Source organism: Cyprinus carpio, chromosome B20, assembly GCF_018340385.1.
Source record: "Cyprinus carpio isolate SPL01 chromosome B20, ASM1834038v1, whole genome shotgun sequence".
In the NCBI taxonomy this organism is placed as follows: domain Eukaryota; kingdom Metazoa; phylum Chordata; class Actinopteri; order Cypriniformes; family Cyprinidae; genus Cyprinus; species Cyprinus carpio.
In genome coordinates this window covers 13957432-14075367 of record NC_056616.1, presented here as the reverse complement: position 1 = coordinate 14075367, position 117936 = coordinate 13957432, and the positions used below count along the sequence as shown (strand labels likewise).

Below are 117936 nucleotides of genomic sequence, written 5' to 3'. Positions count from 1 at the left end.
TTACTTCTCTGAAACTCAAAGGAAAAGTATAAAATATTTCTGAACTTGTTTTAAAACCACATTAAAACCACTTGAAATTTTGGTACATGAACAAAACCTGTTGAAAAATCTTCTTTTGTATTTCAAGAAATGTTTAGAATGAAATGGCGGAATTTTTGTTTTTGTGATACTGTTATATTTTTTGTTAATATTTTGAATTAGATTTTATTTTTATGTTTTCTGTTTTGTTTTTGTCATTTTATTAGTATCAGTAAAAATATTAATTTTTTAATACTTATTTTGATTAATGTTTATTTTCAAGTAATGATTTTTTTTCATGGTTTCAGTTCACAGTAACTCTGGTTTATAACTCTTTAGGATAGCGGTCAAAGTTCTCAAGTCAACAGGAATTACATCATCAGGTTTCTACCTCACTGGCTCTTATCATGATGAAATAATATATCTTGCAAGAATTTACTACATATGGCATAAACAGAGTATGTCAAAGGTAGCAATGTAGCCTACTTGTTCAAAAGCTTAAGAGCGCCTTTCAGTTGTTTATTTACAGTAGCGCGTATATTTCTATACGCCTTAAGCAGGAAGCTAACAATTTATGCATAGACTCATTTATTTTACAGATCCCACAGAGAATGATAACTCCAGCAGAGAAACACAAATGTGATGAATGTGCTACACTATGCTAGACTTGATGTTGAAATTGCCTTTTATTAGTGTTTGGCTCGTCCTTTGTCTGCTGCAGGAAAAATGACAACATGTCGTTGTGAGCAATTTGCACTCTTAACTAAATCGTGCCACGATAATGGCAACATTTGGTAAGTAAGTGTGTGTAATTGAGCTGAAACAGTTCATGAAGGGCTCATTTGAGTTCATATGCATGTGAGTGCAGGGTGTATTGTCATGCCTTGGCTAATGAGGACAATAAATCAGAAAGAGAAAATAAATACCGCAAATATGTATGGAACCCAGAAAAAAAGAGGTAATAGAGGAACAGTATTGTGAACAGAGGATAATAAAGAAGATTTATGGTGGCACAGCTCTTGGATGTCAGAAGTGATCCCGGTGGAGCTGGCAGAAGCCCTCCGGTCATATTTCACTGTTGCCGGGGGTCATTTAGCCCACTGAAGGGAGGGGCAGAGGCTGTAAAGCCTGGTGCAAATTTCTTGGATAACCCCGGAGTGAAGGCCTGCTTTGATTTATCATTGACCCAGTCATGGCCCAGTCTGAGGTGGGATTGTTCAGAGCTCGGAATAACAGTGCAGGTGATTCACAATAATTACAAGTATATACATGATTTCATAGACTTATACATCTTCATGCTAAAGAAGAAAATATACTTCCCAAAGTGCCAGAAAAAGTTATATTAGCTTTTAATTTTTTCCTTTAAGTGATCAGTTGTTTGCAGCCACACTCATTTAAGCGCACACAATTCTGTCCCATTTGAAGCACCAGCTGTGCATTATACATTAAAGTTCAAAAGAATAGCATTTATTTAAACTATAAACATTTTGTAACAAATGTCTTTGACTTTCTCTTTTGATCGACTGAAAGTGTCCTTGATGCATCATATGTACTGCATTTATACATGCTTTCAAAGCCTTATGCACAATCATTCTTTATACAAAAGGAGAAGATAATGACATTATACTCAAGTGCCAGAGCTAGAATGTTATTTTGGCTTTTATTTTTTCCCTTGAGTGAGTTTGTGATCAGCAATTTATCTGCACGCACACATTAAAGCACACGCGATTCTGCCACGTCTGAGGCGACAGCTGTGTCATGGGCAATAAAAAAAGCAAGGAGGGGTTGAGCGAGAGAAACAGATAGGAGAAAGAGAGAGAGAGGAGACGTGACGAATGCTTTTTCCCCGAAACACGAGAGCCAGACCTGACAGACAGAATAATGGATTCAGGGATCTTTTGCAGTTTGAACACATCTGTTTTCTAAGGCCGTGACAATCTACCACGACCATATAAATCTTCAAAACTGTGAATTCATGATCTAATGTTGGACACAGAATGAGGTTTAGAGTGAGTGAGGGCTGATATTCTCTGGTTTCGTTTTAGGTACAATCATTGTTTCTTGGCTTGTTTGTAGCCATACAGTTGTTGCTCTCAATTAATAAGTAACAAGGCTTTTATATAACCTCCAAGTTCTTGGTCAACCATCTTCAACTTGACATGATATTATTGCCGCTGTTACTGAATGTCCTTTGGTCAGTCCAGAGTTTAGCTGCGCATTTGACATTAAGGAATGATTCTTCCACCCCTCTGTTTTAGTTATGAGGGGCGTTGATGGAGGAGGATGGCTCCTTTCAATCCCATCAGTTCAGTGCTAAGATCAATGTCAAATTCAAAATGAATCAGGAGGATGATATTTTTTCATTTAAAAATATAATCAATGAGAAATCTGAAAACATCAGAACCACATTATTGACCAATATCAAAGAAATATGAATTTAAGAAATATCAGTTTATATTGCACTAGTGTTCAAAAGTTTGGAGTTGTTTTTTTATGTTCTTGGAAGTCTCATACTCATCAAGGCTGCTATTATTTCCAAACGAAAAACTTTAAAATTGTGAAATACTATTACAATATAGAATTACTGTTTTCTATTTGCATATGCATTTTAAAATATATTTTATTCCTGTGATGGCAAAGCTGATTTTTTCTTCTTCAGTGACACATGATCCTTTAGAAATCATCCTAATATGCTGATTTGCAGTTCAAAAACATTTCTTATTTTTATGTTGTATTGCTTAATATTTTTAGGAAAACCATGATGATATTTTTCTCGGGATTCTTATAAAGTTCAGAATACAGTGTTCAAATAAACAGTATTTAAACTAAAAATATTTTGTAACACTATAAATATACTTGTTGTCACTTTCGATCAATTTAATGCATCCTTACGGATTAAAAGTATGAATTTCTTAAAAAAACAAAACAAAAAAAAACCTTCAAATTAGTGAATGGTAATGTATTTATATAGTTTATAAATGTATTTTATCATCATCATTTAACACTTACTTAAAAATTGAAAACACTATTAGAATAACATGATGCCTAAATGCAATTTTTGTTTCATTTTTAATTAATTCAGACAAAATAGTACAGAATTTTGTTTTAAAAAAAGACAATCAAAGTATGATTGATTTAGCAGGTTCTGAAGGGATTACATTATAACGTAACCTATTTAAATTCTCCATGTTCTCTATTAGTGTTACACCCTATCCTGGTGGTGTTGTAGGTTATAACAGCAGCACCCTTTGTACTTGACATTAATGTACACAATTTAGGGATAAATTGTAGATTTCATTAATTTATCAGAGATAAATATGGGAACATCATATAAAGGGTTGACACATAGCACAAACACTGAGTTTCAGACTTTGAAGCAAAATGTGTGACATCACTCCCCAATTTCCCCACATAAACACTTTGCACCAAATGTTATCTGCAGTTTATCATCTAACACATCCTGCTTTCTCTTTCCCTCTCTAACTCACTCCAATACATCTATCAATACACGCTTTACAGCCCGCACCATTGATAATCTCACGCTCCTGATTGAATGTGTTTCCACACCAGAGAAAGTTAATAGTGCAGAGGTTAATGAAAGAGCAGTATTAATCTGCCTTCAGGTGGGGGAGGTTTTTAACACAATCTAACCCACTTTAAGAAGCCCATAGAGAGACTGTACAAATAAACCAGATCTGCGTTTCAACTCCCATCAAGGGAAAAACTCTGCAAAATTATACCTTCAGGCAAAACACTTGTCATATTAGGCAAAAAGCCATCGATTAAATTACTCAGATATGAGGCAAAAACGATTCATTCATGTGTGTGCATGGCAAACGGAGCTTGAATATGTATTGCATATATACATAGGAGATCTTCCTCACTGACTCACATATCGCCTTTTGGGAACCAAAACCAGAAAGTCAATTAACTCAACCCTTCTGATTTGATAAATGGGTAAAAGATTTTAGAGGAACGGAGGGTGAGACGAGGATAACAGCTTTTTCCTGCTCAATCCATTCTGCTGTCTTACTGCCCACACCCCATCCGTCATGAACGTATTAAACATTCCCTTCGTCCACAGGCCTTGATTAAGAATCCTCTCGAACTCCATGACTCCTGACCATGAATATTGAACATTATATCAATGCAATGAATCACTGAAATGTTTATATCATGAGCCCAAGTTTCTCTTGAAATGGTAAATGAGTATCCTCATATCTGTTAGTCGTTTAGATGATAAATAGTTAATTACATTGGCTTTTTTTTAATTGCAACTGTACCGATATGATTAACGACACTCTGGCATTTCTAAAATTGTGGTACAATATATACATCTTGCTTGAAATTAAATGGCACTCAAATGAGAGTTATAAGCTGCCGTGATAAAGAGAATAAAAATTTATTCTTTCATCCATCAGTGCTTCCTTGTATGGCATAATTTATTCTCCCACAGGATCAGGTAGATGTATTTGCATAGCAAAGAGCTGAAGCTCAAATATGCATAATTAACTGTGACAATGGATATAATACAACACACAACTGAGTTTTTGCCAAACAAAGCACAATTATTATTATTTTTTTTTTGCTGAATAAGAGAGGATTTAAATAGCATTACGATTGATGTTGTTGTTCAGGTGCAACGAGAAATTGCGAAATGTTATTACAATTTAAAATAAGTTTTCTATTTGTACATATTTTAAAATGTAATTTATTCCTGTGGTGGCAAAGCTGAATTTTCAGCATCAGTACTCTAGGCTTCAGTGTCACATGCTTCCGAAATCATTCTAATACGCTGATTTGCCGCTCAAGAAACATTTTTTGTTATTATCAATGTTTTGCTGCTTCATATTTTTGTGGAAACTGTGATACGAAGTTATCAAGTGTCTTTGATGAATAGAAAGTTGAAAAGAACAGCATTTATTAAAATCAAAATCTTTTGACATCATACAGGTCTTTACTGTCATATTTGATCAATTTCAAGTGTCCTTGCTGAGAAAAAGTTTGAACAGAGTATTGTATTCAGTGACAATCTTTTGTGGATATTCAATTATCTTGGTGGAAATACACATGAATGAATTTGTAGAGGCTTGCAACTACGTGACTCAACATATCTGGCAAAGACACAACTTACACACACACACACCCACCATAGTCTGTGGTTGTCTGAGAATGTACGGGTGTTCTGCTATAAGGGGAAACCCCTACACGCTTCCAGCCAGTTCTTGTGACAGCTGCTAGGTTGTTGCTGACTGACAGCTCACTAGACCAGTCAGGTTACAGATAGGTGAAGAAATACCCCCCCACCCCCCATCTATGTAGCTGAAAATAGATATTGGCAACTGATTTTAGCTCAGCTGCTTCACAGTCAAAGCGGTGTTTTATAGCCAAGTAACCACACACAGGCACATTCTTTGAAAAAAAAAAAACGACGTTTATTTCTCAGTACAAAGATATACATATTCTGACATGCAAACAAACAGTAATGCTTGCAAATTATTAAACGACTTTCTGTACACTTTCAAGCCACATTTTGTCAGCAACTAAAACAAAGAGGTCATTTAATACAACCCACTGGAGGTGCAGCTGCATACAACATGCATAAAGCATGTGCACAGCATTTATAAATGCTCTTATAGTGACGGTTCACAAAGAATGAAAATTCTATCATCATTTACGCACACTCGTGCAGTTCCAAACCTGTATTATTTTTTCTTTACATGCAAGTGTAAGTCAATGGGGTCCAATGTTGTTGTGGCCCCCATCCATTTCATGTGACGAACAAAAAAACATGAGGGGGAGTAAATGATGACAGAATATTAATTTTGGGTGAACTGCCACATTAAAAACCCCGATAAGAACTTCATCTGCATAGAAATAATGCTTTAAGATTTACCATTAAGAAATCTTGAAAGCTAAGGCTAAGTAATTTTGAGCATGTTATGTAAACGATGTGTAAAAAGTAGAAAAAGAGGTTTAGAAAATTTGAGGAGTCTGGATTTTTTAGACAAGACGTTTAGACTGATCTGTTGTCTGAGGTAGACAGCTGATTAGAACCCACTGCCTGTTGTGTGCGAGCACCAGATATTGGGCAGATAATTGACCTCTGACCCCTGAAACCTCCCTGGCCAGTCTAAAGCCTTAAAAAGCAGTTTCCATGGCTTCAGCTGTTGTGAATACAGCACGAGCAGCATTTCACATACAGTCTGTCATCAGCTAGGAGGACACACATGTACATCTCTGTTGGAGACGACTTCTCACCTGCTAACACTCGGCTACGCTTTGGTTAAATATTATCATCCACAGCACATTTATATGCACAAAATTTACAAAGTAGTGCTTCAGTGACTTGGGATATGGAAGTAGAACTACAGTCAACCGTGGACTTTAAACTGCCCATGCTTGAGTGGACCATTTCCCGTTTTACCCCCTCTCTCTCAAACCCCCCTTCCCCGACATGCACCTCCTCAGCCTGTCAGAGTGCATCATGGGAACACTTCAGCCTGCCAGCAGATTGTCCAAGGCTGCCAACAGCATGGATGAATAACTTCTATTCATCATTATCTGAGAGAGAGCGAGAGAGAGGAGCAGAAGAGAAAGAAACAGAGGAACTGTTATAGAATAATAATTAACTCACTTACGAGACCGAGATCGGAAGAAAACTTCCAGGATATATTCCTGATGTCAGAGGTCACATTAAAGTCCATAATCAGGAGTTAGCTTTGTACACAGTGTAAATGGCAGAAATACCCTCACATCAATCAGAGGCTGCTACATATACAAGCAGACACATGTATGCACTTTAACCCAAATGATGTGACCTGACCCAAATACCCTGGAACTGCTCAGAGACTTACGCAGTATGTCTTGTGCCCAAAACATCTGCTACAAGAGAAGGTGCTGCTTGATCAAACAGCTAATCTATTTCACTCTTACTAAGTCTGTTTGGACTAGTGAATGAACTGTACACATTTGATGGAAAGTTCACCTAAAAATGAAAATTCTGTCATTAAGGTCCCTTGTTCTGTTGCTGTCTATTCAGGGTCAGAAAGCTCTCGGATTTCATCAAAAATATCTTAATTTGAGAAGATGAACAGAGGTCTTACGGCTTTGGAATGACATGAGGGTGAGGCCCTGTTTACACCAGTGCGTTTTCCTTTTAAAATGGCGTTTTAAAATGAAAACAATCCTCGTCTACACTGACATTTTTACTGCGTTTCAGTAATGATCTCCATCCACACTAAACACCCGAAAAAGCGTGTCACACGACCATTCATGCAGATACAACCATAGATATGTATAAGAAGATGCCCTATTATTTAGATGGCGGACTAGTCTACTTGCTTAGAGCAGTCAAATGGGATTCTACCTATAGACGGTTTTAACGGCAACAACAAACAAACGTTACTGCACATGCGAGCTTTTGTGGCCCTAACTTAACTTCCGGTAACGTCCTGATGTCACACTGGCCAAGGCCCCTCCCACCATAATTGATTGACACCAGCGTTTACCTTAGACCCGCCCTGAGTGAGCTGTCATCAGTTTGCTATTGTTTCACCACCGGAGCAAATGTAGACAAGAATGACTCCTAAGCGATTGAGGTGTTCTGTAGTTGGATGTAATAATGAAAAATAGCAGTCATCATTTACTCTCGACATCTGAGCTGCTGAAGACGCTGCAGATTACCTTTGTTTTTGAAGGGAATGTGCCCACGATCTACTTAAATGCCTCTATGTTTGCGGGAACCATTCGTGATCCAGCTTCACCTCCAGAATAATTGAGTATAAGGGTTTTTTTAATGAATTTTGCAAATCGCCTTTCCTAATTATGTGCTAGTTAGCAAGTTTCACAATGAATACGGCTAAAGTTTATGGTCTCTCAGGGAAAGACTTTAAAGGGAAATGTACCAAAATGGCTTGCTGTAAACAGAGCTGTTTTTGACAGGTTAAAAGGGTGGCTTTACACTAACATTGAGAAATTTTAGCCAAAGTATGTTATAGACTTTTCATTAAGACCTAAAGTATCATATCAACTTATGGAAAATGGGTAGCCGATGACCCCTTTAAGAAAAAAAGTCATTATCATTAATAACAATAAATTATACATATATTTACACATACACACACACATACTTACACATACAAACTATACATACACAATTACACACTCACACATATACAGAAACACACACACACATGCTATGTCTAAAAAACATGTGTGAGTGTGTTATCTGGGCATTCTCTAAAGTGCTTGATTCACACTGCACTGAATGACATAATTGCTCTCTTTTACACCCATTCATGTTATATTGCTCTATTTCTGCAAAGATCTGACTGAATGAACTGTATCAAGAACATTAGATGAAATGGTCCATGAATGGATCAGAGAGTGAGAATGTGTGTGTAAACACTTTACCTTCCTGATAAGCTCCATCTGCCATCACCAAATGGAGGATTTTAGGATACAAGTGTTGGTGCTTGGTTCCTAAAATGCTTTGCACCATGCTGGAGCCCATTGCAATGTTCTCATCTTCATCCTCATGAATGGCCTAAATAAACAAACAAAACTCATACAAATTACAATCTGGATATACTGGATGAAGTCAAGTAAACCAATTAAAAGTCCATGCCAGGTGCAACCACCTTCTAAAAGGGATAATTTACCAAAAGATGAAAGATTATTTCATTATTTTCTAATCTCATGCTGTTACAAACCTACATGACTGACTTCCTTCGATGTAACACGAAATAAAATTGGACAAAAAAAAAAAAAAAAAAAAAGATACTAAAAAAATAAAATAAAATGCTCTTAAAGTCAAAGGGTTTTGAAACTTTTTGTTCACCACCAACATTACCCAAAATAACTTGTGTGTTCCACAGTAGAATGTCAGGTTTGGAACAACATGAGGGTGAGTAAATAATAAAATTATTTTTATTTTTTGGTGACCAATCCTTTAAATTAGCTATTGTGAAGTCATTATCGCTACAGGGTTTCTTAACTGAAGGGTTTTTTTTTAAGCGGCAGCAAAAATTACAGCAAATCACAGCAGTTTACTGCACTTCCAGTGTGACAAACTATATAAAAAGCATCATAAGGCAGCACATTTAACATTCTTAAAGGTTAAGGATAACATCTGTGTCCAATTCCCAGAATGAACCCGACGACTAAAAACAAAACTTGGCTTTTAAAAATTTATGAGTGTCCTCATCTAAGAAGTACATAGCTGCATTGTTATTGGTGGTGTTTGACCACTAAAGACCTCTTAGTTGTGCAGTATTTCCGCAATGTATTCAACCGGGCACAAAACCACTGAATCTCACTGGAGACATGGTGAGAGTTGACATTTAATGCAAAACCGAGGAGCTCAGACCTTGATCTTGTTGTAGGCTTGAATGAAGTTCTCAAAGCCCATGGCCTGCTCGAGATGGAACCGCAGCTCCTCCAGACGACTGAAGATACTGTCCTGTTGCTCTAGGTCTTCCACATCCTCTTCCTCGCTGTCATCTGCATGCATACACATGCACAAAGATAAAGATATACTACAATCTATCAAAGTGCACACAGTGAGAGTGTATTGCTGTGGAATATTGCTAATACTATGCTGATCTATGTCAGTACTGAAAGTGTTATTTGCCAATGTTATTCCACACCGTAGTCATACAAAGCCAATAAATCATCAAATTCAACTAGCTAGAACAATATCTTTAGCTCAATAAACACAGTACTTGTTTTCATTTTTAGAGAACTTAGCAACAGTTGAACATGATGTTTGTTTGTTGCATTTAGGTTATAGTTCCATTGAGTTGTGCTAGTTGATGTAGTCAGTAATTGTTTAGTTGTGTTTGTGGACGGTGTCAACATACCAAGCAGGTTAACGGATGTGGTTAGATGTCATGCTGGGTTAGCAGATATGGCTAGCTGCTGAGCTGTGCTAACGGATGTGGTTAGATTTTCGGTTGTGCTAGTGGATTTGGTTAGCTTTTAAGCTGTGCTAACAGATGTGGTTAGATGTTGTGCTGTGCTAGCAGTTGTTATGGCAGATATGTTAAGCTTTGCGCTGTGTTAGCAGATGTGGTTATCTGTTGTGCTGTGCTAACAGAACAGAAGAGGTTAGCTGTTTCACTGTGGTTACAGTAAGATGTTGCACTACTGTATGTTAACTGTTATGGCTAGCTGTTGTGCTGTGCTAACAGAAGAGGTTAGCTGTTTCACTGTGGTTACAGTTAGCTGTTGCACTATGTTATTGGTTATGGTTAGCTGTTGTGCTGTGTTGACAGATACAGTAAGATGTTGCATTGTGTTCACGGATGTATTTGTGGATTTTAAGGTCAGCTGTTGTGTTATGCTGTGTCCACGGTCATGTTTGTGGCTCTTGTAAGCTATAATGCTGCATTTGTGGATGCAGATAGCAGTTGTTCGGTCCTGTTTTTGGGCATGCATTCAGCCTTTGTGCTCTGTTTGTGGATACGGTAAGTATGGTTAGTATTTGCAGCTGTTTATGGATGCATTACCAGACTGCCACTCCTCATTGAGGTGGCCTTCACTACTGTTCTGCTCTTCATCCTCCTCAACCTCCATTCCGTTAGTAACTGGCCCTCCTGGCTCTTCTCCACCATGGCTAACATCATCATCTTCCTCAGCCATTCCATTAAAACACTCCTCCTCTGGACTGCATTTGTCAACACCAGCACTAGCCAACCCATTAAGACCAGCTGCCTCTTCATCAGCTGGACTACTGTTGGATCCACCGCCATCGTCGTCCTCTGCGTCATCATCTTCATCATCACTGCGCTGCTCCTGGAGAAGCCTCTCCATAGATGCTCTGAGCTCCCTCAAATCATCATCCTCATACACACTGAGAGAGATACAGTCATAATTGAATGTGTGTGTGTGAGAGAGAGAGCAGGTACACATGCATGAGAGTTTTCTGTGTCTTACTCCTCAGGTTCAGACTGCTCATCCGCTTTATCCTCCAGATCTTCAATCTCCAGGTTGTTGTCAGGAGCGACTGCAACTTCAGGTTCTGCAGCATCACTGAATACTTTACTGAGGTCTGGTAAGGAGCACGTCCGCAGCATCTGATAGAACACACACAAGTGATATCAAACATTACAGATAAGAAATATTCATGTTCTTTTGAAGCAAACTCTATACTTGAATGCTCCAAATGCAAAACTCCCCTCTCAGTTTTCTCAGACTATTTATGAAAAATAAGCTGCAAAAATGTCTCAAACTGTAAGCATGGTTGTGTTGTCACAGCCATGAGCAAATAAATGACAGGACACATTTTAAAAAATCCATTTGTTATCTAGAGGTTCAGGAAGTTCAGAGAACATTGTGCTGTGGGGTAGCACCCGTGTCTCTGCATAGACAGAAGGATCCTAATGTTAGAAACAAGCATTTGAAGTTTATTTTTAACAACATCCCTGATTATTTCACTCTGACCTTCACAGTTTGTGCAGCACATTTCTTTGTGGATTGTTTTGTGAACCTGTCACAATGTAACGCAGACTGTGCAGAGGCTGTCATTAAAGGATGAGGCAGAGCCAACTATATTGCACCTTACAGCAAACTTAAATAAGCACTGTTTTTCAGTTCATCTCACAAGTAAAGAGAGTGTTTACATGGAAGTCTTCGAGGCACCGTTGTAAAAAGCATCCCATTTTATAGCTTTAGTGCAAAATGAAGTACATAATGATTGTTTTAAAAAGATTTCCAAACATATAGTCCCATCCCAAACTTACAACATTGCTTTAACCAATGCTTTTGGCCTGGTCAGGATGTTCAAACAGAGCAATGTTTTGATACTGCCACACAGCCAGTGTTAACACTTTTAAAAATAATGATTTAACTGAATTAGCATCAGATTCTTTCAAGTGAAACTTAGTGAGATGTGGTTCAATTCATGGGTTGTTGATTGAATGGAGGCAGATCTAATTGCATGCTTGCAGTTGATTGTAAGAAATAGAAGAGGTCATTATAGAACATAGACAGGGTGAATTTCCATTTCATGCTGACTTTAACACTAGTAATTCAATTTACATATTGTTGATTTTGCATATTAAGCTAGGATAGGAGAAAATATTTTAACATCAGAAAAAAAGTAACACTTTTATTATACATCTTTAGTTCTAAGGGTCTGGGAGAGGTGAGAATTGTCATAAAAAAGTAGCTTACAACTATTTTTGGTGCAAGAAACCTTGACATTTTTATTGGACTATAAAAGTATAGAAAATGGCTCTTTAATCAATATGAACTGAAAAAAAGAAAAAAAAAAAATGCACAAGCGCAATCTCTAAGCTGCAGTTCAAATTTATACAATCTGAATCGTGTGCAGGAATAAAATAACCTAGCTATTTAACACCCAGCAGGGACTTACAATTGTCTCTACAGAGCAGAGGAGGGCTTTAATATCGGCGCAGTCATCCATCTCCACCACAGCCATCGGTACAGAGATACACTGTGTTCTTGCACTTGCACAGTGGAGAGGAGTGCTAAACTACTGATTAAACAGACTGACAGCTTGCGCTGAGAAAGACGGCATTTAGTGTGTGTGTGATCTGACTGTCCAGTTGTCCAGAGGGTTGGGTGCAAGCAAGCCAAAAGGCCAAATGTGTGGGCGTATTTGCAAAAGTGTGGGCATGGGTGTGAATCTTAATGTGCTTTTGTGAGAGCAAAGAAAATTATTTGTGTGCGCGCGCCTGTAGGGTGGGCGAAAAAGTACACAGGCCAGCGCAAAATCCTTTGGTTTACTGGCACATCAAGGATGTGAAAGAATCTCATTAATAACGCTCCACTCAGGAGCTCAAACACACATACACACACATTCAGCAGTCCATCGAGCACAGCAATGGCCCGAGGCACACTCATACATATGCCTATCCTCATATGCACAAAGCATTATGTGTGCACAAACACAAATTTCAGTCTGTGGAAAACAAATCACCCCAAAACAAAAAAATTCTATAACATGTACAAATCTGAGCTCCTCTATCATTCTTTGCTTAGTGCTACACATTACCGAAGGCTGTCATCTGTTTCTCCTGCTATACTGCCATCTCTTTCTTCCTCATAGTGTTTCTCTTGCTTTTTTTTTTGTGATCTCTTCCTCTCTTGCCTTCTAGTGTAATTAGTGTGACAAATGGCAGCAGTGGGGTCTTATACGTATCTTTCGATTAAGACAAACACACACACCTGGATTTCTTCACAGTGTTGTTTTTGTAAACTAAAACTATAACAATCAAACTAAAGAAAAAAAAACTAAATTTACTAAAAAACAAAAAACTAATATAAAATATGAACATTAGATGAAAAACTTGAACAAATATTAGAAAAAAGAAAAAAAAAAAAAAAAACATTGAAGAAATACTGCTTTGTCAATTAACCGAAATAAGCTAGTTTGAGTTAAAATACTAAAACTGAAAAAAAAAATAAAAAAAATTAACGGAGGAAAAAACCCAAAAGCACATCAAATTACCAAAATTAAACAAATTATACTGAAGTTAAAAATATTAAAATAAAAGCAAATATTAATAAATATATATATGTATATAAATAATACTTCAGTAACACTAGTTCTTCTTATGGTAGAAGTATGCATTTTTAAAGATCATTTCAGGCCTTTGTAGTTTATCTTCTGGTATTGCTGATGTTACACCAAGCTGTGCGATTATATACCTAATTATTGTGATTTTTTTTTTTAAGGTAAAGTCAGTCAGTTCTTTACACCAGACATTCATAAACAACCACCACCCACCCACAATGCTCCATTCTCCAGACTAAGGTCTCCTAACTTTCTTGAACCATCCTACAGCTCTGCCTCCTCCTCTTTATGAGACAACATCAGCATAGATCTCGACCTGCCCAACAGACATCTCAGCTCGGATGAAAGAACACTAACTTTAACAAAACTCCTTGTTTTCCTAGCCAGGAACCTGGGAATACTATTTGAGATATTGTTCATGAAGTTAATTTGGTCTTCAAAGCCCATTTCTTAAAGCGGGCTTTGAAGATCAAGCAAATCCTACCCTTAATATTTGAGCATGCTACACCACTCCTCGTCCTGGCAGATCATTTCTAGACTGGACTGTAATGCTTTTAGCTGGCCTTCCTGTGTGTGCAAACAAAACTCTCCAAATGATCCAGAATGCAGCGGCACGTCTGGTCTTCAATGAACCCAAGAGAGCGGACATTATGCCCCTTTTTGTCTCACTCCACTGGCTGCCAGTTGCTGCCCTCATCAAGTTCAAGCACAGAGGCATGTGCACAGAAGAGTCACTGGATCTGCACCCTTGTAACTACACTCCCTTTTGTAAATGTACATTACCTTTGGAAATCTGTGCTTCTGTTAACTCTTTCACACAGTGTCTCATCTATATTTTTTGTAGTAGTTAAGGCTGGAATACCCTACGCAACAATAAGACTTTTTTAGATTTAAATGTGATGTTTGCCCCAATTTGAACCTAGTTGTAAATTTTGGGCAGTACATGTTTCTGTGTAGTGTTTGATTCTCAGATGTTTACTGTATGATCAGCAATTACAAAGTGTGTGTATGATACCTAGAGCTTTTCAGCTGTTCAGATTCTAAAAGTCATGTAGTCTATTCCTGGCTTTAGTGTTTGAAGATCTGGCCAGGGTTTAGTGTCATTGATTTACAGTATGAACTACCATGAGAGAGAAAGAAAACAAATATAGACTCACACGTGTTACAGTGAGGTTCCAGTACTCACCTTTGGGTTGTTTGTGTCAAAGAGGCCAGTAGAGAGGCCAATGAGAAGTGCGTTGCCATGCCTTTGGGATCGCAGTGGAGAGACAGAGCGTGAACGTGAGGTGACGGAGGAAGAGTCTTCCAGTGAGGACTGAGCAGACAGGATGGCCAACGCTACTGCTCGTTTGTGAGCTGGACTACTGCTTAGCTTCACAAACAAAGACTCATCTACTGAAAAAAGAAGAGGCCAACAAAAACTTCATTTGTTTTTTGTTTTTGACAGTGGAGATTCATTCAAACTGGCATTCTTTAAGCTTCTGAGGATTAACATTGTTAGAAAGTAAATGAATTTTAAAGGGGATACTGGAGCGTTTTGATATGGTGCATAATGAGACATGCTTGTGTGAGAGGGAGATAAGGTGTCTTAGTATTGCATTTGAGACTACCTGCAGGTTCAGGGTGTTTCTCTTCTCTTTGCATCATCTCTGTGCACTCTGCTTGTATTATTCTGCCATCTGCTGGCCTAAAATAAAAAAACTATGATTAAAGGGATAGTTCATTGAAAATATAGAAGTTATATCATTGTGTCCACTACTGTAAGATTTTAGGGTTTTTTTTGGAAGATATCAATATTTTAGCATTAATTAAATTGATAAAAAAAATACAGTAAAGACATTTATAATGTTACAAAAGATATCAAATAAATGCCCACCATAAAAAAAAAAAACAGAAAGCGGGAGAGAGAGTGGGATTATGGTGTCTACACGGTCAGATCGACCATTAGGCAAATAAATATTAAAGAAAAACTTATGTAATATGAGATTATTATACAACACATATCAAGAGCTCCCTTACTGGAGAATAAAAGATACATTCTTAGTTTTTATTAGTGCATGATTCTTCAAATATTTCTACTTCTAACATTACAGTAACACTGCATATTAAACCTTTCACAGGTTTGAAAGAAGTTTGAAAAAATCTGTATTAATATAACAGTATTAATATAGATATTAATGCCAAAAATGATGCTACCAGTTGTGAAAGAAAAAAATGCTTACGGAGACACTGGAGTGTCATTTGTCCATGCTTGCATCACATCTGCTGGGGGCGGTTTTGAGGTTTGCTGAGAGGCTTCATCTAGAACTACTGACTCCATATCATCCACCACTGGAAGGACAGAAAATGTTTGTTACAAACAGTAACAAGTGCAAAAGGTCTCACTACCGATGATCTGAATTTCTACACATTTCAGTCTTGAATAATAAGGTATCTCACCCTCTGTCTCACTTTCTCCAGATGGAGGAGTCTTTTGAATCTCTTCTGTTGTTTGTGGGATTAGTTCCTGACTTTTAACCTCTGCTGTGATTGGCACTGTCTCCTGACATGTCACTTCTTGTTTGGCAAGGCCAATGGCAGGCTGGCATGGCTGAGGAAGAGGCACTTGTTTGGTTTCACGAGTGACATTTAAAGACTGTTCAATAAGATTAAGGCTTTCTGGTGAAAAGAAACACACATAGACACTATTGTTAATAAGACTGAACACATCACACAGATGAAAAACACTCTGATCAAAGACTCACCAGTCAGTGTGTGGTCACAGGTGCTGGCGGGATCTAGTTTCTTGGTAAAGGGTTGGAGCTCTGCCTCTTCCAACACCTTCAGAACCTCTGAGTCTGGACTCTGCCCCCAAGCCTTCCTTAGCCCCTCCTCCTGCCAATCATCCATGCAAATGACTTCACCTGCTGTTTTTTCTGAAATAAGTTTTAAAAAAAATGTGTTACTGCATATAAATAAGCCACCCATTTCATTATATATAATGGAAACAAGTTAACAACATGATTTTGCTCTCCGAGCACAGAATACTAGAGATCTAGCAAATAACCTAATGCCTTGTTTGTTATTAATCCAGTTGCTATAGCGCGGCTGGAGTCCCAGTGCATGGAACACAACACACCATCCATGGTTACAAAACAAAACACTCTCTAATACATAATCTATTCACTCTGGAAGTAATAAGAAGGATGGGTATAATTAACTGACTACTTTTATTCTGCATCTAGCCGACTAGCAAAAACAAAGGTCAGATTATTCAAATGTGCACCTCAGCCTGCTGTAGCCATCAATTTCTCACTGTAGCTCACCTAAATGTTGCCTTCATAACTGAACGCACTTTGAATATGTGATGCTGATGTAATGAGAGCTGACGGTGTGTGCTTTTCACTGCTGCAATAATTTGATTCTTGTTGGCACAATCACTTCTCATTAGAGTCTTGCAAATGTGCTACAAGAAACCTGGTCACTTGTCAGTTTGGTATCTGTGAGTCTATGCAACATGCCGCAGAGCACATTTTCTTAGTAGGCTAAGATGACAACCTCCACCATTTGTTTTTCCACAAACGCTCTGTGTTTTATCAAACAAACTATCAATTTGATAAAAAAAATAATGAATCAGTTTCAAAAACTGCATAAACTCCAATATCTCAGGATGAGGATGTTTACCTGTTAGCTGACCTGCTGTTGTAAAGTTAGTTTCTTCCAGGTCTGCTGAGCCACAGACAGAAGAGGGCCACCATCAGTCTGCCACTTCTTCCTGTCTCCACCAAAGGGAGCATCTGTCTCTGGAGATACCACCTGAGACACTGAGATAGGAAAAGTGAGAGGAAACAAAGAGAATGTGTGTAGTGCTCATGTGACGTAAATATTTATAAGATATGAATTGTATCTTTTATTACTGACCTACAACAATTTAACGTCATAAATACAGTTTTATTAAATGTATTTAATTTTTATCATAAAATGTATTGAATATATTAAATGATATAATAAAGCCTTAATTAACAATGCAAGAAGTCTTAAATGTGAGGATAGAAAAACAAGAATTGTGATATGGCCTAATGTGATAATGAAAATTCAAAAAGCTATGGTTTAAATAATTAAATGTGATCGCTGCACAATTCAAAGTAAAAAAAAATACTACTCATCCTATATTTGTACATAAAACAATTTCAATACATTTACATAGTGAATAAAACACATCTTGATCATTTTACACTTGCAGTACATCCTAATTTGTTGATAAGCAAATTAGAAGCCTGTTTTATTAAGTCAAATGTGAATTTGTGCCACAGCCTGTTCAATTATGTAAAGGAATCAGAGACACATGATTTTTCTGGCATTTTTCTGTATATACATAAGGTGCATTTGTGAAGGTCTTAAAAAGTCTCAGGTTTGACTTTTGTGACTACATACATTTTTTTTATGGGATATCTAGTGTTTTTATAGCAATAATAATTGATGTGTTTATACCTGCCAGAGTTGCACAGGTCTCCTCCAGAGTTTGTTCGGCTACAGACAATATGGGTGGAGCTACAGCTTCCCATTTCCTCCTATCACCAGCTGCAGGAGGTCTTTCTTCTGTGATGGAAGGCTGGATCTGTTGAGGAGTTGGGGATGGTGCAATGCTGCAAGGTGTGGCATCTTTCACAGCATCTTCCTTAGTGGTCTGGACCTTCTGATTAAGTCTGTGAAGAATCTCCTTCTTGTCACTCTAAAAAAAAAACATCTCATTATAGTCCAAGTGACAAATTATTAAAAAAACTGCTCTCTCATATTAATGGTATTTCACACCTGTACACCTGATGTTTCTGCTTTGAGGGAGTCCTCTTTCATAGGAGAACTCTGTCCTGATGAAATCTACCAGAAAAGAAAATACATAAGCTTTGGATGGCCATTTAAGTAAATACTGCAAAGGTGATTTAATCAGTGTGATGGGTGACTAACCGCGCCCACATCCTTCAGAGCAGCAGTCATGGAGATGGCTGGAGTGGTGGGTCTAGAGGAGGGTGTGGCTTTGGAAGCATCTTCCTGAGGGGTGGAGTCAGATGGCTGAGTGGCAGGGGCTGCAGTAGGTGGAGCTCCACCCACAGCTCCAACAGCAGCCTTCACCCCTCGTGCAACAAGCTGGTTTGTCACAAAAGACAAGACAAAACAAAAGGCACAATAAAATACATAAGAGATGGATGAGGAGAAACGAGGAAAGAGGAGAAGTTTGTGAAAGAAAGATGACATACATGATCCTCCCATGCTTTCTTCTCTCTCTCATATGCTTCTCTTCTTTTCTTTTCCAGCTGTTCTTTAATTACAGCAGCACGAGCCTTTGACTGGGCTACATAAAAACACACATTATTGATAACTGTTGTTTGGTTGCTTTTGCATTCTGATACCAAGACATTTATACTTGCATACATTTAAGACCTTTTAAGAATCATCCAAAAATCCTGAAAAAAAAAATGCATCATGGTTTGCACAAAAATATTAAACAACACAACTGATTTCAACATTGATTATAATAAAAAAATGTTTCTTGAGAACCAAATCAGCAAATCAGAATGTTTTCTGAAGTATCATACTGAAGACTAAAGTAATGGCTGCTGAAAATTCAGATTTGCCATTATAGGAATTTGAAAAGATATTAAAACAAAAAACTGTTATTTAAAATTGCAGTAATATTTCACAATATTAATGTTTTTATTGTATTTTTGATCAAATGCAGCCTTGGTGAGCATAAGACACTTCTTTTAAAAACATTGTAAAAAAATACCTACCAAACCCAAAACATTTGAATGGTAGTGTATATAATTCAAATTTTCCAATTCAAATTATTATGCTGATAATTTATTTTGAAAAATAAAATGCAAAACCTTTAAAGCCTCGATCTTCTTCCTCCTCAGTACTGCCTCTTCACATGACTCCTGACTGTCTGAGCCATCACTGTCATACTGAGATAGATGGTCCAAATATAACAAATGAATAATTACATTTAAAAATCTATTTAATGATGTGTAAAAGCATTGAAGCTGAGCCGAATAAATAATAGTAAGCATTAAAATATGCATGATGCATCAATAAATCTACAGTTGAAAGAAATGTCAAATGGGCCTATACGTGGGTGCATATACTGTACCTTCTCTCCTCTGAGGCGAGCTTTGATCTGCTGGCGTTCATTAAAGTTCTGTAGTCGGATCTGTCGTAATCTCGCCAAGTACTCCTGAGAAAAACACAGTTCACATATCATCTCTCTTTGTTCTCTTCCCATCGTCTCCTTCTGACAAACATAAGAACAGGGGTAAAACACATTGTATATTGAACATGAAATATATTTGGGGAAATACATTGGAAAAGAAAAAGAGCATTAAACATTTACACTGTATTGTGGGAACCACAAACTTAAAGTTACAGCAGAGTCAAAGCCATTAAATGATGAGGACCATAAGCAGCAGTTAGTCTTCAGCTGGGATCCTGCAGGTACGCTGAATAATCTTCAAAAATAGAAACAAATGACGAGGGACCCAAAACAAGGGAGTGTTGAAGCAGAATAACATCCACACACACAAAAAAGATAATAAAAGCATTGGGGAATTTTGCCAGAATGTGGTATTGGATGAAATGAAATAATGAATTAGAACATTTTCAGTGCATTTCACAACCACATTCAACAAACATACACTGTGCAGGTACTGGACATCAGATGCAGAAACATCAGGTGGGCTTTTACAACTTAAAATAAGGAACCGAACAATGAAGAGTTTAAGTGACTTGATGGATTGAGGAGTGTTGTTTGGTCCCAGACAGGACTCCTACCTCCTCCTCTTTGTTGACTTGGGGTCTCCTGCATCGGGAGGAGTTTGTCCAGCTTGCAAAGATGGTGGCCAGGCTTTGCCGGGCCCCCTATTCACCCATTGGTAAATTCGATATTACAAAAGCCACATAATTAAATGTATCATCAATTCCATCACTGACTTCAACACCTTATTTCTATACATCAGTTAACTGAATGAAGACAGATCTGAACGTGAGCTTGTGGTTGATTGTAAGAAAGGGGCAGGGTTTAAGCGGAGTAAATAATTGGAGATGTCCAGCATACGTCACCAGAGAGAAGTCTATCATTTTACCAGAAAATCAAGTTATGGCATTTTAATAAACATTTGCATGGATTAATAGTTCACAATAAGATGAACATAGTGTGTTTTTTCATTCTATGTTGACCTTAAAACCTAGAGTGAAAATAATTTTCAGTGGAAATTTACTTTATGTCAGAAAAAGAGTGTACTGAAACCAGAGCATTCATTTAACCAGAAGAGGCCAAGGTAAAAAACCCGTACCAGCTGTCCTTCTGCACGGACTTTATTCAGCATGGCTTCTCTTTTCCGCTGTAGAAACTCTTCCACCTGCTTAGCCCTCTCTGCCACCAGCTGCCCTCGAAACCTAGAGACCGAGAGATAAAAAAGGTGATCTTAGCTCTGCTTGACAGACTGGCAGACTGAATATCTGACAAACATTACTGATGAAAACACATAGCCACCTGACCTATTAGCATAGTCGTTCTTTGAAATCTGCTCGTTTTGGAGACTTGCTTTACGTGGTTCTTTCCTGACAATATCCTTAACAGGGATGCAGGCATGGCCATTCAGCGACCCTGAGTCTATAGCAGTGCTTTAATGATAATAACATATGCACATTAAATCAAAAATTATATATAAAAAAAAAGGAATACAAAAACCATTGGCTCAGTTTCTTTCTCATTCACCTGCCATTGTCCCCTGAGGACTTGGCTCCTTCCCCAGCACCATCTTTAGGTGTAGGTTTGGATGGTTTTTCAGCTGCTGTGTGGACATGGTCATATGGAGCTCTACTTGGACCTAAAGCAGGAACAGGAGCAGGAGTAGGGGTGGGGCCAGGCACAGGGGATGGGCCTATTCCAGGGGAATGTGGTGCTCCAATGCCGCCACCACCACCTCCATAAAACTATGCAAAAATATGTACTGAATGAGAAACCTTGACAATATTAGCAGCCTTCATTGACTAATCTGTAAGAGACAAGGAAGACTATCGTACCTTTCGCTCAGGACTGCTGCCTCCACTGGAACTGAGCACATGTCTCCAACCCTGCTCGCGTGCCCGGTTTATCCGGTTCAGCTAAAATGAAAAGGTCCAAGTTAAAATTTTAAAATTTAAACAAATGAAACCAACATCAATTTATTGTAAATAACCATTTGCAGAAGGGCACTGATCAGTTTACCTTTTCCCTCTCAAATCTCTTCATCTGAGCAGCCTTCAGTAACAACATCTACAGAGAGAAACACAATTACTAAGGGTCAAAAAGCTTTTAATGTCTTTCTACCCAAGAGACGCATTACAAATAGCATCCATCCATCTAATGAAACTAGAACAGCCAACATCTGCTGAACTTGATGTGAACTCATTCAATCACCAACACTACAGGCACAAAACAAAAACATAACTTGACATAACTTACAATTTAGTATGTATGCAAGTATATATATTCTAAAAGAAGTCTCTTATGCTATTCTTATATGCTGATTTGTTGCTCAAGAAATATTTCTTACTATTATTAATATTAAAAACAACTGTGCTGCATTTTCTCAGGATAGGATTCTTTAATGAATAGAAAGTTCAAACGAACATAATGATTTGAAATAATAATCTGTATCACTGTAAAAGTAAAAACATGTCATGGCAAGATGCCATCCATAGCTCACCTGTTCTCTTTGCTTTCTTTCCCTCTCCATCATCTCCACCCGTTTCTTCCTCACTCCTTCCTGAAACAGAACATGACCATGATGCTTTTATACATTAAGCAAAGAGTATTTCCCATTACTTGTTTGCAATAGTGATGACACAAAAACTTGTTTGTACTCCATGTGGCAAAAAAAGGCAAGAACAGTCAAAAAATAACATCGTTGAACACGAACGGTTTAGCATCTTGTGGCTCAGAGGGTAGAGTAGTTCTACAGGGTTTCTGCAGGATTTTTAAGCTCAAATTTAAGACCTGTACAAATAAAATTAAAACCATATTAGCGGGGTAGGGCAATGTCTATAGTACCATATTAAACTGTAAAAAGCACAATTTACAGTTCAGAAACAAGTTTTCACAAAAACAAAAAGTTTTATAAAATGATAAACTTTACATTTTAGCCTTTAAACAAAAGTATTAATTACTATATTAATTTAAACTATTATTAACAATAAATTATTATATCAATTAAATAACAAATTAGGGGTGTGCGATATTGACAAAAATGATAATTTACAGGGTTTTCATCAATAATGATAATTAGACAATATTTTGCTGAATGATTGCTTTTCGTGATATACTCGATAATATCAAATCGCACATCGTTAAAACAACAATTATGATATTATCGCAGAACATACATATCGCACACCCCTATTCTGTTTAGATTTTTATAATGCACCGTCTTCTTATCGATCCACCAGTTCACATTTAAAGCTCTGTGTGTTTGCAGGGTAAAAACAAGGGTCGATTTTTGCATTTGTCTGAACTCTGAACAAAACATTCATTCATTCTGACAGCAGGTGGAGCGTTTGGTAGAAAATAACTGTTTTCCCGGTAACGGTAGAACACAAAGCAGCGCAGCAGTGGACTTTGAATGTGCCGTGCTCATATTTAGGCTATTTAATGAAATCATATCCTTTTGAAGTTTAATTGTCACATTCAGCCATTTCGCAATTCTAGTCTTTCCATCCCCAAATTTAAGACCTCTTGAAATCATAATTAAGACTTGCTTGTACAATTTAAGACTTTTTAAGACCCGCGGAAACCGTGTTCTAGACAAATGTGTGACCCTGGACCACAAAACCAGTCTTTAGTGTAAATTTTTCGAAACTGAGATTTATACATCATCTGAAAGCTGAATAAATAAGCTTTCCATTGATGTATGATTTATTTGGATCGGACATACAAAATACGACTATTTGAAAATCTGGGATCTGAGGGTGCAAAAAAAATCAAAATACTGAGAAAATCGCCCTTTGAAGTTGTCCAAATGAATTCTTAATGCATATTACTAATCAAAAATTAAGTTTTGATATATTTACGGTAGGAAATTTACAAAATATCTTCATGGAACATGATCTTTACTTAAAGGGATACTGGAAATTTTGTCATTAAATCACATGCGCTGTTTCTACGTGTATATAGCTTTGATTTAAAAAAAAAAAAAAACAGCGCATCCTTGTGGTGCGGATGATACAGAAGAGCATACGCAACATACAGTGATATGGAGAGACACAGAGGAGACTGTTGACAAAGGAATTGTTGAAAAAATTATTTTTGTTTTCTTTGCTTACAAAAAGTGTTCCCATCACTTCATATAATCCAGACTGTCTGATGGCAGATGGAGTATTCTGACGACAACTTTCATACCTTTTCTGGACCTTGACACTGTTATTTACTTGCCAGTCTATGGGACAGTCACAGGCATCCCGGTTTTCATTCAAAATATCTTAAATTGTGTTCTGAAGATGAACAGAGGTTTTTACGGGTTTGGAATGACATGGGGGTAAGTGATTAATGACAAAATTTTCATTTTGGGGTGGAGTATCCCTTTAATATCCTAATGATTTTTGGCATAAAAGAAAAATCAATAATTTCGACCCATACAATGTTTTTTTTTGGCTATTGCTAAAAATATACCCCAACGACTTAAGACTGGTTTTGTGGTCCAGGGTCACATTTAAAGAATGAACACTGGACTGGTGAAAGAGTTAATTAAGAAAGGGGTGAAAAAGGAAACAAAAATGTAGATGCCCACCATATGAATGACAGCAGTTGGACAGAAGCAGAAGGACAGCAACAAAAAAGTGAGGAAAGAAAAAAAAAAGTTTCACTAAAGAAAAAAAAAAAAAAAAACAGAGATACAGTCACTTTGCTTACAATTTTATCCAGAGTAACTACAAGTACATCTATCACAGTGATAGTGCTTCTGGACCAACCTGCGGATAAGTGTCCTGCTCGTAGGCACAATACAGATAAATGACTTATTTTTTGCAAAAAGATAATAATAATTCTGATAGCAGCTCAGATCTTTAACCATTAGAGCGGACCAATAAATGGGACATATTAGTGATATAAAGGGTTAACCTTTTTGTGGATTACAGGGAAACATTTTGGTGGAGGACGAAGTGTATATGCACAGGGGTAAGTGGATTAAAAAGGAGGATCAGGGTTGGGTGTTAGTAGAAGGGTCTGTAGATAGGGGGCACTCTCTTATGTACCTCATGCTTCCTCCTCTCCTCCTCCACAGGGGTAAGTGGATTAAAAAGGAGGATCAGGGTTGGGTCTGTGGACTCACTCTCCTCTGAGCTGCTGCAGGAGGGGGAGCCTGGACAGTCTCTGAAAGGGGGAGCCTGGACGGGGAGCCTGGACAACGGTCTCTCGCTCTCATTTATAGCACACAGCGGGACAACATCAACAAATGTCTGAATGTTACACAAATGCCCCTCCATACATACTGAGTGATCAAACAGATGTATGAAATCCAAAATTACAGGACTAAAACAGGCCTGTGGCTTTAACGTCTGTGGTGGAAGTCATTTTAGAAGGACCAATGAACCTTACTGGATCCTCTTCAGTTTGCCTGGTGTCCTTATTTCCCATGGTTCTAGACACCTGCTGTGTGTTTCAGCTCGGCCTTCAACACGATCATCCCAAACCTCCTCCTGCCCAAACTAACTCAGCTTTGTACACATCCAGCACCGTACAATCAGCACTGGAGCTTTGTGTTCCGCTCTTCTCCCTGTACTACACTAATGATTGCACCATCTAAGGACCCCCTGTCAAGCTCCCGGGACCTTTCTGATGGCATCCTTCCCCCACTTAACCATCATGAACAGCACTGTGACTGCAGTGGAGTCATTCAGGTTTCTTCGACTGTTAAACAGGGGTGGGCACTCCATACCCTCACACCAGCCCACCATGAACTGTTAGCTGCTGGTCTTTGTGATTTTCTGAGCTGGGGAGTCCGGGGGATGGGGCTGATTTGTATTTTTGTATTTTTTTTTTATTCTTTTACTCCATATTTAGCTGCTGGCTTTGTGATTTTCTGAGCTGGGGAGATGGGGATGGGGCCTGGGGCAGGGCGTTTGGTCCTCCAGGCACATCTCTACTCGACTACTGCTCATCCATCAGTGGATACCATGATTCGGAAGTAATTTTTCTCCTTTAATTTAGGATAATAGAATAATCCAGATATACAACAACATCACCTAAGGGTAACAAATTTATTAGTTATTAAAGAATGTGTTTACCTGGTGCTCCCTGGGCCACACTCATTTTAGGCTGATTAAGGTGAAGTGAGTGGCTGAATTCCTGAGCAATAATCTGCAACATACAAGGAAACATACTAAACAAACAAATTCTCCAACACATGTGGGATTGGGTCTGGAATTAGACCTGAGCATTATATAACATCGGGGTTATTTCTGAGTCACAATGCACAGACTGATTCATCATCACACTGCCATAAATGTCTCACCTGAGGGCTGAGAAACTTATGAATCCTGCGAGCAAGAAATGGCTTGTCTAAAATGGAGGAGACGGAGGGTCTCTCCCGGGGGTTGCGCTTGAACAGCTGGGCCAGGAGAGAGCGCAAATCTTGGGAGTAATGCACGGAAACAGGTGGGTACGAACCACGGATAATTTTTAACACCAGGTTCTTCATGTTTCCGGCCTCAAACTGAGTGAAAGACATCATATAACTGGTTGAAAATTACTCTTAAAATTATTACTTGAAATTTAAATGATAATACAACCTTCACTCAAGTCATGAATCACATAAACCTACAATATTATCAAAGAATGCAGAAAAACAAAAAGACTTTAAAATGAATCAACAGTGAATTTTCTCCTCAACAGGAAAGCGTCTCTCCACACAACTAATCATCTCAATTTTTAAAGCTGCTGCAGTTCCACTTGCCTCTCCACTTTAAAACATTAGTCTCCTCAGAACACTCATGGTGTAAATAATGAAAGAAGGGAAGTGAGAGAGGAAGAGGGAGAGAAAATGAGACCTACATACAGAGACAGGTTAAAAAGATATGAAAGAGATAGTCCTGTTTTATCGTTCACATCAAAAGATAAGCACAAAAACTCCCTTGCACGCAAAAGCTACTATTGAGAACATGAGGTACTTACTGCATGCTTAAGCGTGCACATTTCATACAGGACACATCCCAGGGCCCAGATATCACTAGGGTCAGACCAGACAGAACAACGCAGAAAGAAAGAGAGAGAAGACAAAAAAAACAAAGCAGACAGACAGGAAGAAAGTGGGACAAATGGGTAAATTTTGGGGTGGCACATGTGGATTACTCACACATGTGTACATGCAAACATAAATACACAAACAAACAGCATATCAAATCTAAAGTGATTTGAATATTAAACAAAATGGCTTTGCACAATATCTGAATCGTCTTCTTCTTTTTTTATTTTTTTGCAAAGGACTACACAAAATCTAATGTTTACAATCCAAACCAATGCACATCGATATGTGGTTTAAAATCCAATTAATGCATCACAGTCTGAATGTTCATATTACATTTCATCATTCAGGATGTGATGGAATTGAAAAGATCAGGATTAAAAACCAAATAAGATTTGTGTGCTGTGCAGTGTGAACAAAGTCATCTCAGTGCGCACTCTGATACTAAGAAATTTTAAAATTCATACTCTATCAAAAATCAAACATTTGGGATCAGTAAGATTTTATTTTTTTTAAGAAATCAATACTTGTATTCAGTAAGGATGCATTAAATTGATCAAAAATTACAGTAAATAAATACATTTATAATATTATAAAAAAAGTTCCATTATACATTATTTTTTTACTTTATATTTGTCAAAGAATTCTGAAAACAAAATTAACATGGCTTTACAAAAAAATATTAAGCAGCATAACGGTTTTCAATACTGATATTTCTTGAGGACAACATCAGTATATCAGAATGATTTCTGAAAGATCATGTGACACTGAAGAATGGAATAATGGCTGCTGAAATTACAGCTTTGCATCACATGAATAAATTAGATTTTAAAATATGTACAAATAGAAAGCACTTTTTAAACTTGTAATAAATATTTCACAATATTATTATTTTTAATATATTTTTGATCAGATATTTATAGATTTGGTAAGCTTAAAGGAATTCTTTGAAAAATAATTTTACTAATTAAAAAAAAAATCTTACAGATCTTAATCCTTTAAACAGTAATGTAATACAGCTGGTGTTCATCAATACTGGCTAAAAATATTCAGACTGATCAAGTTACAAATAGTCCAGGAACAAATGACTTGGGATCAATATGTAGCTGCTGGGATCACATAAACTCATATAAACTTACATCACCACTCTTTAATGATTCTGCAAACTGTACAAGAGCCACTGAGTGCTCTGTAGCTTCTGTACTGCCCATATACACCACTCTGGCTCAGAACAGGAAGTACTTTACCTCTTGTTGTTGTATGGTTTATTTTCACATATCTCTGGCGACAGGTAGTAAGGTGTGCCAATACATGTCCTCGCCAACTCCACGGTGCTGCACACACAACCACATTACATATGAAGGTTATTCTCACCACATTCCTTATGCTCTTTTGAAATCAAATTGAAATTACTTGCCTGTTCAAAACTCTAGCGATTCCAAAGTCACCCAGCTGAATGGTACCATCTTTGGTCAGAAAAATATTCTTGACAGAAAACAAAAGCAAAAATCATGTAAGAGGCATATGTAAACCAAGTCGAAGTATATTGTACATCATGCTGTAGTTCCACAGAAATGTTGGTTACAAGTGTGTAAAAGAGAGAGACAGTCGTACCTGTGATTTGATGTCCCTGTGTAGGATTTTGCGGTCATGTACATGTTTCAGAGCAAGGCAGATCTGCACAAGCCAGTCAAGAATTCCAGAAAACACCAGACAATGTTCAGTATTTCAGACAACAACACTGCAAGATTATTCTTGCAAAAAAAAAAAAAAAAAAAAGTATTTTGCTAACATTCAACAACTAAGAATATTTTATTTTGTTATGATAAAATATATATTTTTTTATTTAATGGTATATCTAAGTAGCATTTGACTGGTCCAACAATGCCACACCACTCTATATACTGTAGAATAAAATAGATTAGCAGCTGATGTGACTGGATTCTTCATTCCATATGAGTGCATATGACTTTAAATAGATAGTATTTACTTTGCTAGGAGTGAGAAAAAAAAAAAAAACTTTAAAGCTTTGATAATTTGCAGCCTGTTGTCAGGTGCAGAGTTAAACTGACTTTGTATGGTTCCTCTTACCTGTTCCTCAGGGAATAGAGTCCCTCTCTGATTATTGATCTTCTTAAACAGGTCTCCTCCCTCACAGTAGTCCATTACTATGTACAAACAACCACTCTCTGAAAAAAAAAGAGAGAAACATTATTGTACTTCAATGACAAAGTAACAGCAATGTTTCAGATCACAGCCTGGGTGGCTTCTTGAATTTAAACAATAAGATTTATTTTAAATCATGCAAAAAATTTGCATTTAATTGATGAAAAGTGACAGAAAACACATTTATAATGTTATAAGATTTTTTTTTTTTTTTTTTTTACAATAAATCAGCATATTAGAATGATTTCTTGAGGGTCCTGAAAGTGAAGACTGTGCCATGTGCCAAATCAGTTGTGCGGATCACTCCGCTGTGGCAACCCCTGATAAAGGGAATAAGCCGGAAGAGAGAGAGAGATGTAGTGTACATGTGATATAATCAAATTTAAACTCTTAGGTTTCACTGTATATTTAAAATGGGATTAAGCCGACATAATCCCCTCCACTGCTATTATCATTAAGATTCATAAACCACCCCAGTTTTAGGTCATTAGTTAGCCTGCCATCCGGATGCCAGAGATACTGCTGCTGCATGACTTCATGTAGAGAAACGATCATTAGCTCAAAGACATCCTCTCTATAATTTAATTCAAGAGCTTGGAGCTCCTCCAGATCATGCAGACTGCCCGATCTATCAACCAGACACAAGTCTTTAGAACAGAAATACAGTGGGTCTGGTCTGTGCCGGAACTAATGTTCTCAGATTAATCAAGATCGGTCAACTAAAGACCAAAGACCTCGTAGAGACCCGTTTGTCATGCCTGTCGACATAATGGCAGAGCTGGGCAACGAAGCATCATATTCCAATATCACTTAATACACATTTCAGAATATGGACATCTTAACTCATGAGTGGGCTTTACCTTCAAAGGATTCCTTGTACTGGACGATGTTTGGATGGCTCATGTTAGCCAGAACTGCCACCTCTTTACGTGATTCTTGCCTTTCTTTGTTCGACATCTGATGAACAAGTATACCACATCTCATCTTGTTAAAATAATTAGGATTTTAATAACTAAAATAATTATTAAATTCATTAAAAGATGTCTAATAGAAAGAAATGAACTCACCCTGGAGATGCCAATCTCCTTGATAACATATTGTCGGCCATCTGTCCTTGACTTGACCAGGATGGCTTTCCCAAAGGATCCCTCTCCAATTTTCTTCAGTCTCTCATATTTATCCATGTCTGTGCAAATGACTTCTCATGCTGAGGCAAAGGGGCAAAATACATTAAATTAGGATCACTGAACAATACTAGGATTTTTGTAAAGGTATAGCAAAAAAATAATATTATCTCTCTCTAGATATGTAGTCTAGATATAGGTATATAGATACTAAAATAGACGTACATTTATTTTAATTTTTTTTTTAAGTCAACCACATATATTGTCTGATTTCACTTTAGCAACCAAACGGCATATTCCTTTATAGGTGTGGCATTTTAAAATTCACATTCAGCTGTCATTTATTCACAATGCCAGCAGGAATTATTAATAAACCGACTCGAGCGGAGCACCTCCTGACATGTGAACGGTTTATATATTTCCTTACAGAATCCAGCTGCATGCTGGGAATCACTATAACTGCCACCTGGCCAAGATGAGGTTAACATAGACATGCATTTTTAGACAAACTAGTAGGACACTGAAATAAAAACAAACAAAGCCTAAAAGCAATAGAGCCTTGGACGAATACAAAATCTGAGCCAAACTAAAAGCAAAAGCCAGACAGTGTACAAGAGCTTATGAATTAAATATGACATGTCAGAAGGAATTACCCACCACTCTTTAAAAGAGGTAAGAGGGGGACAAAAGGAGAGAGATTAAAAGCAAGAATCAGAGATGGAGAGAGGGATCTTAAGAAAGCAATAAATTAGACTAACAATCTGATGAAAGCTAAGTTGTCCAATGATACTTTATCACGAAACTGACAATACATAGAAACTTACAAGCTCTACATTTAAATAACAGACCATGGTTTGACTTACACGGTCTAATATCTACAACATTAGCTAGTTCTTTACAAACAAGAGTTGTTACGCTGCTTTATGTTTACGGATAAAAGCATCATCACATGAACATTGCGTTGCAAAGTTTGAAAAGCATCAGCTGATGTCTAATTTAACGGGCCTTGAACGGGTCTGCCCTAACTAACGTTAATGATAATACGCTACTGAATGCACGCTAATGAAAACCGCGAAAAGAAATGACCAGTCTTATTGGCATCCCGCGAAATAACACTGACATGCACTTTAAAGCAGAATTCTGCGATATATTGGATTATTTTGCAAATAAAATCAGTTCTTACCTTCTATATTCAGAGTAATCAGCGAACATTGGCAGCATCAGGGAAGCTCACAAGAAGATTTTTCTGATGTGGGCGGTCTCATGTGGGAAGACTGCGCACGCTGACTGAGAGGAGCGATTTGATTGGTCCGTGCTCATGTCGAGTCTCATGTCATAGGGTGAAAAACATGTCAGTCAAAACCCATAGCCGTTAAGTTTGTCTGTCAATGTTTGGTGCAAATTCCCCCCTAGCAACCGTCACCGGTTGGTACACGATCATGGAGCCACTACAGAGGGTCCTTGGCCAGTATCCGCTTTCATGACTGAAGAGCTTTTGAAAATGAAAAGACGAAAGGATTAACGAATTCTGCCAGTGCATTTGTGAAATACAAAGCATTTTTTTTGTATGTATTATCATTATTATTTTTAGAAAAAGTAATAAAAAAAAACAATATTATTATTGTTTATATATTTTATTACTGATATTTATTTCTTTATGTATTATTTATATTAGCATTTATAATAATAATAATAATTATTATTATTATTATTTTATATTTTAGATACTTATTTAGATACTTATTTTTATTCCATATATTTTCAAATCATTTATTTATTAGTTACTTATTTTTATAAATTTTAATCATTTTAATATTTTACCAATTTTTCTTATTTATCAATGTTTTGAGATTTTGTAAATGTACTATTTTATCATTACAGCCTCTGTTATTCAGAAGTAAAAAAACAATCTCAAAGGTTTTTTATTTGTTTGTTTGTTTGTTTGTTTGTTTTTTCCCTAAAACCGATTTCTTTGCTATAAAATTAATTTGCTGCTTTCTAGTTCCAATGGATAAAGTGATGTGCATGTGTAGTTGTTAGAGTCAGGCTAATAAATACATCAAAATGCGTTAGTACTTGAACAATACATTCAGTAAATAAATACATTAAAATGCGTTAGTCCGCTGCCTCGATTTTCCTTTTCGAGATATATTGCTATTATTTCTCTCAATGAGGTCTTTGAGTTCATATAAATTTACCGATGCGTTTGGCTCCACCTATCGGGCACCACGCGCAGTTCACTCAACATGGCGGCACGTTCAAGTTCACATTTAGCGACAACAACGAACGGTAGATGATATTACCGATATTTACCATGAGTTCGATATCTTGTCGTTTAAAAATCCTGTGCTGTTAGACCAACTATAACTGTGCGGTGTCTAAGGATCTCTAAGGGATGTTGCTCATTGTAAGTGCCAATTGTAACTTTTGAGTAAACATTACATAATTTCTGCTCTTCAGTTTGCTGTATTAATAACTTTAATGTCAGATATTGCCAACAGTAATGTGACACATCTAAGAATTACCTTTCAGAATACCTCGGTAGTTACAAAGTACTATTGCATTATGACCTTTTATAAGTGATAGTTCTGGATAATAATATTAGATGATAATACAGTAAAGTGCACAATGGTTATCATATTAATATACATATTTACAAATATTTACATGGCACTCCAAGGTACTATAAATTATAATATTTCTTGGCACAGCAATGATTAAATGCCAATCAAAAATGCATTGTTTCTTTATTAGCAGCACTACTTTTTTCTAAAGAGACAGGTACTGTGTTCAGTTGTACTTTCACCTTTACTCATTCAATATCTGATTGCGGGCCTGCAGTGTTCATTCTGTGCTGTTTTTTCTCTTTTAGGGTCATGATGTCTAGACTGGCTGTTGTGTTCGGGGGGTCGCGTGGCATTGGGCGAGCAGTTTCTCAGCTGTTAGCACAGAGGGGTCATAGGGTTGTTGTGTTGTCTAGGAATAAGGAGACTGCACAGGTTACAGCTGCATCTCTGCCTGGAGGTGAATCAGAGAATCAGTCTGAACTACTTTGCATTGGTTCGCTGATGAAAAATCTAACACATTGATTTGACAATGCAGGTGTCACACACTTAACGCCTTTATTTTTTACCTAAACTGGAGTTTGGTATATAGTATATATCTATCCAACAGCACAAAGAAAAACATTTTGTTTCCAGGTTTGGTAATGAATGCAAATTAAAAAGTCTTAATCTTAAATTGTGTTCAAATAGATGTTATAATTCTGGAGTATATATTTAATTTCAGAAAAACATTTGGGTCTAAGCTGTGATGTCTCTAAAGAAGAAGACGTTCAGAGAGCATTTGAGACCATCAGTAAGACCTGTGGCACTGTGGGATACCTGGTAAACGCAGCTGGCATCAACAGGTCAGGCAGTGATGTAAAAATGTGATACTGAATAAATATATCAGACAGATACCATGGCCAGAACAGCAGATTTTAATATTATAAATAAAAAATCTGCTGCATTCTAATATATATTGAATGTGTGTTTATCTTTAAGGATGCATTGTTACTGAGGAGTAAATCTGAAGACATGCTCTCTGTTCTTCACACCAACCTGCTGGGCTCAATGCTGACCTGCAGAGGCGCTCTACGGAGCATGCTCAGTCACGGAGGAGCTATTGTCAACATAGGTGGGTCTCATTTATGTATGTCCCACTATCTTATGATCTTCATGTATATTACTTCAATTCGGTGTGACGAAGTTCAAGCTGAAAAGTCTCTCTGCATCAGCAGCTGGGCAGTTTAGGTTCAATTTATCACCACTAGATGGCGCAGAAGCTTCAGATTTTAAATCGTTTCTCTGTCTTTGTCTGCATCATAATGTAGTTCTCTTACACTTTCAAAATTAAAAAAAAAAGTTTGCATGTGTGTTTTTTGTTGAGTTTGACATATCTGATATGTAAAGCTTTTATTGCTCATATTATGATATGTATATTGTAATACTGGATAATATGGAGCTTTTTAGTTTTATTAAGAGGCCCAAACTGAGCAAAATATGCCATTTGTTGCACTTGCTGATAATTACTGTATATGGCAAAAAATAAGATATAATTCTGATTGCTTAGAATGTAAATATACAACATATGTGACCCTGGACCTCAAATCCAGGTATATTTGGAGCAATCGCCAGAAATACATTGTATGGGTCAAAATGATAGATTTTTCTTTTATGCCAAAAATCATTCGGATATTAAGTAAAGATCATGTTCTATGGAAAATATTTTGTAAATGTCCTACCATAAATATATCAAAACTTAATTTTTGATTAGTAATATGCATTGCTAAGAACTTCATTTGGACAACTTTAAAAGCGATTTTATAATAAATATAATAAATTTAGATTTATTGCATCCTCAGATTCCAGATTTTCAAAAAGTTGTAACTTTTAATCAGACTTTGTAGTCTAATTTATTGCACAAACCATGCATCATAAATCATATTTATTCAGCTTTCAGATGCTGTATAAATTTCAATTTCAAAAAATGCACCCTTATGACTGGTTTTGGGGTCCAGGGTCACATATAATATTAAAACATATAATGGAGTGTAATACAGTGATGAATGAGAGATGGACAAATAAACATTCCTCAAAGCATCATATTTAATATTCGCATTTAAATTTTATTTTTTATTTTTTTAAGTATGGATAATCTAAGTTCAATATGTGTTTATCTTGAAATATTTCTAACAATATAATATAACAATAAAATAAATTATTCTAAGATTTCAAAAAGACACTGAAGAGGGACATTTTTAGAATTACTCTAAAAGGGCTTTTACTTTCTAAAAAAGAAACAACTATCAATCAAACGACAGAAGGATTGTAGTAGATTGTGTTCAGCAGGTTTTCCATCAAAGTTGATCATGTTGTTAATTTAGGCCTTAGAAATTTGGGTATCAATTATGATACAGTAGGTTTAATCGTGTTTCCTCAGGCTCTGTGGTGGGTGTGAAGGGTAACTCTGGTCAGTGTGTGTACAGTGCCAGTAAAGCCGGACTGGAAGGATTCACACGCTCACTGGCGAAGGAAGTTGCTACCCGGAATATACGAGTGAACTTGGTGGCTCCAGGTTTTGTCCTCTCTTTTTCTTCTATTACTTCTTTTGCCTTTTAATCTGTATATTAGCAGTCATCGCAGTAACACTGAAAATTCTTTTACTCGCCCCTCTCAGGATTCATTAGGACGGACATGACAGCAGGGCTGGAGATGGAAGACGCGGTGAGAAGAATTCCACTGGGCTGTTTTGGGGAACCTGCAGAGGTGGCCCACGCGGTCCTTTTCCTCCTGGAGTCTCCTTATATCACAGGACAGCTTCTGCTCGTGGATGGAGACTACAGCTGGCACTGTGATGATTTCTGCCAGCAAAGCATGCGAGCCAACTGCATATTTTTGTTATGCTGATAATGTACGGTAACTGCGTCAAATCTTGATATTGTTAATCACCTCCTCATCGCTCTGTGGAGTCACACTTATCATTATGTAAGAGCTGGATTGGATTAAGGTTATTTTTAGTTCACTGGAGTTTTTGGGTTATGGCTCATGTTCCATACTTGGGATGACACGGGTCACAGGTCAACATGTGGAGGATATGACTCACTTTGTGATGTCATTTCAGCATTTAAATAAGCTGTGCTGCATTACACTTACAGAACCCCTAACTCATATAAAAATTATTCATTAAAGTTCAAATGTATTAAATCCTGGCCTTTTCACAATCATAAAAATACAGATTACCAAGATCAGCTCTGAGAGATGTTTTTGCCAAGACCAACTGGACTCAACCCAGACTCAATTTCAGAGACGTTTATTTATTGTACTATTCATAAACCAGAAGAGAATAAGGAGAACAGTCTGTATACAGGCACAGCTTGGCATGGAAAACAGAAAATATTGCAAAGTAAGAACCTCCTAAAATCTGTCTATTTGTAGGATCAACAGCTGTGCAAGAAAAAAAACATATGCAAATCACAGGCTTACATGTGTATATTGTTATGCTATATTGTTTTGTATATACGTTGCAAAGGTGTGTGAGATGATGGCTAAACTATTTGAACTGAGTATTTGATACTCGACTGATCAAAGCTAATATTACGAATGCGTTACGAAGAAGGAATATGTTTGAGTTACTTAAAAAGCCGATGAAATATAATTTATAAAAACAGTATTGCATTTTTGCACGTTTCTGTAATTCCAAACCTGAAAACTGAAGCCTACCTGTCAAAGCATTACCATCTCATTCCATGCACCATCATCATTAAAATCAATAATACTCGTATAAATCTCGCCTTCTTCCACAATCAGCCCATCCTCCACAAACATGCCTGCGTCAATTCTGTTTCCTGTACTTCCATCAGAGGCATTCCTCATTACTCTCACTTCCATGGAAACACAACAAACTGTCCAAACCTGTCAGTCAGCCAAAACGTACAAAAATCTCATCACTCAAGTTAATGACATATCAGTCTCCACTTTTAATCTCGCCTAAAAAAAGACAGGGTGGGAAAAGATCATTAAGGCCCGGCCTTGTGCGACATCTCTGGATTGGAGCCGAGATCCAGACGCGGCGTCTATGTATGGCAGTGTGCGTCTGATCAATATGCTGGATCTCAAGGACCCTGAAGCTCCAGGGACGATGAGGTCCATGGAGTTTTAGGGGTGTCCATCTTTACACAGCCCTGTTTCCCTACATCCAGAGAACCAGCCCCCCCAACCACCCAAAAAAAGTCCTATTTCCTGTGCTGGAGAGGAAGATCTCCTCCAGCGTTTCATAAATATAATCTAAGGCATTATAACTAAATACATAAAAAGTGTTACATGTTGGCACCGTAGTAACATGCACAGCTAGATGCTAGTTATTTGAATAGATTTTTTTTTATTATTTTTATTTTAAAATTAAATATTTCTTAGGCACTTGTGAAATCTAGAGATGAAAAACAAGGTGATCATCGGTAAACTACCTCCTTCCTCAAAGCACGTGCTGGTGTGTGTGTGTGTGTGTGTGTGTGTGTAAGTGCACCAGCGAACCATCAAGTCTGTTTACAAGCAGGATATGACCTCACTTAAGCACCCACATCACTTACCCTCAGAAAACTGAAATACTGAAATAAAAGTAAAGCAAATGGTCCTCCTCAGGCGGAGAAGTTGTTTTAATACCAAGAATCAAAATCTCTGAGGAAATGCTTAGCAGCTTCCTCCATCGCTACTCAAAGTCAATCGATCACTTTTTCATCTGACCCCAGCAAGAGGGTTTTGTTGGGAAATGGGTGGGGATTATAGAGTATGCTGGATCATGGGATTGGGGTTCGAAGGTCAGATCCTCCATGCTAGTCTCTACAGGTCATCACTCTCCACTAGGGTGCCGGGAAGAAGAGGACTGGAGTCTGGGAAGAAGGCTGCCTTCACGTCCAGACCCCGTTCTGTCAGAGCGGCGTAGCGGCTCGCTGATGGACGCACCTTCTTGGGCTTCGGGGTGTGAGTCTGCTGCCACTGGGCTGAGGGAAGGAAAGGGTGAGGTTAAACATGGTTTCTCACTTTAAAGAATTCACAGGATGTAATATTGATGACTTGATAATGACTGTAGTTCCTCAATTATGAAAACATGGAGACTTTCCTGTATAGCTTGGAATGGTTCATTTAGGGTTACACAATATACAAGAAAAAGTCAAATAACATATATATATATTATATATATATTTAAAAGGGTGTGTAAATAAAAAAGGTGAATTCGGATAATTCCATTATAATAACAATAAATTATGCATAGTTACATGCAAGTTATCCCCAAGTCAAACTCCACTCCTTAATATTTAGTAAGTACATGTAGTTAATTTATATTACTCTGTACTTAAATGTATAATTAAATTACACTGTAACAAGGACACCTTAAAATAGAGTGTTACCTTACATTTGTATTTTTACATTTAGTTTACCTTTGGCATCTTCATTTGCTATCAGCTCATTTAAATGTCATATTTAAAACTGTTCATTTAATAACACTGTTATATGTAATCTTCAACAAATTTCAAAATGAATGATTTCTTTTCATACTAAACATCAGGATACTATGATGCCTAAATTCACTTATAGCATTAAAACTTAATAATTTTAGCGTTTAGTGTTTTATCTTTAATATATTTTAAAACTACAGTACGGATCTTTTAAAAAATATATAGTTTTTATTAAACAATCATTGATTTTTTTGGTATCAGCCAGAGTTTTTATATTGGTAAATAAATTTAATATCAATATTGGGGCATCAAAGCTGATATTGTACCAAAAGCCAAAAATGTTAGCGTGGAGCAAACTCTAGTTGTTGAGTTTTAATCATTTTATGACAGAGATTTAATACGACTCCAGTACACAGGCTGCCAGTCCATTGTTGCTTTAACCTTAGGTAATGCATCCGTATTGTTAACCCTGTTGTTGATGGCAAACACATAGCACTGGCTGATGGGATTGCTATGGGAACAACATTGGGCGGAGGAAGGGAGTGTGCTTTTATTGGACAGATTAAATACTGTTTTGTTCTTAGTCTGAAGCAATTTATGAAAGCAGATTGATCAGATAAACCACTTCAACTGCTTAGTCTGAGTTTAGTGTACTTTGGTCTTTTACCAATCATAACTCAGCATTGTTGCACGCATTCCTAAGATCCGTTTCCGCTGTGTGTTTGACTAACCGTGTACGTCGAGACGTGCCGTACTGGAGATGATGCCAGCTTCGTTCTTAGCTGAAACTGTGTACCAGCCTGCGTCTTCCTTCAGAGCCGGCTGGATGATCATACAGAGGTAACCAAAGTTGTCCTGGTGCATGCTGGGAAATACAATTGAACATCAGAATGAGTAAGTAGCAACAAAGGATTTTAATGAGATGCCAGGATTGTTTATTTAGGCTGCACAGCCATATTACTTTGATTTGAATCCTTATGAGCAAACCGTGTCCACAAACAATGACTGGAGACTTTACAGCTTGTGAGTAACTGCTCTCGTCTCTCTGAGGTGGCGTAGACGGTAGCGCCTGTGGTGAGGTGACTGTGTGTGTATGTTTCTTTTACAAGGGTCCTTTTTTTCAGTATACACACATTTAGGCACTTTAAATACCAGCCTTCTAACAGCTGCCATATACAGGCTAGTAGTGCATAGTGAGTTTTTAAATGCATCTACGAAGTAAATAGTGTTTAACGCGATAAAATACAATATACTATAAAATAAAAGTAGTGCTTTGGCTAAACTGTAGTTCGGAATGGCTGTAGGAGGGCTTTGATTTGCCCAAGGTCTGCTATAGTACCTTATCCTGTCTGTGTTATGAGTGAAGGACTCGTTCTCTTTCTTCCAGAAGATCTGTGGGAACGGGACTCCAGACACACGGCACTCTAGACGCACTGGGTGACCCTCAGCCACACTTGTGTTCTGGAGTTTCTCAATGAAACATGGAGCTTTATGCATCTCTTTGGCTAAAGAAAAAAGAAAGAAAATTAACAAGATAAAAAAAAGAAGAAGTAAAAAATCTAAACTACTACGTATTTATGTAAACAGATGTAAAATGTAAAATATTATTTTTAAAATATTTCCTATACAAATATATTTTTACATGTTAAAAGGATACACATGATAATTTTTTACCTGCATTTTATACAGATATATAAGTTGTTGTTTTTTTAAAGAAAGAAATACTTGTATTCAATAAGGACACATTTAAAAAATTGTTGAAATAAATTTATATTTCAAATAAATGCTTATTTTATTTTTACTTTTTGCTAAATAACTAAATAAATACATAAAGCAGCAAAACTTTTACAGCATTGATGATTGAAGCAGTGATTCTTAAGCAGCAAATCAGCATATCAGAGTTATTTCTGAAGGAAATTCAACTTTTCCAGATGAATAAATGACATTAAAAAAGGTTATTTTAAATTGTAATAATATTTCACAATATGACTGATTTGTTACTGTATTTTTGATCAAATAAATGCAGCCTAGGTAAAGATAATAGACTTAAAAAAAAATCTTATCAACCCCAACCTTTTCTTCGCTAATGTACATTTTATTTTATTTTTTTCAACAGAATGGCATGTATCTCATTATTTTTATTAACATTTTATTATAATTTACAATACATCTTAGTACAGTGTCTTCCATTACACGTTGCACTCTATGGTTGTGGAGATGATAATGATTGTGTACCTGCAACAATGAGCTCTAGGTTGAATGAGTTCTGTCCAGCTCTGTTGCTGGCGATGCACGTGTAAACTCCTGCATCTCTGCTAGTGACAGGCTCGATGACCAATGAGTGAACCCCGTTCTCCCTCACCAGCATCTTGTGGGAGGAGTCTGGACGGATGGTCTGGCCATTCAGCTGCCAGATGAGGTCAGGAGTTGGCAGGCCACTTACCTATGTTAAAAAGACAAAGTCAATCAATTGTTTTCAGCAAAATGGGTTCTTTCTCACTCTTCTATAAAATGTAAATTATGGTGCAATTGCCTCTTTTAAAGTATTTTCAACCCTAATACTAGTGTTTATGTCTGATTTGTGGTATCTGGTGGCTGTATGCGTGCGGTTCTCATGGGAAATCAGTCTGTGCACAATGCCTCAGCTCTTTTTTCAACAACTCTCACATTCCTGAGAAACACCTGCTCCACCCGAAGGTGTGTCAGTAAACAGACCACCAATCAATGTGTCTGTGTGTTTATATCTGTTTATGAATTTACGCATGGGGTTGAGAGGGACTGAGATGCTTGTTTGTCCATCTGCATTTGTTGTGATGTTCCTGAGAACGTTCATGACGTTTATGAACACGCTGCTCAAGTGCCGTTCCCATGGGTGTGCATATTCCCTGCATGATGCTTACAATGTCCATCACACATCTCATTACAGCCAACTTGAGTGCGTTCATGACTCGAATTGAAAGAACAGACTGTTTAAGTGAAAAAGCAGAGAACTCGAACTGAAAAAAGGCCCTTTGATTTTAGACCTCCTGAACTGCATCTAGGGACATTTGTGGCCTGGAAAGTTTGGAAAGCCTCAAAGCCAGAGGAAATAAATCGGTTCTATAAATACCATTGACATTAAGGGTGCTGTGCATGAGTGCATTACTAATCAGGGTCTTTTTATAGCGTGCGAATCCCTCTATGTCACAGCGAGCCTTTATTCTGATAAACACAGATCACAGCCAGACATGGGACAGAATGTAAAACTACAGTTAGACAACCACCTAAGAGAGAGAGAGAGAAAGGGCAGATAAAAAGGTAGCAGGTAGAATAAATCAGAACTGAGGGTAAAAAAATTATAATTAAAAACATTGAAGTTACAAGAAAAGTGCTAGACTGAGAGAAACCAAAAGGCATTTTCCACAAACAAGGACTGAAATAATTTAAAATTGAAGTTTGTTTTCCCAATGATCACTGAAAAAGCCTTGATTGTTGATTGTCAAACTGAGTGGCTAAATATTATATGTATAGTTATAGTTATTCAGACAGACAGATAGATGAATGGACAGACAGACAGACAAATTTATGAAAAGTTCCTTTACAAAAATATGAAAGGGTGGTGTGGGTGTTATGAGAAAGGAGGCAAATGAAGGGAAACAAAGAAATATGGGTCAAACAAAACAGTGGAAGAGACAGAGGGAGGAACAGAGGAAAGAAAGGACAGTCTTCAGAGACAGCGGTAAGCCAATGGAAACATATCTGACAGAAGGAAGAAAACTCAATATGAGAAAGAGAGAGAAAACGGAGGATAATTCCAGCTTTTCACTCAAGTCCATTCATCATTTTAGAAGTGATGAAACACCAACTTCAAGATTCTTTTTCTTCACAATGCAGAGGGAGAAAAGTTTCCCCATATATCACACAAAGGATGTTTCCTCTAGCCTCTGAAATGCCCATGCGTTTATTTACATGTTTAAGGGACATTTCGTCTAAAAAAGAAACTAACCCTCAAGTTCTTTGTGTGAAAATTTTGTATGAAATTCTTTTTTCAAGAATATTGGTAATCAAAGAGCTGTTGGTCCCCAGTGATTTCCATAATACAGATAATTAAATACTGTGGAAGTAAATGTGGACCAGCAACTGTTTGCTTACCCACATTCTTCAAATTATGTTATTTTGGTTTCAGCAACAGAAAGTTAATGATTACAGGATTTTCAGTTTTGGGTAAACTATGCCTTTAAGTAACCATGTAATAAGCGTTATGTACAGTGAGATGTACAGTCAGCATGGTCACACATTTCTAGTGTTAAAGTAAGGCAGTGCTTGTGCGGTCACCTTGCAGTCCATGCGGCAGAGTTTACCCTCCTGCACAATAAGGTCACCGGGGGCCTGCAGAAAATGAGGGCGGAAGTGACGTTCCTGAATATTCTCATTCTCATCACCGCTGTCTCTGGACCTTGAGCGTGGTCTGGGGAAGAAAAACAAAACAAAACAAAAAAAGTCAATCCTGTTCACGTTTTCTCTGTGAATAATCAAAAGAATAAAAAAAACTTTCAGATTTGGCAACAGGGTTGGCATATTAATGTTTTTGGTAAATAAAGGATTTTGCTTCAATAAATTTAATATCAATTAAACAGATTGTCAAAATAATGATATTTTGTACCATTTTAAAATAGTCAAGCGGGTAAAGATAGGATAGGATAAAAATCACTATTTTAAGGTAAAAGGTATTATCTAACAGTACAGCAGGTGACATTTTAAAAATCATAGAAAAGAAATGTGCCTGTAATGTATTAAAAAAAAAAATATTTTCTTAAATATTTTTTTAATGAAGAGCTTACTTTGTGTTGAAAATTATATCTAGGTTTTACGACTAATGACAGGTTGGCACACAGCTTTGACTTCAGAAACTATTGATGCTGTCAATCAAACATATAAAAACCTCAAAGACCTGAATGGCCAGATATATTATATCTAATCCAGAGGAAACCCCACCCATTCAAAAAGATTCACATATTCTATTCTGCACAAAAGACATCTTAACATGGTCCTTGCATCATTGTCCAAAATATACAGGTGTTTTTCACATGGGACACACCCTCTATTAGTGCTAGTCCCACAGAGCAAACCTGATCCTGGACCTACTGTTTAGAAACAGTACTTATATACCTGCGGATGTGTCCAGGTGTGGAGCGCTGACTTCTCCCCCTTTGGTTCACAGCCTGGACCATCATCCTTCCAGTACAGCTCACTCTCCCCTAAAACAGAAAGACAGAAGACATAGAGAGAAACATTTGAGTTAAGAAACTGATAGTATATGCTTAGCGATAATGAGATGAAAGAAAAGTGACATGCATGACACATAAATTGTCTGGGTTGGATTGTGGTCAATTTAAGCTGGAATGTGTCTGAATGTTTATGAACTTCTGACCCTTCCCCCTGACTACCAATGTTTATCCGTCTCCATCAAAACACTGGTCATGCTGACTAGCCACTTGAGAAATTGTGAGTGTGAATGTGTACGTGTACGTTAATGTGAGAAAAAAAAACAATCAAATGAGATAAAACTCTGATAAAAGGTATTATATATTTTTTTTAGCTAACATGTGAACACAAAATTATCACTTCTGCAATTTGGCAGTATGGCTCGTCTCCAATATTTTGAGACATGCATGTTCTACTAGGGAATTTTGTGTTGCATGTGTAAAAATACAGAGATTTGATCAGTTTGAATCCATTGTTACCATCTGTAATAAAACAATTTGATAAAAAAAAAAAACCACACACAAAAAATCTAATTTTACCGCTGGGTTGCCTGCCATAACGGTGTAGTTCCCATCATCATCTAGCGAGGCAGCCGCTGTGTGCAGGGAACATGTGCCGTCTGGATCACGACTGATACGGTAGTGTTCACTGCGCTTTGAGATCTGCTTTCCGTCCTTAAACCAGTACACTTCAAACACACACAGATATATACATGGTTATGCAACACTCCAAAGCTTGCACCATTGTTTCTTTTTTTTCTCTTCCTCATCACTTCTGTTGTTAAGTCTGCTGTCATCACACAGTCATTACTGTGGTCTCATGGTAGTTAGAGAGAGACACAATGAAAGCGAGACAGCCATATATGGCTGGAATTTTAGAAGTGAAGCAGAGCAGAGCTTCTGATGAAACCAGCCCACAGATGATAAACCACCAATCCCATCATTCCAGTCACCTCTCTAACGATCCCTTAAAACAACAAGGGAACCACTACTGTATCTCCAACAATATGCAGTATAAAACTATAGACTATATTAAAAATAATATATTCTAAAAAAAAACTAACTAACAGCTGATACAGCTGATAACAGCATCCTCCAGTGAAAAAGCTCATCCCCTGTTGCCCTCTCAAATCCAGATACATCAACATTCTTATTTAGAACCATTTTGGACTGTTTTCACTTGTAAATGGTGCATGACCTGTGCATATTTTTCTCCTGATTCAGAAAAGACAACTTTTTCTTTGGAGACAGCAATATTATAGATAGAGTTTGGGCTGGATGCAATGGTTTTCACTTAAAAAAAAAATCTTGATGAACTTATTACAAACACACAGCTTCCGGCTTCATGAGATGTTAATTGATTGATTAGAGTTGTGTGGATTATTGTGATATTTTTATTAGCTGTTTGGACTCTCAATCTGACGGCACCCATTCACTGCAGAGGATCCATTGGTGACCAAGTAATCTAAATGTAAATTTCTCCAAACCTGTTCTAATGAACAAACAAACGCATCAACATCTTGGATAGGTGAGGGTAACTGAGGGTAACTAGATTTTCATTTCTGGGTAAAATTTTGTCACTGACAAGGATTACAAGCAACAAGAATGTAAACATGCCAAGAGAGCTAAACTGCATGGGTGATGACCTCTCACCTTTGGCTTTGGGTCTCCGATGACCTTGCAGCTGAAGGTCACAGGCATTCCTTCGAAGACCTTGTAATGCTTGAGCTTCTGATCGAAGAACGGTGCGACCTCTCCGGGAGTGTCTTCATCATGCTGAACGTCATCGTCAGATTCCTCCACAGGCGAGCGCTCCAGCCGGAACTCGATCTCGCTGATCAACCGCTGCTCGAAGCTGGACACTTTATACTCCTGTCACACAAACAAACACAAAGACTTTAACTTATGACCTTCTCCTCAACTTACTAACTCATTCAATCACTCATTTTATTCATTCAAGCACACATCCTCTCATCACTGCATCCTATAATCTATTCAGTCCTGTATCCAACTCTTATTGCTCTTTCATCTGGTCTGTTTCTAGTCTTCTGTTTCTTTTTATTTCACTCTGCAGGCAGAAGGAACATCTGGAGAAAAGTGTGTGCTGATGACACATCACAACAATAATTGCAGGTTTAAGACACAGCTGCAGCAAGAAAAACACACACACCATCATGACTACATATGTAGACAACGAACGCACCCTCTTCATCTTGTTCTCTCGCACGTCCAGCCACATCCTCCCAAAAACACACACACATGCACATATCCTATGCAAACACACAGACAACCGCTATTTGCCCAAAGATATGTATGGAGCGCTAAGCACACTTTCAATTTATGGCACACCATTAACAGCATATCCATTTCCCACAGTTCAGAGGAAGAGAAGCATGTGCATTTTAGTGTCTCCACTCGAGGGCAGGAAATGTGTGATGCAGACACATGCGGTTTCTGATCAGTTAGCAATAACAAGACACATGATGTTAGGCACCCAGCACAGTTCTTTCACATTTATAATGTTCATATGATGTTGTTTGGCCATTACGGTGGCCAAATGTTTTGGTATAATGATCGCTAAACTGCATAATCGACTGCTGTCCAAGGGAAATTACTGTATTATTTTTATAAAATACAAAAATTGTTTTTCTTTTTCTTCTTACATAAAATAAATTCAAATCGCATTCTATTTCATGTCCATTTAACTTTTTGGAAAGTATCTGTGTAATAAATGGGGCAATTTGCAGTCAATCATTATCACAAAATAAACCCCTTCAACTTCAACAGCAGTTTGTTACAACGGCTAAAATACATGAAGGATGATGTGAATAACATATTTCATTATACAGTATAACAAATAGCTGAGATCATATATCTAACATATGTTTAAAGTCAGTAAGATTTTCTTTTCTCTTCTTTTTTATACAGTAAATACAATCTCTTTTTGCAGTTATTTTTTCCTCTATTCACAGGCTGGATTTATATGATTAAAAATAAAGTAAAACAGCAATATTGTGAAATATTATTCAAATTCAAAATAAAAATATTTTCTCTGAATATATTTTAAAATGTAATTTATTCCTGTGATGGCAAAGCTGACTTTAAGGCAGCCATTACTCCTGACTTCTGTGTCACATGATCTTTTAGAATTTGGTGCAAAAGAAACATTTAACATGATTGTTATTAGTGTTTTGGTTTAATACAAACACTGAATACACTGCTTATTTGATCAGTAAGACTGCAGTAGAAATCTCTGTATCTGATGATTTACCCAGAGAGTACAATAGTAATCAATTGCCATCAAGGACTTAATCAAAACACAAATATCCCATAAACAGAGACACAGAAGAAAACACAGTGGATAGAGTAAACACACAATCACAAACAGTAGTGACTGGCCAGAACACGAGGGTGACCACACACAGAGGGGGTGAGAGAATTAAACAACTGGGGGTGGTCTCATGAGGTAAAGAAAAGGGAAATACAACAGTGAGGCAGACTGAGAACAGAGCGAAATACAAGGAGGACAGACAGGCCGCTGCTTGATGTTTGTAATAGATGGGAAGAGTATGAATAACCTTTTGAGGGACAGACTCTGAGTCAGCTGAGCTGCCTTCCTGTAGAGAGATCAGAAAACAGGCAGGGGGGTTGAGGATGATGTCACATCCTGCGTAGATTACACACCTATTGCACAAAAGTGCACAATCACACACATTACTGTCAATGTGTGTTTGTGTTGGGCTGCTAATCCTGCTTTTATGAACTTACCTGCTCCCACACCTCCAAAACGCTTCGCTGACACGCTCTCCTTGCCAAAATGACATCACTTTACAATGTACCCGATGCATATGTGCAAGCACATGCGGGAGCTCGCTGCTATTAGCCAAATTAAGATGCATTTACAAGCGCGCAGGCAAACCACAAACTACATCAACAGCTTTGCCGTACACTGGTAGTCAGTGGAAAAAGTGTGTGGACCGATTTGTAACGGATGCATTTTGTTTATAACCCATGTTTAAAAAACCAGCCAATTACAAACAATTGATTTGTTTACTGTGACACAATGGGGGCGTTGTGTAAGTGGGTTTGTGTGTTGTGTTTATACCTGTGTGACTGGCTCCTCCTCCACCTGCTGTGTGTTAAACACTGTGGCAGCATTGTCAGCACCCAGCAGTCTGCGAGCCATCTTCTCCTCATAGGTTAACCTCTGAAAGCAAGCAGGATTAATCTGTCAGAGCCTGGGTTAGTGTGTGAGAAAACACAAACTCACAAACGCGAAAGCATTGCGATTATTTGGTGGCCTGTACAAGTGAATTCAAAGCTATTAGTTGTGCTGAACACGTGGTGGGTTTTGCTATGCATTGTGGGTTGATTTTTACGACTCCTATAGTGAATGACCATTTCAGTTGGAGGAGCTGGGGGTGGAAGGTAATTTTCTCCATTTATGAGCTGTATTTTGTAAAAATAAAACGTTACAGTGAATACTGAAAAAAAAAAAATTATATATATTTTATATATTTGAACTTAGTATGATATTTAACATTAGATTCAACATCAAGTGTCACTGGTTCTTGTGTGTCTATTCCCTCATCTTATGGCTTGAGTTGGATGGACTACTTTTATGTTTGTTTTAGTACTGTCAAGTCGATTAATCGCAATTAATCGCATCCAAAATAAAAGTTTGTATAAATATATGTATGTGTACTGTGTATATTTATATGTATCTAGACACATACATATATATATTTAAGAAACACAAATATATATTATGTAAACACAAACTTTTATTTTGGTTGTGATTAATTGCGATTAATCGATTTGACAGCACTAGCCACCCCCCATTTTAGAAGGTGGAAAGCATCCATTCCCATGAATTTTGTTACTGTTAACTAAAAGTATTAAATCATTAAATAATTTTGATAACTAAAAACCTTTTTAAATATTAAATTAAACTAGAAATGAAAAACTAAAAGTTAACTTAAAATATACAAATAATAGCTCATTCAAAATATTAATACATACTGTAACAGTACATATATAGAGTTCTAAAATAACATTGGCTCCGATTTATTTCCATTGTATTGCACAGAAAAGTTTTCTTTTTCTTTTGTTTTCACTCCATGCATTTTAGAACAACATGAGGGTGAGAACTATGCCTTTAAAAGAAAATTAATGACCAAATATACTCAAACATGACTGCATGTGTTATTGGTTAGACTACATTATATTCAAGACTGTAACACTTGTAAGGCTAGTATGGTAATACTATTAATGTTGTACTATAATTATTTAGTAATGCAAACAGAAGACCTCTCACACACATACCTGCTGTCCATTGCTGAGCCTCTCCTCTTTGAAGCGTAGTTTTCTCTCCAGGTCTTGTATGACAGCATCTTTGGTGCCCTGGATATCTGAATCAGAGATGGTGCGTGGCGTGCGGGGTGTACTCTTACGTGGCAAAGCCCTGTTAAAACACAATCAGAAAATAATGGAGGAAAAAAGACTTTAAATCAACAGATAGCAGATTAAGCATTTCTCTAAGTACATAACCTGTAGCTGTTGACTTAACATATATTTTAATTATATTTCCCTGTCCATAAAACCTTTCCAGATAGAAGCTAGAATTAACACACATACACAAATGAACAGAACCGCAGCTTTTATAATACACTGCAATACGAAAGTTGGCACTGACGAGAAGATTGTGGGACATATTTTTTGCATATACACTGGAAAGCAAGAATAAATTTTGTTATCTGTTTGTGTGTTTTAAAATTCCACAGCGGTCTCTTATCTTTCCCCCTCTGGCTCTCGAATGCCAGGAAGAGACAGAGAGAGGAATGAACTAGTGGAAGATAATGAAGAAAACGGAGATGAGGAGGTGGATGATAGGAGCAGCAGCTTTGAAGACAAAAACTCTGGATGAGTGTTTTAAACTCAAGTTCAACAGAAAGACCATCTTCACTGAAGAACCTAATCATAAATCATGAGCAACATCAAATCCAGTCTCTGGAAAACCTCTTGCTCAGCTTGTATTTGGATCACTTGTATGTTTATATGAAGGAGAGAGGGCCATTATTGTGAGATGTAACAGATTAAATACCTTTCAAATAAACAGCTTAAACATTTTGTCATTGTTTACCCACCACATCTTGAATAACATACTTATGTGAAACACTGTTCATTAATGAAAGTGTACAGCGACTAGAGGTTGTCTGTCCCTGTGTTATTTTAATATAATTTATAAATATAATATTATGTATGTTATACTTTACATTTAATTTTAGTAATTTTGTTGTATTATGTGCTTTTGATTTTATTTCAGTTTTAGTCATTTTAGTGCTTAAACTACAAATTGTAGAATTACAAAAGGTAACTTTTTTAGTTCAGCTTTATTTCAATTAGTGATTTTTTTATTTTCATATTTTTAAGTACAATAACAATACTGGTCTGTCAAGCTCCAAAATGACAATAAATAAATAAAAGTAGAAAGAAACCATTCATTAACTTTGAGGGGAACATACAAGTCTTTAAAATCTCAAAATCGTTTCTACCATATTCATCTAGTGCATTGTGATGCATACAAGAATCAATGTTTTTGGATCTTTTTGGAGCTTAATGGTCACTGGTCGTCTCCTAGCATTTTGGATATTCTGTTAAAAAAAAAAAATCTCCTTTTGTGTACAACAGAATAAAGAATGTCATACAGGTTTCAAACAAGAGAGTGAGCAGATTATTTGTTTATTGTTTATTCGATTATTTGTTATCCATTTAAAAACACTCATTCTCAACTAAACCTATGTGCTTTACATTTCTGTAGGCTTGAGAATGAGAGGAAATCTTTATAATACACAGTCCTTACCCTGAAGGTTCCTCAGCTCTCATTGATCCTAGTCTCTCCATAAACATGCCATGTAAGAATGCATACAGTACATGTCTTCCATGCAGCTGCAAAGCAGGAGCTGCACTCTAAATTACTATCAGCCCATGTGTTCACTTTATATGCCCATGATAGTGTCCTACTGTAGCTCATGTTGAAGCGATCTGTCTTTATATAATATAAGTCGCGACACAAGGAATACACTTTCTGGGTCCAAGGCGCTACTCAATTAGCTACTAGGCTCATGGCATCACGGATTCAAATATTTGATTGATTCATAAAAGATTAATCACTGCCTGACCATCTGAGATTTTTAGGTAGTACCATTTGTTTCTGTGTGTTGTTTAAGCAGATGACTGTACACCTTCAAGAGGCATTTGGAATGCATTTCAAACTGATGATTTTGGATACTCACACTGTGCCGTTACCCTTGGGCAGCCCCAATGCATTCACTGGTGGTGGAGGTGGTGTGGCTGGAAGCACCGACACCAGAAACCCGGCTGGGGACTGTGGAGTGGACGTGAAGGGCGAGGAGGTGTCTGAGCGAGTGGGGCTTGACGTGACAGGTGGAGGAGGCGGTGGAGGTGGAGGAGGGAAGTCTTGTGGCAAGCCAGCAGGAGAGGATAGAGTGCTGGAGCTGAGAAAGGGCGGAGGGGGCGGTGGGAAAGAAGGCGAGCTGGGAGACTCCACGCTGCTTCCTTTGGACAGTGATGGCTGCTGCTGGAAGAGCGGAAGGGAGACGCGGCTGAAGGGTTTGTGGGGCGTTGTGGGGGACAGCGGACTGGAGCTCGAGGAGGTAGAGGACTGTGTGCTGTATCCCATCGGTCCCCCGCTTGTTGTGGGACTCTGAGCAGCGATGAACTGCTTGGGCCGGGCATAGTTGAAGGTGCTTGTCTGCATGGTGCTACTCTCCAGCTCCTGGAAGGAAGGAGGAGGTGGGAGAGGCGGAGACGGAGGCGGAGGCGGGACTTCCTGAGGAGGGGGAAGCTGCTGTTGCTGCTCAAGAAGGATCTGATCTTGAAGTTGCTTCAGTTGTGCCGCGTTTCTGCAAGGAAGAAAATTAAACAAATAGGAGTGTTTAGCATCACTAACTATACACCTTATTACTATAATTGCACAACCTGACAAACATTAACTGAACGAATATCAACATCTTCAGATAACGTTTGCAGAGCATGACTAAACCAGGCTAAATATAACGGTGTACACAATTATAAAACTGATAGTTCCGGTCCTGATTACTCAATACAGCAATCCTGCCAAAACCCATGACAAAAAAAAAAAAAAAAATTCTCACCATATGATAAATCTGAACGCGCTTAATAAAATGTGGGTTTTATGGACATTTTTGTCCTTTATATTTTTTTATTTTGTAGTAACCTTTTTTATGAAAGCATAGCTTTTCAAACATGATAGCTGATTTTTAGCAGCTGGTATGGCTGGTCAACCAACTAATGACCATGTTCCAAAAACCAGCTTAACCATCTTAAAATGGTTTGGTAGCTGGATTGTTTCTGGTCCAACATGGTCTACCAGGTTGCGTGAGCTGAATGACCAACCTGGAGCGGCTGGCCCCCCCAAAAAAGCTATAATATCAAAAACAGTTACTAGCCAAGTTGAATAGGTTTGCAGACACTTCACTGCATTTAAGGCTCTCATACCTTATTGCTTACATTTACGCTAAAATATATTATATTTAAATAAAATTATTGTAAAATAAATTGGACAAAAATGCAGGAATAAATTATCTATTTTATAAACAGTCTTGTCCATTCAAAAAGTACATTTAATTTAATTCATGTTTAAAAATGTAGTTAAATATACAAAAAAAGAAAGAAACTTAAAAACAAATGCAAACCAAATTACTTTTAATTGGACAAAACTATTTCATGTTTTACCATGCAATTAAATATAACAAAAACACCACAAAAAAGACAAAAAAAGGAAAGAAAATAACACGTTGTATTCTAAAGACTATTCTGATGACATAGTCCTTTATATATTTCCATCTTTATTGATTTATTAGAGACGGAAATCCACACACAGAGTTCAGCGAGTGATGTCCTCTCAGGGTCAGTGTATCATTCTCACAGAATAGATGGCCCATCACATAGGAGGAAATTAACTCCAGAGCCTGCAGTGGAGTACACTCTTAAAAATAAAGGTGCTTCACGATGCCATAGAAGAACCTTTTTGTCTAAATGGTTCCATAAAGAACCTTTAACATCTGAAGAACCTTTCTGTCTCAAAAAAGGTTCTTTGTGGCGAAAAAAGGTTCTTCAGATTATAAAAAGGTAAGAAAGATATGGTTCTTTAAAGAACCATTGACTGAATGGTTCTTTGCGGAACCAAAAATGGTTCTTCTATGGCATCGCTGTGATAAACCTTTTAAAGCACCTTTATTTTTAAGATTGTAGTGTGTGTTACTATAAAGGACATGAATGCACATACAAATGTGTCTGTACAGCTGCATACGGGCAGAAGATTTCATGCCTAGTTGTTTGTGCGGTTATGCATGTCTATGTGTATTTGTGCTGAGTTTCTGGGAAGGAAACTACAGCCCACTTGAAAAGCGAGTGATATGCTATCTTGGGTAAAGTTTAAACTACACTGTCAACAGCCTGTAAACAGCATGGAAAGGGACGAGATGGAGATCTCAGTGATGTGTCGTGTGAATATGGGTGTGGGCTGATTATTGAGTGTTATCTGTCCAATGTTTAGCCTCATGGTTCATACACAGCAACACTGACGTCCACGTTGTCCTTTTTTCTGCTAAACATGAGATATTTGCTGCCTACAGTCATAGTTTTCCATCATCTGAATTCTTGTGTCCCTGGAAGACATGTTTTGTTCGAAACACAATTTGTATCTCTTCTTCTACAGACTCAGCCCCACTCTCCCGCTGCCTTTTTTTGGCAACTTCTAGACACTTTCTGTGAGCCTCAACAAACGGATAACCTTAAACGAACTGATAACTAAGTCCAGATGCTTTTCATTGAAATTTTATCATTGGTCTCCTATAGGCGCATTCAACTTTTTTTCTGCTAGTCGCTCCGTAAAGAAACCCAAAACTTGAATTAAATGCATAATTTCGATGTGTGTGTTTCACAAGCGGATCAGAGTTGTAAACCAGCCACACTCCAAAAACCCATTTAATCTAATTATTTCCAGATGTTGACTAATGAGTCACTGTGTTTTCCCTCCTTCTCTCCATTTTTTTGTAATGGAGGTGGAAGCCCTCCCTCCAGCCAACTGATAAATCCTCAGAGTTTGGGTCAAGAAAAAGAGAAAGGGAGTATTCAGTTTGTTTTTGGTAATACTTGGCCAAGCCTTAACCTAAAACCTAGAGTGCAAGTTTATCAAATAAAAGGATTCATTGAAGAAAAGAAGAGATTAAATTATGTAACTTTGTTTTGGCGGCACACATGGTGATTTGGACCACATTAAAGGCATAACTGACCACCTAAAACCTTGCCTTTTCCCTTTTTCTCTTTTTTCCCTGTCCATATGTTCAAGTATCCATCAAAAGAGCACTTTTACAGGAATACTTTGGCAGCTGGTGAAAGGCTCTTGGACTCAACCGCCTGTGCTGCTTTGCTTTCATTCCTTTTTTGGCTCTGTTATGAGTCTGAAGCACCAGCGGTTAGACTCTCACTTCACTACCTTCTTGCTCTCTCTCCTTCCCTTTCTTTAAATCCCTTTTTACAATTCCACAATAATGTCACATTCCTTATTCTCTGACCTTTTAACATCAGAAAGAACAAGAAGTGCAAGTCTAATCTGTCTTTTTCTCCATCCTTTTGCTTTTCTCTTCTACTCCTCCCCCCTGAGTGAAAGCTGCTGGATAATTGCCGGTAAAGGTCTGGCGTTACGAGCCCCTCCAGAAATACCGCTCCGACTCTTAATATCCTACTTAATAGTTTCCAGCATTCAAGGAATATCATCATGTTCAATCGCAGGCAGCCATTTTCTAAAAATAGCTCTTGCAGGTTTCTCCACTTATTTTTTCCTTTTGCATTTCTGGAATTCCTGACCAGTAAACCTGGGTTGATGAAGGAAGGTCAGCCGGTGCTGACATAATCAGATTGCCTTAAAAGGCACTGAGTCTGCAAACAGAAAATGCTACGGAACCTTCCTGATTAAAATCATTCATTAGAGAAATCTCAGACACTAGTATACAGATACAGATTCAATAATCTGTGCAGTGCATTTCTTGAATATTATTTATATTGAATTCATTAGTTATTTAATTTAATTATTTAGCAGTTTTTTAGGCATTCAATTCTTTTTGTAGTATGCAGCTTAAAGTTCTCTGTTCAGGTATAATGGCAACACTCAAATTATTCACTCAATTAAAAACCATCAGTGCATAAGCGCAAAATCTGATTAAATTATATCATCTGATAATTGTGCATTTAAAAATAAACACATTGCACACCTTATTAAGCTTCAAAGTAGTTTTGCCTTTTTTCTACTTCTTTTTTTTTTTTTTGTACAGTGTAGCTAACTACTTTTTCAAAAGGTTAGTTTGACTTGGAAATCTACTGTACAGTTTCAAAGTAGGTTCTCCAAAAATATAAATAAATGATGGCAGGTCTACACAAGACATTTAGGCATTTTTTGGAATGGAAGGGAAGGAATGGGATCAATTGTGACTCAAACTCACATCGCCCACATGACCACGGCTTCAACCACAAGTCTACAGCCCTTCCTCTGCTGAGTCTGCTGTACTCAGGGTCAGTTCTGTCATAGTTTGAGTGATTTAGAGATATTAATGGGAGAGAGGTGCATACGGCTCTGCGTCCATATGCTGATAGCACCCAGCACTGCTTAAATAATCACAGCCTTCTGTCAAAGGTTACATGAAGTAACCCATTCAATTTTCTGGCAAATTACAAGGTTTGTTACTAGTGGAGATTAAGCAGACCCCTCAGCAGACACAAAACACACTCTCATATTCCTGCACTTACACACATTCCTGTCTAATTTAGCTACAGGTCTATAAAATGCACTTACACAAATCTAGCTCCTACTGTTTTATGGGAACCCCAGAGAAGCACTTGACCTTGCATAAAACACACGCACACAATCGTCAAAGTCGTCTGTTTTGAATCAGAGAACTGTTCAGACATCACTGCTACAGAAACTGTCTATACACAGAGGTTATTTTTTAAAATGTAATTTAATAAACCTTGATTAAAATTAAATAAACTAAAACAAGTAAAATAGTAGCAGGGAGGGCTTTCTAAAATTACAGATACTAATACCAGAATGCATGAATAAATCGTGCAATACTTAAATTAAGCATATAAAAACAAGTTGTATGCTGACTTGTGGAAGAGTGATTTTATAAGCTCATCTTTGACTAAATGTTTGTTTATTATTAAAGTCTATATTGCCTATTCTATTATAATGCCTTTGTTCTTTTCTTCAGAATCCACTTCATACATACAAGTCATAAAAAGCATCCGCATAACAGTGCCCATATTTTTTTTTCTTATCTTCCTCTGAAGCCTGTTGCATTGTTTTTGAATCATATGCAGGCATGACAGGAAGCTGTCTTTTTTTCTCTCCTCCACACCATAATTTAAAACCCAGAGCTGATGATGTTCACACTGCATTAAACACTACAATTTGTTGTACCATTAAAACACAATCGTGACATGAGGTCAGACATGTGCTCATTAGCTTTGAAGTGGTGACATTTGTCAGTGGCATTTGTGCCCCTATAAAACAGTGAAAAATACCTCATAAAGTTGTGTTTACCAATGTGCCCTTTACAAAATAATGGTAAGATACAGGTCAGTGCAGATTATGGTTTAATTAGACCACCAATCAGCTTCTATCCAGACTTTTAACATCACTGCATAAGACACGGGCTGGTGTTAGTTAGTCTCCCTAAACTTAATAAGGTCAGTGTATTCTTCGCTTTTTTTTTAGTCTTTCATCTCCTCGCACTGTCCTACTGGAGTATCTTCTGAGTATTTAATATCTGCTTCTCTAAACATTGTTTAAAATCACTGCTGAAGATTGATACAAGCAAAAAATGTACAAGTTGTATGTTAAATATGCGATGAAGAATAACACAAGAGTGATTTTATGGTAATAGTGTGTGTCTTGCAGTCAGGTTAAGCATCTTTGTTTTGGCTCTGAGCGTGAGTGGAGTTTCTACTGTTTTTAACCAGCTGCTATCACAGGAAAAAGCTTCAAGACGACAGGAAGTTGTTGAGTTTAAATATTTGACAATTAGAGGAATCTGTGTTTACAGAGCATGTCCTGCATTGTGTGTGTGTGCGCATGTTTGTGCGCAAGACATGCCAACAGAAAATATGGAATATTAATGAGAAAAACAAGTTTATGAACTTCTTTCTGTATTATTATTGCATAAAAATTGTATTAGACTATAAAAGTGGACAGACCTGTCAAATAAAAGAACATTTGTCCTTAAACAGCTGACTACAACAAGAGGCCAGAACAAACACAAATGTTTTCTGCTACTATAGTAACAAAACCTTCTTCACTGAAGAAGTGGCAATGTTCTAGAACTGAAATGTGTTTATCCAATAGAGTACACAAACTGAGATCTAGAAACATCTGGGAGGAGACCAAGACATTACAGAAAAAGGTGGGGACACACACACACACACCTACACAATGCAGAGCAGCACACCTGGATCCAATGTAACCACACCCGTCATGTCATAATCACTGCATCATCATGCCCCGGATGATTAGTTCTAGTTAACCAACTGATTCAATGCCGAAATGATTGATTCAGGTGATTGATTCCATGTCCGTGTCTGAAAAATAAGTGATTCATAGACTGACTACCTGGTAATTTAGCAAACTGGCAGTCAGTGAGCAGCTGCACAACGGATGGATGAACGTCTGAAACAACCTCCCATTGTCATTTTCGAATAAGAAATTCTGTGTAGTCTGCAACAAAAACAACAACTAGGCCTATCTGTATTTCAACAAAAGTATAAATAAAAATATTACATTACGTCTCATAGGTTTGGGGTAAGTAAGTTTTTTTAAAAGAAAGAAATACTTTTATTTAGCAAGGATGCATTAAATTGATCAAAAGTGTTTTTTTGTTGTTTGTTTTTTTTTTTTTACAATATTACAAAAAGATTCATTTCAAATAAATACTTTTCTTTTGAACTTTCTATTCATCAAAATAATCCTGAATATTAGGCATCAGAACATCTTTCGCCACAAGGATGCGCTGTTTTATTTCAAATCAAAGCTAAATACACGTAGAAACAGCACATCCTTGTGGCGGATGATACAGAAGAGCATACGCAGCATATGGTGATATGGAGAGACACAGAGGAGAGTGTTGACAAAGGAATTATTGAATAAAGTCATTATTTTTGTTTTCTTCGCTTACAAAAAGTGTTCCCGTCGCTTTATATAACTCAGATTGCATGTCTGATGGCAGATGGAGTATTTTGATGGCGACTTTCATAGCTTTTATGGACCTTGACACTGTTATTTACTTGGCAGTCTATGGGACAGTCTCAAGCCTCCAGGTTTTCATCCAAAATATCTTAAATTGTGTTCCGAAGAAGACCGAAGCTTTTACGGGTTTGGAACGACATGGGGGTAAGTGATTAATGACAAAATTTTCATTTTGGGGTGGAGTATCCTTTTAAACCTCTCCAAAAAGTTGCATCTCTTAATTGATCTCCTTTAAATCCTACCTGCTACAGCCATAAAAACAGCTCTTTTTAAACAAATTCATAACTTTTTCAAATTACATTTATACAATTACTGTCAGAGTTTAATATGTTGCTTATTTATTTGTCAGTCTATGATAACTAAATGAGACTCAACATTTCAAACTTTCACTCTTTAAATGCACTTTTTTTGCAGATTAACATCTGAATTATAACCACACCCAAACGTGTCAGCTAAGTGACTTCAGCTTTCTTTTATAGTTCCACTTCACTGTGAGCCAAATACACCCTATATACCATCACGCTAACCATTCAAACAGCTACAGATCTTGTCCTTTTTTAACTGCAATTTACAGTCCAGCCCTACAATACCCCAGAGTTTTGAGTTCTTAGATTGCAACAAGACTCATGCGTCAGCAAGAAGAAGTATCTCTGCCAGTTGCGGTATTGGACTAGTGTCTCTTTTATTCCCTGCAGACGCACACACACGCACGCAAACACACACACACAAACACACAAAAAACACCCTTCGAAACACAGTCTATTCATCAAACAGCATACAGACTAAGAGCAAGAGACTGCATCCGATCCTTTCATTACATCTGAACGTAATAGCAGTGCTGTCACTCACACAACCAAACTGGACACACATTCTCTCGCCACTAATATGCATAAAATCATCTGGATTCTTGCCATGTTTCAGTTAACAAAACTTCCAGAAATCTTCTACAGTAATTTTGGTCCTTAGCTTTTCAAGAGGTTAACAGAGTACATAGAGTGGACAGCATATGCGCGCACACACACACACACACACACACAAAAGGTCTGGAAATGCGAGTTTTCAAGTCCTTTCTCAGATTTCATTGGAATTGGTTGAGCGTGTTCCTGCTTTAGGAGCAGTTTGACCCAGATCTGATCTCACAATGAGGCTCCCACCCAAGCTAAGTGGCTCTACACACTCTACACTCCCTACCAGACTCCTAGAGGAAATGTCCAACTTTCCATAAAGACGCCAGGCCAAAATAAAAAAAAAGGCTCTTTCTCTTCTCCAGCTCCCACACTCTCACTTTCATGCTTTTTCTTTCCTCCTCCTCTCTTTTTCTATTCTATAATTTCACCTTCTTTCATTCTCCAAATCTCAGACTTTGTCTCTCTCCTTTGGTCTGTCAGCTCTCCATCCTTTCAACACTGTCTCCATCCCTCCTATCCACCCACAGTCTATTCTTTGACCTGAAAATTACAAAACTGGAAAGCACTTTCTCAGACTGGCAAGCTCTAATCTGATTGGCTAACATGATCCACGCAGGGTTTTTTGTCAGTCCGCCTGAAACAAAGTTGTGTTCACAAGATACTGAGGTGATACTATGAATGCTTTTAAGGAAATAATCACGTTTCAATTTAATAAATGATATAAGGAAATTTAGGCATCACACAATTGACTTTTAACATTGTTATTCAACCATTTTTAGTATTCAACCATATCATAGTATTTTTAAAGATTAACTTTAAGTGATTTTTAGATGGTGGCAGGGTAATATGTACACTACCAGTCAAAGGTTTTGGGTCAGTAAGATGTTTTTGAAAGACGTTTATAATGCATACTAAGGCTGCATTTATCTGATCAAACATACAGTAAAAACAGTAAATTACACAATTTGAAACTACTTTTTATTTTGATATATCTCAAAACGTAACTTATTTCTGTGATGGCAAAGCTGAATTCTCAGCAGCCATTACTCTAGTCATCAGTGTCACATGATCCTTATTATCACCAATACAGAAAACTGTTTTACTTAATATCTTCATTAAAATGTGAGAAAGTTTTTATAAGTTTTTGTAACATTCTAAATGTTTTATATACTGTTTATTTTGGTAAATTAAATGCATCCCCACTCAATAAAAGTATTAATATATTTTAAAATATCTTGCCCATTCCAAACTTTTGATCTGTAGTTTATATATATAAAGAAACCACATCCAACAAACAATACAGAAGCAATATATTGGGCATACTGAAGCTTGAAAAAAATTTGTTTCCTACCTATTTAATCAGAGGTGTGTTTGAAAACTACTTTGAAAAGCATGAATGATACCTTCAGTCATGGCAGTTACAGTAAAAGTTAAAGCGCTTCATTTTCAGCCCCATTCACTGTTGTTTCATTCTCTTCCACTCTATACATCTTTAGTCACAAAGTCTTGACCTGCACAGTCCATTACTCTTTTTTGCTTCCACCATCTCTTTCTCAGACCCTCCCCCATCTTTTCCTCTCTAATTGCATGCACAGCACATAAAACAGAACCAGACTGTTTTCTTTTCACATAGAATGTCTCACTGCATCCCTCCTGCTCTTGCTCGCTCTCTCTCTCACAAAGTGTGTATATATCTGGATTGTAGGAATGTGAGCTGAAGACATTCCTCTCCAGATTGGCTGAAAAGACATCACCCATCACCATCAAATGGGATTACCAGCAGGGAAAGTGAGAGAGAGAGAGACGGGAGGGGAACGAGCAGAAGAGAAATAAGCCCTAAACAAGGCACACTGAGCAACGAAGAGAGGTAGAGTCCAAACCAGTCTCTGCTGGCAGTAAAACGGTTAGTACAATGGACTTTATGAACCAAAACTCCACTAAGCAAACCATCAATTAATGGTGTTACTGCTGACTTGAGTGAAATGCCAACCCATACACACATTTAAGTGCTAAACATTCAACTGTTTAAACTTGGAACGCAATAGCGAAAGACAAAGCCACTAACATAACATCTTTTCCAGATTTTGGAGGCTTTAAGCTTGAATAACCTACTTTTCTTGCCAAAGCCCTGTGCATAACTGTGCTGACAAACAGTATTTTCACTGAGCAGAGCATTTCTGATTTGTTTTCTGTACTTCTTTTAATGTTTTCTATTCTTGTAACTCTAATACTTTTTTTGTCTTCATCACTATCCTATCAGATATACATCCTCTATTTTTTATTCTCATATACTGTATATATACACATCACATCAGTAGATTAGATTGCTCTCTCTCTCTCTCTCTATATATATATATATATTCTTTTGTTGTTGTCAACTTTGATTCATAACTTTTTCCCAATTAAATTATGTTGCAAGTAAAACATTCTACACCAAATATTAAATAAAAAAGGTCTGTACAATAAAAAGGTAATGCACAAAAAAGTAAATAAACAGGAAAAAAACTCCATAACTAACCATAAAGTGTTAAATGGTTACATGTTCTCTCACATAGGCTATATCAGATTTGCATCAACAAACAGAAATAAGTTACTTATTCATTAAATGACCTACATTCAGCCATGAAAGTTTCTCTAAATATAGAAGAAAAGTTTGTACCTTGTTTTTCACCTTGTTAAAGTTATTCCCGTCGCTAGTAGGAATTTCCTTACAGGTGTGTGTGAGAGTGTGTATGAGGACTGCGGCGCTCACTCAGCTGCTCTTGTCTTTATATTGAACGCGCAGACACGCGCTGAGTGACGCGGCGTCTCGCTGGAGCGCTCTGCTCTGACTCACCGACGGCAGTCTGCGTGCTAGACTGACACAATAAAAGTCCGGCAACTCAAGAACTTACACAATAAAAGTCCCGTTGCTTAACTGTATTTAAGCTCAGCTATAAAATGCAAAAAAAATGCTAAAAAAAAAAATAAAATAAAAAAACAAACACTACTAATACTGTGTATAATTTTCTTTTCTGTTTATTTTTTAAATATATTATTTGAGCTATGACATGTTTTACAGTTCTTTAACATTTGACAACACAACTTAATGATGGGAAGTTTTAGTGTTGGGAGATATTTGAGAGATATTAATCAAACAAATAATACATATTTTTTGAAACAAAAATACGAACAAATAAAACTGAAAAAAAAAGTAAACTAAAATAAAATTTTGTGCATGTTAAAAGAGAAACCAAATCAGATCATAAAGTAGACCGTTTATTTATTTTTATGTCCTGTAAATCTATGATATTTTTATACACAGAGGTTCTACAGTCACTTCAGGAGGGGGTTAATGTATAAATCTAATTTTAATCAGCAGATTTACAGACAGACACCTGTACAAAACCAGCTGTAAAAAACTGTACAAACTATTAATGCCACAATGTAGCACATTATATTAAAATAAATCCAGATTGTTTAATATAAAACATCCAGAAATAGCTCAATTTAAGCCACTTACATCACTCCTAATCCATGTGCTTGCCCTGTGTTATTCCTCCACTGTTTAAACCTTCAAATCTAAACCTTAGATAACATCTCGCTCTTGGAAATGATATGAGTTTGTTTTAAAAACATCCTCTAAAGCATGTAAACTGGACACGCACACAATTGGAAGACTAAAAGTAAATATTTCATAATTTCATGTTATTTTTGTAACAAAGTTAGAGTAAAGAACAAAAACACTGTCTAAACCTTGTAATTATTGTTGTTGTTTTTTAATCCTTGATCATCTTCAAGGCTTACTTTCTCCCATCAGTCATTCACTGTGTTTGAATTTCAAAAGATTGTTTTAATCTAAGACTGTTTATTCAGATAAATCTGTATATCTTGCACTGTAGACACAGATTACTGACAATTCTTGGATAATTTCTACATCTGCAGTAGATAAAATGTCCTGGAACTCTTTATCCCCACAGTTCATTTTCTGTTCTTGACAATTGTGTTCTGCTGTGTTATTTGTGTATGTGTGAACTTATTTTAGACTAATGGGAGTATGGGTGCAGTTATCATTTCTCTCTGGATGTGTAATGCCTATTTTAAGTAGTGCTCTGTTCCTCTCCTGGCCCGTGTGTGTGCTTGTGTCGGGGTGTAGATGAGTCGCCCCCATGACTCGCTCCTACGGCTGGCAGAGAGGATCGGACTGTTTAGCGCTCATGCTAATTCTCAGGAATGACTCATAACAGCCAGGAAATAGCAATTCGATATCTGCTGGTGTCAATCAACACAATAACTTTTACTCTAAAAGCCTAATACTGTACATATTCAGATCGGACTAATTTCAAAACACACTGATAAATGTTCCCACTTTTATATATATATATATATATATATATATATATATATATATATATATATATATATATATATATATATATATATATATATATATATATATATATATGTGTGTGTGTGTGTGTGTGTGTGTGTGTGTGTGTGTGTGTGTGTGTGTGTGAACATACAGTATAAGACTGAAAAGTAATACCTAAAGTGATAGTTCGTCAAAGATGTATGACTTTCATCTTCTGCTGAACACAATAGATTTTGAAGAATGTTGGTCAACCCATTTTGGTGCTGATTAATTTCCATTGCATGGACAAAAAACACTGAGACATTTCTCAAAATATCTTTTATGCTCCACAAAAGAAAAAGTCAAACAGGTTTAAAAGACTTGAGGTTGAGTACATGAATTTTATTCTAATGAATTTAAGAATTTAATGAACTATCCCTTTAAGTCATTTCCATCTGACAAAAATTACACACTTTAACTTAAACTGTCAAGCTGCCCACAGTAATCCTAAATAACCCCATCTGCAAACAATGCAATTCCCAGAGTACCAGAGACTGTGAGAATGTAGATAGTGTGTGTCTCTCTCTCCCAAACACTTATCTATATGTCTAATATGACAAACATCTCTGTCCGCTGTCCAGACATAAAGACCTTTAAGCTCTTGACCAGACCATCGGTTAAGACTTTAACTTTCCATCCTGTCAACACACAAGTCCCCGCTCTCTTATTACTACATGCCCCCATTCTCATACAAGGAATAGCTTATCCAAAAATGAAAATAGCACCATCTTTTGTGTTCTGCAAAAAGTCAGTCATACAGTTTTGAAATGACATAAGGGTGATTAAATGGATTTTCTTTTTTGGGTGAGCTATTCCTAACTAAATCTATTCTGTTTTACATCAAACATCTATAAATATGGTCTTTTTATCTGTGAATGTGAACTCCCTTGCTGTATTTCCAAACCAGCATTTGAAAAACTTCCTCATTTCTAAATGACTCATTTTTCTACTCTTAAACCACTTTTGCTTCTCTCTTTCACTTTTTCTCTCTTTCTACAGTCTTCCAGTAAAGTGGCCTGTTCTGGACTCTCTCTTCCATATTTGGAAAGCTGCTCTATTCCCAGTGGGTCACTTTAACATCACTATCCAATACAGCGCTGAGCCTCCGATCCCCCACCCCGACCCCGTCTCCTTATAAGGACTGCACATAGTCAATAGTGTTTGTCTTCACTCTGAACTTCTTGGCCACGCTGTGCTGCTCAATCATTCTAAAGTAAACTGACTGAATTGGTCAAAAACAAAGCTAATGTTTTTACTCTGCAAGTTCACTGTGATAAATTTGTTAGCCTTTTTAATGCTAGTGTTAATAAAATGTGTATTTTATATTATAAGCACATATAACCAGTATTAGCAGTACCTGCTTTCAGGCCAGAAATGACCACTTTTGTTTTGAAAGGACGTATTAAATTGTTTAAAAGTGAAACTAAATAAGTTTAAAATGTTATAAAAGATTTACATTTCCATAAATGCTGCTCTATTGAACTTTTTATTCAGCCAAGTATACAAAAAAAAAAAATCTGTAATATGTTTTCCCCAAAAATATTAAGTAGTACAACTGTTCTCAACATCAATACCAATAGGAAAATGTTTCTTGAGCACCAAATCAGCATATCAGAATGATTTCTGAAGAATCATGTGACACTGAAGACTGGAGTGATGATGCTGAAAATTCAGAATTCAGAATTATTCAAATTTACTTTAAATATACTAAATAAAGTGAATTAATAAACTAATAAATTAATAATATTACAGTTTTTACTGTATTTTCGATCAAATAAATGAAGCCTTAATAAGAATAAGAGACTTCTTTTTAAAACATTAAAAAATTCTTACAACCTCAAACTTTTGAATTGTATTGTACCTACTTTCAGGCTACTTACCAATCACCTACCTTGCCAGTTAGTAATTATCTACAGTATTTTTATGAGCCTCAATTGCATCATATATAAATAAACACAAAATAAAAGTCACAGTCCACAGTGGAAACTCTGGGTTCATTTCTAAAAATGAGGCTCACTAGTCCAAGAAAAACCTATTTGTTCATTTTATCTGCAAAGGTGCAAGAATGATAGGAAAATGTTTGGGGAGCTATGTCACTCAACAAAATTCTCCGCAATAAACCATTTTTTGTAGCATTTAAATATAATTTTCCTGTAGAAAGCGTCTCAATATGCTTGTTTTTTTGGGGGGACATGCTTCTAAACCACACGCAACGCCTGTTCAAGAAAATGATTGTTAATACACCATTTGGGTCTTTACAAGCAACACCTCATAAACAAACCAGCTTTGAGAAACAGCGCTGAGTCACACGCCAGAAATGCAACCAGCTGACCAGCGTGCAGCAGATTTAACCGTAATGCTGGGCATAACAGTATGGTTTTAGCAGTACACCGTGACCTCAGTTTTATCTGTGTTCACTACCATGATGATTTGAACTGAAAAACTGACTGGAGAACCTGACTGAAATGGTGAAATACGGAGCAACTGCCATTGCGATTTTTCAAGCTATTAGACCTCCTTCACTGAAACGAAGTTGATCAGAATAAAACAGAAACACTACCGCAATAACCACATCAGCACTGTAAAATCAAGCACGACATCTGAAACTAAAAACCCATTCGTTCGAGAGAAAGCTGGTGTGGTTGCGGTCAAGAATAAGAGAGCTCACTGAAATGTGACCAGATTGTTTGAGAGCAGCCCTCAGTTTGCTGCAGTTGTCTCTAGTGTCCATGACAACAACCCCACTGTGGCTCAAGGAGGTTTGTGGCAGGCGGTGCGGTATGGCAGCAATGCAGTCGGCATGAAGACAGCAATACAAGCACTTCAGCAGGATTAAAGACTTCCTTTCTCATCTGTTATTCTCTCTGTCTCGCTCTTTATCTCTGTCTCTCTTTCTCTCTTCTACTTTTGCCACCATGGCGAGCCACTAATCCAGAATAAACAAAAATCCTTACAGTTTTGGTGAGTGATCGTTTAAATATAAACACATAATGAATAAGGAGGTAAATTATTGCATCATTTACTTCAAAGAGACTTCCTAGGAGACATTTTGCATCTGTCTGGCTCACAGACATCTGATGAAGTAGGGTGAGGAATTCTGGCTCATCAGGTCATGACCTCTGAGCCAATATGGTAGGGAAGGGAAGGTTTATTATCTGTCTGGCTGACTTTTGTGTGGCTCTGATAGGAAATGACACATTTTACTTCCTGGGAGAATGTAAAAGGGTCTGCTGTATCCCTCACCTCACCCTTCATTCGTCTCTAAAACACTGATTCAGAAAATAAAGTTAGCAAAAATTGATTCACAGACACGGATGTTTGATCTCAAATCTCATGAGAGTAACATGACACAATATATCTTACATTTCTCTAATCTCAAAACCAAAAGAGTTATTATTTATAGTGACTGTGTTTAGCAAAAGCATTGTGCTGATTTAAACTACAAATATGTCCCTCTGAATATTTTTGAAAATATTTAAATTGACTTGTTGTAGAATGCAATTTCCGCAAAAAGTATTGCATGTGAAGTAGTATATAAGGTACTGTATTTTAATGGTGATCACTGGCTATTAAATTCAGCGGTAATTTAATAAAAATTAATAATTAAACAATCAATAGTTAAAAAAAGATTAAAAACAAATGTTTGTTTTATATTTAGTCAAAAATTTAGGGTGGGTAAGATTTTTACATTTTTAATTTTAAAAAATACAGTAAAAACAGCTATTTTATGAAATATTATTGCAATTTAAAACATATTTAAATAGAAAACTGTTATTTTAAAATATCATTTATTCCTGTGATGGCAAAGTTGAATTTTCAGCTGCCATTACTCCAGTCTTCAGTATCACATGGTCCTTCAAAAATCAATATGCTGATTTGGTGCTTCAGTAACATTTCTCATTATAATCATCAAAACAGCTTATTATTATTATGAAGTAATTTTTCATAATATTTTTTTCAGGATTCCTTGCTGAATAGAAAGTTCAAAACAATAGAAATGAACAGTACGTTTATTTGAATTTTTTAAGCAATGTAAAAGTATTATTTTTTATCAATTCAGTGTGTCTTTGCTGAATTAAAGCATTAATTTCTTTGAATTAAAAAAAATATAATAATAATAATAATAAATAAATAAAGCTGGGATTTAAACCAGAGTCCCCTTACACATTAACCAACTTTTTTCTTCAGTCATGTCTTATCTCACCTAGTGGTATATAGTCTTTGCCAGCTGGTATCAGAACACTTTAGGTGCTTGCTTCAGATATTGTGAGTGATGGTATCACATAACCACTACCATGCTCATGCCAAGAAAAGAATCCAAAACCAAACAGACAGTACATTTACAAAAACATATCCTGTGTTCTCATGAAGGAAGAATTAACGTTAATTTGATCCACTGAAAAAAAGGAGATTTTCCAAAGGCTCTCACACTGACACAAACCTACAGCACAAATATATTATAATCCAGCTTTAATTCAAAGGGGCTTTGTGAAATGTCTCACTATGATAGCACACACATTCATCAACCTGTACAGCTGATATCAGACACCACCTGCTGAGTATCTTTAATTCATCATATTCACAATACTGAAAAAGTACATAATATGTAATAGCACGTATACCCTAGAGCATAATGCAGACAGTCTTCTCACTTTCTTCTCTGTGTTTTTTTACAAGCTCCAGGTGTTATCATTTCAGTGTGGTATGGGCTTTACACACTGTGAAGCATGTTCTCATAAAACCCCTGTGATTTCAGCCCACCAAGCTCGTAAATCAGAGGTGCACATAACCATCTCTCGCTTACACAGATGCTCCTCTGAAAATAAGCCTCGATTGTAACAGGGATTTAGTTGTTTGGATAAATGTCACAAAATGATTAATGTACCTTCATTATAAGCTTAATTTTTATATGCCATATTTGCCTCAAAATTGACCCACAAAGCCTTTCCTCTGGGTTGACTGCACGTTGACGCCCATCAAACACCCTGTACGTTCACACCTTCCTCTGTTTCTTTCTATCTCTCAGTCCCTTCCTGTGCTGATGGACATTGGGCCCTGTCTACATCACAAGGGCCCTCCTGCTGTCGCCAAAGTCTGCCAAAACACACTGCGCAGTTTCCTGTATGGCATGTACTGCAGCAGGGTGTAGCGTCAGAGGCATGGAGAGCGAACAAGGGATCAAGTGTGAAAAGATCTGAACATGTTAATCAAACTACACAGTGCAAAGGTGTTAAACGATGAAGGATGTTCACTCAACACTTGGTTAGAACAATGAACAAGCACCAACCAAATGCCCCACCAACATAAATAAGTTCAAATGAGTTTTATGAATGTCAGCTGAATTGGTTTCTTTCTGTGATTCTTGTATTTAGTTTGGCACTAAATGTCTTAAAACGGTTAAATTTGGGTGAAAGTTCACTTTTTAGTAGATCTCTTCAAATCTTCAAATTATGACAATTAAAGGATGGTTCAACCAAAGTGAAAATTCTGTCACCATATACTCAACTCATGTTGGTCTAAACCTGTTTGACTTTTTTTCTTCTGTGGAACACAAAATAATCTTTTTTTTTTATGTGCAATTCCAACAAATGTGGACTGGAGCTTTCCAGTTTCAAAAACATTCAACTTTTGTGCTATATTATAAATCTTAAAAAAAATCATACAATGTCTTAATATGACGAACAGACTGAATATAAAACATTGTTCACTGATTCACATTAACCGAATTAGTGAACTGACCTTGAAAACTGTATCCATCTGATTTGTTACTAAATTATTAACTCTTTGTGAATCAAACATTGTTACTTCATTTTCAGTAAGTAACATTTTTTGGTCTGTTCATCACACAAAAATGTAATATGACTTCATAAGACTCATAATATAGAGGACAAGTCATGTTTTATGATACTTTCATGATGCCTTTTTTGTCAGTTTAGAGCTTGACCCCAGTCCTCATTCATTTTCATTATATAGAAAAAAGTAAAAAGAATGTTTCAAAAATGTACCTTTTTTTTGGACAGAAGAAATTAAGTCAGTTTGGAATAACATGAGGGTGAGGAAACTATAATAAACATATCTGCAAGCAAGCAATCGCTCCAAAATAGCGACTTTTAGTAGGCAGCACCAGATTGATTTTATTTTATATGACATGCATCATATCAAAACAATGCTGTAGTGCCAGAAAAAGCCCAAGGCCCATCGCTGAAACATGAAACATGAGACCAGGTGAAGGTGAAGTTTATCAGCCTTCTACTAGTTTACCCAAAGAATATGACCCGAACGGCAAACTCATACTTTCCACTCGTTTACTAATAACTTTTCAGCTAACAACATAATTACAGATCTAATTGATAAATCACCGTAACGCTGAAATAAAGTTGAACTAAAGGTGAATTCAGATCACAGGGGACCTGTAAAAGATAAATGTCAGCAGCTACAACGTGAACTTAAAATACCACTTCATCATTTTATTCAAAGCACTAATGTGAACAGCGAGTTATGGGAATATCCAAAGGAAATCAGCTGGAATGTGTAAGCGGGATTGGAGGGTCAGAAAGCAGGGTTCAGGTCTGGTTGTACCTGGAAGATGCAGAGAAACGATAACCTGCCACACAGCATGCAGAAATTACCCATGGGTAATTGTACAATTATGAAATTCCTGTTTTTACAACCAAATGACAAGGTGAAGTGACTAGTGCAGGGTAGAAAGCAGTGGGGTGGTGTGTTTTTCATTGGGGAGGAGGGTCTTACCTGCTCCCCTGCTGTGTTGTTTCCAGTGGTTTCCAGTGGTTGGGAAGCAGCTTTTTATGGGAATAATTTGCAGAAGCTCAAGCAAAGACAGTGTTTTGCCAAACGGCATGCCATTTAAACCTCAACTTGGACCTCATCCATGACAAGAAACAATTTCCCTTTCATAGCTATCACATGCCCGTCAAACCCACGCAGATATGCGTTATTCACACTCAGGTTGCATTAACCTATTCTTTGTTTTACCTTTCATTTGAGAGGTCATCTGCTTGCTCATTTGATCTGGAATCACAGAACGAATTGGAAAATGTTTGGAGAAAAGTCACTGATAAAACCACAAGTACTAAATGTTACCCTGTATTCCCGGTACAGCATGTACAGTATACAACGCAAAGCTTTCCATTTACATGATTTATTATGTATACACTAACTAGAATGCACACAACTGACTATTTCTCTTTCTTCCCAACATCCACCCACTAAACACACACACATGCTGCTTTTCCAGGGTTGTAAAGAAGGCAAGGCATCTGAATCAAATGGAAATCAGTCAGTAACCACAGAGACAAAAAGCTTGAATAGTTTTTTCAAACAAATAAATAGGCCTATGTAAAGGTATGTGACCACAAGAGCCTAATGTCAAATTCACACACACAAACAATGGCACACATAATCCAAACAAGATTACAGAGCTAAACTACATTTATATATATGAGACTGGCTCTGCCTAGAGTCAACAAAGAGTCCCTCCCTCTAAGACACGTTTGCTTTTATGTTGCTGCAATTCACATGTTTATGAATCTGCAATTTCATCCTTTGATCGCAGCCAGAATAAAAGCTCATATAACAATTCCTGTGTTAAATGTTAAATGTTATGTCGCATTAAGGTTCCCTTTTGTAAAGGGCTTATAAAAGTGTTCTTAAATGACTAATAACTAATTTACAAATGCATTATAAATAATTAATAAGCAGTTATAACTGCATGAATAAAAAGGGTGATTTCAATGCAATCCTGCCAAATAGTGTGACATTTTTAACTCTTATGTCTCTCTGGAACTCTTAGAACTAGTACATCTTGGAGGGTTACTGCAACTAATCGCAGGCATGCAGGTACTGGCTTGCCCTGCATGTTAATGTTGTTCTCTTGGGCAGTGTACTTAACCTTATCTTGACCCTAAACTTAGGGATGCTCTCTTTAAAAACTTTAACAGTTCTAGTTAGAGTCAAATTTCACCTAGTGAGTAATCTACAGCCAACTACCTTCAGGCATTGAACAGTACACCTAAATCCACAGTCAGATCTGTGCTGACATAAAACATATCACTACAACTGATGATAAATGATAGTGTAGTATCAGATACATCCAATACTAAAGCAAATGATCCCTCTGAAATCCGACTGGAGTCATAGCACAACTGCTAACACATATGCAAACACACATACCACACACATCACCCAGTGATTTATGGCATGCAACAATGCCCGGCCTCTGACATGGTGATAAAGGGACAGGATGCATTTGTTCCTACAGTAAGTGGGGTTTTCCCATTACACCACCTACTGACATACACAGGCAGCTGGGGTTTGTACTGTACATCACCACAGAAACACTGGTAAACTTTACCAGTTTAGATTATACCCTAGTTCGATACTGGTAGGGTATAATAAAAATATGGATACTTTCATATTATATAATATGCCGAAAGCTGCACATCAAATAGATAATATGTCTGAATATGCAGTGTTCATGAAGAAATACCCAGATGATATACTCTGCATCCGATGGACATTATACGGACCACAGAACAGGATCACATTTGTAAATGGCAGTGAACAGCAACACATCGTAATGTCATAGGTCACATAACGATGGCATTATGGCGGATTGTATTCATACTAAACACCTGCATACTTACATACTGTACAGTACACCACTGTTTCAAAAAGTTTGGGTTAAATAAGATTTTTATTGTTTTTGGAAGTCATTGGAAGTCTCTTCTGCTCACCAAAGCTGCAATTATTCTAAAATAAAGCAAAACGCTAATATTGTGAAATCTTATTACAATTTAAAATAACTTTTCTATTTTAATATTTTTTAAAATGTAATTTATTTCTGTGATGGTAAAGCTGAATCACACGATCCTTCAGAAATCATTCTATTATGCTGATGTGTTTAAATATTTTTTATTATTTTCAAATCTCTGCTGTACTGCTTAATATTTTTGTGGAATCTGGGATACATTTTTCTGGATTCTTTGATGAATGAAGTTCAAAAGAACAGTATTTTAAAATGTAAAATTTTTTTAGTGTGATTTTTTTTTTTTATATTTAAATCTTTATTTTAATTGTTAGTGTATTTTTTTTTCATTGAATGCAGTACTTTTTGTATTTCAGCTCATAGAGGAAGCATTAGGCAGTAGCAGGTTGTGTTAGTGGGAGGGACATTCTCATTCTAGAGAGCATTTGACTGGATGAAAATCTGTCTAATGCAGGATGAGTCACCAGCATTTTGGTCCTTTTTTCCTGAAAAACACTGTAAATTTATAATGCATTTATCTGCAAAATGTGAACATTTGCACTAGCATATGTACGGATTCAAAGCTTAAAGGCTTCATAAATACAAGGTTGTGATGATGTACAGGATTCAGCTGCAGTACTCACAGTTTAGGTTTGGGTTTGGTGGGGAGAGGTGGAGCCTTAACTGCTGAAGGCGATGGAGGTGGAGCCGTTGTTTCCTTCACACTTGAAGGTGACTGTAGACTCTCATCTGGTGACTTGTTTAAGGCCTGACCATTTTGTAGAGGTTTGTCAGGAAAACTTTCCTGAGGCTCTTCATCTGCAGAGACCTGAACAGGCAGCGCAGTGACGCTGGGCCAGATCTCCAGCTCATTGATCTGGAAGGCCTCAGCACTCGGCAGAGTTTTGGGTGGGACTTCCAACAAACTAATCTCAGTTGGTGGAGGGGGTGGAGGCGGGAATGATTGGTTGTCCTCAAACACACTGTCATCCTCAGATACGCCATTGCTGGATAACTCTTCAGCAACTAGAAATAAAAGATAACAGAAGACATAGTACAGTTCATTATAGGGTGAGAACAGATTTCTATTCCTATTAAGTGGGTGATGAAATCCAATTGGTCCATGTCACAGCGCACTTCAGTGGAATACAGAAGGAAATATGGGGTCTATGAGCAACCGGGGAAATCAGTTCATAATTTCGTCATTGTTGAACAATCTGTTTTTACAACACTTTAACAATCATTGCAAAATGCTGAAACACACCTGCAATGGAAGAAAACTTATTATAACTACCCATAATCCTAGATAAACTATTAATCCACAGCTAAAACCTAATCCAATCTGGCTGAGATTGTCTCAGATTTACTTAAATGGCTCTATAGTAAACTTAAGGCTTAAGGACTCCTGGAAATGTAAGTACACCCACTCCATCATGCAGTATAAACATCACATGCATGCCTCTCCTGTCTTTGCCATATGACAAACAGCTATCAGCACATACTGTATCCTCTCTCCTCACCCACACTCTGATCCTGGAGTGTTGTGGATAGGATGTGGCTGGCCGGCCTCATGCAATTGACATGTTTTCAAGATGAACCACAGTGGGCCCCATAAAATGTCATCGAACGATCACAGATGGAGTTGCTATGCCTTTTTTGGAAATTGGCATTTTAGTTTTTTGTTACTGCTTTGTAAATAAAGTCATTACAATTCCTGTGTTACATCACTTATATTTACTACTTAAATTTGAGAGTATGCAGTAATGTTGAAACAATCAGCTGACTGTTTACTGTGCTTAATTTTGTTGTTTTCAGAGGTTTATCCCTTGGCCTTCTTTCAACTCATGTCATATTACACTCAAACAAAAGAATACTGGACTAAATAGGAGTCATTCATTTTGTGTATTTCATTTCATTTTGTTTGCTATATATTACACTGTTTGATCATTGATTTTTTTTCTTTTTTTACTTGAACATGTTTATTCAAATGTGAACCTCTTCATGCACCAATATATCACCAGGCTACTTACATATTTACATTACCATGAACTTTGATCTCAGATATAGTTATTGTAGATACAGTGTAAACACACCTGGGGCGACAGTGAGTTGTGCCGTGCTATTAACTGAGCCGTATTGGTTGGTTGCAGTGCAGCAAAACAGACCTCCGTCTTCAGGGAATGCCTCTGCAATCACCAACGTACAGATTTCCTCTGCAAGACCAATCACAAGAGCCGTCGATTACAGAATCATCAATATCACAAGGAAAATAAATGTAATCAATTACACATTGACACACACATAAGCATTCAAATTAATTTGCTCTACAAGCTAACTGCCTGGTTTTACAATATAATCTGTTGCTGCAATGGAACATCCAACAATGCTTTCTCCAGAGATATGAGAATCACATAAATATTTCCTGTAATGAGGGAGGGATGTAGACAATTAGATAGACAGGTGTGGCGAATCTAGACAGGTAATTGATGGTTACAGAGGTGATTCAATAGCAGAGAGAAGTCTACTTCGGCAGACAGAGGCTGTGTCTCATTCGTTTTCCATGTTTTCTATAAGGTGATTCAGTAAATTCAGTCATTAGCAAGGGCCTTGACCACTAAACACTTAGACAGCGATGACTCAATTACCTGCGACACCATTATAAATGACAAGGCTCATATTAATATACAGTAGGTGGTATCTGTCAACAAATATTGTTTTATTACTTTCATTAGTTTATCATGTATATTCACTCACTGTCACTGTTAAAATGAACAAAACTATTATCTGAACTAGTGAACAGACTGAGACATAGCCAAAGATAGAGGTGAGCCATACACATGTAAGTGAAAGTATGTGACTCATAAGCGGTGTTGACATGCATGTATCCTGTTCATTTGTTTTGTTAATCAGAGATTTTCGAGTCATATCTCCTCCAAACTGCATATTGCATTGTGATGATGTCACAAATAAGAGGAGTGGAAAGAGTGGAAAGTGGAAGCAGGAGTAAAAAAACTCACCGGGTTCTGCTGCTGATCTTGGCTCTGATGAAAATGTGAAATGGGAATTAAGAGAGAAACACAAACAACATAACAAATCACTACTTATCAGTCTACCAATCAACCAAACATAGTTTCTCAAATAGTTTAAATAGTTACTCAAAAAAGAAAAATTCTATCAACATTTATTCATGACTTAAGGATGACTTACTTTTCTACCTTAAACACAAAAGGAAAATTTGAATATGGTGGTCACTCTGAGGTTTTCAAGTATAAAATAAGCTTGTAAATTTATCATAAAAGTATTAAAAATTGTTTCATATGACTGTTGCACAGAAAAAAAAAATCAAGTCATACAAGGGTGAGTAAATTATGAAAGAATTTTCATTTTTTGGGTGACCTCTTCAGTTTAAAGGTGCATTCAGTAGTTTGGTGCTAATTTAAACACATTAAGAAATTAATTGTGTTTTTATAATTCATCTGAATGGTGTACACTCACATGAGATGATGACTGAATTCATAATAGCCAACTAACTGTTGTTCCATCCACATATTTTTATACAAAATTTTGGGTTATCGCATACAAAAATAAAAATAAAAATAAAAATAAAAACGCTGACCGAAAACATCAAGACACAAAAAAATAAAATAAAATGTGAATAAAAAAACTTTTAACAAATAAATTCCCTGATGCAAGGAAAAAACTTGACTTTGCTCTAAAATATCTGAGCAAAAGTCTGTCATCAAAATGATTTAGTATAATTGTCTTTCACGATTATGTTCCCAGACATCAGGCACTGCCAAACGCAAGATAACACGACAGTGTTTGTCACTATGTTACGCCTGGGCGCTTTGAAGCACAAGTCATTTATAATGTAGAAAAAAGTGCTACAGTTACTGCAGCTACTTCCATTTGTATTATGTCAGTTTCCCAAGAAATTATGTTGCTCACACCAGACTGAATTTGTGCTTTATTTGCAAATATTCCACATTTCCACATAAGTTAAATTCACAAATTTGGATAAGAAAAGCAGTGTGTTATCCCTGTCGGCATCTGTTGGCCTAGTTCAGCGCTTGTTTTTGCAAATTAAATATGATGCATTTGCTGGATCTGGGAATGCCTGAAAAGTGACATATTGGAATCTGGTGATTGTCATGGTTTGTCTATGTCTGTTGGTGTAATGTGAATTGGCCTTAAAAAGCACTAGTATACATGTAATTTATGTAAAACTCAATGTCGATATATGACATCCCAGCGTTTAACAACATTGTGTTATCTCTAATTAAAAGACACAAAGAACAGCAATTCGAACACTTGCTAAAGAACTACTGAATGCCTCTTTAAATTGTTCTCTGAGTTTCTCTTACTCTTCTGCAGGATGCGGAAGTCAGGGGAGTCCTGGATCTCCTGGCCCTCTCGAAACCACTGAACCTGCAGAGGAAGACTACCTCTCACCCGGCACTCCAGAACCACCACCTGACCTTCAGATGCCTGCGTGTCCTGCAACATCTACAGAGCAAGAGAACCGCAGGTTAACACTGCAAATACAGACTGAGAGGTAAACAAAGGGAAAGAGAACAGACAGATGAATGGAAAAACTGAAGAGACAGATGAAAAGGTGTAACACCACTAACTCTGCTCTTTCTTCATCACCTCTTTCATTCACAAGTGCATACTCTTTCAGACTGACGACATAACAGACAGAGAGGCAAGAAGCTGTCAGCAACCCATAAAAGTAAAAAGGTTGAAGAGTAGTTTGTTTATACATGTGCGTGTGAGTTGCCTTCTGTTGTGTGTGAGTTCTCTTTGAAGCTTTGTGTAAGTGTGTGTAGCCTGCTTGTGGTTACACGTGACGTGTTAAAGGTTTATTTAAAGTTCAAGTCAAGAAGTATGTCTATACAATCCAGCCATTTTATTTGTGTGCCTGTTTGTTTAGGACTACGATGATGACACGAAACCATCTATTATAAAAAGGCACATCTTCTCATTATAAAGATTAATGTCTCTCAGAAGAAAGATGGAGTGGGATAATGGAGAGATGGGGGGGGGGCGGGGGTTCTAAAAAAACTTTTTTTCTTTAAGGAGGTGGAAAATGATTTAGCACACTAAGCAAACATAGCATTTGGCATTGAACTCTGAACCTCTGCCTAGGCCTGCACAGAGAGTCACATGACAAATCACACACACACACACACACACACACACACACACAGAGAGAGAGAGAGAGAGAGAGAGAGAGAGAGAGAGAGAGAGAGAGAGAGAGAGAGAGAAAGCCTGGAATGATTTGGAAAAGCTCATAATATATGTGTGTTTTTGAATGCTAGAGATATTTGTATCTCTCTCTGTGTGTCTGTGTGAGTGTGTGTGTGTGTGTGTGTGTGTGTGTGTGTGTGTGTGTGTGTGTGTGTGTGTGTGTGTGTGTGTGTGTGTGTGTGGCCATGTCATTACCTTAGTAAAGGTAGGGGGCGCTTTAACAGGACCATCACCAGCATAGAGTGAAGAAACTGGACTCTGGACCTGACAGAGTGAGAGAGAATGAGAGACAGTGTGTGGTCCATCTGCTGTTGTCATTCCTGATTAGTCTACGGACATATTTGTGCATGTGTCTATTTCTCTGTCATTGTAGTAGATAACTTATTACTAGTTTACTAACTTTACAAACTTATTTCTCAGTTTTAGGATTTATTCTTGCAGCACTCTTTAGTAGTTTCAGTGCCACTCTATAGTAGTTTGCAGTTTCAGTGCCAAAAAAAGGTATAGTCTGTGTGTGTATTTCTTACTCTCTGTGGTGTGGTAGAAAGCGGCTGGACCAGTGTGAAGCGATGAGGTTGGGCATCTGGGCTCTTTGGTGACGATGTGTGTATCGTCAAAGAAACTGAGCTGGTTTTCTTCTTTGCCCTGCATGAGAGAAAATATCAGCAACACTAAAACAAACCTCATTTAGACCTGAGAGAACAAATCATCAACACTACAAAGTCATCATTTAAGAAAACATTCACATATAAAGTAAAAAAAGAAACACTTCTCTCATCTTGCAATATTCATGTGCATTTGAAAAAAAAATAAAAATTAAATAAATAAATAAATAGAGCTTGTGACTGAAAGAAACGGGTATTTTGAGTCATCCTGGCTGAAAGTTGAAAACATTTTGTAAAGCAATGACAAGTGAATCAATCTTTTTGCTTTTTCACAGTCCATTAAAATTTCTTCAATTGAAGTTACATTTTTATTATATGTGACCCAGTTTAGGGTCACATATAACAAACCAGGCAAAAATATAGAAACAGCTGTGTTATATTTTGCCTCAGAATAAATCAGTGGTCAGAATTTGTTTCAGTGTTGGTCAGGGTTACTATATTTCACTAAAACTAAAACCCATTCATCTATCCATCCATCCATTTCCAAACTGCTTTATCCTCTGCAGGGTCACGGAAGGCTGGAGCCTATTTCAGAATTTTGAGCCACAGGCGTCTCAGGCTATCCTGAATGAATGGCCAGTCCATCTCAGGGTGCACACACACACACACACACACACACACACACACACACACACACACACACACACACACACACACACACACACACACACACACACACTCACACACTCACCTACAGGCAGTTTAGAGTGTTCAATTCACCTATGCTGCATGTGTTTGGATTGTGAAAATGGAGATAAAGCTAAAACCATAAAAAGCATTTTTGTTACTTATAAATAAATAAAATGAATGTTAACTGAACTAAAAAATAATAATAAAAATAAAAAATAAAAAAATACTTCAATATTTTATTTCAACTAGTTGTCAAGGCAACATTTTTCTTTTTTTCAGTTGAATTTTTTGTTTAAATCTAAAACAGAAACTAAAATTTAAAAAAAGAAAAAACTAAACATAAAAAATAACAAATGACACAACAATAAAATTACAAAAACTAAAATTAAAATTAAAATGGAAAATATAAAAACATTCAAAATTATAATTAAAACTATAATAATATCTCAATAATACTAAAAACACTAGTGTCAGTAAAATATATGTCTACTGTAATATTTCTGATGCCTGGGCAGATCTTTGCCAGACTGAAAATGAGAGTGATATCCTATCTGAGCACATAAAAAAAAGCTATATCCACCTCTAATGGGTGGATACAGGTTTATTTAAAGTCTTAAGTGTTTGTCTGATTTTTAAAACATTAGGTCATTTGATTTAAAGTGAAAGTTTCCAACAGCAAATATATAGAAATATAAGCTAAGACAAGTTAATAAATGGTATAATGTTGCAAATTATTTACATGCTCTCTGTGTGGGGTAATTCCTCTCTAACACACACCAGCTTACACACACACACACACACACACACACACACACACACACACACACACACACACACACACAGTAATATCCACTCCACTGTGTGAATTTTCACTATGCAGTTTGCACCTTATAAATGACTTTGGAGCTAGTGAGAGCATAATCCCAAATGGGTGTGATGATGTCACTGGGAACCAGAGCCAAGCGCTTAATCATTTGTGTAAACAGAAAGAAAAGACTGATAGGCCAGTAGAGGCAAGAGATGACAGGAAGAGAAATAAGCGGATGAGTTCAGAGGTGACTCAAGAGAGTTCAAGCGATCACACAAATTAAGAAGATTAGGCAACAAGATTCCTAAACTCTTGATTGATTATTGGCCTTAAGACAGCTTTGGCTATTCTTTAAGGTCACTTCATTCCCAACCAACCTGCCATGTTCTTCACGAGGAGCAACACAAACTTTCATGGTAGAGGATAAATTAGGGGCTATTAGATAATACATCGTCAGGGCCAGGTAAGCTGAGGCCTGAGGTCAAAGGGTTAAAGGTCATGCGAGGAAGAACATAAAACACACTTACTGTGGCATGGCTCCGGACCTAGACTTTGACACAGATCCTTCACCTTCTGAGTCTGAAGAAGAAGCACCTTTACGGAGAGAAACATGAGAAAATGGAAGAGAAAAACATTAATTACTGGTTAAAACATTTTAGGCTGCATGCTGCCTTCCTTTTTACTGCAAAACAGCATGAACGAAATCCAGTCATTTTTAATAGGAATCCACATGAACAGGAGTTTTTTTAATAAAGGTGAAAGAGTTCACTGTGCAGATTTCGCTCGCTTAAGTCACATGAACTGACCACGCTGACCAACAGAAATCTGCTTGGTTTGAAAGTTTCTTCTGTGTGAGCTATAAATTCTTGATGGATTATTGGCTTTCAGAGACAGCCTAATGGCCTTGGCTATTAAGGTCAGTTCACACCCAAACAAGCCGCCGTGTGATTCAGGTTAGATAAAAGGAACTTTTATGGCACTTGATGAATTAGGGGCTATTAGATAATACATAGTTAGGGCCGGTTAAACTGTCAGCTGAGGTCTAAGGTCAAAGGGTCAGAGGCCATATGAGGAAGAACCTGCAATATATATATATTGTGGTATAGCAAATAATACTGTATGTTTCATTTTGATTGCATGTGTTGCTAAGTATTAATTTTTCATATTTATACACATTGTAATACACATTATTTTTCTATTTCTAACACACATATATCCATTTAATCAGTATTGTTCCCAAGGTAATTTGACTACAAAATTGTATAAGATAATTCTTAGCAGACAAAATATCTTGAATTAAGTTTATTTTTAATACACTACTAACAAACTGTTTTTTTCTTAACTATAAACCTCATTATATTATTGGACTTATGCTTAAAACATAAAGAGTGCATTTATCTTGTTTAAAGGATTAGATGTTATATCACTCGGGAAAAAGGCAAAAATACTGATCAAAAATTGATTTAAGTATGACCTCACCTTCTATATAGACCTCTGCAGAGGTGTTGTCTGCTCCCAGCGAGTTGGAAGCTACACAGGTGTACCTGCCGGTGTCGTCTTCAAATGCTTCAGTTATCACCAGAGTGTGCAGGTCACCATCACGACAGATCTGGATATCAGGGCAGTGGTGCAGCTCCCGCCCCTCACAAAACCACCTGTCCAGTGGAAGAGAGAGGACGGCATGTTGCATGTCAATCAATGGGAGTACCAAATTATAGAGCTAATTGTTAACAAATGCAATGCAGTGCAAATATGCACTGATTTATCTCTCAAAATATAAACATTGCAATTAGGAGGAAACTACTAACCTATTAATCTCAAAAACTATATGTGTGAGAAAGAGGCAAAATAAATGGATATGAAAGACTGAGGTCATGTTTACTGTAAAACTACTGGCCACTTAGATGTCTGCAATCAATTTTCTCTTCCTGTGTGTGTTTCAATCTGGTATTACTAATCTCTGCCAAATCTCTCATCTGAGGGTGAGTCAGCTCTAAAGAGACTGAGTGCAGATTTTCCTCATTAGAGTGCTATTTCTCATGCTCATCAACACTACAGTGCTGTTTAAACCATATGATTCACTGTTTCATCAAAAAGAGTTTTATCAAAGCTTAAATACTGTGCTGAAAGTAAAACATTTCAATGTTAAAAGTTAAGTATGGCTGTATCTGAAATTGCCCCCTATAGTATATTCTCATCCATTATTCCTGAAAAATACATATTATACAAAAAAAAAAAAAAAAAAAAAAAAAAAAAAATAGGCAGTATAGTATTTTATGTAGATTGTCAACTATTGCTAACTATTTTAGCCATTTAGTATTTTCAAGTTTTCCCTTCAAGTCCCTTCAAATAGTGCACTATGCGTAAATACGTCAGGTTATGGGGAGTGATTATTGAAAAAGCCTGTAAAATTGCTGATTTGCAAACTTTGCTACTATATAATAGGTGAAACCCATATAGCATTTTTTTTTTTTTTTTTGTGGCCAAAATGTATTTGAAATATATGCTAAATATACTGTATGTTGCAAACAGGGAAGCTTAATAAAATTGATTTTTGAAATAGGAAATATATTTAGTTTCAACCTTCATATACCAAAATATATTTCAGGGGCACGAAAAAACTTTTTCTTGGACTGGAATATATAGGTATCAATCAATCAATCAATCAATCAATCAATCAATCAATCTATAATTTGAAAATATATTTTATATATATATATATATATATTTCTATATTTAAAATATATTTTCAAAAATATACAAAAAAAGGGCCCAAATATATTGTTGGAAAATATATTTACATAAATATATTTTAGCAAATATATATTTTTGTATGTTTTTAAAAAAATATATTTTAAATGTACAAATAGTTTTTCAAAAATATATAAAAAAAATGGCAAAATATATTTGTAGAAATTATATGTACATAAATATATTTTGAAATATATTTTAACAAATACAGACAAAAAGTATGCGGGTGTCTACTTCGGCAGGATTTTGAAGTGAACATTCAATAGACATTTTATATTCATGAGGGATTGTTTTCTCTTGGATCTCTTGAATGGTTTTTAAACAGAATTCCAGCTGCCATAGGTTGGCCAAACAAATAGACACACCCCCAAACAACACCATTGGATGCTGTGGATTGGTTGCATGTCAGCATTGCTGTGTAGGTCAGGATGCTCAGATAAACAGAGCAAAGTTTAATTAGTGTCACATTAATTATTTATTTATTTTTTAGATAAAATGTCACTATTCAGAGTTGCGAGGTTTAAACCCGCAGTTCTGAGAAAAGAAGTCAGAATTACGATATATGAATTCAGATTTGTGATATTTAAACTCTGAAAAAATCAACATTAGAATAAAATGTATATCTCAGAAATTTTTTTCTCCTAGAATTGAGAAAACAAAGTCAGAATTGTGAAATATGAACTCAGAATCGCAAGGAACAAAAACAGAATTATGTAATAAAAACTCAATTACATTTTAATTTTCTTTTATTCTGTGTCAGAAATAGTTTTCTATAAATATGGTAGTTTGTTAAAATAAATAAATATAAAATTAAAAAATAAATTATTCATATTTCCATTTTATCTGTGCTTTTCAAAACAAATAGTCCTGACCGTGCAAAGTCCTGACAATTAATGTAAAATACTGAGCAGAATCTCTGTGTCTCAGTGTGTCTCTGACAGGTTTTGTTGCTTAGTCATGACATTAAGCGATTCTCAGACAGGGATGAATGTTTACATTGATGTGTGTGCACAGCTGGAATATGACACATCAAACACTCACACACCTAAAGCGGGGACACCGCACATCACTGTGACACACAGGTCTGGGAATCATAAAGTCTGCAGGGAAGTCCTTGACTCACCACACACACCAAATGCAATTTCTGTTTCTATAAATCAGTTACTTGAGGTGTCAGTGTGTGTTCTAAGCCCCCGAGGCATGAATATGAAAAGAAGTATATCTGTCTTGAGCACCTGTGAGTGTATGTTACGGGAACACACACACACACACACACACACACACACACACACACACAGTCTGGGTCACAGCAACTCTAAACCAAGCCTCCCCAATACATCATATTGTGCCATTCATTCAAGTTTTCTTTGTAGTGTCCTAAACCACTTTCATCCATTCATGCACCCACACAGATGCACACACACACTTTAAAATGTGTCTGAAGTCGTCTGGAATGAATTCTGGTTTAGGCGCACAGCTGTTCATTCAGCTCGTCTCCGGATCTTAAAATACTCTGAAATATCATTAAGACTTCTATAAAGAATCCCAGCATTCCGGAGCCTGCTGAGTCCGTTTCATTCCATCCTGGCAGTCAAAGGCTTTATCCATTTTCTGCTTCATTCTCGTTACCAAATCAAATTCCTTTAACTTCCATTAAAGGGATAGTTCACCCAAAAATGAAAATTCAACCTCATCCTCATCTCATGTTGTTCCAAAGACTTTAGTTAATCTTTGAAACACAATTTAAGATATTTTAATAAAACCTGAAAGGGTTCAGGACAGGTAACCACAGCTTAAAAATCCAAAGAGGATATTCAGCCACCTTAAAATGAATCCATACAAATGCAGGTTAATCTTGTGAAGAGATACAGTTGCTTTATATGATGAACAGGTTTAATTAAGGCTTTTTTAATTGTTTGTATATGTATATGATCGACTCATACATAGTGCATCATATATAGTAAACACAGAAGCACATGTGTGCATCACACACTAGTACAAACCTCACTGGTTTTAATGCATTATCATATAAAGCAATCATATCACTATACAGAAAACTTTCAGTGAAGGGACAGAAACCTCTCAGGTTGTGTTATGTGTTTCAAAGATTAACCAAAGTCTTATGCGAACGACATGAGGGTGAGTAAATTGTAGAATATTAATTTTTGAGTTAAATATTCAATTTCAGATCTGCTTCTTTTTGTCTCTGTGTTTAGAATCAGATCCCTAAACATTGTTTCTTTCTCCATGGCTATAAAAGTGAAGGATGTCTGTTACATTATAACTGTAATGTATCTTCTGTGTGCTTTTGTAAATGTTTGAAACTGTTAGAGTCACTTTAGAACACCTTCGTGAATCCTGGAAAGCTTCCAAGACATTCCAAGGTTTGGCAGCTCCGTTTCTCACCCCTCTGCTGTTCATGGCTCGGACAACAGCACCTAATCCTCACCCTCATCCTCTTTGACTCGTCAGTACACACAGAAAGAACAGACAAGCTGCTCAAGCAAGTATTTCAACACGTTATATCATATTCATGGATTCAAATGCTCTGTCTGAAAATTGTTCAGAACTGAGGGTTAACAGTTGATTTAATGGCATCAGATGAAACACATTAAGTGTGCAGTGTTCAGTTCTCTATATTCATTTTTTCTTCTGTTTCTCCACCTCTCTACAGGCTCATGCAAGCCTAAAACACTCATTTATCTAGAATGCAAGAGTTATGGCTGATTTTACAGTGTGTGTGTCTGATTCACCACAGCATCAAACTAGCTTTTTGGTTCTGTGAGCAGGATTTTTCCCCTTAAGGATTATTGGTGGTTTAGATTCAATTCCAAAAACACAAAACACTTAATAAAGCTAATTAAAGTTTTAGAAAATTGATGGCACAAGAACATGGTGATTACACGTTGTCTAGAACGTATGTCTAACGGCTATAGTTTTCGGTAAACTTTATAATAATTATAATCAAGGTACAAGGATAGTAAAGGTGAATTTCTGTTTTACTGGCAACATAAATGTGTTTTTTTTTTTTTTTCAGCATTTTCATTTTCATTCATTTATTTTCGTTTTAAGGTAAACTGCTTGGGAAACACTTTAGTATAGGGACCAATTCTCACTATTAATTAGTTGCTTATTAGCATGCGTATTATTAACATATTGGCTGTTTATTAGTGCTTATAAAGCACATATTCTGCATGACCATATTCTGCATCCCTAATCCTATCCAATACCTAAATTTAACAACTACCTTACTTACTATTTATAAGCAGCAATTTTTTTTTTTTTATTGAGGCAAAAATAAAAAATCATCAGTTGATAGTTTGTTTGCAAATTGGACCTTAAAATAAAGTGTGACCATTGCTTGTGTTTTTTTCCTAACTTAAATTACAGTTGCTAAATGTATAAATGTTAATATAAATGAGTCTGTCCAATGTGTTAAGGGGGAAGCTTATGACAGGACACGAAAGTGAACAGAGGCTCGGGTCATCTATATCCCACAGCTGGAATTTGTCACATAAATCACAGTGACAGGCAGACACGGTGTGTTTGTTATATGGTGAAATCCTTCTACTTCCATTCTAAGACATTCTGCTTGTAAGACATCACTGTCATTGAGGTCAGGTCAAGCAGATTGAAATGTGCATTAGCTTGAGTCTGCGTGATCACATTCAGATGGAGGAGCTTCTAATTGCTCGACTAAAGCATCATGTCCATGTGTTTCAGATCCTGCGTGAAGGCAAAAGTTTTTGTGTGCTTTACCGCAACTACAGCAAAATTAAGCCCAGATCTGGCATCAAGAGCATCTGTCGTCTTCACCCCTTCCTCACTCAATCTACAGCTATTCCCTCATTTGTCTTCATTATTAATTCTCTCCTCTCTTTTCTCGAGTTACCACTTTGTAAGCATATTTCAAGAACCGAGACTAGCTGTGAAACACTTTTGATGAACTGCCCGACAGCTCAAACCCACAGCACATATTGCCATCGGGACCAAACACATCACTATATACTGTGCGTGTGTTTACTAAACAGCAAACTAGTGATTTTCCGGAACACAACTGATTTATCTCTATGCAGCTTTTCAGTTAAAATTAGTCAAACCAACATGCATTGGCCTACACTGAAAAAACAATTTTGGGGTTCAGTCCCATTCGCCTTCCTCCCAGAATGCATTGGGATAGAATAATTGTTAAGGTTGCATTGTTTAATCATTTATCAATTTTAGATTTAGTTGAAATTGAACATAATATTAAATAATTCAAAATCATACACAAAAAAACTGAATTTGTTGTTTTAAATGTGAAATTATGACTATAAAAATGCGTAAACATTTAAATAAGATGAATTCATAAATATAGTTCTAAATATAAAGTATAAATACAGCTTTGAAAATATATGCAGTTTGCTTCAAACAAGTCAACAACAGCTCAACAAAATCCTCTTTTTTTATATATATGTATACTGAAACAAATCTAGACTTTAAGACAAAGTGCCTTGTGCATGGATGCTAAACCTGCCTCAAAAACACCCAATTCCATCTCTTATGCACTCTTGTCACCCAAATATGTTTTGAAATAAAGGCCTTATTGCATTGCTTCATGACTACTTCACTGTGTTTGTCTATATCTCCGACCACAACTCACAAACAGACTGGAGAACCATGAGCAGTCAGCCTCAGTGCCCTACAGGGAATTCTCCCCATCATCACATAGAATGACAAATGTGGCATATTTATTCAACATTTTATGATTGAAAACAACTGACTGTCTTTTTAGCATCTCATGCCATGAGTGCCATGTTTAGGATGGCATGTCTTCAGACCTGTGTGTACAGCATCTAGCATCTAGTTTGAAGCTAAAAAGACCCACTGAAGCAGTTAGACCAGCTTAGTTCTGATGTTGTCATATGTGTTACGAAACAGGCTATCACAATAAACCATTAAATAACCGAAGAACAGTTTTAGAACACAGCTTGTCATGGTAATGGAACTAAACAAACAATGTGTTTGCCATAAACACCTGAACGTGTTACACAAGACGTCCCTGTTTAGGGATCCTAGTTCAGTTTTCCACTGGAGTTCTACTGCATGCTTTACACTAATTAGATGTGGGTGGATTGGGTTTAAAAGCTTACAGGCAGTAGTGGAGCTTGCCATTTTGGTATGTGGGTGCAAGTGAGAAAGCCTGTTAGTTTCAATCACTAAAAAAAGTGGGAAAATGCCTATATCAACCAGCTGCAAAGAAGTAAAGGCCTGAAACGGTTCATAGTATATTAATCTAATAAATAGCTATTAATAATATTCTTTTTTAATAATTATTAAATCCAGTATAAGTTTTTTGTACTTTGCTGATTTATTGATATACACTATATTGTTGTCATCAAGCATTCACAATTATATACGTTTAATTCACAGAGCATACGGGTGGTGGAAGTATTGAGGAATAGAAAGTATGGCAAATTTTGGTAGTGTTGCCACAGTAACATGTCGGTCATATCCACAAACCGGACCTAATGAACAATCATTATGGGTAATTACTAAACCATATAAACTAATTCATCAGCATCCATCACAGCCAAACACTGTGTGTGTCTGTGAGAGAGAAAGAGAGGGACTAGTGCAATCTCCTTCTCTGCTTCTTGTGGTTTGGCCATGATGTGGCCAGTGTAACACAGCCTCCCTATTTAAACTTTCCATCTACAACAGCAAATAACAACAAGTCAGAGAGTATGTGTGGATACTGCCTTCATTCACTCCCTCATTCTCACATGAAAAAGACAACACATTGTATAAGAGTATGGCCAAGTGAGAAGTAAATTGGATATTTTGTATTTTGAAGTTTGTATGTTTTCTTGATTTTTGGTATTTATTAATCATGAGTCAGATGTATGTTAACTGAAATTATCTTTGTGTGCACTACTGGAAGTGATCACATAGAGAAACATAAGGGGCTGGACAGAAATAAGAAAACGCCACTCACTGCTTCCATGGATAATTATAAGCCACCTTCAAAACCAGGGCATATTGATCTTCTGGCAAGAGTCAAACAAGTAAAAACCCCAAGAGTACAGACCAAGGGAGTTTGATGGTCAGCGTTAAACACTACTGAGGCTTTCAAGGAAACCAGTGCTGGTCTTATTCTGAAAAGTAAGAGCTTTCTGACAAGAAACATTTGGCTTCCACTACAAAAATACATATATAGCAGCATAGACAGTGCAGAAGCAGCGATTTATACAAAAATGACAATTACAGAAATCATGTCATAAAGTTTGTGATGTTTTAAATATGAAATGATGACTATGAAAAACTTGAAATGATGGATGAAAATAGGAGATATAAATAAAATACATATTTATCCTGAAAGAATAACATGAAAAGGAACATTGGATTGCTCTATATCCTATAGAAACATGACTATAGAAACATGAAATTAATAATATAGGTTCTTGAATCTAATTGGCTGATAGCCTTTTCCAGAGATGCGATATTCTAGTGATAACAAAACCCAAATAATTTCACAATTTGTATCACTCCGCTTGCTGTATTTCTTTTAGTGAGTGTCATGGCGGATGCCCAAATCCACTATAATTTTCATAAATAATACTGTTTTTGTGTCACAGAATCTAGTTTTAAGAATTTTTTTTGGCAATAATGTAGTTGTTTAGACTTTAAATATGTAGTTTGTTAATATAAGATTTGCTTTGACATTTTCAGAGAAGTGAGCTCCAGGGCATGGTTTAACATGAGTTATTATTTGTTTTGGGTAAATGTAACTCATTAATCTATTATTTGCCCCAGAGCAAATAGTTTTGGCTGGTGGCAAAGTCTAAAGTTATATTTTATATTATATTTAGGGGCCAAGCACCGAGGGTATTGTATCCATTAGCGTGATTTTCTTCTTGCAGGAAAGTTGTTAAATGGCACACTGATAGAGGACAGTCCCAACATTAACCATAGCAAATTTCGTTTCGAAACTAATTACAAAAATATTGGCCCCATAATCTCATGGTACTCAAAAAGTTTGGGGGCAGCGCCACCTTGTGGTCAAAAGTTATGATGAAATTTAGAAAAATGCGAATAAGTTTTGCTTACATTAACCAATTGTAATGACACTGATGTTGATAGATTCCTTGGATCATGACGAGAACACCGATACCAATTTTGCCAATATTGTCTGAACTTCCTGTCCACCATTCTGATTCATGTTGAAAACGTACTTTTTCGAACTCCTCCTAGATCGTTGGTCCGATTTTTACAAAATTTGGCTTGAATCATCTTCAGACCAAGCTGGCAAAAAGTTGTGGATTTCATGTCGATACACAAAACAGTTATCGTTTAGCGTATGAACGAATTTGCTGGAAAGATGCCAAACTGCAAGAGTTTGGCATATTTACACCAAACTTTGTTTGTGCCATTGTCACCTCACACTGACCACGGCACATCAATTTGGTAACAGCGCCACCTATTGGTAAAGAGTACCAAATAAACCATTCATTAACCTTTAATTATGAAATTTTCAAAAATGCTAATAACTTTTGATTGCATTAGCCTATTGTAATGAAACTGGTCTCAAAATATTCCTTGGGTCGTGCCGACAACATACATACAAATTTTTGCTTAGGAAATCTGAACTCCCTGTCTGCCATTTTGATTTATGTTAAAAACCTACTTTTTCTAACTCTTCCTGACCTGTTGGTCCGATTTTCACCAAAATCGAGTCAGATCATCTTCAGACTGTGCTGAGAGAAAGTAATGCATTTCATGTCGATTGACAAAACCATTTTCATACAGCACCATTACAAATTTTGGGCATAGTGACAAAATGAGTCTGAGGCTCATATATATATATATATTTTTTAGAGCGCTGCCTTTGCACTTTTGACTGAATTGCACTCGTAGGCATGTGATATGGCTATATATCGGCATGCTGTGATTACCTATGGCCAAATTACAACGAATCATAGCTGTGCTGATCTGTTACTCGTGTACACGGTTACTCGTGTGATATTGCTATATGACCTCCTTCATTTATAGAAACAGAGCGGAATGATCACATAATAAAATAAATAAATACATTTCAGTTTAATTGTGAAATTGCTGTGGTTGGGTGTGTGTAAATTCTATTGATCTCTTTCTGTATATGCCCCATATGCACTTAATCTTTTGAAAGGTGCTGGATAAATCCAGCTTTCTTGTTCTTCCTCCTATGTTTCTTTTTCACTTGCTCTCTATTCATGCTTGAAGGCCTGAAATAATCCGATTTGACTCTCCCTGAATTTGGCATATCAAGAGACCTGAAATTCAACCGGATCTGTTAGTGGATCTGTTGGAGGTGTTTTGAAAGAATATGCTTCGTGTCACTGACATCAGTTCGGACAACACCTCAGAAACAAAGGAAACAAAGTCTGGAGCCAGAATTAAACACTGACCAGCTTTGGGAGACAGTCTGAGAGAGTGGGGGTGGGTTGGTTGTCACATGCATGTCTGACACTAAAAAACAAAGCTTACAATGAAAGTTTAAAAAGGAAAGACAACTATGGAAACTTTCAGAACAATCTTATCGAGATAAATTAGAGTAAGTGCATGTGTGCAAGCCAATTCCCGAAGATCATGACAAATGCGGAAGTCTTTGAGCATAATCACTGGAGTCATTTTGCGTCTGGTTACAATTGACATCATATGTCAGATGCTAAAGGTCAGAGGCCAGGAAGGGAACACAAGGAAGAAGAAAAGAATGGTGAGAAGACCGCAAGAGATGCCTCAAATAGATATACTGATAGATGCATCTGCAGCAGCTGAATTATGAAGTGCTTGTAAACACACACACACACACACAGATACCATGCCAGCAACCCACTGTACTCATGATATTTACCAGTCTGTGTCTGACCAAAACTCCACCCACTCACACTGTATTATAAACAGTATGAATAATGAATGTCATTTGCCATCGCAAATGTGGCACAGAAGCTGCATTTGAAGTTAAATATATACCAGAAAAAGTTGCATTCATTACAATTAGAAAAATGTTATGAAATATTTTAAATATACATTTATTGTTTAAATATTCATTTGTTAAATATTTTATATAAAAATATGAATATAGAGAGAAAATGTAAAAAAAAAGTGAATAAAATTATGGAACACTGAATTAATAAATATTTACTCTGTCATGACAACAAACTGTGCTGATGCTGCATCAAGATCTAGTAAGACCATATAATACAAAACAGTTTATTGCATTGCTTAGCGCGTCATTTTGCATTTATTAAGACATCTAGTTTAAATCTAGTTAACTTGACAAATCAACTTTATCTTCACTGACAGATGTGATATAGTATAATAAAATTCTCAGATAAAAGCATAATACAGAAGATAAGATTTTAGAGTATCAGATAAACAGATTTATAACAATTGTTTACATAAATATTTTAAACATTCAACAATTATTTGTCAAAATGTTAAATATCAAATATAAATGCTTTGTATTAATTTAAGGTATTAAATTAAATTAAATTAAATTAAATTAAATTAAATTAAATTAAATTAAATTAAATTAAATTAAATTAAATTAAATTAAATTAAATTAAATTAAATTAAATCTTTTGACAGAACTGATTCTTAAATGTAGTAGTTTTTAAGCTGATGGAAGAAGAGGGAGGTAAAGGATAACTAAAGCAACTTTTCAGAGTTCAAAGTTCAGTTGAACTTACCTGAGCTTTATGCTTCACCTCACTTCTTAAAGTATATCCAAAAATGCCAATTAAACATGCAGATTTTGTCTGTATGAAATGCTCAGACACTCCCTTTGAATGCCTACACAAGTCTGAGAGCTCCTTCAAATACTCACACATGTACACACTCTCTGCCACGGTGGGTAGAGCTGTGACTGAAGCACACATACAGCTGAAGAGAGAGAGAGGGAGGGAGCAGGAGGCTGTAATGCAAGAGTATGAGGAGAGAGAGAAAGACTCACTGTAACTGGGAATAAAGATTCAATGGCACTCTAACCCTTTGGCATGCGTCCAGCCCACTCATTATTTTTCTCTTATTCATTCTTTCTTTTGTAAATCGCTTCAATCTCTAACGTCAACTTTAATCTGAATCTCCTCAAATTAACATTCCCATGTCACGGGAACTATTTGACTTCAGTCGACCATTTGAATTAGTCTTGAATTGAATTCAAGATTTCTTAGAAACTGAGTAACAACTCAAATTTGAGTATACAGCTTTCAGGGGTGAATGGAGAACACCACGTTTACATGCCACCGTTCTGCAGTATAACAAAGAACATACTGCGATCAGTGTTACATGCACATCCTTTTGCAATTAAAATCCAAATTAAGATTTTATTCCAAAAAAATGACATTTTGATTCTTTACAGCTATTGGATATTCCTGTTTACATGAAACAAAATTTTTCAAATAGACTAAGACAAATATATTTTCTTTCCTGTTATTGCACTTTTATTGCAATGCATTTTAATCATTTTGGACCAAAATTTTATTGACTCATGAATTCTCATTAACATCCAATACAACACAAAAGCATGATAAATTGTAAAATGACTGCAGCTTTGCCATCACTGGAATAAATTACATTTTAAAATGTATTTAAATAGAAAACAGCTCAGTTAAATCATTAAATATTTTACAATATTACTATTCTTCTGTATTTTTGATAAATGCGACCTTGGTGAGAATAATAATTTTTTTTAAAAATATCTTACTGACCCTAAACTTCTGAACCATACTCTGAATAAATTGATTACATGACCCAGAACTCATATTAAATCAGGCGTATGCCATCTTATTTGGTCTTATTTGGCATGCAAGGCCCAGTGTATTCTGGGTATTATTCTAGAACTCTATTGAGCTTACACAATAGCCAAACAAAGAAAAACAATTTCTTGCTGCTTCAGCTCTGTTGTTGCCCATGCCAGCATGTCCAGGTCACAGTCCAATGGGCACCTTACCAACACTCTCTCACTGACACATTAACACAATGAAACAGGTTGCAAACATTGTAATTGGTCTGCAAACAGTGCTTATACTCAGTTTGAAATTTTGTATTGCAATAATTTTTGTCATGTTTCTTTTTTTATTATTATTAATATTATTATTAATAAAATGCTGAAAACTTCATTTATGTATCAGATTTTACGAATAAAAGAATATATAAAAAAAAAAAAAAAAAGTATAGTATTGGCGCATACAGCGTTTCAATAATCTTTAGGCCTAGACAGAAATAGCACATTTTAGTAATGGATAGAAGAGCTCACTTAGCATTGAGCTAAAAACAGAGCTAACCTGGTCTCAGTCAAACAGGTGGCTCTCACCTGTTTCATCCATGCATTCTGGGACAGTGAGAGACAAGATACATAAGCAGGCAGGCCATCTTATCAGTGATAACTTTTTTTGGAACTGGCAGAGGCATGTTAAATTTGCACAATAACACAATTGTGTTGTATACAGTACAGTTAATCCTTTATTTGGGGTGAGGTTTAAACGTGTTGTGGCATATTGAGATTGTAAAATTTCACAGACCTTCATGGAGAGTTAACAACTCTCAGTCTTTCAGTCCATAAACAGGTGGAACATTTGGGTGGGGTATTTATGGAGCTTGTTGCATAGAGCTCAGAAAGTACACAAACCCCCAGAAACACACTCACACACACACACACACACACACACACACACACACACACACACACACACACACACACACAGAGAGAGAGAGAGAGAAAGAGACGCACACTCATATCTGTGCATCAAAGCATTTGTAAACCAGCACACAGTACAGAATGATGCACAGACACACCCACACCCTCCTTTATTAGAAAGAAGTCTAGCATTAAAAAGTTAGGTCGCATGATTACTTTCTCCTCTACAAACACGTTCTCACTTTGTGTCCCACACTTCAACAGCACCCACTCTGTGTTTATTTATCTGACTAAGGAGGTGCTCATGTTTCACGCCCATTCCTTTACAAACAAGACAAAGAGATACACATTTTTTTGCTTTATTTATGAATAATTATTACCTTTAATAACACCACAGTATGAAAGACAGTTCAGCCTCAGAGTAAAAAACAAATAATAATATAAAAAGTAAATTGTGCGATGTTTAAAATAAGAAATAAAGCTCACTGTCAGATTGAAAAGCTGAGAAATGCTGCTTCTGCAGGCAGCATATGGAAGTAGGATTCAAAGTCAACTTTATAGTAATTTTAGCACATGGCATGGCAAATGGATAAAAACAAAACACAGTTTACTTTTGGACACACTAGATGCTGCTTCTGTGCCATGAAGTTGACTTTCCTATGATCACTTCACATCCCGTCTATTGATATAGACTGAAGGATTTTTGAAGGCAGCATAGATATACTTCGCAGTCTATGATATCTTAATTTCCATGACAGTTGAGCTAAAAATTTAATTTTTTATGTGTAAATGTATGTTTTTGTCAACTTTTTTTTTTTTTTAAGTAATGTAGTAACTTCCCTTTAGTTATCACCAATATTTTTTTTTTTTGTTGCAGGTTTCTCTTTTTTGTTGCAGATTTCTTTTTTTTTTTGTCAGTAGGTTAGTTGTGTATATGTATTTTGTGTGTGTGTGAATTTGTATTGTTTTTTTTTTTTTTTGTTTTGTTTATGTAAACATTTATATATATATAGTATTTATAGTCAAAATCTGTCAGTAGGTTATTGTGTATAGGTTTATACAGTTTTACTTCATTGTTGTATGTCTGTATTTATGTAGCACCGTGGTCCTGTGAGACACAACATTTCATTCCACTCTATGTCCACACATGTAGCGGAATGACAATAAAGCTCAACTTGAACTTGAACTTGAACTTGAGATCATTAAACTATTATGCTGCCTCAGAAGTTTGTCCAAAATAAGTATTGGGAGGTACCTTTCTGCACAAACACTAAGCTTTCAGACACAGTCATAAAGCAGTAATGAAAAATAAAGTCACATTTGCAAAACAAATGTCATGTTAAGATACAAATTCAAAATTGCAAGATATAGTCATACTGCAAGTTATGTTGCGCAATTACTATTTTTTTAACTCTGAGGCAGAAACAGGCTTTCATACCTAAGGGATGTTTTGACAGATTTAACTAACTTCTGGGAACAATTTTGTCCCCTCAGTAAAGCTCTGTGTGAACCAAGCCACCAAAAGAACAAAGAGAACCAAACCTCTGTTGACTTTCATTAAGCTCTGGATCTTCTGTGCATCCACTCACAAAAAAGTATGACATAATGAATGCCTTTACAATGCAAAGATGGCACAGAAGGAGCATCTAGTGAACTTTGTTTCATTTTTATCCATTTGCTGTACTAAAATGTACTAAAAATTACAATAAAGTTAATAGTGTAAAGATGCCTTATCAACACATAAAAATCTATAAAATCTATAAAATATATCTTTTTTTCAGACGTATCACAGCACCTTAAAAAAAAAGCAATATTTCAAGTTATGTTTTCTATCCATCTGGCTCACATCCTTCTGTTCCAGAGGTTTTCCAAAGTTCATCTGAGCATCATCTCAAGATGCTTTTCCAATCATCATGGCAAACTTTACATTTCCCCAAGAAAAGAACACCAATTAAAACAAACTTTAATAATGTCCGGATGCACTAAGATGCTTAAGCAAACACTCTAACATTGTACTCTAAATAAACAAATTGTTAATCTGACAAATGAATCCAAACACAAGGATTAATATGGAGGACTTACATCTACTGAGTGAAGTCAATGATGGTGAAATACATACACAACATTGAGTAAGACAAAGCACTGAAGTTCAGATTAACGGACGAAAGGTTTCTCTGGATTTTGAACTGGTAAAAAGGTTCCTTTTGAATTTATATACAGTGTGTATTTTACAGTTTCCCTCCCAATTCTCTTGTCCTGTATTAATGTGTTGCACACACAAAACGTCATCATTCATCCTGTACTGTGTGTGTTGGGGTTGAAATATGGATTTCATTTGTTTGTAAATCAAAAGCTGAAGAAAACAATAAAACTAGACCAACTGCAAAGACACGGTCACAAACTCTCACTAACATCTGCCTCAAACTCACATTCATTTCATCTGGCTTTTGAAATAGCTAATGCTTCCAACAAACACAAATCAATGTATGCCCAAAGGCACGAATGAACTACAAAGCTGACATGCTCTCCATTTTACAGTACACAGTCAGTGTACAAATTATACAGATCCAAATCTGATGGAGGTCTTCGAACGGCTGTTAAACAGACCTGTTCAAGGACAGAGACACAACTGATGTCATTTCTCATGCAGGAAGCCCTTTCTGGCTTTGTTTTGCCTCATTTTGCTTCTGGACATCTGTTGAACTGTATCTGTTAAACGGTTCAGAGCTTTCCAGAACATTCTCCAACAATAGCCTAATGTGTGTCTTTACATCGTGTTCACAAATATGTAACATAAGTTTGAGTCTTTCTCAGGCTCCAGAAGGAGTTCACTATGAATGAATCGCACATGATAGCGTTGTTTATGTGTATTAAGTCACACTGCGCAATATAAAGTCAGAATGAGAAGTAGAAGGTCACACTGCAAGATATAAGGTCACACTAAAGACAAAGTCATACTTTGAGATACAAAGCCACATTGCAAGTTATAAAGTCACATTGCGATATATAAAGTCACTGCAATATATAAGGACACACTGCAAGATCATTGTGATTATTGTGGTCACATTGTGAGATACAACTGACTCCTTAAAATGTCAAAAAAATGTATGCCCAGTAATAATTCTCCTCTTGATCTTTCCTATCTTCTTTTTTCTGTCCTCATTTACCCTGAAGTCTTTCCAAACCTACTGTATGACTTTCTTTCTGCTGAACACAAAAGAAGATATTCTGAACTGTTTTTGTCCATACAATGGAAGTCAGTGGGGTCCAAAACAACACCGGACCCCACTGACTTTCATTGGGTGAATGAAAAACACAGTGACATTTTTTAAAAATATATTCTTTAGTGGTCCACGTTCATCATTATTGTATGAACTATCCCTTTAAATTCTTAGACAAATTGGGTTTAAAGCTTAGTTTCTGGTTTGTGTTGGACTTGTCTCATAAACTGCTAAAACCATCGGTGATATTCACCAGCATACACGGCACTCAACATCTAAATCAACAAATATTTCATGGCCTTTCTTCAAAAGACACACTCAGGTTTATATTAGATCACATATCGTACTTTAAAAACAGCTCAGTTTCATGAATGAGCAAAAGTACAATCATCTACAGTTACGCTATTAAACATGACACCATTCAATGTGAAATGGAAAAAGGTTCACATTGATAAATGCCAAAATGCATTAATCTTCATGTACACACTTGATGACTTCAGCTGTCATAATCGGACCACTGCCAATACAGACTCTGTCTGTCTTTGCACGTGCAACTGTGGCCTACTTTTGACTCCAGTAAGTTCCTGCACAGTGAGCGAAGGCATTATATAAGTGAATGATTCAGCTGACCCTGACCCTTGCCTCCCTCAATGCAGACGTTTATAGAGTCGGTAATATCACAAGGGTCAGTTTAACAGGCGAAACCAAATGCTCGGAGACACAACTCCCTGAGACTGTGACATCATCACCAGAACTCCGGCGCCTCACGGTCGAACTCCACAGAACCGAAGAGATGGACGGAGATGAGAAAGAGGATTAGAAGAGGAAAGAGACAGAGGAGAGGAATTATGAGCAGTGTGGAAAGAATTTTCGGATGGGGACGTGATAAGAGCATGTGATAATGAGAGAAATGAGGAAAGAAAGACGAATGAGTGCTGCGATATGCTCCACAGATTTATAAAAAGAGATTAAAAGAAAGAGAAATGACCAGATGTGGAGTTGGACAGATGAAGAGGTCTGTGTCTTTTGACAGTTTAATAGGCAGACTGTAATCCTGTCACAATCTGCAGGGTAACATATTCTGTTAAAATATTTCTGCATGACCTGGAGACACATAAACACACTTTCATGAACTAAATTCCATATACACAATCTTTTAAATTTTTGATTCCACATACCCCCAAATAAGACAATTTAATTGTATAACTATATATGAACATATAATAATATACATCTATTGTATTTTATAGAAATAAAAAACGAGGTAATTAAATATGTATTAGTCAGAATATAATCTAAATATAAATATGTATATTATAGAAACAATATAAGGATATACTATAAATATGTATATTACATTATATTATATTATTCTGGCAAATAAATATTCATACACATATTATAGAAATAATGTAAAAAAAATATTTTTTAATAAATATAACATAAAAATAAACATAAATATTAAAAACCATGGCCATTAATCAGTATAGTGTCTTTTATATTATCTATACTATCATAATTATGTCAATATACTGATAACTGCAGTCCATGTAACCGTAGCTGAAGTGTATGTGCTTGCTGTCCTCTCTAATGAGCTCTCATACACTGTTTAAATATAAATCTAAAATATTATATGCCAAATATTCAATTTTGTTAAGCTGACACTGTAATATATTTAGAAATTATAATAATAATATGTAATATAATATAATAATATAGAAAATTAAATCTAACTGTCAGTATAATAAAATATTTGATTAATCGCATGATGTCCAACCAGTGTTAAGAAAGCAAATGTAATTGTAAAATAGATTTTTGTTTTTTTATTGTATTTTATTTATTTTTATTTATTTTTTTTTTTTTTTTTTTTTTTTTTTTTCTGGATTATTTATGATGTGGAGTCCCTGAAACCTAATTTGAAAAAGTAGACCTATTCCCCTATTTTAAATGTGGTATCAACACTACAAGTGACCCGATCACAAGAGTGACAACTGACAGTGGCATTGCATGTGACATTTGACACCCGACAGTGGCATGCATCTCAAATGCATCAGTGACCCTTGATTTCAGATTTTGTCAAGGGAGGATCTCTAATGCTATGACTAACTCAGTCACACAAGTGTTCTTGCATGTTAATAAAATAAAACAAAACATTTTAACCCCACAACACCTGCATTTATGGCTTACCACTTGTGATCGGATCACCGAGACAGAAGTTAATACCAGGTGTAAGCAGGGTCATTCATTCACAGACATGCACACACCCACGTACACTTGCGTGCATCTACATGCACACACAAACATGTACACACATACCAGCCATAAACACAAACTCCCGCTTTTCACACCAACAAATCTGAATGCAAAAGTCATACTACAATTACACCACAAACACAAATGCAAACAATTTCAGATACGAGAGATACGGTATAAGCTACATAATTGATAGCAGGTTAAGGTTCAAAGGCTGTCAGTCTCTTGGCCCAAACTCAAGAATTCAGGCACATTCAGGCCTAACAGCCATATCAAGCCCTGCATCACGGTATACCCATGAATCCACCTGACATGCTGCTACCAAAGTGTGTGTGAACATCTTTATTCCATACATGGTAGGGTCCACATGCCCTGACCATCAGCCAAGATAACGCTGAATATTTTTGGACGTCAGTGTGCGTATGTGTGCGCTAGCAAACAGACTTTAGCATGCCAAAGTGACAGAGTCCTTGTTAACACCACCCTGTTCTTTACGTCGTCCGTGTGAGTGTGCACTTGAGTAAGAAGTATGCAAGTGTCTGAAGTTAGCTGACAACTGTGTGCTGTTTCGCGCAGCTCTGTGAGTACGGATCCTTTGGTGGCTTTTCGGTCTTATTATCGTGACCTATGACCTCTCCCGACGTCTTTGGCTCATTCACACCAGCAGCTTTATGCTCCTCTCTAGCTGTCTTTGGATATTGCCGTTTTATCAGCACTGTCCTCATGACATCATTGCTGTCATCATTATCATCACTATTATGCAGTATTCTGCCAGCAGTATTTACTCTTATCAGTTCTGCACACAAGCTGCTGATTTTGCCTGTCAGTTTACAGGGCTTTAATTGCTCTTCCTATCAGCAGGAAATTGTTCTCACAGGGGAAGGAAAGGGAGATGATTAAAGGGTTAGTTCACCCAAATTCTGTCATTAATTACTCACCTTCATGTTGTTTCAAACCCGTAAGACCTTCGTTCATCTTCGGAACACAAATTATTTTTTTTTTAATGGAATCTGGACCTGTCTGACTCTGCATAGACAGCAATGCAACTGATCCCAAGTCCAGAAACGTAGCAAGGAGACCTGTGAATTATTCAGTGGTTCATCCGCAATTATACGAAGCTACCACTATACTTTTTGTGTGCAAAAGAAAAAAAGAAAAAATTACTTTTTTCAACAATTTGTCTCCACCACATCACCCTGGTGCCATTTTGGAGAATATCTCAGCTGCTTCATGGTGAACCTGTTTCCTACTTTGTTGTGACTTGATCTGAACGGAAACAGCGTATCGTGTGATGCAGCTGAGATATTCTCCAAAATGGCACCAGGGTGCAGGGTCAGACACCACCCTAGATTCCATCGAAAAAAATCTTAATTTGTGTTCCGAAGATGAACGACACGGGGGTGAGTAATTAATACTGTATACACACACACACACACATCGAAAAGATAAATACAAATTATAGAAGTTGCATATACATCTAGATGTCCAGCAGGATTAATAAAGAAATAATATGAACATGAATGATAAAAATTTAAATATTAAGAAAGAATAAGGAAAATAGTAAAGAATATAAAATAAATAATAAATAAACATTTATTGGTCAAACTGTTATATAAATATGTATATTATAGAAATAATATAAAGATAAAAAAAATACCAATTAGTCAAAATATAATAGAAATACAGTATATAATATATAATAGATAGATAGATAGATAGATAGATAGATAGATAGATAGATAGATAAAAATGGAATATAATTACATATTACATTCTGACTAATAAAAAGTCATATATTATTCAAATATAATATTTGCATATTATAGAAATAATATAAAGGTAGAAAATAAATATATATGTTTATTAGTCAGACTATAAGTATAATAGAAGTGATATAAAGGCATTGACTTATAAACATTTATATGTATTCTATTCAAAATATAATATTATATTAAATATAATATTATGTACATTATATTACAGAAATAATATAAAGATAGGAGATTAATATACATATTTATTAGTCAGAATATAAATATATCATAGAAACAATATAAAGATAATATATAAATATAATTATTAGCCAGAATATAATTTATTATTCATTATTAAATAAATATAAAACATTTAATTTGAATTAAGAGCCACATACCAATAGTAGCCCAAGGCCATTAATTAGTATATCATCTTTTTCATGTAACTATAGCTAGTATGTATGCGCTTGCTGTCCTCTCAAATGAGCTCTCTTACAATGATTGTTTGTGTTTGCATTTCTCTGTAATCAAGTGTTTTTTTTTTATTGTTTTTCAGTCCCAGGTGACTGCTGTACACTGCACTGTCATCTTGGCATAAACAAAACACAACAGCACTTTATGGGAACACCGTTGCTAAGGGTTACATCATACAGTAATGCTAATCTCCCACTGTCTAAGTGGCCTGTGCTGAACACAGATACTGTTCTGAACTTCAGTCTATACCTGTTGCAGCAAGCTAAAGATCATCATACACAAAAGACAGCTTAAAGGGATACTCCACCCCAAAATGAAAATTTTGTCATTAATCACTTACCCCCATGTCGTTCCAAACCCGTAAAAGGTTTGTTCGTCTTCGGAACGCAATTTAAGATATTTTGGATGAAAACCGGGAGGCCTGTGACTGTCCCATAGACTGGCAAATAAATAACAGTGTCAAGGTCCATAAAAGGTATGAAAGTCATCTTCAGAATTTTCAATCTGCCATCAGATGTGCAATATGGGTTATATGAAGCGACAGGAACACTTTTTGTAAGAGAAGAAAACAAAAATAACGACTTTTTTAATAATTCCTTTGTCAACGGGCTCCTCTGTGTCTCTCCATATCACTATGGTGCGTATGCTCTTCTGTATCATCTGCGCCACAAGGATGCACTGTTTCTACGTGTATTTAGTTTTGATTTGAAATAAAACAGCACATCCATGTGGCACGGATGATACAAAAGAGCATATGCAGCATAAGGTGATATGGATACACTGTTATTTATTTGCTAGTCTCTGCAGATGCTAAAATATATATATATATATATATATATATATATATATATATATATATATATATATATATATATATATATATATATATATATATATATATATATATATATATATATATATATATATATATATATATATATATTTTTTTTTTTTTTTTTTTTTTTTTTTTTTTTTTTTTTTTGAGCTTATTGTTTATTGAGTTTTTCAAACCCATGAAACCAGCAATGCAAATTTGAACTTGATACATGTATTTTTTTTTTTTTTTTGTCATTAACCTTGTAATAAACCATTACTTATGCCAAAAATCTACAGTAGATGTTAGTCTATGGCAAAAATCTGTAATGTGGCAAATGACACCTAGTACGGGTAAAACAGAAACATTGCAAGCACATGACATGATTCAAACACATCACAGGGATATTACAATGTCAATGTTAAGTCATAATCATTTGGGATTTAGGCCAAAATTCAAGTCAGCATTTCCATTATAGAGACGTGTTGAGACTCCGCGTTTGAAGCCTGGAGGTCATGAAAGCGATTAACGCACATAACACAGATACAGGGTCAGAGGTCAGTACCAAAGAGATATGAGAGAAGATTTTTCATCACTGATTCATCTCTGATCCATATGTTTCAAATGCATCACACAAACACACTTGAGTCACCCACTGCAGTTTTAAACTCATGTTTATGAGATGTCATCATAATTACAAGCTACCACAAACCACACAAGAGCAGGTATGAAACCTGACAGAGAACCTTTCCCATAGATCAAACAGCGATATTGTGATTAAGCAGAATAATCACTTCTTTCTATTCATATATACACACTATTGTTTAAAAGTGTGGGGTTCTTTTTAATGTTTTTGAAAGAAGTCCCTTATGCTCATCACAGCTGTATTTATTTGATCAAAATGATAGTAAAATGTAATTTATTCCTGTGATGGCAAAGCTGAATTTTCAGTAGTCATTACTCCAGTCTTCAATGAAACATGATCCTTCTGAAATCATTCTGATTTGCTGTGCAAATTATCAGTGTTGAAAATAGTTGTGCTGTTTAATATTTTTGTGGAAACGGTGATAAATTTTTTTCAGGATTCTCATCAGATATCTGATGAATAGAGAACAGCTATAATTTAAAATATATGTATTTTGTGTAACAGTATAAATAATAATCACTCTTCACTGGTGCCTCTATGACCTCACACCATTTAACAGCTATGAGTGTGTCTTTTAGTATTTTAGCATCAAGTGCTGGTTGGTCTGTTAACGCCAAGGCAAAGCCTGCATGTTTGTTCAGTGTAGCACAGTGACACACTTGTGGTTCTTCTAGCTGCCAACCAAAATGTTTCCGAGCAAGAATTCCTCACTCTTTCCCAAGCAATACTCTTCCTTACATATCCACGCTTCTCCATCTCTCTCCTCCCTTCACTCTTTTTCGGCCCCTCTTAAATTCCAGCTCTAGTCAGAAAATGCTCTATTTGCATGACAAGTCCTCTTGTGGTTCATTCCAAGAATGTTGGCACAGGGAAAAACATCCTTATTCACTCTTATGTTGGTCTCTTTCCTTCCCTCTCTCCCTCTAGCTTCTGCTTATGTCTTTCGCTCAGTGTAACAGAACATGCATCAATGATTCTTCACCTCAGGTATGTTCTGATGCACTTCCTTTTGAGGAATTTTCCAAGTGTGGCCGATTAAGCCTGGACATTTTGTACAAATAAACACACCAATAATGCATTGCTATGCTGTTCTGTCCCATTAACATTTGAAGAAACAATGTAAACAAGGAGAGTACCAGGTGTTCAAGATGTAATAACACTATCAAAAGGCTCTTCAAACAGTACACTACCATTTAATGGTCTGTGGTCAGTAAGACTTTATTTTAAGAAATTAATACTTTTATTCAACAAAGATGTACTAAATTGATTGACAGTGAAGACATTTATAATAGATTTCTATTTAAGATAAATGCTGCTCCTTTGATCTTTCTATTCATCAAAGAATCTTGAAAAAAAAGTAACACAAAATTATTTTTGATGTGAAATTTTTTATATTTTGATTGTTATAAGAAGTTTTTTTTGAGTTCTATTTATGAATTTGTATTTTTTCTGTGGGATCATGAACACAGGAGTAATGGCTGCTGAATAATTCTGCTTTGCCACCACATGAATAAAATTACATTTTGAACTACATTAAAACAAGAAAAAGTTATTTTAAACTGTAATATTATTTAAACAATATTGTTGTTTTATGGTGTTTTGATTAGATAAATGCAGTGGCTTATTTAAAAAACGTCTTTAAAAAATCTTAGTGACCCCAAATATCCTTTACATCAAGGATTGATTCACTTCTGCTGAAAGCAAAAATAAATATAAAAAGTTCTACAATGCCTCATATATAGTAAATGTTATAAGAATGAGCTGACGGAAACAGAATATCACTGAGGTATTAGAAAAGAAAACAGAACAATCACCAGGAAATGTTATTTCTGTTTAAAAGTTTAGATATATTCATTTACAGTCTTTCTCTTGAGGATGGGGTGAAGGGGGAAATGCTGGCACGGAAATCCGAGCTTGTTATTGAGAGCGACTGCAAGGGGCATTTTTAGAAGTACGAGGGAGGATCTCCTGCTAAGATCTGGCAACCTCATCAAAGAACATGCCCAAGGGAAACAAGTGATAAAATGTGAAAGAGCCATTAACCGGAGGAGTAATGAATAGTTGAATACACACACATGCTCACACACTCATTGTGAAACGGCTCCCATGGGTGAACATAACTTCCACATCACTTTGTTTCCAATTAGTTTTATTATAATGAGAACCTTGTCTTCCTGCTGTGTGTGTAAATATGTTTGTGTGCAACTTATGGTGTTTATTATATCTTGTATTTGTTTGCCCTTAGTTTCCACAAAAATTTCCTGCAATAATGTTCTTTAAAAAAAATAAAAATCAAGGTGTGGAGTGTAAACATGCTCACAAACAAGTGATATTTCATTTGCTATCATCAGATAAACATGCAGTCATGTTGACAGTTGCACGCCACCTTGGCTGATAACATTAAGTCTCAGTGTTGACATCCTGTGATACATAAAGGTATGCCTGGCAAAATTTATGATCCATTGCAAAAGATAGTTTTAAACAACAGTTTAGAAAACAGGAATGAAAAATGAAGCCATGCACACTATTGAAAATAACCCAGACTCAAAGAGAAACATTATACCCTACATGGAAATTCACATAGTCAGAACACCAAATTAGTTTCATAATAACAGAATGCACTGTGTTTATAATCTTAAATTTAAAAATAGAAGTTATTTAAATGTACATCATGAATTCGCCTATACTAAAATTCACCTATACTAAATTATGCATTATGGTTTTTAGTTGGCAAGATATTTGATAGGCCTTTTTTAACCCATAAATTGATATTAATGGTGTATGTCTATTGTTCTATGTGTTTTAGGAAGCTGGTTATTATAAAAGTCATTTTATGCACATTTTTTGGGTGGTGACTTTTAGATATTTTAGTAAAATTGGATCTCTGGTCTTTCTAGGTTCCCTTCTGTAAATTACCTTAAAATGCATACTGAGAGTCCTAAAGCACAATAATATTAACCTAAAAACTTTCCATTAAACTAGAATTTTAAAATTTCATCTTAAAAATGTTCATCTCAAAACTTATCTTATGGTACACTGAATATCGTTTGGAGTAGTTTTTTTTATATAGTTTACTGAATATGCTGTGTTGTGTGAATTTAAACTTTTTCACAACTAAGATATCTATAGAAAAAAAAATCATATTTACACAGCTTATACTTCCACCTAAGAAGACTAATCTTCCCAGGCAGACACTGTGATCAACCAGACCAATAATTAATGGGTAAATGAAAAATAAGATGAAAATGAAGAATGAAGTCTTAATATGATTATAAATACCAAAGTGATTGTGTAACATCTCATATGACTGTACTGCCCTAAAGACAATACTGAGGAACAGATGTGAAATACTGTGGTGGACACTCACACACACACACACACACACACACAACAATTGAAAGAATCACCTTAATGTCTATGTGCAAAGATAAAGACTTCATGACACATGTGCTGATTCTCACCTGCACATTCACATAAACAAACGCATATGCTCTGCTCTTAGAACTCTCTGGGCTTCATTCCTTAGATGCATAAATCTATAGAGGCACCTCTATAAGGCTGGGCAGTATTTACCTCTCTGCCAAAGCCAATGTTTATCTAACACCTTGCCTCTGCACATCTGCAAATGATTGGGGCTAATGGTTTAAATGAAAGAATGTGAACAAGGAAGATACACTCCTCACTACCAGAGATAATGTCACCCGGTCACTATCCTGGCCAAGAAGGTTTACTAAAAGACAAGTAGAGCAAGCAGTCAGCCATACTAACTTCCTGTGAAGGTCAATTTCACACAAGCTTCAGCCTTAACGTTGAAAAATCAAGTGTATTCTGAAGGAAATTTTCCTATAGGTCTGTATTGTATTGTTTATCCTTACTGTCACAAAAAAGAAAGCTTTATGTTTGGATCAGTCAGTCAGTCATGGATCAGTTATGTTTCACAGTAAGAGATGAATGCTTAATGCACAACATTAGCTCACTGACACAAAATGTTGTCAGTCAACTCTGATGTACTCAGACTGGAGCTTGCCATAAGTTGATAATGTCCTTTACAGGTTCAGTAGACGCAAAAGAAACTGGCACTGTTTCCAAATTCCAAATGTATTCCAGTTAGATTTATTATTATTTATTATTCACTTAGGAAGATATTATCATAAATTGGGAAATGCCTCACATTTGTTATACTGTAGGTAAATTGTAAAAACTGTAGGGGAAGTCGTGGCCTAATGGTTAGAGAGTTTGACACCTAACACTAAGGTTGTGGGTTCGAGTCTTGGACTGGCAATACCACGAATGAGGTACCCTTGAGCAAGGCACCGAACCCCCAACTGCTCCCCAGGCACCGCAGCATAAATGGCTGCCCACTGCTCCGCGTGTGTGTGCGTGCGTGTGCATGTGTGTGTGCATGCGTGTGTGCACTTTGGATGGGTTAAATGCAGAGCACGAATTCTGAGTATGGGTCACCATACTTGGCTGTATGTCACGTCACTTCACTTAATTTAAGTGTTCAAACAAACAATAACTATAAAGATATGGATAAGATAAGGATAAAGATATCACCGTCCACACCAACAGACATTAATATTTTGTTTATAAACATGTGCTGAAATTACGTGCCTCTTTGAAGTCAAGTGGATTCTGAATGGCTGTTAAAATTTTTAGCATTCATCAACTGGATATATCATTCCTCTGCGTTGTTATTGTTATAGTTGTGATGTGAACTTCATTCTTAACATAGAATTAGAATGATTTATCTTTAATTATCTTCTTTATACAGATAATTTTATCTACAGTACTGTACATGTACATGTAAACAGGCCCTTAGTATTTTTTACAGGGAAATTTAAGTCTCCATCATGTTTCCAGAAACCTCAAGCTGCTCTCTTTACCTCCTGTCCATGCAAACTATGAAAAACATGTCTCAGTAAATATAACCCTGGGTTATGTAACACCTGTATGTAATCACTATAGTATTTATACCAAGGTTCTCTCTAGTGTCTGCTATGAGGTTAGTTAATAAACGATATCTTGTCTTGCGCAATCTGACTTGAACCTAAGATGCAACACTTCCACCTAGAGGCCGAAAAGCACACCGTCAGTCAATCTTAGATAAATGGCAGGTCACATGCTATATCTCCATGTGGAGCTATTCTATGTGCTCTCTCTCTCTTTCCGACACCTACATATTCCCTAAGAAGGTGTAGATAGGTGGAGAAAGTAAAGCCATATGGAAAGTGTCAAGTCATGGCATGGTTAGCATTCCAGATCCCGGCTCCTTCATGCTGGCCGGAGGCCTATTTATATTGACAGGATGAGGCCCGGTTGCAGTGGCAGAGGGAGAAGGATGAGGCTTTGCCTTTCCAGTGTGCAACCAACACGTCTGTGGAGTCCAAGTGTGTGTCCGTCCCCTTTCATTATGCAACCCCACGTGGGCAGAAATCCCCGTTTACTGTTGCCCCTCTCTAGCTTAATGTCAAACCTCCTGTTGCTGGGGTGGAAAACAACAGTGTGTGTTTTACAGATCAGAGCACACAGAGCTCTGTGTTTATGCACACAAACTAACAAAACATTAAACATCTGAAGCCAGGCTATAAACCTCAAAATTCTCAAAACCTTGAGAATTTGACCCTGCTTTTACACTGGGTAAAATTATTGCTATACTTTTTCCCTCAGTTCCTCATCATTTCTATAATAACAACTGGTAAGAGCAGGCTAAACTGACTTACCATGCTGATCCAGACTGGTTTATTTTGGTTGGCGCTGGATTAAAGCTACTGAACTATGCTATTTACGACAGCAAATCTAAAACCACATATATCACATGCTTTACATTTGTTGATTGTCACCAGGTTTGTGGGTCAAGTAATGGGGTCTTCATATGACATATTAGTGTGTGTGTGTGTGTGTGTGTGTGTGTGTGTGTGTGTTACTAATTGAAAATCGGAAATTTGTTGAAAAAGAAATCTAGTTGCCTGATTAATATTGTTTTTGAAGTCTCAACAATTATTTTTATAAGGAGTCTCAGTGACTCACTTAGGTTCAGCTGAAGATGTAAAACAGTTTGTGTCATTAGTCACGTTTGCAATGTTATAAGCATTTTTGAATGTTCTCTAAACATTGTGAAATAAATAGAGAAATATATATATATATATATATATACAAATTTCCAAGTAAGATGCTTCAGGAAAAAAGTTACACTTGCATTAAAGTAAAAAAAAAATAAATAAATAAAATAAAATAAAAATAAAAAAGATAATGGATTCTGTCCAGTCCCATTCTTTTGTTCATTTTAGGTCTAAAAGTTTTTTTGTTTTGTTTTTTTATGTAAAGATTCTATATCACTGTAAAAAAGAATGATGAGTCTTGTAATTTTCATTAAAAAAAAAAAAAAATTATATATTTTTTTATGTTTGTTTGTTTGTGTTCTTTTTCATTAAAATTAACGTGTGTGTGTGTGTGTGTGTGTGTGTGTGTGTGTGTGTGTGTGTGTATATATATATAGTGTATATTTTATTGTAAGAAATTGTGGTTCAGTGTTGTATAGAAAATATTTAGGACTTTTTACTAATAAAACCAAGAGATAAATACCTATTTATTTTAAGAGAATTCGCTAAATCTTGCAGTTTTATTTTAGAGTTGATTATTAGTTCCCAACATGCTTTGCATATGGCTGTATATGGAGAGTATATTTTGAAATTAAATTCTATTTTATGTGTTTTTGAGTGAAGGGAAACATCTATTAATGTTTAATATTTATGTTTGACATTTGAAAGAGTTTCTGTTATGCTGAAGTTTCTATTGTGCAGTGCAATCATTACCACTGTGCAGAAGAGTTCAATGAGCAGTAGCTTTGCTAGTGCTAGTGCAGTATTTTCCTACTTGAGCTGTTTAGCCATACAGTCTTTTAAATGTACAAAAGAACTCGTCAAATACAAACAGACCTCACTCAAAATTGCAGACTTTTAAAAATCAACTTAAAATAAATGAGCACATTCCACTAATTATAATAAATACTTTGTGTCATATATTAATTTAGGACATTTTACATGATTTATTCAGGTAGATACCTTTAAAAAAAAAAAATCAAGCTTTAAAAACTACTCAAAAATATTATGTGTAATAGTTACCATAATTTTTTTTTTTAAGTACATAGCTTGTTCCAGTTTTTACAGTATTTTAAAAGCTTGTCAGCTACTGCTCACTCTACAAGGTTGTTGTCAGTATCTGTTTATATATCCATGGGGATTTTGGACAGCGGAAACAACAACAACAGACTTGCATGCAAATAGAAACAATGGCAAAAGGCATTACATTAAGGACACCATCTGACTGATAGCGACTGGTTGTTCAAAGAATATTTTCTCAGTGTTATCAATGGAGTGGAGGGATCAGCTGTAATGAAAATGACCTTTTAAACCACTAAGGGAAGGTGTTGAGTTGCACTTTTAATTTTAATGAGAGGGATAGGGCTAGCAAATTGACAAAAGAGCTGGAGAGTTCACAGACCTCATAGCTTCTTTGCAAGACATACTGCGCTCCAAGATACCAGCAGTTACAGGAATGAAAATGTCTACTTAATGCAAGTAAACATCCCCACTTAAACAGCAGCTGCGCCAACATGATTCTTAAGGTGGGTAATGGGACCACACAGGCATTCTGTGATCTGTCTTTCACCACTAATTTTCACATTGGACACTATGCCCACACACAATGTGGAACATCCCACTCAAGTAGCAGTTCACCATCAAAAATATCTCTGAAATATCTGCACACACACATAACATGCTCTCTCAGATGATCTCTGTTGATCTCTGCTTAGTGCATCCATCTCAATAATGTGTGCACTGGAAGCATACAGGTAAACAATGATGAATTTCAATAATACAATGCCCAAATGGAGAAAATATGGTAGATCTAGTATGACATCTGAGTTATTTAGAGCATCAACAAATAAACTGCCTATAGTGAGCTTAAATTTATAGAAAGTAGAGCCATTGATAAGTTTATGTTCAGTGCCTGAATAATGGGGGGTTTGGAAGGGCTCAGATTCCACTTATTAATTCTTGAACCCCCCCAAAGCAAGTCAAAACAAAAGGTTTTATATGTGTTATTATATGTATTGGACAGTAAATCTAAATCATAATATAAGTCACTTTAGTTTTATACAGCACAAATATATCAAGATTTGCATTGCACAAGAACCTCTAAAAATACTGACAGAAATTCTATTTAAAAGTCAACTCTCCTGAAAGTCATTGAATAATTCACACACTCCCTTTGTGTTTGTGTTCTTTTGGAACATTTGCAGGAATCACTCTGAGGTTACACAGCACTTGCAGGAGGGACTGAGTTTGGCGCCGCACCAGCAAGACTGCAGTGGTATCACTAAAAATAGCATCTGTTTGTTTGTTAACTTTCCAGTGCTGGCAGGAAAAAAATATCAAATTTCTGAATCACCAAGCAAAAGGGCCCTCATAACTGTCTTGCTTACTGTAAGATCTCATTCACACAGTAAACATAGCAATCTATGACGGGAACAGCTAGTTTCTCCATTTAATGAAGTTTTTATAATAATTAAGTTACAATTACTTCAGTTAGTTTTTTGAAATATATTTATTATTATTATATTTATTTAAATAAAACATTAAAGAACGGTAAAAATATATATATATATATATATATATATATATATATATATATATATATATATATATATATATATATATATATATATATATATATTGAATGTTATATGGTGCATATATTTAGCAAAATGCTCCTCTCTACAGTTTATTTTTCTGGCTGACTAACGAGTTTATGGTCACCAAATATGCTCTCTGAGGTAAATGTGATTTTACATCATAAATTGTTTACAAGCCGTAAACACGTCTTTGCATGGCTAAAACACTGATGGAGCAATTACATGAGACAGGATACATATTGTAAAGTTGTACTCTTTCTTACCTTTCTCGTATTTTTAGTCATGTTTATTTTTTGCAGAAACTGGTATAATGTGAAGGAGATGATCAGTTCACGTGCGCTTCGCGCTGCCGCATCTGTTGAATTGATCTCTCACTCCACATTAAACAACGCTAAAATGGCATTTATTGTTTGAATACTGCAATACAATGGACATAAATTGAAATCTAAAACTTTGTTTCATATTAAAAGTACCAACACACAATGCGTATTGCGGTTTATTGAATGGGTGGTTCAACCCATTAACTAAAAACAGGCTAGACTAATTGATTCTTGGGATTTAAGAATCGTTTCGTAAAAATGAGAATTGATTAAAATATCGAGATATCGATATTTTTACCCAGACCTACTTTTTTTTTTTTTTTTTTGCTTCAAATCAAACGTTTGTAATGTTGTGATTCACATTGTAGCTGGTTGATTTGGTTCACAGCTTTTAACTCTTTCATAAAGTCTTTTTTAAAATCCCTATGAAAAAATTAACAGCATTTTTTCTGGAACCAAGGCTGATGTAAAAGTGGGCAGGCACTGTTGCCCTCTAGTAAACTAAGCTACACCTAAATTTCAATACTGATATTCCACAGTGTCCTCTTTCATAGAATCTATTAGGTTCATTTTAGACAACAACGCAACCCAAAGTTAAGGGGTACTGGCAATACCGGAGTAACATAAACCAGGTTATCCTACCTGACTAGTGGAAGGGGGTTTCCAGACACTCTGCATTCAAGGCGGATAGGGCTTCCTTCTGCCACCTCCTGGCTCTTCAGTTTCTGGGTGAAGCGTGGAGGACTCTTGGGTCCATCTAGACTAACCCCTTGACCCTGGCTCATCTGACCCAACATCAGCCCGCACCTGGTGCATACCTTCCTGCTGGGGCTCAGAGGAAGATGAAGAGGATGAAGGTGGCTGAGCCTGCTGCATGGCCAGCCGCTGGCTCCTTGGAGACAAGTAGCCACTGTCAGGTGAAGAGAAGTCTTCATCACCTTGCTGGTCCACACGTGTGGAGCCTTTGAAGATTGAAGAGAGCTCTTCAATGAAGGTAGCAGCTCGGCTGCAGAACTCAGTAGCTGAAGTAGCTCGTTCGTTGAGCTCCAGGCCTCCGTGGACCAGCCGGGGACGGTCCTGCTTATATACTGGTGTGATGGATTTTTGGCAGACAAATTTTTCGGGTGATTCAGGAGTAGTGCAGAGCTGGTTAGACCTGCTGAGCGGCATGCTCTGATTGGATCTGACTTTACCTGATGCAGCATCAGTTGACTGAGATGCTGAATCTGGGAGAACGAGGTCTTTGGTTTCTGAGTTAAGGGACAGGTGCTCTGTGGGAACGGGGGGTTCATCTTGGTCATTTGGGTCACCTGCGTCACTCATGGCTTCTCGAGCCAGGTCCAGACTGAGGCTTATCTCATCCTGGCTCAGGAAAGCAGAAAGTTCTGGAAAGTCCCCGTCCCCACTCTCTAGTTCAGCTATTGAGTCCAAGTAAACCTCGCCATCAAGAGGTGGCAACGAAAGCATGCCCCCATCCCCCTCCAAAGACACGCCCCCTGGAGGACACGCATCTTTCATCAACAGAGAGAGGGGGGGTGTGTCATTCCAACTCCCGTCCTGCATCCTGCAAGTCACAGATTACCAAAGAGAAAGGTGAGAAAAAATTGCGGACCCTATAATTTTCTTTTCTTTTTCAGGGATATCAGAATCATAGTCCTAAAGACAAACAATTTCTGCAATACAGGTGCATCTCAATAAATTAGAATGTCATGGAAAAGTTTATTTCAGGACTTCAACTCAAATTGTGAAACTTGTGAAATTTGAAATTAAATAAATTGTGAAATTAAACAAATTCAATGCACACAGACTGAAGTAATTTAAGTTTTGGTTCTTTTAATTGTGATGATTTTGGCTCACATTTAACAAAAACCCACCAATTCGTATATTTAATTATATTAGAATTATTATTATTAATAAGACATTTTTAGTTAATTTTCTGGAAAGTATGTTTATTTACAGTACATGTACTCAATACTTGGTAGGGGCTCCTTTTGCTTTAATTACTGCCTCAATTCGGTGTGGCATGGAGGTGATCAGTTTGTGGCACTGCTGAGGTGGTATGGAAGCACAGGTTTCTTTGACAGTGGCCTTCAGCTCATCTGCATTTTTTGGTCTCTTGTTTCTCATTTTGCTCTTGACAATACCCCATAGATTCTCTCTGGGGTTCAGATGTGGTGAGTCTGCTGGTCAGTCAAGCACACCAACACCATGGTCATTTAACCAACTTTTGGTGCTTTTGGCAGTGTCGGCAGGTGCCAAATCCTGCTGGAAAATGAAATCAGCATCTTCAAAAAGCTGGTCAGCAGATGGAAGCATCAAGTGCTCCAAAATTTCTTGGTAAACGGGTGCAGTGACTTTGGTTTTCTAAAAACACAATGGACCAACACCAGCAGATGACATTGCACCCCAAATCATCACAGACTGTGGAAACTTAACACTGGACTTCAAGCAACTTGGGCTATGAGCTTCTCCACCCTTCCTCCAGACTCTAGGACCTTGGTTTCCAAATTAAATACAAAACTTGCTCTCATCTGAAAAGAGGACTTTGGACCACTGGGCAACAGTCCAGTTCTTCTTCTCTTTAGCCCAGGTAAGACGCCTCAGGAGTGGCTTAACAAGAGGAATACGACAACTGTAGTCAAATTCTTTGACACGTCTGTGTGTGGTGGCTCTTGATGCCTTGACCCCAGCCTCAGTCCATTCCTTGTTCACTCAAATTCTTGAATCGGTTTTGCTTGACAATCCTCATAAGGCTGCGGTTCTCTCAGTTGGTTGTGAATCTTTTTCTTCTACTCTTTTTCCTTCCACTCAACTTTCTGTTAACATGCTTGGATACAGTACTCTGTGAACAGCCAGCTTCTTTGGCAATGAATGTTTGTGGCTTACCCTCCTTGTGAAGGGTGTCAATGATTGTCTTCTGGACAACTGTCAGATCAGCAGTCTTACAGTCTATGCAGTCTATGATTGTGTAGCCTAGTGAACCAAACTGAGAGACCATTTTGAAGGCTCAGGAAACCTTTGCAGGTGTTTTGAGTTGATTAGTTGATTGGTATGTCACCATATTCTAATTTGTTGTGAATTGGTGGGTTTTTGTTAAATGTGCGCCACAATTCACAATTAAAAGAACCAAAGACTTAAACTACTTCAGTCTGTGTGCACTGAATTTATTTAATACACGAGCTTCACAATTTGAGTTGAATTACTGAAATAAATTAACTTTTCCACAACATTCTAATTTATTGAGATGCACCTATATATACCACATTCATGCATTTAAGTTAGTGTAAATACACTCACACCGGAGACTGATCATGGGCAGTTGTCGTATGATGACTCAGGCTGGCATACTTTGGGCACAGCTGTACAACAAAGGCTTGTCATGAGGCCCACCAAGGCATGAGCGCCATTTAACACTCATGCTGACTTTATCTCTTTTATTCCCTTGTCTAACATCTACTCTTCACTGTCACTACATCAATCTATATCTATTTTTCCAGAGCTTTCACCCTGCACTGGAGTGATGGTTGCTGAAAATTCAGCTTTGTCACCATAGGAATAAATTACATTTCAAAACATATTAAAATAGAAAACTGTCTTTAAATTGTAATAATATTTCACAATATTACTATTTTTGCTGTACATTTGATCAAATAAATGCAGTCTTGGTAAACAACTCAGTGAGAGACTTCTTTCAGAAACATTACAAATTCTTACAGACCACTTCTGGGTGATATTGTATATGAATAAAATTAATAATGACATTATTGATTTATATGTAGATTTTTTATGTAAGCATATAAACAAAACATTGTATACAAATATATAACAGTATTTTGTGTATGATGGTAGGTTGTGTAGGTTTCAGGAAGGGTTTTAAGGTTCCATAATGACATGCTTTATGAATGAAACAGATTCAGCTAATATTTACAGAATACAATGCTTGGTCTAAGTTGAGTCTAAATTAAAATAAATTCACACACAGTATTGTTGGATATCATAGACATTGAAGGATGCATCCATGCTGCCTTCCGAACCCAATCAGATGAAAGGATCTTAATAGGTAGGATGCTGCACAACAGATTGAATTTATTAAATATATTTCCATCCTGAAATTCACAAGTACAAATGTTACAGTTGATGAATAAATGTAAATAAATGTTTTAGAACTTACAGAAAGTTGTTGTTTTAATTTATAAATGGCTTTATGACCCTATGTGGATTGCGAAAAACACCTTTAAATCTGACAATGACAGATAATATCCTCAATAACCTGGGGAGAGGATCCTTCACCATAATTCAGGGAAAGTGTTTGGTCTGACATACCGCACGTAGGTGAAACATTAATATGAGACAGTGTCTCCAGCATAGTGAAACCCTTCAACAAACAGATCATGTCTCTGAAAAAACACACCTCAGCTCTGAATACGAGAACTGGCTGGTGTGTGTGAACGCTCCATGCACATGTCTGAGACACATTAATGTGCCCCTGCTAACTTTATGACTACATTTCCACTGTAACTATAACTGTTTACACATGTATATTTATTATTTATGGCCTATTAATTGATGTCGTACAGTACTGTATAATAACCATGTCTCCAGGTTTTGTTACAGCTGACTTTGTATATAAAATGTTTATGTAAAGTGACCAGGTGTTGTATGTAAAGGTGTGCGGGCATGTGTGTATTTGAAGGGACGTGACAGTGTGTCTTTCTCCCGTCATGGCGTCCTGAAGACCAGCTGTTGTTATTTTTAATCCTGAAGGGCTGCATTTCACAGCAGCAACCACCTCCCCACCAAGAGTCCCTTTTTTACACATACGCACACACACACACACACACACACACACACACACACACACACTGCTTCTACATTATTCATGTGGAAATTATGGCCTCTTTATTCTGTATTGATGAATTATAGATAGTGGAATATGAATGTGACATGCCAAACAATTGTGAAAGCCAAGACTGAGAGACTGACAGGCTTGTTTTTCCATTTCTGACGCAAACAGTAGAATGCTCTTTATCAGAATTATTTGTAAAAGAGTAGAAGTATTCATCTGATGCTGGATGAAATTGAATGAAATAGTGAAGTGAATGTAAAGCTGAAACCAAATATCTCAGATGATCATTCATTGAAAGCAGTTCTGAATCTAATTATATAATTCACTTAAATTTATAGTCTTGAATAAGCAGAATGACACAACTTACAGACAAAAGCAAAAAGTCAATGACATTATGTATATATAGGCCTATATAAAAAAACAGCCATTTACCTTAAGTCAGTTTTTGCAAATATCTGTCCTCGTCAGAAGGTTCCAGTTTTTCTGAAATTCTCTACGTCAGAAAATTAGAAAAGATGTGTTTCTTTCTTCATGGAGTTGTGGGTCTTTTCTCTGTCCTATGTTTCTTTTGTCTTGTTTTGCCGAGTGCTCTGAGGTGAGCCGGTTAGAGTGGCTGCAGAGTGGCCTGCTGTCCCATCTGTCTCAGGCCCTGACCGCTTACTGAGCACCGCTAAATTTGGCCCCTAGCTCAGGTTACACAGTAAGAGAGAGAGACAAGGTGAGTGAGTGAGTGAGAGAGAGAGAGAGAGAGAGAGAGAGAGAGAGAGAGAGAGAGAGAGAGAGAGAGAGAGAGAGAGCTCTGGGGTGTGTAGCATCCATATGCCCACAGCACATCAAAGACACGCATACATCATTTTCATATCCACAAAGGCATGAAAATGCATTTTGCAGATACAGTACACACTTAACTGTTAGGTTCAAAACAAGCCACCAAAGCACTGTCTGACAATTATACAAATTTATAGGGCACCTAATAAGTGCTTACAGTGCAGGTAAGCAAATAAACAACTGACTTTTTATTTATTTGCTTCAAAATTTATTTAATGTCTTTGTTTTTGTCAGTTTATTATATGTACTTACGACATACATAGTAAAATTTGTTCAAGAAATTTAATATTCTCAATGAATGAGTCTCAATTCAGTCACAGTTTCGACTTTATATTAGAACCCAAAAGTAGATTCATATTGCTTAGAAAATTCTTTCATAGTGCACAAATTTGGTGTAAAGTACTTAATATTCAATGTAAAGTAGTGTAAAGTCAGTAATGTTCCCTGTTACAAATCCATTTACGGACGTAGACATGACACTTTCAAACCCAATGTGTGTCAGTCACCAAGACTCTTAAATTAACCTCATATCAATAGCTCACTCCCTAAATACACTGTTATCCCATTAAGACA

At 36.5% G+C, this 117936-nt stretch overlaps 3 protein-coding genes across 8 annotated transcripts; 1 reads left to right on the top strand and 2 right to left on the bottom strand.

Moving 5' to 3' along the window:
• Positions 1–5431: 5431 nt before the first annotated feature.
• LOC109055315 (serine/threonine-protein kinase Nek1-like) lies at positions 5432–31416 on the bottom strand. The gene is given in 38 exon segments (XM_042746287.1): positions 5432–6582; positions 8434–8566; positions 9389–9522; positions 10530–10873; positions 10957–11096; positions 14748–14956; positions 15172–15248; positions 15784–15892; positions 16001–16219; positions 16306–16476; positions 17225–17263; positions 17266–17364; positions 18032–18272; positions 18353–18418; positions 18506–18685; positions 18796–18890; positions 19425–19503; positions 19689–19772; positions 20366–20452; positions 20887–20989; positions 21092–21217; positions 21312–21529; positions 21620–21700; positions 21804–21851; positions 22285–22344; positions 24824–24854; positions 24896–24941; positions 25530–25694; positions 25856–25928; positions 26083–26283; positions 26742–26796; positions 28059–28145; positions 28229–28296; positions 28426–28509; positions 28903–29000; positions 29838–29934; positions 30045–30184; positions 31285–31416. Coding segments are annotated over 37 exon segments (4278 nt in total). The 5' UTR covers positions 30162–30184; positions 31285–31416; the 3' UTR covers positions 5432–6568.
• Positions 31417–32286: 870 nt separating this feature from the next.
• On the top strand, positions 32287–36425 carry LOC122141042 (carbonyl reductase family member 4-like). 6 transcript variants are annotated; one of them, XR_006157509.1, is made up of 7 exons: positions 32319–32508; positions 32859–32882; positions 32974–33125; positions 33390–33510; positions 33647–33779; positions 35085–35219; positions 35322–35489. XR_006157509.1 is itself a non-coding variant. In XM_042746865.1 (6 exons), exons 1-6 carry the CDS (start codon positions 32302–32304, stop codon positions 35549–35551), a joined length of 873 nt encoding a protein of 290 aa, XP_042602799.1. In that variant the 5' UTR covers positions 32287–32301; the 3' UTR covers positions 35552–36425. The 6 variants fall into 6 exon arrangements, 1 of the variants encoding a protein (XP_042602799.1); XR_006157508.1 differs by having other exon boundaries at positions 32856–32882; XR_006157511.1 differs by having other exon boundaries at positions 32376–32390; positions 32856–32882.
• LOC109082702 (palladin) lies at positions 35939–117187 on the bottom strand. Its single transcript, XM_042746864.1, is given in 24 exon segments — positions 35939–37641; positions 38829–38962; positions 39437–39602; positions 40333–40540; positions 42412–42544; positions 43246–43334; positions 43881–44030; positions 44994–45212; positions 46919–46957; positions 47446–47547; positions 48666–48804; positions 50636–51265; positions 69976–70011; positions 72391–72772; positions 73840–73959; positions 74764–74787; positions 76111–76252; positions 77192–77260; positions 77524–77641; positions 79627–79693; positions 80579–80754; positions 112332–112469; positions 112471–113253; positions 116968–117187. Coding segments are annotated over 23 exon segments (4224 nt in total). The 5' UTR covers position 113253; positions 116968–117187; the 3' UTR covers positions 35939–37480.
• Between the last annotated feature and the right edge of the window lie 749 nt (positions 117188–117936).

Coding starts and splice junctions, on each gene's coding strand:
- LOC122141042 (XM_042746865.1), top strand. CDS start 32,302: ATGCGTTTGGCTCCACCTATCGGGCACCACGCGCAGTTCACTCAACAT. Junction 32,391..32,973: donor TTTAGCGACAACAACGAACG/GTAGATGATATT, acceptor TTTCTCTTTTAG/GGTCATGATGTCTAGACTGG. Junction 33,524..33,646: donor TCAACAGGTCAGGCAGTGAT/GTAAAAATGTGA, acceptor TTTATCTTTAAG/GATGCATTGTTACTGAGGAG.